Source organism: Oncorhynchus tshawytscha, linkage group LG33, assembly GCF_018296145.1.
Source record: "Oncorhynchus tshawytscha isolate Ot180627B linkage group LG33, Otsh_v2.0, whole genome shotgun sequence".
In the NCBI taxonomy this organism is placed as follows: domain Eukaryota; kingdom Metazoa; phylum Chordata; class Actinopteri; order Salmoniformes; family Salmonidae; genus Oncorhynchus; species Oncorhynchus tshawytscha.
Window position 1 is genome coordinate 25335443 of NC_056461.1, and position 108168 is coordinate 25443610.

The 108168-nt window shown below is 42.5% G+C and overlaps 6 protein-coding genes and 2 long non-coding RNA genes across 9 annotated transcripts; 4 read left to right on the forward strand and 4 right to left on the reverse strand.

Moving 5' to 3' along the window:
* Positions 1 to 496: 496 nt before the first annotated feature.
* On the forward strand, positions 497 to 4276 carry LOC112233481 (endothelial differentiation-related factor 1 homolog). The gene is made up of 5 exons (XM_024401144.2): positions 497 to 792; positions 1239 to 1290; positions 1436 to 1596; positions 3450 to 3543; positions 3700 to 4276. The coding sequence occupies exons 1-5, from the start codon at positions 715 to 717 to the stop codon at positions 3759 to 3761; spliced, it is 447 nt and encodes a 148-aa protein (XP_024256912.1). The 5' UTR covers positions 497 to 714; the 3' UTR covers positions 3762 to 4276.
* A 4168-nt stretch (positions 4277 to 8444) lies between these two features.
* On the reverse strand, positions 8445 to 37602 carry LOC112233456 (ATP-dependent RNA helicase DQX1). The gene is made up of 12 exons (XM_042311384.1): positions 37019 to 37602; positions 21908 to 22294; positions 21385 to 21578; positions 20672 to 21113; positions 17338 to 17646; positions 15451 to 15550; positions 15167 to 15325; positions 14373 to 14564; positions 14093 to 14218; positions 13775 to 13965; positions 13275 to 13465; positions 8445 to 9529 (listed from the first exon to the last, which is right to left on the reverse strand). Exons 2-12 carry the CDS (start codon positions 22235 to 22237, stop codon positions 9313 to 9315), a joined length of 2451 nt encoding a protein of 816 aa, XP_042167318.1. The 5' UTR covers positions 22238 to 22294; positions 37019 to 37602; the 3' UTR covers positions 8445 to 9312.
* A 3886-nt stretch (positions 37603 to 41488) lies between these two features.
* Positions 41489 to 45200, forward strand: LOC112233480 (isotocin-neurophysin IT 1). The gene is made up of 4 exons (XM_024401143.1): positions 41489 to 41564; positions 41767 to 41894; positions 44263 to 44467; positions 44838 to 45200. Coding segments are annotated over exons 1-4 (480 nt in total). The 5' UTR covers positions 41489 to 41563; the 3' UTR covers positions 44984 to 45200.
* Positions 45201 to 69719: 24519 nt separating this feature from the next.
* LOC112233450 lies at positions 69720 to 74563 on the reverse strand. Its single transcript, XR_002950764.2, has 3 exons — positions 73229 to 74563; positions 72969 to 73112; positions 69720 to 72246 (listed from the first exon to the last, which is right to left on the reverse strand). It is a non-coding gene; the product is annotated as an uncharacterized LOC112233450 (long non-coding RNA).
* Positions 74564 to 89421: 14858 nt separating this feature from the next.
* On the forward strand, positions 89422 to 91156 carry LOC112233478 (fatty acid-binding protein, liver-type). The gene is made up of 4 exons (XM_024401142.2): positions 89422 to 89556; positions 90356 to 90528; positions 90895 to 90984; positions 91067 to 91156. Exons 1-4 carry the CDS (start codon positions 89490 to 89492, stop codon positions 91115 to 91117), a joined length of 381 nt encoding a protein of 126 aa, XP_024256910.1. The 5' UTR covers positions 89422 to 89489; the 3' UTR covers positions 91118 to 91156.
* A 129-nt stretch (positions 91157 to 91285) lies between these two features.
* On the reverse strand, positions 91286 to 100255 carry LOC112233477 (histone-lysine N-methyltransferase Smyd1). Of its 2 annotated transcripts, XM_024401140.2 has the most exons (10): positions 99996 to 100255; positions 95433 to 95609; positions 95018 to 95225; positions 94661 to 94791; positions 94543 to 94581; positions 93170 to 93365; positions 92376 to 92468; positions 92124 to 92287; positions 91855 to 92023; positions 91286 to 91707 (listed from the first exon to the last, which is right to left on the reverse strand). In XM_024401140.2, exons 1-10 carry the CDS (start codon positions 100127 to 100129, stop codon positions 91552 to 91554), a joined length of 1467 nt encoding a protein of 488 aa, XP_024256908.1. In that variant the 5' UTR covers positions 100130 to 100255; the 3' UTR covers positions 91286 to 91551. The 2 variants fall into 2 exon arrangements, with proteins under 2 accessions (XP_024256908.1, XP_024256909.1); XM_024401141.2 differs by lacking the exon at positions 94543 to 94581.
* Positions 100256 to 103132: 2877 nt separating this feature from the next.
* LOC112231029 (sepiapterin reductase-like) lies at positions 103133 to 105454 on the reverse strand. Its single transcript, XM_024397529.2, has 3 exons — positions 105109 to 105454; positions 104509 to 104799; positions 103133 to 103718 (listed from the first exon to the last, which is right to left on the reverse strand). The coding sequence occupies exons 1-3, from the start codon at positions 105452 to 105454 to the stop codon at positions 103528 to 103530; spliced, it is 828 nt and encodes a 275-aa protein (XP_024253297.1). The 3' UTR covers positions 103133 to 103527.
* Positions 104717 to 107207, forward strand: LOC121841661. The gene is made up of 2 exons (XR_006080697.1): positions 104717 to 105091; positions 105203 to 107207. It is a non-coding gene; the product is annotated as an uncharacterized LOC121841661 (long non-coding RNA).
* The last annotated feature ends 961 nt before the right edge of the window (positions 107208 to 108168 follow it).

The following is a 108168-nucleotide window of genomic DNA, read 5'->3' on the forward strand; positions in this document are numbered from 1 at the left end:
TATTTTGACATTGTCTCTTTGTAAAGAAATTATGGCAAGATATTCATAGTTTTATAATTGTTAATATTCTTGATGACTTTTGTTTGTTATGTGAGAATGTGCTGCTCGGTTTCCTTAACTATAATAAGTATAAAGAAAAAAAAACATTTTACCTCATAAATCTAATTGTGCTAATGGAAAATATGAATAAATGTAAATTCACTCATAAAAAAAACATCTTCCATATTTTGTATAAGGCATTCGAGCAGTACATTAAGACCACTCTACATTCTTCTAACAAGAAAGCTGTTAAAACAATCAACACGTGCGTATATTTTAAGGTCTTTGTATAATCTGTAATTTGTTGTAACCCCTTGAATATTGTATTATTGTCTTTTTGTATACTTCTTGTATGTATACAGGTGTTTCTGCAATAAAAAATAAAAAAAACATAGATCATTGACATTTCCTTTATTCTCAAGCACTTCCTTTTTAACAGCAGAGGTCACTGTAGATCTAGGTTACCATATCTGAGGTTGTTTTGAATAAAGCTTTGGATTTGAAAGAAGCGTGGGTGTTTGTTATTAGTTCGTCGTTTGTTGTTGTTGTCAAAGCAAGCGTAGGAAAGAAGTAGCCTTACGTCGCCAGATATCGTTTTGATACCCAGACATTTAACGTTAGCTTTATTTTTGTATAATTATTGTCGTTACGGCTATCGAATAATTCCTGGAAACAATGGCAGAAAGCGACTGGGACACCGTGACGGTTTTGAGGAAGAAGGGTCCGACTGCTGCGCAGGCCAAATCTAAGCAGGTAGCTAGCTGCTAGCTAGAGCAGCTAGCATTAGCCACTTAGCATGTGAACCTGAGAAACAACTCGATATATTGTAAATAAATATGCGATTTAATTAATCAAACCACTGAGCCCATGTAGGCTGCACACTGTCACTGGCAGGGAAGCTTGCTAATAAATCCCGGGGATTTGATTGTGACCTCGCCTCTCCCTGGCGTTTCCTGCTCGGTAAAACGGTCGACGTGGACAGAAATAGCAACTATGTGGGTTGGCGTCTAATCATTTGACTGACGTCGATGAATTGGACTTTTATCAAACATTTTCTGCGTTTTTCGTAGCCTGTGTTTTGATTCTGTGTTGGATCAGCCCCCCTGGCCTACTCGTCAGCTGTACAAGCTAACTAAATATATCCCTGTGTTATGGAACGATGTAGAGTACATTTGAATAATATGCCATGTTTTGTCTAGGCTATCACAGCTGCACAGAGACGTGGAGAAGACCTCGAGACTACTAAGAAATGTAAGCCTTGTTCTATACAGCAATCCATGCAAGGTGCAATCCACCAACTCCCCTACTGGAAAGTCTGGGACATGAAGGATTGATTTCTGAATTAAATTATGTTATGGCTTGTTTATGCTTACCATGCCAATGAATGTCTCCACAGGGTCTGCGGGGCAGAACAAGCAGCACCTGATGACCAAGAACACGGCCAAGCTGGACCGTGAGACGGAGGAGCTGCAGCACCAGCGGGTCTCCCTGGAGGTGGGAAAGGTCATCCAGCAGGGCCGCCAGAACAAGGGCCTCACCCAGAAAGACCTAGCCACTGTGAGTAATGCTACCGCAAACCCATATGACTCATTAAGATATTGGTGCATTTCTGTGGCTTCCTTGTCTCTTCTGCACTCATCTAAACACAGTTGAGAATTATGTCCAATACTTTCACATCAGTACATATGAGGATGGGAGGACACTTTGAAGATGCCTCCAATGTATGTGTACCTTAAAAGAGATGGCCTCAGTGATGATTGACATTTCAACAGTTTGACTGTACAGTGCATTTGGAAAGTATTCAGACCCCTTCCCTTTTTCCACATTTTGTTACATTACAGCCTTACTCTAAAATTGATTAAATTATTACCCCCCCCCCCTCAATCTACACACAACACCACATAATGACAAAGTGAAGACAGGTTTCTAGAAATTGTAGCTTATTCATTCAAAGTAAAAAATGGATACCTTATTTACTTAAGCATTCAGACCCTTTGCTATGATACTCAAAATTGAGCTTAGGTGCATCCTGTTTCCATTGATTGTCCTTGAGATGTTTTCTTAAGTCCACCTGTGGTAAATTCATTTAAATGGACATGATTTGGAAAGGCACACACCAGTCTATATAAGATACCACAATTGACAGTGCATGTCAGAGCAAACACCAAGCCTAGAGGTCGAGGGAATTGTCTGTAGAGTTCCGAGACAGGATTGTGTCATGGCACAGATCTGGGGAAGGCTACCAAAACATTTCTGTAGCATTGATGGTCCCCAATAACACAGTAGCCTCCATTTTTCAATTAAAGAAGTTTGGAACCACCAAGACTCTTCCTAGAGCTGGCCGCCCGGCCAAACTGAGCAGTCGGGGGGAGAAGTGCCTTTGTCAGGGAGGTGACCAAGAACCCCAATGGTCACTCTTAGAGTTCCTCTGTGGAGAGGGGAGAATCTTCCAGAAGGACAAGCATCTCTGCAGCACTCCGCTAATCAGGCCTTTATGGTAGAGTGGCCAGACGGAAGCCACTCCTCAGTAAAAGGCACATGACAACCGGCTTGTAGTTTGCAAGAAAATACCTAAAGGACTCTTAGACCATGAGAACAAGATTCTCTGGTCTGATTGAACTCTTTAGCTGGAATGCCAAGCGTCACGTCTGAAGGAAACCTGGCACAATCCCTACAGTGGCACATGGTGGTGGCAGCATCATGCTGTGGGGATGTTTTCAGCGGCATGGACTGAGAGACTAGTCAGGACCAAGGGAAAGATAAAGGGAGCAAAGTACAGAGAGATCCTTGATGAAAACCTGCTCCAGAGCACTCAGGACCTCAGACTGGGGCGAAGATTCACCTTCTAACAGGACAACGACCCTAAGCATACAGCTAAGACAAAGCAGGAGTGGCTTTGGGACAAGTCTCTGAATGTCCTTGAGTGGCCCAGCCAGAGCCCGGACTTGAACCCTATCGAACATCTCTGGAGAGACCTGAAAATAGCTGTGAAGCAACACTTCCCATCCAACCTGATAGAGCTTGAGGATCTGCAGAGAAGAATGTGAAAAACTCCCCAAACACAGGTGTGCCAACTTTGTAGCGTCATACCCAAGACGACTCGAGGCTGTAATCACTGCCAAAGGTGCTTCAACAAAGTACTCAGTGAAGGGTCTGAATACTTATGTAAATGTCATATTTCCGATTTATTTTTAATACATTTGCAAAAATTCTAAACCTGTTTTTGCTTTGTCATTATGGGGTGTTGTGTGTAGATTGAGGGGGGAACAATTTAATTCATTTTAGAATAAGGCTGTAACAAAATGTGGGAAAAGTCAAGGGGTCTGAATACTTTTTGAATGCACTGTAGGTCTAAATAGAATAACGTTTTTAGGTCACAGATTTTTACTGACATCTCTTTTGGCTTTCAGAAAATCAATGAGAAGCCTCAGGTCATTGCTGACTATGAGTGTGGGAAAGCAATTCCCAACAATCAGGTCATGGGAAAGATTGAGAGAGCAATCGGTGAGTGGAATCTGGGAAAGACTCACACTGACATTTTTCCTAATCACCCCCTATGTTTAATCAGGTCTCGGAGTAGTATGCCACCTTATTCATCTGTACTTTGGATTTTACCATTGGTACTTTTTTTTGTCTGACATCGCAACTTTTTGTTCACAGGTTTGAAACTGCGCGGGAAAGATATTGGACTGCCCCTGGAGGCAAAACCCAAAAAGAAATGAGGACAAAGCCTCGAAATCAGCCCCCCTTCCCCATGTACCCCACTTTCATCCCCACGTCCCCTTCCATTATCCCCACCTCCCTACTCCGCTATGACCCTGCCTCCCTCACCCCCCCTCCTCTACCTGGGCTGATCTCCACCTGTCCTGCTACAGGACCTGGTGATCCACCACGTTACAAGCTGCATATACTGACAAGTCATCACAAAATACTTCTTATAAACAATGATTGAATGCATTGTAAAACTTGCAAACCAAAAGTGCTGTGAAATGTAATTTTTTATTTTGTTCGCTACTGCTTTGGCATTAACTTATTTTGGGATGTTTGAAACAGACTAGGTGAATTTTACCATGGCCATGTGCATCGATTTTACTTTTTCTCGGAGCATGTTCTTTATCCATTTCGTAAGTGCTTGTTTGCGGCCTTTTCAGGCACATTGTATATTAGGTCATTACAATATGAACATGTCCTCCTGCTGTAGCTTGGTTTTGAATTTAAAATAAAGTTTGGCAGTCTACTTGTCATCTGATGGTTATTTAGAATGTTTTCTTCAGTTTTACATTAGAGAAGGCCTTGAAATAAGATATTTTGGTGTCCTATGTAAAACCAGTCTGACACTGGCCCTGTACTCACTCAGGTTCTACAATGAATGTACAACCCATTTGATACAACCAATATTTTTTTATGAGTTTGCACAAAAGCACTATGCCAAGTAAAGGGAAGTGAAACTATTTGTATGGATGAGTTGTATGGGTTAGATGTAAAATGTTGCTCGCGTAGAGGTTGAACTGCATTAGAACTGTCGCAAGTGGCTCCCCACTATACCTAAAGTGGACATTGCCATTGGCTGTACGGAGTCGTATTAACAGTAATCGAATGCAGTTTGAACACTGGAACGTGATGTAATCTACAACTTGATTAGGATGATTTTTCTATTTGAGTAATTATTTGTATATAGCCTACACTTTCTCGTTCTCAACATTAACGCGGGTGTGGCTTCATGACAATGATCGCAAGAGCAGCTGCTCACCGATTTGATGGTTTCAACTCAGTTCCACCTAGACACACGCTAAATCTGATTGAGGGCTCTGTTCAATCTGTAAAACTAAAGCATTACAGATTTGGTGTAAGGTCATTTCCAATTAAGCCGATATAAGCAGTTTAACGTGAACGCAGTCTGCTAAAGCGGGAACATTACCTTTAAATGTAAAGCTGAACTTCTGCAATGCGGATTGAATAGAGCCCGTAAAGCGGCAATAAGCAGAAGAAACAATAACAAAGCACAAGTTCAATTAAGCTCATGAGGCATTTATAAGTTATGTTCTTTAAGAATCAATGGGTACATATGAATTTTTAAGTCCAAAAATGGATGTAGCAACTGCTGATTGCCCCTTTAATCTAGACCTTAGTTTAATTTAACATTGTTAGATTTCTTGTTGTGCCAAATGCAAGGACAATATTGATATTGTATCTTGCTCAGTGACCTGGTAACTGAGCCTACCTTAAGGCTAAATAATATTGATCAGGCATCATTTGGCTTAGGTGGCTTATAATGCCAGTCCTTGATTTGTTTTCAGCCAAACGGCAGCCCTGCCAGTGCCACTCTATAATGCCGAGGGATGGGAACCTAGACAGTAGGCCCTTAAAACTCAACTCTGGACCATTTTTTTGTTGTTCACCTGTAATCAGGGACTGATTTAGACCTGGGACACCAGGTGGGTGCAATTAATTATTTGGTAGAACAGAAAACCAGCAGGCTCTGGACCTCGTAGGGTAAGAGTCAGTGGAGGCTGATGGGAGGAGTGCTCAATACTTGTTCAATACTGCCCCTTGAGGGTGCTGTTCCAAGATTTGAGTTTACATTCTTTCTTAAGGTATAGCCTACAATTGGTTTTGGCCTAGGGCTCAATTAAATCAGATCAGGTTAAGCCAACATCTGCATAGCAGTTGTTTTGGAGGTGGAACTGCTTTAGAACTGTTAAATCCACAAGTGGCTCCCCACATTATACCTGATGGGTGCAATTAATTATCAAGTAGAACAGAAAACCAGCAGACTCTGGACCTCGTATGGTAAGAGTCAGTGGAGGCTGGTGGGAGAAGCTATAAGAGGACGGGCTCATTGTAATGTCTGGAATGGAAGGTGGTGGTTTCCACGTTGATAGCATTCCATTTATTCCATTCCAGCCATTACAATGAGCCCATCCTCCTATAACTCCTACCACCATTCTCCACTGGTAAGAGTTGAATACCCCCTCGCCCCAACCTGGGCTTGAACCATTCAACCTCAAAGTATTCGTTGCCTATCGCTCCACAAAAGCTGCTGTCCTTGCAGAGCAAGGGAATCAACTACTTCCAAGGTCTCAGAGAAAGTGATGCCACTGATTGAAATGCTACTAGCCTGCCTAGCTAGCCATTTCACACCGGTTACACCGACAGGCTATAGATAGCAAACAAATGCTGTTTTTTTGTAGGCACTAGATCTTATACATTTTATTCTTTGAGATAATCTTCATCAACTGTCACATTTTGTGAATTTTGGAGCATTTGTGTAATCGAAAAAAAGCACATCAAGGCTACATAATTCATAAAGGTCATCTTAACTAACAATGTATAGGGTGGTGCACAATTGGCCCTGCATAATTAAAACAATATACAGTGCCTTGCGAAAGTATTCGGCCCCCTTGAACTTTGCGACCTTATGCCACATTTCAGGCTTCAAACAAAGATAAGAAAACTGTATTTTTTTGTGAAGAATCAACAACAAGTGGGACACAATCATGAAGTGGAACGACATTTATTGGATATTTCAAACTTTAACAAATCAAAAACTGAAAAATTGGGCGTGCAAAATTATTCAGCCCCTTTACTTTCAGTGCAGCAAACTCTCTCCAGAAGTTCAGTGAGGATCTCTGAATGATCCAATGTTGGCCTAAATGACTAATGATGATAAATACAATCCACCTGTGTGTAATCAAGTCTCCGTATAAAGGCACCTGCACTGTGATAGTCTCAGAGGTCCGTTAAAAGCGCAGAGAGCATCATGAAGAACAAGGAACACACCAGGCAGGTCCGAGATACTGTTGTGAAGAAGTTTAAAGCCGGATTTGGATACAAAAAGATTTCCCAAGCTTTAAACATCCCAAGGAGCACTGTGCAAGCGATAATATTGAAATGGAAGGAGTATCAGACCACTGCAAATCTACCAAGACCTGGCCGTCCCTCTAAACTTTGAGCTCATACAAGGAGAAGACTGATCAGAGATACAGCCAAGAGGCCCATGATCACTCTGGATGAACTGCAGAGATCTACAACTGAGGTGGGAGACTCTGTCCATAGGACAACAATCAGTCGTATATTGCACAAATCTGGCCTTTATGGAAGAGTGGCAAGAAGAAAGCCATTTCTTAAAGATATCCATAAAAAGTGTTGTTTAAAGTTTGCCACAAGCCACCTGGGAGACACACCAAACATGTGGAAGAAGGTGCTCTGGTCAGATGAAACCAAAATTGAACTTTTTGGCAACAATGCAAAACGTTATGTTTGGCGTAAAAGCAACACAGCTCATCACCCTGAACACACCATCCCCACTGTCAAACATGGTGGTGGCAGCATCATGGTTTGGGCCTGCTTTTCTTCAGCAGGAACAGGGAAGATGGTTAAAATTGATGGGAAGATGGATGGAGCCAAATACAGGACCATTCTGGAAGAAAACCTGATGGAGTCTGCAAAAGACCGGAGATTTGTCTTCCAACAAGACAATGATCCAAAACATAAAGCAAAATCTACAATGGAATGGTTCAAAAATAAACATATCCAGGTGTTAGAATGGCCAAGTCAAAGTCCAGACCTGAATCCAATCGAGAATCTGTGGAAAGAACTGAAAACTGCTGTTCACAAATGCTCTCCATCCAACCTCACTGAGCTCGAGCTGTTTTGCAAGGAGGAATGGGAAAAAATGTCAGTCTCTCGATGTGCAAAACTGATAGAGACATACCCCAAGTGACTTACAGCTGTAATCGCAGCAAAAGGTGGCGCTACAAAGTATTAACTTAAGGGGGCTGAATAATTTTGCACGCCCAATTTTTCAGTTTTTGATTTGTTAAAAAAGTTTGAAATATCCAATAAATGTCGTTCCACTTCATGATTGTGTCCCACTTGTTGTTGATTCTTCACAAAAAAATACAGTTTTATATCTTTATGTTTGAAGCCTGAAATGTGGCAAAAGGTCGCAAAGTTCAAGGGGGCCGAATACTTTCGCAAGGCACTGTATATAATTGTAACTCATAAAACAAAACGTATAAGATCTCCTAAGCCTCTTAACCGAGTTTATCCAAACCCCCTATTATTACCCCCTTAGGAATGGCTGAATAAACCAGTGGTAACTAATTTCATTTTTTTAGGACTACAAACTGGCAAGCTCTTTTGCCATGAGGCATTTATAAGCCATTGAAGCCAATATCAACTATGCCATCGTATTGGAGGCCATTGAACAGCAGTAAATATGGCAGATTTTACGAAACAAAATGTCTACTTTTATTATGCTATCCTAATGAACTTATTTCCCAAATTCCCCATGCTACTTGGGTGAGAAACCTGGATGCGATGTTTCACCGACCACAGATTGTCCCTCAATAATTGAAGGGCTGAATGTATAACATGAAGTAGTTAACCATTTCAAGCTTAAATTCAACAGATAAACCTTTCATTTCATGTTCAAAATATATTTAAAATATTTATTAGATAGAGGGAGGCTGACCCGACACCCTTGATTTACACACAAAATATTATATTATTTCAACACATTGGAAACCCACTAGCATACAAAGAACAACAGTAACAAAAACTGGATTCTAAAGCTCCGTACAATGGTAGATCGCCCTGTTTAAACCTAACTGAGCCCTGCGAATCACATGTCCAGTCCACATCAAGTCAGCTTCTATGATTGGGCACATCGACAGAGAGATCCTAGGTCAACCAATAGTTTCTACTGAAGAGATGGGTGCTGGTGCCACAATAGTCAAAAACACAAATTCCCTGGAAGTGACAGCATCAATGCCATACCTCACCAGTCATCATTGAAAGAATGCATGTCCACTTTTTGACAGCTGACTGTCTCTTCAGTGAAGTATCAGGGACTCTTGCAGAATAGTCAACATTCATGGCAATATATAATTCCCAATATATATTACTTTGCATACCAGTATACAGTTTGTTTTATAGGAACTCTGTAGGTTCAGTCTGAAATTGCCCTTAACTCACACATTTTCATGTGCAAAAAAAAAAATGCATTTAATCTCATTTAAGAAAAATGTCACTAACACCTGTAGGTGAGCCCTTATTCACTCAGATTGAAACAACGGCCTCCGTACAATGTTGTATGGCTGGATAGTGTACTGTACGTACTCTCCCTCAATAACTGTCCATGCAATAGTACAGTATAGATCTATGGTGTATTCCTGGTAAAACTTGAGAGTATCCTGCATAGTGCATCCAAGTCCCTTCTCTCAGGTTCTCCTCCCTTGGTTCTGCTTTTGGTTGCCCACACCATTCCCGTCACTGTATGACACACAGCTCAGTACTGTCTTGATTACGTGGATCTCCGGTCCTGTCTAAGTGTTCCTCAATGTGGCGTGTGTCATAGACTCCTTCTGGGCCCCTCTCCTGTACCTCCTCTGGGGGCAGCAGACTCTGTCTCAGCTCCATCAGAAGGTCCCGTCCCTCGCTGGACGGCAAGTTGCCTAGGTAGTACAGAGGGGCCAGCTCCACCAACCTGCACAGGAAACATTAATAGGCCAAGGTTACCAAAGTAGGTTATCAAAGTAATGCACTTAAATGCCTAGTTTACCTCAATGTAATGACATGTGCACATCTCAGAAGATTGCTATATCATATTGACCTGGTTCCAGAGAAGTTTAATGCTTCTCGTTGTGCGAAGACAACCTGGTATGCACCACTATCCTTTGACAGATAGTACAGTTTACTGTTTATCAGAGGACTAGTATTCCAAAAGGAAGTAAAGACACTAGAGGTCGACCGATTATGATTTTTCAAATCCGATACCGATTATTGGAGGACCAAAAAATCTGATACCGATTAATCGGACGATTTTTATTTATTTATTTGTAATAATGACAATTACAACAATACTGAATGAACACTTATTTTAACTTAATATAATACATCAATAAAATCAATTTAGCCTCAAATAAATAATGAAACATGTTCAATTTGGTTTAAATAATGCAAAAACAGGGCCTCCCGGGTGGCGCAGTGGTTAAGGGCGCTGTACTGTAGCGCCAGCTGTGCCACCAGAGACCCTGGGTTCGCGCCCAGGCTCTGTCGTAACCGGACGCGACCGGGACGTCCGTGGGGCGACGCACATTTGGCCTAGCATCGTCCGGGTTAGGGAGGGGTTGGCCGGTAGGGATATCCTTGTCTCATCGCGCACCAGCGACTCCTGTGGTGGGCCGGGCGCAGTGCGCGCTAACCAAGGTTGCCAGGTGCACGGTGTTTCCTCCGACACATTGGTGCGGCTGGCGCACTGTGTTAAGAAGCGGTGCGGCTTGGTTGGGTTGTGCATCGGAGGACGCATGACTTTCAACCTTCGTCTCTCCCGAGCCCGTACGGGAGTTGTAGCGATGAGACAAGGTAGTAGCTACTAAACAATTGGATACCACGAAATTGGGGAGAAAACAGGGTAAAAAAATTTAAAAACAAAGTGTTGGAGAAGAAAGTAAAAGTGCAATGTAAGAAAGCTAACGTTTAAGTTCCTTGCTCAGAACATGAGAACATATGAGAACATATGAAAGCTGCTGGTTCCTTTTAACATGAGTCTTCAATATTCCCAGGTAAGAAGTTTTAGGTTGTAGTTATTATAGGAATGGGACTATTTCCCTCTATACCATTTGTATTTCATTAACCTTTGACTGGATGTTCTTATAGGCACTTTAGTATTGCCAGTGTAACAGTATAGCTTCCGTCCCTCTCCTCGCTCCTCCCTGGGCTCGAACCAGCAACACAACGACAACAGCCACCATCGAAGCAGCGTTACCCATGCAGAACAAGGGGAACAACTACTAGAAGGCTCAGAGCGAGTGACGTTTGAAACGCTATTAGCTCGCGCTAACTAGCTAGCCATTTCACTTCAGTTACACCAGCCTCATCTCGGGAGTTGATAGGCTTGAAGTCATACACAGTGCAATGCTTGATGCACAACGAAGAGCTGCTGGCAAAACGCACGAAAGTGCTGTTTTAATGAATGTTTACGCACCTGCTTCTGCCTACCACCTCTCAGTCAGATACTTAGATACTTGTATGCTTGTATGCTCAGTCAGATTATATGCAACGCAGGACACGCTAGATAATATCTAGTAATATCATCAACCATGTGTAGTTAACTAGTGATTATGATTGATTGTTTTTTATAAGTTTAATGCTAGCTAGCAACTTACCTTCACTTACTGCATTCGCGTAACAGCACTCCTTGTGGAGTGCACGAGAGAGAGGTGGTTCGTTATTGCGTTGGACTAGTTAACTATAAGGTTGCAAGATTGAATCCCCCGAGCTGACAAGGTGAAAATCTGTCGTTCTGCCCCTGAACAAGGCAGTTAACCCACCGTTCCTAGGCCGCCATTGAAAATAAGAATGTGTTCTTAACTGACTTGCCTAGTTAAATATAGGTACACATTTTATTTTATTTAAATCGGCGCCCAAAAATACTGATCTCCGATTGTTATGAAAACTTGAAAATCGGCCCTAATTAAATCGGCCATTCCGATTAATCGGTCGACCTCTAAAAGACACCACTATGAGGATGTCCCAATGAAGTTCAGGGTTAGTGTACATTACACACTATCTACAGTTGAAGTCGGAAGTTTACATAGACCTTAGCCAACTACATTTAAACTCAGTTTTTCACAATTCCTGACATTAAATCTTAGTAAAAATTCCCTGTATTAGGTCAGTTAGGATCACCACTTTATTTTAAGTGTCAGATTAATAGTAGAGAGAATGATTTATTTCAGCTTTTATATATTTCATCACATTCCCAGTGGGTCAGAAGTTTACATTCACTCAATTAGTATTCGGTAGCATTGCCTTTAAATATTTTAACTTGAACGTTTCGGGTAGCCTTCCACAAGCTTCCCACAATAAGTTGGGTGAATTTGAGAACTGAGTCAGGTTTGTAGGCCTCCTTGCTCGCACACGTTTTTCAGTTCTGCCCACAAATGTTCTATAGGATTGAGGTCAGGGCTTTGTGATGGCCATTCCAATACCTTGACTTTGTTGTCCTTAAGCCATTTTGCCACAACTTTGGAAATATGCTTGGGGTCATTGTCCATTTGGAAGACCCATTTGCGACCAAGCTTTGACTTCCTGACTGATGTCTTGAGAGTTTGCTTCAATATATCCACATAATTTTCCTCCCTCATGATACTATCTATTTTGTGAAGTGCACCAGTCCGTCCTACAGCAAAGCACCCCCACAACATGATGCTGCCACCCCTGTGCTTCAAGGTTGGGATGGTGTTCTTCGGCTTGCAAGCCCCCCTTTTTCCTCCAAACATAACTAAGGTTATTATGGCCAAACAGTTCTATTTTTGTTTCATCAGACCAGAGGACATTTCTCCAAAAAGTACGATCTTTGTCCCCACGTGCAGTTGCAAACCGTATTCTGGCTTTTTTATGGCGGTTTTGGAGCAGTGGTGTCTTCCTTGCTGAGTGGCCTTTCAGGTTATGTTGATATAGGACTCGTTCTACTGTGGATATAGATACTTTTGTACCTGTTTCCGACAGAATCTTCACAAGGTCCCTTGCTGTTGTTCTGGGATTGATTTGCACTTTTCACATCAAAGTACGTTCATCTCAAGGAGACAGAACGCGTCTCCTTCCTGAGTGGTATGACGGCTGTGTGGTCCCATGGGTGTTTATACTTGCATACTATTGTTTGTACAGATGAACGTGGTACATTTGGAGATCGAGGTGTTTGGAGATTGCTCTCAAGGATGAACCAGACTTGTGGAGATCTACAATTTTTTTCTGAGGTTTTGGCTGATTTCTTTTGATTTTCCCATGATGTCAAGCAAAGAGGCACTGAGTTTGAAGGTAGGCCTTGAAATACATCCACAGGTACACCTCAAATTGACTCAAATTATGTCTATTAGCCTAACAGAAGCTTCTAAAGCCATGACACCATTTTCTGGAATTTTCCAAGCTGTTTAAAGGCACAGTCAACTTACTGTATGTAAACTTCTGATCCATTGGAATTGTGATACAGTGAATTATAAGTGGAATAATCTGTCTGTAAACAATTGTTGGAAAAAGGACCTGTGTCATGCACAAAGTAGATGTCCTAACCGACTTGCCAAAACTATAGTTTGTTAACAAGAAATTTGTGGAGTGGTTGAAAAACGAGTTTTAATGACTCCAACCAAAGTGTATGTAAACTTCCGACTTCAACTGTACATGGATTTTCTCAACAACAAAAGTGCACAAAACATTTTAGGGTTACTCACATGTGGGGGTGCACCTCGGAGGCGGTGCAGATGCAGTTGTCATGGGAGATGGTGAATTCGTGGTAGAGCACCCAGGAGGGGGGGTTGAGGCGCGGACGGCGACACAGATAGGAGGAGAAGGGGTGGAGGTGAGCCACGTGACGGTGAGTCAACAGGAGGTAGTTACCTGAGCCGTCCACATCATGAGCCACCTGAAAAAGAGAGGAGAGGGGAAGGGAGAAGATGAAATCAAATGAGATCGAGGGAAACAAATACAGAAAGGACTGGAGAGACTTGGGGGTGGGGGCGGGCAAAAGACAGCGAGAGACACAAGAGAATGGAAAGAGAGGAGAATGTGAACATTTTGACAGACAGTAAGATAAGGACAAAGAGAGGAGGAAGAAATAGGGGGAGGATAGAGAGAAAGGTTAAGGTCTATATTTGTAGACAAAAACAAATGTCAGACACGTACAAACTAAATTACATCTTAAATGGAGAAGTGGACTGATGAGTCCTTTTACCTTGAGGAAGAACCCTGAGATGAGTGCACGCTTGATATTGGTGCAGTTGTCTTGGCAACCAAAGGAAGGAGGCGAGACGGGCAACTCTATTCGCTGCATCACCTCCAGCAGCTCTGCCCTGATCACCACAGCCAATCGTAATGCGGCGGGGTTCAGGAAGTTGGTAGTACACCAGGCATCATCCTCATTGTCTAAAATATTAATCAGAGAAACACACATATTAATATTCAAGGAGTAGAGATAGTGTGAAATGCATGTCTGTTCCATGCCTATGTGTGTAGATCCATGAGTGTGTGTGTGTGTGATATATGGTCTCACGCTGTATGTAGGCGTTGTAGATGTTGATGAGGGTGAGGTGGTCTCCCTCGTTGTGCAACAGGGGGCGTCTGTGAGTGGCTGCTGCCTCCTCTCTCTGGGGTGTGGGGGTCACAAAGCAGGGGGAAGCTGGGAACACACACAGGTGGAGAATTTAAATGAAGTTAAGTTATAGAAACAAAACAAAGCAATATTCTGTAATGCATGTAAAAAGGGTTAGTAAAGGCTCATTTTACAGCCAGTACTAAGTACCTTGGACAGTGTATGTGTGTGCAGTGTGTACCTGTGAGCATGGCAGCGATGGTGAGCAGCTCGTTGACACAGTCAAACTCGCAGGCAGCGATGAGGGCCTTAGCCAGAGGGGGCTCCAGGGGCAGCTCTGACATAATGATGCCCACCTCAGATAGGTTCCCATCATCATCCAGTGCTGCCAGGTAGTCCAGGTCCTCTAGAGCCTGCATCAGAGCCTCTGGAGCTGGGGGGGGGAATAAAAGAGAGAGTCAATAAAACAGAGAGGGAGGGTTGAAGAAAGTGACAGATATGGAAAGATCTTATATTTTGCCTGATATCACAAAATAGAAGACACCTAGTAAAAACATGAATGCTACATGAATCCAATGAATGCAAGGCAGACCTGGGTTCAAATGTATTTAAAACAAATCTCAATTACTTTTACATACATTCAAAGTAAGTATTCAGATATATTTTATTTGAAAAGACAAGTAGTTGAATATTTTTATGTATTTGCAAATACACTTGGAAAGTATTTGAAAATACTCAAATACACTGAGTCAAATGCATTTAAGCTAGGTATTAGAAAATAGTATTTGAAATAAGCATTTGAAAATACAATTGTGTAGACTATTTGGCTTTTACAAATAACCATTCAAATACTGAAATAAAAGTACTTGTTTTTGTGCAGTGTAATTGAAAATAGTCAAATACAAAGAAAAAAGTATTTTAAATACCATATACTCAAAAACACACGTATTTGAACCCAGGTCTGGTTCAAGGTGCACTTTATTCATTCAAAGGAAACAGGGCTGAAATAGCTAGATGACGCACGGCCCTCCTTACCAGGCCTGTCTAGGAACTTGCACTGGCCCATGTCGGCGATGTCCAGCCTCTTGAGCAGCAGCACCAGGTGACTGAGGTTCTCCTCCACCACCCCCGGGCTGCGGGTCTCCGCCATGCCCTCCTCATACAGAGCCTGGGGGTACAGACGTAAACACAGACCTGGAGGGACAGGAGAGAGGGTTCAGAAGAATACACAGAGAGAGGAAATTAGTCCCGTAACAGCTTTGTATGTCCCTTCTGTCCATGATGATTTCTTACAACAGATTTGATTGACCTTAACCTACCTGGTAGGTCACCGTTTACCCTCTGCGTCCGCATGTCTGCCTGCTGCCGGCTGATGGGACGAAGGACCTGGGAGTCCGCTCTAATTTGAGGGTTGTAAACCTATGAGACGGAGGCAGGAAGAGTGGGAGGTTATGCATGGCACTGGGACTGGGTGCACCTCAATAGTCTATTGAGGTTATGCAGCATTGTGGTTATTGTGGCCACACACAGAGATTCATACAAAGCTCGCCCTCCACATGGCAAATCTGACCGTAATTCCATCCTCCTGATTCCTGCTTACAAGCAAAAATTAAAGCAGGAAGCACCAGTAACTAGGTCAATAAAAAAGTGGTCAGATGAAGAAGATACTAAGCTACAGGACTGTTTTGCTATGGCATTGGCATTGAGGAGTACACCACATCTGTCATTGGCTTCAACAATAAGTGCATCGATGACGTCGTCCCCACAGTGACCGTACGTACATACCCCAACCAGAAGACATGGATTACAGACAGCAGCCGCACTGAGCTAAAGGCTAGAGCTGCCGCTTTCAAGGAGCGGGACTCTAATCCAGAAGCTTCTAAGAAATCCCGCTATGCCCTCGGACGAACCATCAAACAGGCAAAGCATCAATACAGGACTAAGATCGAGTCGTACTACACCGGCTCTGACACTCGTCGGATGTGGCAGGGCTTGCAAACCATTACAGACTACAAAGGGAAGCACAGCCGAGAGCTGCCCAGTGACACGAGCCTACCGGATGAGCTAAACTACTTCTATGCTCGCTTCAAGGCAAATAACACTGAAACATGCATGAGAGCACCAGCTGTACCGGAAGACTGTGTGATCATGTTCTCCGCAGCCGATGTGAATAAGATCTTTACACAGGTCAACATTCACAAGACCACAGGGCCAGACGGATTAACCTGGACGTGTACTGCGAGCATACGCATACCAACTAGCAAGTGTCTTCACTGACATTTTCAACCTCTCCCTGTCCGAGTCTGTAATACCAACATGTTAACCTGTTGAGTTTAGGGGGCAGTATTTTGATGTTTGGATGAAAAACATATACCCAAATGAAACTGCCTATTTCTCAAGCCCAGAATCTAGAATATGTATATAATTGTCAGATTAGGATAGAAAACACTCTAAAGTTTCCAAAACTGTCAAAATATTGTCTGTGAGTATAACAGAACTGATATTGCAGGCGAAAACCTGAGGGAAATCCAACCCGTTTTTTCCTGAAAGCTCTCTGTTCCATTGCCAGCCTTCACTCCATTTAAAGGGATATCAACCAGATTCCTTTTCCTATGGCTTCCCCATGGTGTGAACAGGCTTTAGACATATTTTTCTAAATAAAAGCCTGAAACTAAGTGAGAAAGATCACATCACGTTATTGTATGTCTGGGTACCAGCATCGTTTTGCATGCGCAACAGCTTGGAGCAGACATTTTCTCTCTCTCTCCTATTGAAGAAGCTACAGTCCCGGTTGAAATATTATCGATTATATATTGTAAAAACAACTAGAGGATTGATTATAAAAAAAGTTTGACATGTTTCTACAAACTTTAAGGATACTATTTGGAATTTACGTCTGCTGGGTCGTGACGGCTTCAACTGTAGTCACTTTAATTTACTCTACCTACATGTACATAACACCTCAACTAACCGGTGCATATTGACTCTGTACCGACTCAGTTTATATTGTTATTTCTTAGTGCTGCTTTTTACTTACTTGTTACTTTTATCTCTTATTCTTATCCGTAATTATTGAAACTGCTAGGTCGGTTAGAGGCTCGTAGTAAGCATTTCATGTGACTAATAAAATTTGATATGTGCCCGCTGTGTAGGATAGTGTCACACATACTCCTCCTCCTTCCTATCTCTAATAAATGAGTACTCACTGTCTTGAGTTGCATGCCTGTGTCTATGACATAGCGGACTCCAGATAGAGAGAAGGAGGCCTCCCCCAGGGTGTCTGTGAGGATGACCCTGCGCCTCGCTCCCGTCCCCGCCCCTATCCCTGGCCCTTCCAGTCCTTCAGACCCATTGGACCCCTCCGTGTCCCCAGAAGGCCCGTCTGGCTCAGCTTCATAGATGCGCTGGGTAGCCCCTCCGAGGCCTGCGTGGAGGTGCAGAACTCTGAGGGTCCCCAGCTGAGGGCTCAGGGCAACAGACTCCTTCTCCAGCAGAGAGCCACACTCGTCAATCTCCTGAGAGAGGAGGAGAGAGAAGAAAGGTTTGAGAATACATACTGTCCTATCCTGGGCACTTAGTCAATCTCTTGAGAAATGTTAAGTCCTGGCATTCTAAAAGTTGTCCAGCCATAAAAAAAGTGAATGAGTGGACAAATAGAGAGAGTAATATAAATGAAAACATGCTATTTATGCTACCTACATGCAGTGAAATGTAGTGTGTAAGGTACACATGGTCCCAAATGCATCCACTCTTTCCTCTCTCCACTCTGCCCATCCAAGGCTATCATTTTTTCACTCCATATGGCAGGAGAGTGGGAGTGGCTACGCTAACCAGTTAAAGGGATTGCACATAGGGCACAGAGGGAATTTAAAGGGGAAGAGTGGAACCAACTTCTCATCTTTGCCCTTACCCCACCCACTGCCTCCTTGCCCTGGTAAAGTCTCCATACTTTGTAATGGCTTCTTCTACTTAAGCTAGCTACACCAATGGGTTAACATTGTTTTAAAAAGTTCAAAATTTTCTATTTGAGCGTATTGGGACCTCTGTCCCTGTGCCCGTTCTACTTTCTCATGTCTCTCCCCCTCTCGCACCCCCACTCTTCGTTTCCCTCTCCCTAAACAGACAGTGCTTATCTGTGTCCTTGTTTACTTTGTTTACAGTGAGTCTTAACCAGATCCGTCCTCCTGGCTAGCTAGCTAGCTCTGTGTTTTGCAGCCTTGGCATCAACTACTCTACTGAAGTCCTGGTCTGCCTCAGGATTTGAAACCATATCCAGGAATTAGGCGAGGAGCTAGGGTGTGGTGATGTTGACATAGTGGCAGTGTGTGTGAGAGAAGTGGATGTGAATATGATGGGGCTCTGTGCTCCCTCTCTCTGCACGGCATGTACAGTTGAAGTCGGAAGTTTACATACACCTTAGCCAAATACATTTAAACTCAGTTTCTCAATTCCTGACATTTAATCCTAGTAAAAATCCCCTGTTATAGGTCAGTTAGGATCACCATTTTATTTTAAGAATTGAAATGTCAGATTAATAGTAGAGAGAATGATTTATTTCAGCTTTTATATCTTTCATCACATTCCCAGTGGGTCAGAAGTTTACATACACTTAATTAGTATTTGGTAGCATTGCCTTTAAATTGTTTAACTTGGGTAAAATGTTTTGGGTAGCATTCCACAAGCTTCCCACAATAAGTTGGGTGAATTTTGGCCCATTCCTCCTGACAGAGCTGGTGTAACTGAGTCAGGTTTGTAGGCCTCCTTGCTCACACACACTTTTCAGTTCTGCCCACACATTTTCTATAGGATTGAGGTCAAGACCACTCCAATTCCTTGACTTTGTTGTCCTTAAGCCATTTTGCCACAAGTTTGGAAGTATGCTTGGGGTCATTGTCCATTTGGAAGACCCATTTGCGACCAAGCTTTGACTGATGTCTTGAGATGTTGCTTCAATACAGCCACATAATTTTCCTTTCTCAAGTAGACATCTATTTTGTGACGTACACCACTCCCTCCTGCAGCAAAGCTCACATATTCACATCCACACTGCCACTATGTTATCACCACACCCTGTTGCTTCAATACCCCCACAACATGATGCTGCCACCCCCGTGCTTCACGGTTGGGATGGTGTTCTTCGGCTTGCAAGCCTCCCCTTTTTCCTTCAAACATAACGATGGTCATTATGGCCAAACAGTTCTATCAGACCAGAGGACATTTCTCCAAAAAGTACGATCTTTGTCCCAATGTGCAGTTGCAAACCGTAGTCTAGCTTTTTTATGGCGGTTTTGGAGCAGTGGCTTCCTTGCTGAGTGGCCTTTCAGGTTATGTCGATATAGGACTCGTTCTACTGTGGATATGCATACTTTTGTACCTGTTTCCGGCAGCATCTTCACAAGGTACTTTGCTGTTGTTCTGGGAATGATTTGCACTTTTCGCACCAAAGTACGTTCAACTCTAAGAGACAGAAAGCGTCTCCCTCCTTAGTGGTATGACGGCTGCATGGTCCCATGGTGTTTATACTTGCGTACTATTGTTTGTACAGATGAACGTGGTAAGGCAGGCGTTTGGAAATTGCTCCCAAGGATGAACCAGACTTGTGGTGGTCTACAATTATTTTCTGAGGTCTTGGCTGATTTCTTTGGATTTTCCCATGATGTCAAGCAAAGAGGCACTGAGTTTGAAGTTAGGCCTTGAAATACATCCACAGGTACACCTCCAATTGACTCAAATTATGTCAATTAGCCTATCAGAAGCTTCTAAAGCCATGACATCATTTTCTGGAATTTTCCAAGCTCTTTAAAGGCACAGTCAACTTAGTGCATGTAAACTTCTGACCCACTGGAATTGTGATACAGTGAATTATAAGTGAAATAATCTGTCTGTAAACAATTGTTGGACAAATGACTTGTGTTATGCACAAAGTAGATGTCCTAACCGACTTGCCAAAACTATAGTTTGTTAACAAGAAATTTGTGGAGTGGTTGAAAAACGAGTTTTAATGACTCCAACCTAAGTGTATGTAAACTTCCAACTTCAACTGTATGTGTATTCTGGATGCGTTAAACAGGACACCTGACCCACCCTGGTGCCATTCAGTAGTCTAAGATTACAGTGTCCCTGTTTCTCTGTCCCCAGGGTGAGAGGCAACAACAGACAAGGAAGATGGCATTAAGAAACAACACAGTTCAATAGGGATTTACATGTAGACGGAAGTCTAGCAGAAACTGACAAGAAGAGGTGGGATAGAAAGGAAGGTAATTTAGCAGACACTTTTATCCAAAACGACTTACATTTAACTCAAAAAATATTCATATACTGTGTGGCCCGTGCAGTAAAATAATACCACAAGTCTGCTGTTGCATGCACCAACTAATCCTAACTAACTCGACCCAAAGTAACCCACTTAGCCTTCTGAACCATTTCTGCGTTACCAGCAGTAGGACTACTGGGCATCTATTGTCTAATGACATGATAAGACTAGCTATATATATTTAGTATAATGTGTGTGTGTGTGTTTGTGTGTGTGTGCTCATCTACCTGGGCACTGGAGAGAAAGACCATGACATCCCCTTCCTCTCCCCTGCGGTGGAGATCCAACACCATGTAACATGCCGCTGCCGCAGACTCCCTCCCTCCAGGATCCCTGTACACCGTTTCCACGACAACCGGTGCCCTCCTCCTTGTCTCTGTGTAGGGTGTATCTCTTGTGGGCCGGTCCTCATCCGCGACAGGCTCATCCAGCGTTAGAATCGGAACTCCCTCACCCAGGAAGGTGGCGAGGCTGGAGGCAAGGGAGGGGTCGGTGAGGAGGACCACACGGAGGTCGTCGGGGCGCTGGCAGCACACGTCCAGCAGCAAGCCCAGAAGGACGTCGGAGGGCACAGTGCGCTCCTGGACCTCATCCACCACCAGCACCCCATACTGACGCAGCAGGGGGTCCGACATCATCTCCCCCAGGAGCAGAGAGTCACTGACGAACCTGAGAGAGGGAGGGGGGAGAGAGAGGGTGCACTGTTGTAAACCTCAGGGGAGAGAAAGAGAGAGGAGGAAACAAGGACTACAATATTCTTTCCCAGGTCGGGGAGAGCTTAAAGAGGGTGGATAAATGAGATCAAAGAAGATGAGTACGAAACGTGCCATCAGATTGGGTGATGTGTGTGTGTACCCAAGCTTGAACCAATGTGGTATGTGTGTGTACATACATATGCGCTAATTTTCATGCACACCTGGGTGTCTACATCTCTCCTCACCTAAGTAGTGTATCAGGGGTACAGCCATCGTCGTGGGGGATCCAGTAGCCCACCTCCAGGCCCAGACTCAGGTCCATCTCATCAGCCACCCTGAGGGCCAGACTCGCTGCAGCCACAGCATAGGGCTGGGAACAGCACACCAAGCCCTGAGAGAAGTCATGGGACAGGGCATACTCCACACACCACTGGGGCACCTGGGAGAGAGAGGATGAGGGAGAGAGAAAGAGGGAGACTAAGTGAGAGACTGATATACACACAAAGTCAGTGTGTATAGCGTGATAGCCTGTGTGCTTAGTTGCTTGAGTTAGTTCAGCGGTCTGTCTATCTTCAGTGTCTGAATATTGTGTACATTTGGAGGGTCCCTAGCCATATGTGTGTACGAGTGTGAATGTGTGCATCCTATGCCTACCTGTATGTTTGGCATGTTTCCCCACCTTTGCTTTCTCTGGGCTCTTCATCACCAGTGCTAATGTGTGTGCCTATACCTGTGTGCGTGTTTGTATGTGTTTCACATGCCTCTTACCTGTGTGCTCTTGCCTGTGCCACTGGGGGCACTGACCACCACCATGCTATGTGTCTCCAGGTGCTCCAGCAGGCGGTACTTGAGGCTCCACAAGGGAAGCGTTTTCCTCTCCTCCAGCAGAGAGTAGTAGCGTGAAGAGAAGGGCAAGCCATCATACGGGTTCACCTCCAGGTCCCCTAGGCCCCCCTCCTCCCCCTCTCCATCCCCCATCTCATCCTTTAGGTCCCCGGACAGTAGAGAGGACATGGAGAGAGAGTCTAGGGCGGAGGAGGGGCGGAGGGTGGGGGGGGATGTTGTCAAGGGGGTGGCCACAGAGGGTGACGACATCATCGCAGGGTGGGTTGGGGAGAGGGGATGAGGGGTGGTAACGGAGTGACTGGAGATTACCTGGGAAGAGGATCAGAGAAGAGATGTTGTTGTGTTGAAAGTTGTATAGCAAGTTTTAGATTTCACCCAACTTAGTTGATTGACCCCTGTCACTGAAGGAAATGTAATATACAGTATCAGTCAAACGTTTGGACACACCACCTCATTCCAGAATTATTATTATTTATTTTTTTACTATTTTCTACAGAAATAACATATATGGGATCATGTAGTAACCAAAAAAAGTGTTAATCAAAATATATTTTATATTTGAGATTCTTCAAAGTAGCCAGCCTTTGCCTTGATGACAGCTTTGCACACTCTTGGCATTCCCTCAACCAGCTTGATGAGGTAGTCACCTGGAATACATTTAAATTAAAAGGTGCCTTGTTAAAAGTTCATTTGTGGAATTTCTTTCCTTCTTAATGCGTTTCAGCCAATCAGTTGTTTTGTGACAAGGTAGGGGGGTATACATAAGATAGCCATATTTGGTAAAAGACCAAGTCCATATTATGGTGAGAACTGCTGAAATAAGCAAAGAGAAACACGAGTCTATCATTACTTTAAGACATGAAGGTCAGTCAATCCGAAAAGTGTCTAAAACTTTGAAAATTTCTTCAAGTGCAGTCGCAAAAACTATCAAGCGCTATGATGAAACTGGCTCTCATGAGGACTGCCACAGGAAAGGAATACCCAGAGTTACCTCTGCTGCAGAGGATACGTTTATTAGAGTTAACTGCACCACAGATTGCAGCCCAAAGAAATGCTTCACCGAGTTCAACAGACACATCTCAACATCAACAGTTCAAAGGAAACTGCGTGAAATCAGGCCTTCATGGTGGAATTGCTGCAAAGAAACCACTACTAAAGGGCACCAATAATAAGAAGAGACTTGCTTGGACCAAGAAACACAAGCAATGGACATTAGACCGGTGGAAATCTGTCCTTTGGTCTGATGAGTCCAAAATTGAGATTTTTGGTTCCAATCGTGTCTTGTGAGACGCAGAGTAGGTGAACGGATTATCTTTTCATGTGTGGTTCCCACCATGAAACATGCAGGGTGATGGTGCTTTGCTGGTGACACCGTCTGTGATTTATTTAGAATTCAAGGCACACTTAACCAGCATGGCTACCACAGCATTCTGCAGCTATACGCCATCCCATCTGGTTTGCGCTTAGTGGGACTATCATTTGTTTTTCAACAGGACAATGACCCAACACACCTCCAGGCTGTGTAAGGGCTATTTGACCAAGAAGGAGAGTGAATAAGATGTATAAACTGAAGGTAGAAGTCTAAGTGTTTTTTATTAGTTTACTGCAATTGGGGGAAGGGTGGTAGGGATTGCGGGGAATAATAAAGGTATATTCTAAAAAAAAGTACAGTGGGGCAAAAAAGTATTTAGTCAGCCACCAATTGTGCAAGTTCTCCCACTTAAAAAGATGAGAGAGGCCTGTAATTTTCATCATAGGTACACTTCAACTATGACAGACAAAATGAGAGAAAAAAAATCCAGAAAATCACATTGTAGGATTTTTAATGAATTTATTTGCAAATTATGGTGGAAAATAAGTATTTGGTCACCTACAAACAAACAAGATTTCTGTCTCTCACAGACCTGTGACTTCTTCTTGAAGAGGCTCCTCTGTCCTCCACTCATTACCTGTATTAAAGGCACCTGTTTGAACTTGTTATCAGTATAAAAGACACCTGTCCACAACCTCAAACAGTCACATTCCAAACTCCACTATGGCCAAGACCAAAGAGCTGTCAAAGGACACCAGAAACAAAATTGTAGACCTGCACCAGGCTGGGAAGACTGAATCTGCAATAGGTAAGCAGCTTGGTTTGAAGAAATCAACTGTGGGAGCAATTATTAGGAAATGGAAGACATACAAGACCACTGATAATCTCCCTCGATCTGGGGCTCCATGCAAGATCTCACCCCGTGGGGTCAAAATGATCACAAGAACGGTGAGCAAAAATCCGAGAACCACACGGAGGGACCTAGTGAATGACCTGCAGAGAGCTGGGACCAAAGTAACAAAGCCTACCATCAGTAAGTAACACACTACGCCGCCAGGGACTCAAATCCTGCAGTGCCAGACGTGTCCCCCTGCTTAAGCCAGTACATGTCCAGGCTCGTTTGAAGTTTGCTAGAGAGCATTTGGATGATCCAGAAGAAGATTGGGAGAATGTCATATGGTCAGATGAAACCAAAATATTACTTTTTGGTAAAAACTCAACTCATCGTGTTTGGAGGACAAAGAATGCTGAGTTGCATCCAAAGAACACCATACCTACTGTGAAGCATGGGGGTGGAAACATCATGCTTTGGGGCTGTTTTTCTGCAAAGGGACCAGGACGACTGATCCGTGTAAAGGAAAGAATGAATGGGGCCATGTATCGTGAGATTTTGAGTGAAAACCTCCTTCCATCAGCAAGGGCATTGAAGATGAAACGTGGATGGGTCTTTCAGCATGACAATGATCCCAAACACACCGCCCGGGCAACGAAGGAGTGGCTTCGTAAGAAGCATTTCAAGATCCTGGAGTGGCCTAGCCAGTCTCCAGATCTCAACTCCATAGAAAATCTTTGGAGGGAGTTGAAAGTCCATGTTGCCCAGCAACAGCCCCAAAACATCACTGCTCTAGAGGAGATCTGCATGGAGGAATGGGCCAAAATACCAGCAACAGTGTGTGAAAACCTTGTGAAGACATACAGAAAACTTTTGACCTCTGTTGTATACCCTTTGTTGGTAATGACAAAGTATTGAGATAAACTTTTGTTATTGACCAAATACCTATTTTCCACCATAATTTGCAAATCAATTCATTAAAAATCCTACAATGTGATTTTCTGGATTTTTTTTTCTAATTTTGTCTGTCATAGTTGAAGTGTACCTATGATAAAAATTACAGGCCTCTCTAATCTTTTTAAGTGGGAGAACTTGCATAATTGGTGGTATGTGTATATATCTAAATCCAGAAAACCATCAGTATATGGGTATATATATATGGGTATGTACGTGTATGTATATGGATATATGTATTTACCAAAAAAAGATGGGGGATTGGAAATTATGCAGACAATTACATTGATGGAAGCAACAATCTTTCCGCAATATTAAGCTGATCCACCCCATAGAAAAAAAAGAGAGAAAAAAGAAGGAGAGTGATGGAGTGCCTCTACAATCACCCGACCTCAACCCAACCACAGAGTGAAGGAAAAGCAGCCAACAAGCGCTTAGCATATGGGGGAATTCGTTCAAAATGGTTGGAAAAGCATTCCAGCTGAAGCTGGTTGGGAGAATGCCAAGATTGTGCAAAGCTGTCATCAAGGCAAAGGGTGGCTACTTTGACAAATATAAAATATAAAATATATTATGATTTGTTTAACACTTTTTTGGTTACTGCATGATTCCATATGTGATTTTTCATAGTTTTGATGTAAAGAAAAACACTTGAATGAGTAGGTTTTTCCAAACTCTTGACTGGTATTGTATATCATATGTTATTTCAAAAATATGATGTATGATTCTGAGAGAGAAAGTTTGATGTAGTGTAAGAAGCCTCATCGCCTGTGTCCGCTACGGAGCCGCAGTCAAACGACCACCCCTCATCACTGTCAAACGCTCCCTAAAACACTTCTGTGAGCAGGCCTTTCTAATCGACCTGGCCCGGGTATCATGGAAGGACATTGACCTCATCCCGTCAGTTGAGGATGCCTGGTCAATCTTTAAAAGTAACTTCCTCACCATTTTAGATAAGCATGCTCCGTTCAAAAAATGCAGAACTAAGAACAGATATAGCCCTTGGTTCACTCCAGACCTGACTGCCCTCGACCAGCACAAAAATATCCTGTGGCGGACTGCAATAGCATCGAATAGTCCCCGCGATATGCAACTGTTCAGGGAAGTCAGGAACCAATACACGCAGTCAGTCAGGAAAGCTAAGGCCAGCTTCTTCAGGCAGAAGTTTGCATCCTGTAGCTCCAACTCCAAAAAGTTCTGGGACACTGTGAAGTCCATGGAGTACAAGAGCACCTCCTCCCAGCTGCCCACTGCACTGAGGCTAGGTAACACGGTCACCACTGATAAATCCATGATTATCGAAAACTTCAACAAGCATTTCTCAACAGCTGGCCATGCCTTCCGCCTGGCTACTCCAACCTCGGCCAACAGCCCCGCCCCCGCAGCTACTCGCCCAAGCCACTCCAGGTTCTCCTTTACCCAAATCCAGATAGCAGATGTTCTGAAAGAGCTGCAAAACCTGGACCCGTACAAATCAGCTGGGCTTGACAATCTGGACCCTCTATTTCTGAAACTATCCGCCGCCATTGTCGCAACCCCTATTACCAGCCTGTTCAACCTCTCTTTCATATCGTATGAGATCCCCAAGGATTGGAAAGCTGCCGCAGTCATCCCCCTCTTCAAAGGGGGAGACACCCTGGACCCAAACTGTTACAGACCTATATCCATCCTGCCCTGCCTATTTAAGGTCTTTGAAAGCCAAGTCAACAAACAGGTCACTGACCATCTCGAATCCCACCGTACCTTCTCCGCTGTGCAATCTGGTTTCCGAGCCGGTCACGGGTGCACCTCAGCCACGCTCAAGGTACTAAACGATATCATAACCGCCATCGATAAAAGACAGTACTGTGCAGCCGTCTTCATCGACCTTGCCAAGGCTTTCGACTCAATCATCATATTCTTATCGGCAGACTCAGTAGCCTCGGTTTTTTGGATGACTGCCTTGCCTGGTTCACCAATTACTTTGCAGACAGAGTTCAGTGTGTCAAATCGGAGGGCATGCTGTCCGGTCCTCTGGCAGTCTCTATGGGGGTGCCACAGGGTTCAAGCCTCGGGCCGACTCTTTTCTCTGTATATATCAATGATGTTGCTCTTGCTGCGGGCGATTCCCTGATCCACCTCTACGCAGACGACACCATTCTATATACTTTCGGCCCGTCCTTGGACACTGTGCTATCTAACCTCCAAACAAGCTTCAATGCCATACAACACTCCTTCCGTGGCCTCCAACTGCTCTTAAACGCTAGTAAAACCAAATGCATGCTTTTCAACCGTTCGCTGCCTGCACCCGCACGCCTGACCAGCATCACCACCCTGGATGGTTCCGACCTTGAATATGTGGACATCTATAAGTACCTAGGTGTCTGGCTAGACTGTAAACTCTCCTTCCAGACTCATATCAAACATCTCCAATCGAAAATCAAATCAAGAGTCGGCTTTCTATTCCGCAACAAAGCCTCCTTCACTCACGCCGCCAAACTTACCCTAGTAAAACTGACTATCCTACCGATCCTCGACTTCGGCGATGTCATCTACAAAATTGATTCCAACACTACTCAACAAACTGGATGCAGTTTATCACAGTGCCATCCGTTTTGTCACTAAAGCACCTTATACCACCCACCACTGCGACTTGTATGCTGTAGTCGGCTGGCCCTCACTACATATTCGTCGCCAGACCCACTGGCTCCAGGTCATCTACAAGTCCATGCTAGGTAAAGCTCCGCCTTATCTCAGTTCTCTGGTCACGATGGCAACACCCATCCGTAGCACGCGCTTCAGCAGGTGTATCTCACTGATCATCCATAAAGCCAACACCTCATTTGGCCGCCTTTCGTTCCAGTTCTCTGCTGCCTGTGACTGGAACGAATTGCAAAAATCGCTGAAGTTGGAGACTTTTATCTCCCTCACCAACTTCAAACATCTGCTATCTGAGCAGCTAACCGATCGCTGCAGCTGTACATAGTCTATCGGTAAATAGCCCACCCATTTTTACCTACCTCATCCCCATACTGTTTTTATTTATTTACTTTTCTGCTCTTTTGCACACCAATATCTCTACCTGTACATGACCATCTGATCATTTATCACTCCAGTGTTAATCTGCAAAATTGTAATCATTCGCCTACCTCCTCATGCCTTTTGCACACAATGTATATAAACTCTCTTTTTTTTCTACTGTGTTATTGACTTGTTAATTGTTTACTCCATGTGTAACTCTGTGTTGTCTGTTCACACTGCTATGCTTTATCTTGGCCAGGTCACAGTTGCAAATGAGAACTTGTTCTCAACTAGCCTACCTGGTTAAATAAAGGTGAAATAAATAAATAACTATAAAAATAAAAATAAACTTTCACAGGGCAATGTCAACCTTGACTAAATACGTATATAGTAACAGTTGTGCTATACAGAGTGCATCATTTCTAGTGTAGTCACTGACGGCCTAGGAAGTCAGACAGCTTCAGTCAGACAGCACAGAGCAGCTGTAGCTCTGTACAGCAGCTGTGGGCCTGTGCTATCCCATTCACTCCTGGAATGTCTGCATTTGCCCAGTAGGCATTTAGCAATACACATACGACCATTATCACACACAACACAGACTTGCACTTACTGACACATGTAATCACTTATGGTTAACACCCACTCTAGACTGAGGCTGTCTTTGTACATTCACAAGAAATCTCTGAAAAAATGGTATAAGAGTAACTTCACTAAAATGATGGATAAAATAATTTTTATGACTTTAAGATGGATGGGATGGGTACAATATGATTATACTGCATGAAATAAGTAGGCTACGGTTTTTACATAAGGTAATAAGAGCTTGGGTATATTTTGTAATGGGTACACATCAATTGTTATGTCAACAAACGGAAGTGGCAAGAGATTTGGCCTAGCTACACTATATACACAAAAATATGTGGACACCCCTTTAAATTAGTGGATTTGGCCATTTCAGCCACAACCATTACTGACACACACACAGCCATGCAATCTCCATAGACAAACATTGGCAGTAGAATGGCCTTACTGAAGAGCTCAGTGACTTTCAATGTGGCACCCTCATAACCTTTCAAACAAGCCAGTTTGTCAAATTTCTGCTCTGCTAGAGCTGCCCCAGTCAACTGTAACAGGCTGACTACACCGCTCGGGTCACGTGTGCGAGCATTGCAAAATAAATGTAGAAATCTATGCTATTCAATTATTGCACCCACACTGCTCGCGTGCACCAACGAGCGTCTGCGTTGCCAAGAGCTAAAATAGAATTCAGTTCTATTTCTGACGCAGATCGCGCTGCAAGTTCTGCCTCTCCCATCTCCTCATTGGTTTATAGAAGCAGGCACCCACGTGCCATCTCCTCATTGGTTATACCCAGTGGGTGACTGAAAGACGAATGAAGCCAGTGGCGGTAATGCACCCAATTTATGAAAGTTTCCAATTGCAATATAAAGTCAAGAGAAGAAAAAGTCTGGAAGGAGGAGAGATGACTAGAAACGATTCAGTTGACCGTTTTATGTGTGGATTAATTGGCAGAGTAGAGGACCTTGTGCATTTCAGGTAAAATCACAACTCAATGTTTATATCCCAGGACAAATTAGCTAGCAACAGCAAGCTAGCTAAAAAGTACAAATTAGCTAGCAAGTGCAAGCTAGCTAGCTATATTGCCATAAATGTTTCATGCTTTTCGACCTGTCCCCAAATTAATTCAATTGGTTCAGTGTTTGTTTTGATATTTTAACCTACGTGTCATGATCGCATTTGGTGTGGAGGGACAAAATACATTTATGCACGATGGCACATACGCGCAGCCGGTTTGGGTTCCGTGTAAGTGCTGTTATTGTGAAGTGGAAATGTCTAGGGGCAGTGTTGTGTTCGAGACCATCTAAAGTGAGACCGATTCAAGACCCAGACCGGAGCGAATCGAGTCCGAGTCAAGACCAAGACCGGAGGGGGGAGCGAGACTGAGTCAAGACCGAGACCGGGAGGGAGACGAGGGGTCCGAGAACAAGTCAAGACCAAGATCAGAAAAATGCGAGTCCAATTCAAGAACATGATGGTAATTTTGTCAAATAGCCACCATAATAAGAGTTTAAAATGTCCAGTATGTCTGTGTTCATATTTCAGAAGAACACATATGGTTTCTTTAGACATTCAGAATGGTGGGACAAATGCATGCTGAAAGGCAAATTGAGCCACTTTACACATTTAAAAAAAAACACACAAAAAACACTTTAAATGTAATAAAAATATGTATATATTTCACTTTTATTTAACCAGGTAAGACAGTTGAGAACAAGTTCTCATTTACAACTGCGACCTGGCCAAGATAAAGCAAAGCAGTGTGACAAAAACAACAACACAGAGTTAGAAATAAACAAACGTACAGTTTAACACAAAAGAAAATAAAAATAGAAAAAAATTCTATGTACAGTGTGTGCAAATGTAGAAGAGTAGGGAGGTAGTCAATAAATAGACCCAGGAGGCAGAAATAATTACAATTTAGCATTAATACTGGAGTGATAGATGTGCAGATGATGCATGTGCAAGTAGAGATACTGGGGTGCAAAAGAGCAAGAGGGTAAGTAATAATATGGTGATGAGGTAGTCGGGTGTACTATTTACAGATTGACTGTGTACAGGTACAGTGATAGCAGTTTACCTAAGACAGCTGATGCTTAAAGTTAAGGAGGGAGATATAAGACTCCAGCTTCAGAGATTTTTGCAATTCGTTCCAGTCATTGGCAGCAGAGAACTGAAAGGAAAGGTGGCCAAAGGAAGTATTGGCTTTGGGGATGACCAGTGCAATATACCTGCTGGAGAGTGTGCTATGGGTGGGTGTTGCTATGGTGACCAGTGAGCTGAGATAAGGCGGGGCTTTACTTAGCAAAGACTTATAGACGACCTGGAGCCAGTGGGTTTGGCGACGAATATGTAGCGAGGGCCAGCAAACGAGAGCATACAGGTCGCAGTGGTGGGTAGTATATGGGGCTTTGGTAATAAAATGGATGGCACTGTGATAGACTACATCCAGTTTGCTGAGTAGAATGTTGGGGGCTTGAGTGAAGCATGAGTAAAGGATGCTTTGTTTGCGAAATAGGAAGCCGAATCTAGATTACATTTTCGATTGGAGATGCTTAATGTGAGTCTGGAAGGAGAGATTACAGTGTAACCAGACACCTAGGTATTTGTAGTTGTCCACATATTCTAAGTCAGAACTGTCCAGAGTAGGGATTACAGTTGGGTGGGATGGTGCGGGCAGCAATCGGTTGAAGAGCATGCATTTCGTTTTACTAGCATTTAAAAGCAGTTGGAGGCCACGGAAGGAGTGTTGTATGGCATTGAAGCTCATTTGGAGGTTTGTTAGCACAGTGTCCAAAGAATGGCCAGATATATACAGAATGGTGTTGTCTGCGTAGAGGTGAATCAGAGAACCACCAGCAGCAAGAGCGACATTATTGACATATATAGAGAAAAGAGTACTGTCTTTTATCGATGGTGGTTATGATATTGTTTAGGACCTTGAGCATGGCTGAGGTGTTGCTGCAGGGGTGCAAATTTCTGTTTGAAAGAGCTAGCCTTTGCTTTCCTAACTGACTGAGTATATTGGTTCCTGACTTCCCTGAAAAGTTGCATATCGCGGCAGCTATTCGATGTTAATGCAGAATGCCACAGGATGTTTTTGAGTTGGTCAAGGGCAGTCAAGTCTGGGGTGAACCAAGGGCTATATCTGTTCTTAGTTATACATTTTTTGAATGGGGCATGCTTATTTAAGATGGAGAGGAAAGCACTTTTGAAGAGCAACCAGGCATCCTCTACTGATGGGATGAGGTCAATATCCTTCTAGGATACCCAGGTCAGGTTGATTAGAAAGGCCTCCTCGTTGAAGTGAGATTTAAAAAATAATACAAGTATATACAAAATATATATGAAGTTAAACAATATATACAAGGGACGGGACAAGACAATCAAAACAGACATCCCCACTGCTACGCCATCTTGGAAAGAAGACAGCAGGATGATTAGTTAGTCATAAATGATGACTCACCCAAACACAGTAGGGAACAATGAGGGCTAAGGATTTATAAAATAACAAATATTAATAATTATTTTCAATGATGTTCTGATTTAATCTCTTCAGTTTTTGTTAGAAAAGGAAAGTGTTAACACCGAAGATTTAAAAAAAAATATCCAATCAGGATTTTTCTTGGGTGGTCTCTGGGGTGATAAATCTACCTAGCTAAGTCAGCCATTGGCTAGGCCATCAGACGCTTGACATAAGGCATCTGCAATTCAACTGTGCTATAGCAAAATTTTGGAGTGATGGTGGAATCAACCAATCACATTGACCTGTAATGAGTGGGACCATTTTTACAAAAATGTATGGAAACATCTGCCTTCTTGAAGGCGAACAGGCCACCGTACAATAGCAAGAAGTTACATTTTTTGCAATGGGAAGTACTAGTTTCAATTGGGTAATGCTTAGCCTAATGATTGTGTTTTTGAATTCTTATGATTGGGACCTACTAGCTTATTTTGTCTGAGTGAATGAACTGCTTATCCTTTATTAAAGTGACCAGTGATTCCATGACTATGTACAGTGCCTTGGGGATGCGAAAATAGATTTTTTAATGTTTGCTAATTTATAACAAATTCAAAACAGAAATACGTTATTTACTTAAGTATTTAAGTATTCAGACCCTTTGCTATGAGACTCGAAATTGAGCATCCTGTTTCCATTGATCATCCTTGAGATGTTTCTACAACCTGATTGGAGTCCACCTGTTGTAAATTCAATTGATTGGACATGATTTAGAAAGGCACACACCTGTCTATATAAGGTCCCTGTCACACCCTGACCTTAGTTATCTTTGTTTTCTTTATTATTTGGTTAGGTCAGGGTGTTTCAAGGGTGGTTTGTGTAGTTTTTGTATTGCCTAGGGTTTTTTGTATGTTTATGGATTTTCCCTGGTCTAGGTATTTATATATGTCTATGGTTGCCTAGATTGGTTCTCAATCAGAAGCAGCTGTTTATCGTTGTCTCTGATTGGGGACCATATTTAGGTAGCCATATTCCTTGGATAGTTTGTGGGTTGTTATTCTATGTTTAGTTGCCTGTTTGCACTAGTCATACAGCGTCACTGTTCGTTTTGTTGTTTTGTATAGTTTTGTTCAGTGTTCGTTCTTTTCATTAAAAGAGTTATGTACGCTTATCACGCTTCGCCTTGGTCTCCTCATTATGACGACCGTGACAGTCCCACAGTTGACACTGCATGTCAGAGCAAAAACCAAATCATGAGGTCAAAGATTTGTCCTTTAAAGCTCCGAGATAGGATATTGCCGAGGTACAGATCTGGTGAAGGGTACCAAAAAAATGTCTGCAGCATTGACGATCCTCAAGAACACAATGGCCTCATTCATTCTTAAATGGAAGAAGTTTGGAATCACAAAGACTCTTCCTAGAGCTGGCCGTCCAGCCAAACTGAGCAATCGGGGGAGAAGGGCCTTGGTCAGGGAGGTGACCAAGAACCCGATGGACACTGTGATAGAGCTCTAGAGTTCCTCTATCGAGATGGGAGAACCTTCCAGAAGGACAACCATCTCTGCAGCACTCCACCAATCAGGCCTTTATGTTAGAGTGGCCAGATGGAAGCCACTCCTCAGTAAAAGGCGCATGACAGCCGGCTTGGAGTTTGCCAAAAGGCACCTAAAGGACTCTTAGACCATGAGAAACAAGATTATCTGATCTGATGAAACCAAGATTCAACTTTTTGGCTGGAGGAAACTTGGCACCAGTCAGGATTGAGGGAAAGATGAATGGAGCAAAGTACAGAGAGATCCTTGATGAAAACCTGATCCAGAGCGCTCAGGACCTCACACTGGGGAGAAGGTTCACCTTCCAACGGGACAACGACCCTAAGCACACAAAGACAATTCAGGAATGGCTTCGGGACAAATCTCTGAATGTCCTTGAGTAGCCCAGCCAGAACTTGAACTTGAACCTGATCGAACATCTCTGGGAAGACCTGAAAATAGCTGTGCAGCAACACTCCCCATCCGACCTGACAGAGCTTGAGAGGATCTGCAGAGAAGATTGAGAGAAACTCTACAAATACAGGTGTACCAAGCGTGTAGTGTCATACCCAAGAAGACTCTAGGCTGTAATTGTTGCCAAAGGTGCTTCAACAAAGTACTGAGTAAAGGGTTTCAGTTTTTTTTATTTGTAATAAACTTGCAAAAAATATATAAAAACCTCTTTTTGATTTGTCATTATGGGGCATTGCTTTGATGCACCTGTACTGACCTCGCCTTCTGGATGATAGTGGGGAGAAAAGGCCGTGACTTGGATGGTTACCTTTGCTTTCTTGGGTATAGGAACAATGGTGGACATCTTGAAGCATGTGGGGACAGCAGACTGGGATAGGGAGAGTTGAATATGTCCGTAAACACTCAAGCCAGCTGGTCTGCGCATGCTCTGAGGACACGGCTAGGGATACCGTCTGGGCCGGCAGCCTTGCGGGTGTTAACATGCTTAAACGTCTTACTCACGTTGGCCAATAAGAACGAGAGCCCACAGTCCTTGGGAATGGGCCACCTTCGGTGGCACTGTGTTGTCCTCAAAGTTGGTGAAGAAGGTGTTTAGCTTGTCGGGGAGCAAGACGTCAGTGTCCGCGATGTGGCTGGTTTTCCCGATGTGGCTGGTAATCTGTGATTGTCTGGAGTCTCGTGTCTAAGCCATTGAATTGCGACTCCAATTTGTCACTGTACTGACGTTTTGCCTTTTTGATTGCCTTACGTAGGGCATAACTACACTGTATGTATTCAGCCATATTCCCATTCATCTTACCATGGTTAAATGCTGTGGTTCGCGCTTTCCGTTTTGTGCGAAGGCTGCCATCTATCCACAGATTTGGTTTGGGTAGGTTTTAATAGTCACAGTGGGAACAACTACCGTATACACTTCCTGATGAACTTTAGTCACCGTGTCAGTGTAAACGGCAATGTTATTCTCAGAAGCAAGCCGGAACATATCCCAGTCCTCGTGATCAATACAATCTTGATGCATGGATTCCGATTGGTCAGACCAGCATTAAATAGACCTTAGCAAGGCTACTTCCTGTTTGAGTTTCTGCCTACAGGAAGGAAGGAGCAGAATGGAGTCGTGGTCTTATTTGCCAAAGGGAGGGTGGGGGAGGGACTTGTAGCCTTCACGGAAGGGAGAGTAACAGGGGTCGAGAGTTTTTGAAGTGTGAGTACTACAGGCAATATGTTGATAGAACTTTGGTAGTATTTCCCTCAAATTTGCTTTCTCACCAGCTATAATAAATGCAGCCTCGGGATATGTGGTTTCCAGATTGCACAAAGTCCAGAGTAGTTCCGTGAGGGCCGTTGTGGTATCGGCTTGAGGGGGAATATACACGGCTGTGACTATAACTGAAGAGAATTCTATTGGGAGGTAATACGGTCTGCATTTGATTATGAAGTATTCTAGGTCGGGTGAACAAAAGGAATTGAGTTCCTGTATGTTATCACAATCACACCATGAGTAGTTAATCATGATCAATCATACACCTCAACCTTTCTTCCTCCCAGAGTTTGATATAATAATAATAATGCTAAGTTTGTTAGATGCTAGAAGCAGAGCTGCCATGTGTGTCGCGCCAGCTTCACCATCTGGCAGTCCGATGGACTAATCTGGGTTTGGTGGATGGAATAATGGTCTGGGGCTGTTATTCATGGGTCCGGCTAGGCCCCTTAGTTCCAGTGAGGAAAAATCTTAACGCTACAGCATACAATGACATTCTAGACGATCTGTGCTTCCAACTTTGTGGCAACAGTTTGGGGAAGTCCCTTTTCTGTTTCAGCATGACAATGCCCCCGTGCACAAAGCAAGGTTCATGAAGAAATGGTTTGTCGAGATCGGCATGGAAGAACTTGACTGGCCTGCACAGAGCCCTGACCTCAACCCCAACAAACACTTTTTGGATGAATTGGAACACCGAATGCAAGCCAGGCCTAATCGCCTAACCACAGTACCCAACCTCACTAATGCTCTGGTGGCTGAATGGAAGCAAGTCCCCACAGCAATGTTCCAACATCTAGTGGAAAGCCTTCCCAGAAGAGTGAAGGCTGTTATAGCAGCGAAGGGGGGGATCAACTCCATATCAATGCCCATGAGTTTGGAATGAGATGTTGGATGAGCAGGTGTCCACATACACTACATGACCAAAGGTATCTTCTGATCCATAGTTACCTGCAACTCGCCTATGTTTAATGAGCACACTGACATAGGCCTGCATACAAAAACAAAGCATACACAGGGGTTATATTGGCTATGGGGAAAACATTGGAGCTCATCTCATAAGGTGAGTCCATCCATGGGGAAAGAGAGGGGGGGTGGGTTGGTGTTGTTCAACATCATGTGGGAATCACGTGGGAGGGGTCTAATGTCAGCTTGGAGTTTACAGTAGACAATAAGAAACAGCACTGGATGCATGACATCACGTGTTGTAACCATGTTATAACGTTAGTAAACAATGACTAGGTTTTTTTACATCTATTATTTACTATCATGCAAACAAAATCATTGTAATATTGGCATGTAGCCGATTTGGGATTATGTTCAAATGCATCACAACTGTATGGCCATGACAATATATAAGACTGATCTTTATACTGTTTTTGGTAATGAGAAACTACGGATGACGACACCTGTATCAGTCAACTCACAATAACTACAATAACTCCCCCTGCCTTCGTTCTCTTCTTTCCTTATAAGGCCCCTTTCCTGCCCACCTTGAGTCCAGTAGGCCTATATCGACCTGCCAGGAACTACGTGTCAGCTGACAGTCACACACGCACGATAGGAGGTAAATATAATGAAGATCACTGGTAGAGTCGAAAACAACCACGTAGACAAATGCCATTGGCATCTTACCTTCGACACATTTCTCTGGAGTCTCCTAAAATCCTCACCAAGGCGCGGGATATCCAGCAAAACAATATAACCCGCTGAGCTGTCAGTGAAACGTTCTACTGCTCACTGTTGTTGCACACACATTTCTTGGAAGAGACAATAAGCGGATACAATGTTTCATTTTTTTGCAACCATTCACAGATTCTCTCTTCGCTTCTTCTCTGCCTCTGGTTTCTCCGTAACCGTTGACATTAATTAATAAAATAGAGCTCGTCGTCCGCTGTTGATCTATCGAATCGCTTGCCTGGCTAAGCAAACTCCTTGCTCCGGTCAAACGCTTCGCCACGCCCACAGACGTTAGTTTCTGAAGTATGTTGTGAACATAGAGCCACAGAGTTTCTAAACCCAGATGCGCAACATCGCAAGACTTCCGGGAACGCTTGAGAAACAGACCAAACAGACCATTTGCGGTTTGATAAGTCAATGAGAGAAGTGATAGGGTATTCCTTAGTTGTGAATTTTCTCGAAATCTAAAGTCACAACCTAAATTCGAGTCAATGTCTTAAGTATTTGAGCTTGTTATTACTTCAACCTCGTGAGAGTGACAAGGAATGCCATTGAGTTGACGGCTTGCACATGCGTAGTTTGGCGCGAGACTACCCGTTAGACCGGATTACGTGTTTCTACGCATGAGTTTAGCTAGCCAACGTCGCCATGACATCGCATACAAGTGTGATCGGGGATTTCTATTGTAGAAGCAGTTTTAGGCTGTCTTCATGCTGTACTGTCTTCGATCGAGCAGTGTAAGAATTCAATGGCAGTTTCTTTTGCGTTGGGGACAACAGCTAAATTTAACCCTAACCTTAGTCTCCTAACCTGACACGCTAATTCACCTAGCCTAGTGGTTAAGAGTGTTGGGCCAGTAACTGAAAGGGCGCTGGTTCGAATCCCCAAACCGAAGGTGGAAAATTCAGCTTTTCTGCCCATGAGCAAGGTAGTTAACCCCCCAAAACAACTGCTCCCTAGACGTCGATTAAGGCTCTGATTCAGAGGCTTTGGGTTAACTGCGGAAGACACATTTCGGTAGAATGCATTCAGTTGTGCAACTGACTATGTATCCCCTTCTCTAATTCATCTAACCTGCAACATCAGTTATCCTAACCTACTATGTAAACAAAGCATCTCTGTTGAGAAACCATCAGTCTCATAACACCAGAAGTGACCAATGCCAGGTATCCTGATATCAGGGATGAATTACATCATACTGGCCATGTTTCGCCAACTCACTGCGCACAGGTGGAGTCAACATTCAAAGGAGGAGGAGCTGGCTCTTTGTCAGTGGTCAGAAATATTTTGCCAAGCCAAATCTCAAATGTACTCTTAAAGATGCAATATGTAACTTTTTGGGCGACCCGACCAAATTCACATGGAAATTAGTGAATTATAGATTTGTCAGTCAATTAAAGCAAGTCTAAGAAGTGGTAGATGTTCTATGTGCTCTATTTCTTTACTTCCTGTTCTTAAATTTCATGTTTGCCTCTTCTACTTGAGGTTTTGTACACGAGCTTTAAACAGCTAAAAATACAATATTTTTGGTTATGGAAAATATATTTTACAGTGGTTTAGGTGGTACAATGTTTTTCTACACTCTACACTTATTTATTTAGTCAATCTCTGTATAGTGCATCTTTAAGATATTGTATACACTATTAGATTGTAACATTTAAAAAATGTATGAATGTGTTCATTTAATAAATACATTATTATTTTTAGTCCATGGCATATTGTGGAGAATTAGGAGGCAACCCCGGCCGTGACTCGAACCCTGGTCCAGCTACTATCAAGCCAACACCTTTATGCCAAGAGGACCAAACCTCTTGAGGATGTCCCTAGTTGATATCGTTATAATATTTTTTGCACAAATTCGAGATATTAGCCATAATTATTAGATGCATTAAATATGGCCACTAAAGGCCTTTCAAAATGTCTGCCTCTCCACACAAATATATTTTTTTCTCATGTCATTTTTTTTGCATTATCATGTAGGGCTTTGACGTCAATTGATGTATTAATTTGATGTAATAATTGGTGTAGGCCTAATTAGAAAAATTAAGTTGGGGTGGAAATAGGCCTAACAATGTCCAGATAATGACTTGAGTTAAATTCACAGGATCTGTCCAGGTTAAAACGTAATGAGAAATACATGATTAACACATGGTGAGGTCAAGGTCAACCGTGCTCTTGTTATTAATAAGGACAATGAGAACCTTTTAATCATCCCTTGAGCCATTTCTCTATTTATCCTAAGTTCTCTTTTCCTCTTATTACAATAGTTGTTACATAGCCAATACAGGCTGAGTAAAGTCATACATACAAACACACACACACACACACACACACACACACACACACACACACACACACACACACACACACACACACATAATAGATTGTAACGTAATTTTTTTTAATTAATGTGTTAATTTAATGAATAAAGGATTCTTCATAGTCCGTGGCATATTGTGGAGAATTAGGGGGCAACTCCGCCACGACTCGAACCCTGGTCCAGCAGAGGGAGCACACTCCTATCCACATCAACAGGACCACAGCGGAGAAGGTGAAAAGCTTCATCTTCCTCTGCGTACACATCACTGACAATCTGAAATGGTCCACCCACACAGAAAGTGTGGTGAAGAAGGCGCAACAGCGCCTCTTCAACCTCAGGAGGCTGAAGAAATTCAGCTTGACCCCTAAGACCCTCACAAACTTTTACAAATGCAAAATTGAGAACTTCCTGTCGGGCTGTATCACCGCCTGGTACGGCAACTGCAATGCCCGCAACCACAGGACTCTCCAGAGGGTGGTGCGGTCTACCAAATGCATCACCGGGGGCACACTGCCTGCCCTCCAGGACACCAACAGCCCCCAAAGTCACAGGAAGGACAAAAATATCATCAAGGACATCAATCACCCGAGCCACAGCCTGTTCACAACGTTACCATCCAGAAGGCTAGGCCAGTGCAGGTGCATCAAAGCTGGGACGAGAGACTGAAAAACAGCTTCTATCTCAAGGCCATCAGACTGTTAAATAGCCATCACTAGCCTGCTACCACCCGGTTACTCAACCCTGCACCTTAGATGCTGCTGCCAAATATTCATACTACATAGATACTATATACATATACATGGAATCACTGGCCACTTTAATAATGGAACACTGGTCACTTTAATAATGTTTACATACTGCTTTACTAATTTCATATGTATATACTGTACTCTATTCTATGTTTTTCCAAAATTGCTCGTCCTAATGTTTATATATTTCTTAATTCCATTCTTTTACTTTTAGATTTGTGTGTATTGTTGTGAATTGTTAAATACTACTGCACTGTTGGAGCTAGGAACACCGGCCTTTCGCTACACCCACAATAACATCTGCTAAATTTGTGTATGCGACCAATATAATTTGATTTGATTTGACAAACAAATCAACTCAGATGTCATAGCTCCCTCCTGTTTTACCCTTTTCATCCCCCCTTCCCTCCTACCCTTGTTGTTCATCCCATAACATTTATAAATATAACGTACTGTAGAACGAGTGTTGTAGCACTCGAGACCGGTCTCAAGACAATATTATGAGTGTCTCGGTCTTGTCTCAGTGTCAGATACATTTGTACTCGGTCTTGACTCGTTCTCGGACTCGTAATTTCTTTCAGAGACCAGCCGAGACCAGGGGAGAAAAAACTCATAATTATCAGCTTCCATTTATTAAGTGCATAAAACTGCTTCACCAGGTCCAATATATACACTCATTTCTTGATACCTTAATTCCTGAACAGTCTTTATATCTATTCTAGAAGTTTGCGCAGTGGCGAACCTATTGGACCTAGTGTGTGACAACTTCGTCAGGACAGCAACAGTAATACTGACAGCAACAGTAATAGGAGAGTGCACTTTTTGTAAAACACAAAAAGTCCACAAACAATTATTATTGTTATTATTTTATTAATCCTTAGAGGCGTAGAGGGCCCTCATTGTTCCCCACTGTGTTTGGGTTAGTAATACTTTGTATAGTGGCTCTGTTTTCCCTCAGCATGCATTTTGTCACCATTCTGAATGTCTAAAGAATTCATATGTTGTTCTGAAATACGAACACAGAAATCCTGGACATTTTGAATTGTTATAACAGGTGGTGATTTGACAAAATTTACAATCATGGTCTTGAATTGGACTCACATTTTTTCTGGTCTCAGTCTTGACTCGGGCTCGGACTCGTCCCCCCCTAACCAGACCCCCATACCTCTTATGCATGGTCACGCCTGATATGCCCTTTTCTTGTCCATCTCAATGTCCATTCCCTTTACTAATCAGGTCACACAATTAGGAATAACGTCTTGATTGGACTTAATTGGTGGTTTTGAGGCCATGTCACAGCCTAAGAGACGGAGCAAGAGGTATAAAAGGGTACATTTTGGAAAGGAACATGAACAAAGACAATCAACCTTTACCAAGATCAACCATCGACAAATTCGCAGGTCATCCTCACCAAAGCCTCAACCTCAACACAGTAAGTGTGTCTTCTGTATCTCATACAGTGTTTGTATTTTCTCTGACAATCTTAAAACGACTTTATCTTAAAAAAACATGTTTCTGTAACAGACTTTGCAAGAATTATTGCAGCAATAAACTGTCTATGATTGATAATACCATCTTATCTCTATCCTGAGACAAGTAGCATCAACTTAAATCAATTTTTCCTTCTTTCTCAGTGGCTATGTTTGGCACCTCAGTGTCCACCCTCTGTCTGCTGTTCCTGCTATCTGTATGCACTGCCTGCTACATCTCCAACTGCCCCATAGGAGGCAAGAGATCAGCCCTAGCTTTCCCATCCAGAAAGGTACCAAGTAATTCTGAGCAGTTCCTCTTTGTTATTGTCTATTGTTACAGTGTGTCTGTTATAGAGTTAGATTCGTGGCTGCATATAGGCTTGCATCTTAGCTTTGAAGGGTTGAGATTGCACGTTCAAATCAAAGGTTATTGCATGTCAATACTGTATATCCCCCTCCTTTCCCCCCTTTTCTTTAGACTACAAAAACACTCTTATATATATGAACAAAAACTTACAGACACACAAATAATGACGCTCATCTGCCCAGATCTGCATGCTCACTAGTGCTTGCATTATTGTTTGCCACTTGGCCTTAAATTGTACCAATTAGTTTTTTCTCAGACGCCTAGGCTATTTCAACATTTAAATAATAAATCATTCAATTTTTTCCATCGTGTGCGGATTGATTGACTTTCAAGTTTTTAGTATACGTCTTTTCAAATTGAGTGATGAGACGAGAATCGTCCAGCCCATTGGGTATCTCACTACACCCCATATACCTGTCTTGAAATATGCAGACAGATTAAAAGTATTTTTACATTGTAATACTTCTGACAGACAACTCCGTCCACAATTTCCAGACTTTATAGGATTCCCAGAAAGAATGGATTATTGAGTCATTATTAGTTTTGCACTTGAGACATGACTCTGCCGTTGTGCTGTAGAATTGATCATTTTGTCTCTTGTATAATACTTTCTATACATACGATTATACTGGATTAAGCATACATTTTTGTCTTGGTTTTCTAAGAGATTGTCAGTTGGATATGCTCTCTGCAAGGTTTTGCATATCTTCCCGATCATATGAACCATTCTTGTTGGACTCAAATACGATTCCCTCAAGGTTGCGCTGATGTCCAAAATATTTCAAATCAACATTTTGTGATTTGTAACTTTTAAGTTGCATGTATTTCAAACTATCTACATTGGTCAGCCAAAATTACTTTTTAATTCACGGTTTCTATGCCTTTAGTTTTCAATGTGGACCAAATTATCGGTGATGTCTCAAAAGCTATCCAAGGATTGTTCCATAAGGTTGTGTTTTTAGGGAGTGATATTGGTTCTTGTAAAATACTTTTAATTTTCTTCCATATTGTTAATGTTCTTCACTATGAAGTTCTTAATGTTCTAAGTTTTATCCTTTGAAAATAGACACGTAAAAATATTCTGCGGATGAGCATGCACATCTTCCATACATATCCATTGTTCCTCTTTAGTGCATTTAACTTAATGTCACAAGTAAAAACCTTGGGTAGTGAGTTTATATAATTTCAAGTCTGAAAGGTTAAAACCACACTCAGACTTAGGAAGATGTAAAACGGTTTATTCTGTGAATTTTATTTGCCCATATGAAGTCTGTTATGACCGAGTATACCTTTATAAAGAATATCTTCAGTGGGGTAATTTGTATTACCATAAATAAACACAAAAACTTTGTCAGCCATTCCATTCTAAGAAGTTTATTCTACCTGTGAGATTTATGGGAAAATTATTAAATTTAATTAGATCTGCTTTCATATTTTTGCTTTCATAATGGAATAAAGTTCCAATTAAATTACATTTCTCACACGCGGCAAAAAAATATCTATATATTTTTTAACAAAGGGGGCATTGACTTTTCAATATTGGTCAGGTATATCAGGAGATCATCTGCAAATAAGTTTAGTTTATATTCATGCTTACCATTACTGATACCTGTTACGTTAACTGGGTCATGTCTAATTCTTTCTGCATGCGGTTCAATTGCCAGTGCAAACATGAGAGAGGAGAGGAGGCATCCCTGTCTTGTCCCTCTTTCTAAAGCAATTTCATCAGATAATGCATTATTTGTGTATATTTTTTATATAAGACATTTATACAATATTTGTATTAAATGTAAAAGTTTTGAATAGAAAAGGCCATTCAAGACGGTCGAAAGCCTTTTTGGCATCAACAGCCATTATTGATAAATCTATATGTCGTTGTTTTTGTTTGCATATGGTATTGTCATTTGTGTAAATAGTGGGGCTACTTTACCCCAAAATGTTTAATAGAATTCTATGGGAAAGCCATCTATACTTGGTTCTTTTTTGTCTGCTGATAGTTGCTTCATAGTTGTTGCGTCTAGGAAAGCTATAAGATCCATCCAACTGTTATTTTATTTTGATTTATTTACATTTTCATAGAAGCTTTTAAAATGGTAATTAATTAAACTGTTTCTAATTAATGCTTTTGTATCTTTATCTTTTACAATTATAACTGGTTTAGAATGTATTTGTTTATCAATACTGTATATTGTATTGTACTGTTATGAAAAAACGAAATGTTCTATAAATATATAACTTGTTTCTATAATAACAATATAACTATAACTTTCTTTTTCCTATTATCTTTCCAGTGCATGTCATGTGGCCCCGGGGACAGGGGTCGCTGCTTTGGCCCCAATATCTGCTGTGGGGAGGGGATGGGCTGCTACGTGGGCTCGCCAGAGGCAGCTGGCTGCGTGGAGGAGAACTACCTGCCCTCCCCCTGTGAGGCCGGAGGAAGAGTGTGTGGCTCTGAGGAGGGACGTTGTGCTGCACCGGGGATCTGCTGTGACGTGGGTAAGACAAAGACTATACTCCTATTTTCATGTATAGCAAATGTTTCCGTTCACACTGAATGATTCTGCAAAGGAGCAAAACGAATTGTATGCAGTAGGGTTTGTTTTTCTATGGATTGCTGGTTGTGGCAATTTAAATAGACAATTGAATTGTTAATATCAATATCTTGTGGTATTGAATACTTTGTCATTGTCAGCAACCAAACTATTTGCTCCACGATTACTTAAAAGTTTAGGAATAAATGTGGTGTTGTGTTAGCCAATGGTAATAATGTACTATTTACATGTATTACTTGTTGTGAGTTCATACAGATTCAGTTTAATATGACAGTTGTGTGACAGATTGTCTATTTTGGTCTTTTCTCTTTTAGAGGGTTGTAGTATTGACCAATCCTGTACTGAGGAGGATGAAGCTGAATACATAAGCCAATCAGTGAGCAGTAGCCATGGCCATGATCTGCTGATGAAGCTTCTGAACATGATTAGCCACACCCCTCCCCACAGAGTCCACAAATAAAACAGCCTCTAATTCAGTGGCAGTCCTGAGTTGAAAGACAGTGTAAAAAATCTGTCACATCTCAATGTCAGAGGCATACCTATGTACATACATTTTGTACAGAAGACAGACATAGATGTAAAGGATTAGTTTTGCTTGTAACTGTTTGTGTAATCGCTTGTGCTTCAAGAGTCAAATAAAGCTTACTGTACAAAAACAACTGTCAGGATAGTCAAGAGCTAGGTTTCCATCCAATTTGTGACCAATTTTTGCGTGATTATTCTCAAATCTGCATAAATCAATATGCATAATTTCCCGCCAGAGATTTTTCCATCAAGCAAACTTTTTCTGGTAAAAGGCTGTGCGTGATGACATAGTGCACACAAAAATAACCTTTGACAATAAATTCCTATGTGCCGAATTAAAAATACAAGTTAAATGGGTTTCCATCGCATTTTCAACTACTGATGGTTTTGTTACAAAAACTGTTGTGTAATATTGCAAATGTGCCCACCCTGGTCTTGGCACATGCACTCTAGCCAATAGCTCACAGATACAGTGTGGGTAGGCTACCTACAATATGAGATTACCATGGATAAGAGCGATATATTTTTAATTTGTCAAACAGCAGCCAAGCATCGATCATCATGTCATCAGAATAAGACCCTCAATATTTATTGTAAAGGTGCATCAAGCTCATCACATTGCACATTCACCACCCTGTGAAGTTCATCATCATTTATTTCATCTGTAGCCTAATAAACTGCATGGTTTCCCTTTTTGTAGTGGGAGGACCACTCAACATAAACTCAGCAAAAAAGAAACGTCCTCTCACTGTCAACTGCGTTTATTTTCAGCAAACTTAACATGTGTAAATATTTGTATGAACATAACAAGATTCAACAACTGAGACAAACTGAACAAGTTTCACAGACATGTGACTAACAGAAATGGAATAATGTGTCCCTGAAAAAAGGGGGTGTCAAAATCAAAAGTAACAGTCAATATCTGGTGTGGCCACCAGCTGCAATAAGTACTGCAGTGCATCTTCTAATGGACTGCACCAGATTTGCCAGTTCTTGCTGTGAGATGTTATCCCACTCTTCCAGCAAGTCACCTGCAAGTTCCTAGACATTTCTGGGGGGAATGGCCCTCACCTCACCTTCCGATCCAATAGGTCCCAGACGTGCTCAATGGGATTGAGATCCAGGCTCTTTGCTGGCCGTGGCAGAACACTGACATTCATGTCTTGCAGGAAATCACGCACAGAACAAGCAGTATGGCTGGTGGCATTGTCATGCTGGAGGGTCATGTCAGGATGAGCCTGCAGGAAGGGTAACAAATGAGGGAGGAGGATGTCTTCCCTGTAACACACAGCGTTGAGATTGCCTGCAATGACAAAAAGCTCAGTCCAATGATGCTGTGACACACCGCCCCAGACCATGACGGACCCTCCACCTCCAAATCGATCCCGCTCCAGAGTACAGGCCTCGGTCTTTGACAATTGCCTCCACACCTTTTATAGTCAACATTAATAGTCAGGCAATAAACTGCAGAGGTTTGATTGCAAAAGGATTTCACATTTAATTGACAATCACACAATTTTATCTAAATTCAGATAAAACATATTGAGTTGGAGTAGTAGAATCTAACAATTAACAACAATACACACAAATCTAAAAGTAAAAGAATGGAATTAAGAAATATACCAATATTTCCAGCCCCTCCTGTGGGCACTATCATCTCCAAGACGAGTATGGGTGCCCTTGTCTCTGCCTGCTTCAGCCCGCCTACATGAAGGTAGGCATAGAGGAAGTGTGCCAGCTGCATCATTACAGGAGACTTGTTGACTGAATGGATTAAATTGAGATTTTGGATCACTGGGCCAACACACAATACCCGATAATGTCAACGTGGAATTATGTTTTTAGACATTTTTACAAATTCATTAAAAATTAAAAGCTGAAATGTCTTGAGTCAATAAGAATTCAACCCCTTTGTTATGGCAAGCCTAAATAAGTTCAGGAGTAAACAAGTCACGTAATAAGTTGCATGGATTCACTGTGTACAATAATAACGTTTAACATGATTTTTTAATGACTACCTCATCTCTGTACCTCACACATACAGATAATTGTAAGGTCCCTCAGTTGAGCAGTGCATTTCAATCACTTTACTCTAGATTCAACCACAAAGACCAGGGAGGTTTTCCAATGCCTTGCAAAGAAAGGCACCAATTGTAAAACCAAAAGCTGACATTGAACATCCTTTTGAGCATGGTGAAGTTATTAATTACACTTTGGATGGTGTATCAATACACTCAGTCACTACAAAGATACAGGCGTCCTTTCTAACTCAGTTGCCGGGGAGTAAGGAAACAGCTCAGAGATTTCACTATTAGGCCAATGGTCCCTTTAAAACAGTTACAGTGTAATGGTCTTTGTCGTCTGAAGAAGAGGAATCATCGGACCAAAGCGCTTCGTGATAAGTGTTCATGCTTGTTTTATTAAAACTGAACACTATAACAAAAATAAATAAGAGCATAACCGAAACAGTCCTGTAAGGTGAAAACACTCAACAGAAATTAACTACCCACAAAAACCTTGTGGGAAAAAGCTACCTAAGTATGGTTCCCAATCAGAGACAACGATAGACAGCTGTCCCTGATTGAGAACCATACCAGGCCAAAACAAAGAAATAAAAAAAACATAGAAAAAGGAACATAGAATGGCCACCCAAATTACACCCTGACCAAACCAAAATAGAGATATAAAAAGCTCTAAGGTCAGGGCGTGACATACAGAGTTTAATGGCTGTGATTCGAGAAAACTGAGGATGGATCTACAACATTGTGATTACTCCACAATACTAACCTACATGACAGAGTGATAAGAAGGAAGCATGTACAGAATACAAATATTCCAAAACATCAAATAAAATCTTATTGGTCACATACACATATTTAGCAGATGTTATTGCGGGTGTCGCGAAATGCTTGTGTTCCTAGCTCCAACAGTGTAGTAGAATCTAACAATTAACAACAATACACACAAATCTAAAAGTAAAAGAATGGAATTAAGAAATATATCAATATCAGGAGGAGCAATGTGGGAGTGACATTGACTAAAATACAGTAGAATAGAATACAGTTTATACATATGAAATTAGTAAAGCAGTATGTAAATATTATTAAAGTGACTAATGTTCCATTAATAAAGTAACCAGTGATTCCATGTCTATGTATATGCGTCAGCAGGCTATTTAACAGTCTGATTGCCTTGAGATAGAAGCTGTTTTTCAGTCTCTCTGTCCCAGCTTTGATGCACCTGTACTGACCTCGCCTTCTGGATGGTAACGGAGTGAACAGGCCGTGGTTCGGGTGGTTGATGTCCTTGATGATCTTTTTGGCCTTCCTGTGACATCAAAGCAAATTGTATTTGTCACATGTGCCGAATACAACAGGTGTAGACCTTACAGTGAAATGCATACTTACAAGCCCTTAACCAACAATGCAGTTGTAAGACAAATAAGTGCTGACATCGGGTGCTGTAGGTGTCCAGGAGGGCAGGCAGTGTGCCCTCTGTGATGCATTGGAAAGACCGCACCACCCTCTGGAGAGCCCTGCGGTTGCAGGCGGTGCTGTTGCCGTACCAGGCGGTGATACAGGCCGGCAGGATACTCTCAATTGTGCATCTGTAAAAGTTTGTGAGGGTCTTATAGGACAATCCGAATTTCCACATTGTCTGTGTTGGTGGACCATTTCAGATTGTAATTGATGTGTACGCCAAGGAACTTGAAGCTTTCCACCTTCTCCACTGCGGTCCTGTCGATGTGGATAGAGGCGGGCTCCCTCTGTTGTTTCCTAAAGTCCACGATCAGCTCCTTCATTTTGTTGAAACTGAGGGAGAGGTTATTTTCCTGGCACCACTCCGCCAGGGCCCTCACCTCCTCCATGTAGGCTGTCTTGTCATTGTTGGTAATCAGCCTACTACTGTTGTGTCGTCTGAAAACTTGATGATTGAGTTGGAGGTGGGCGTTGGCCACGCAGTCATGGGTGAACAGGGAGTTGTGGAGGGGGCTGAGGACGTATCCTTGTGGGGACCCTGTGTTAAGGATCAGCGAAGTGGAAGTGTGGTTTCCTACCTTCACCACCTGGGGGCAGCCCGTCAGGAAGTCCAAGACCAAGTTGCACAGGCTGGGGTTCAGACCCAGGATCCGAGCTTAAGATGAGCTTGGAGGGTACTATGGTGTTGAAGGCTGAGCTATAGTGAATGAACAGCATCCTTACATAAGTTATTCCTCTTGTCCAGATGGGATAGGGCAGTGTGCAGTGTGATGGCAATTGCATCATCTGTGGATCTATTGGGGCGGTATGCAAATTGATGTGGGTCTGAGGTGTCAGGTAAGGTAGATATGATGTGATCCTTAACTAGCCTCTCAAAGCACTTCATTGATGACAGAAGTGAGTGCTACGTGGCGATAGTAATTTAGTTCAGTTACCTTTGCTTCCTTGGGTACAGAAACAATGGTGGACATCTTGAAACAAGTGGGGATAGGGAGATATTGAATATGTCCGTAAACACTCCAGCCAGCTGGTCTACTTATGCTCTCACGTCGGCCACATAGAACGAGAGCCCACAGACCTTGGGAACGGGCGGAGAGGGTGGCACTGTGTTATCCTCAAAGCAGCAAAGATTGTGTTCAGCCTGTCCGGGAGCAATCCGCGACGAGGCTGGTTTTCCCTTTGTAATCCGTGATTGTCTGTAGACCCTGCCACATACGTCTCGTGTCTGAGCCTTTGAATTGCGACTCCACTTTGTCTCTCGACTGACATTTTACCTGTTTGACTGCCTTACGGAGGGAATAACTACACTGTGTGTGTTCAACCATATTCCCAGTCACCTTCCCATGGTTAAATGCGGTGGTTCACGTTTTCAGTTTTGCACATCCTGTTTGCAGTAAGGCACTAAAGTAAAACTGCAAGAAATGTGGCAAATGAATTAACTTTATGTCCTGAATAGTGTTATGTTTGGGGCAAATCCAACACATCACGGAGTACCACTATTCATATTTTCAAGTATGGTGGTGACTGCATCTTGTCATCAGGAAGGACTACTTTCAGCAGGACAATAATCTAAAACACAAGGCCAAATATACACTGGAGTTACTTTAAAAGACGACATTGAATGTCAGTCAGGAAAGCAAAGGCTAGCTTTTTCAAACTATTCAAATTTGCATCCTGTAGCTCTAACTCCCCAAAAAATTGGGACACTGTAAAGTCCATGGAGAATAGGAGCACCTCCTCCCAGCTGCCCACTGCACTAAAGCTAGAAAACACTGTCACCACCAATAAATCCACGATAATCGAGAATTTCAACAATCATTTCTCTACGGCTGGCCATGCTTTCCTCCTGGCTACCCCAAACCCCGGCCAACAGCTCCGCACCCCCTGCAACTACTTACCTAAGCCTCCCCAGCTTCTCCTTCACCCAAATCCAGACAGCAGATGTTCTGAAAGAGCTGCAAAACCTGGACCCATACAAATCAGTTGGGCTAGACAATCTGGACCCTCTCTTTCTAAAATTATCCGCTGCCAATGTTGCAACCCCTATTACCAGTCTATTCAACCTCAACCTCTCTTTTGTATCGTCCGAGATTCCTAAAGATTGGAAAGCTGCTGCGGTCATCCCCCTCTTCAAAGGGGGTGACACTTTAGACCCAAACTGTTAAAGTCCTATATCCACCCTGCCCTGAATTTCTAAAGTCCTCGAAAACCAAGTTAACAAAACAGATCACTGACCATTTAGAATCCCACCGTACCTTCTCAGCTGTGCAATCTGGTTTCCGAGCTGGTCACGGGTGCACCTCAGCCACGCTCAAGGTACTAATCAAATCAAATCAAATTTTATTTGTCACATACACATGGTTAGCAGATGTTAATGCGAGTGTAGCGAAATGCTTGTGCTTCTAGTTCCGACAATGCAGTAATAACGAACAAGTAATCTAACTAACAATTCCAAAAAAACTACTGTCTTATACACAGTGTAAGGGGATAAAGAATATGTACATAAGGATATATGAATGAGTGATGGTACAGAGCAGCATAGGCAAGATACAGTAGATGATATCGGGTACAGTATATACATATGAGATAAGTATGTAAACCAAGTGGCATAGTTAAAGTGGCTAGTGATACATGTATTACATAAGGATGCAGTCGATGATATAGAGTACAGTATCAACGTATGCATATGAGATGAATAATGTAGGGTAAGTAACATTATATAAGGTAGCATTGTTTAAAATGGCTAGTGATATATTTACATCATTTCCCATCAATTCCCATGATTAAAGTGGCTGGAGTAGAGTCAGTGTCATTGACAGTGTGTTGGCAGTAGCCACTCAATGTTAGTGGTGGCTGTTTAACAGTCTGATGGCCTTGAGATAGAAGCTACTAAACGATATCATAACGCTGTCGATAAAATACAGTACTGTGCAGCCGTCTCCATCGACCTGGCCAAGGCTTTCGACTCTGTCAATCACCAAATTCTTAAAGACAGCCCTGGTTTCTCAAATGACTGCCTCGCCTGGTTCACCAACTACTTCTCAGATAGATTTCAGTGAGTCAAATCGGAGGGCCTGTTGTCCGGACCTCTGGCATTCTCTATGGGGTACCACAGGATTCAATTCTCGGGCCGACTCTTTTCTCTGTGTTTATCAACGATGTCGCTCTTGCTGCGGGTGATTCCTCGATCCACTTCTATGCAGACGACACCATTCTATATACATCTGGCCCTTCTTTGGACACTGTGCTAACAAACCTCCAAACGAGCTTGAATGCCATACAACACTCCTCTGTGGCCTCCAACTGCTCTTAAATGCTAGTAAAACGAAATGCATGCTCTTCAACCGATCGCTGCCCGCACCCTCCCAACCGACTAGCATCACTACTCTGGACGGTTCTGACTTAGAATATGTGGACAACTACAAATACCTAGGTGTCTGGCTAGACTGTAAACTCTCCTTCCAGACTCATATTAAGCATCTCCAATCCAAAATTAAATCTAGAATCGGCTTCCTATTTCGCAACAAAGCCTCCTTCACTCATGCTGCCAAACATACCCTCGTAAAACTGACTACCCTCGACTTCGGCGATGTCACTTACAAAATAGCCTCCAACACTCTACTCAGCAAACTGGATGCAGTTTATCACAGTGCCATGCTTTTTGTCACCAAAGCCCCACCACTGCGACCTGTATGCTCTCGTCGGCTGCATATTCGTCACCAGACCCACTGGCTCCAGAGCATCTAAGTCTTTGCTAGGTAAAGCCTTATCTCAGCTCACTGGTTACCATAACAACACGCACTCCAGCAGGTATATCTCACTGGTCATCCCCAAAGCCAACACCCCCTTTGGCCACCTTTCCTTCCAGTTCTCAGCTGCCAATGACTGGAACGAATTGCAAAAAAATTACAAATAAAACTAAATAAATCGCTGAAGTTGGAGACTTATATCTCCCTCACTAACTTTAAGCATCAGCTATTTGAGCAGCTTACCGATCGCTGCAGCTGTACACAGCCCATCTGTAAATAGCCCATCCAACTACCTACCTCATCCCCATATTGTTTTTATTTCGTTTTTTTTTGTTGCTCTTTTGCACACCAGTATCTCTACTTGCATATCATCATCTGCTCATCTATCACTTCATTGTTAATTTGCTAAATTGTATTACTTCGCTACTATGGGCTATTTATTGCCTTACCTCTTTACTCCATTTGCACACACTGTATATAGATATTTCCATTGTGTTATTGACTGTACAGTACTTTTGTTTATCCCACTTGTAACTCTGTGTTGTTGTTTTTTGTCGCAGTGCTTTGCTTTATCTTGGCCAGGTCGCAGTTGTAAATTAGAACTTGTTCTCAACTGGCCTACCTGGTTAGATAAAGGTGTTTTTGTTTTTTGGTGAATTTTTATTTGGAGGTCAATGAGAAAGTGTTGAATTTGCTTAACAAATTTTTTAAATTTCTACATGATGCTTATTTGATCGAATAGAAGTTTGGTACTAGTTAGTTTGTTACGAATGCACTGATATGTGTATGCAAGTGGCATTTCGGCAATTTACGCAAAAATGAGTTGTGCCTGTTGTCATAGAGATATATAGAGAACTCATTATGGATATAACACGATTTAGCATGGCCATTGAGGGCTTCCACTATTTTAAAGTATTCAACTGGGCGGGGATTCCTTTGAGTTGGGCAAAATAAGAAAATTGACTACTTTAAAATGGAGATGCTCTTACAGACACTATAATGGCACAGATACAAAGATGAGTCCTCTATCTCTATGGCCAGTTCTTCTCACACATATCTGCCCTTTTATTGTCTAGAATGGTCCCACCTGATCTTGCCTCCTCCCGACTACCTTCCATCATCTTTAAAGACATGCATTTCCAATGTTAGAGCTGTCACTCGAATATCTTGTCAATATAAAATACTATCTTTGGGGTGCCTAACATTTCCAAATATCTACTTGCAAAAACGTTGAGGGACAAGTTGACACAACGACATTAGGCAAAAGGTAATCTAGGCATATTTAAAAATATAAACTCTATAAATTCATAACATGAAGAAAAGTGGTTTAAAAAATGTATCATGCTTGGCATTGACCTTGATAAAATGTTGCTCCCTGTAGGCTATGTGCCATGAATAAATTGTAGCCTACTAAGCTATTGCATGTGCAATAATGATATTTTTCCTTAGCTACACTTTGAAACGGTGGTGATATGTGAATGCTTCCATACAGCCATTACACAGTAGGTAGTTCAGCATAGCACAGAGAATTTATGACCAACCTTTACTTGGCGATACTTTCTCAATTCCCGACTTGGAAGTCAACACGTCTTCTAAACATCCATGTCTTGTTTCTCTCCATGAATTAATCCAAAAATGTGTACGCCACCATGTTGTTTACTTAAAATCTTCTCATTGACCGAGACAGGTGAGTGTCATGCGGCACTTTGGGGTATACAGCCACCTGTCTCAATCAATGAGAGAAGGTTTGAAATAGACAAGATAGCGGCGTACATATTGTTTGATTACTAAATGGATAAAACATTCATTTAATTTAAAGATGCACTATGCAGAAATAACTCCGGCATTTCCTGGTTGCTAAAATTCTAATAGTTCGCCAAATTTCATTTTGTGACTAAATAAACAAGTCCAGTGTAGAGAATCATTGTACCATCTAAACCGCTGTAAAATATATTTTCCATAACCAAAAATATAGTATTTTCAGCTGATGTACAAAACTTAAAGTAAAAGACGCAAAGTAAGAGAGAACTTAACGGGAAGCATAGAAATAGCGCATATAGAACCGATCTACCGATTCTTAGACTTGCCTTCAAATGACAGATCTATAACTGATATTTCTATGTGAATTTGCTGGGGGTCGCCCAAAAACGTACATATTGAAGCACTAAAGGGTAGGTAGCATAAACGTAACCACATGTAACATATGGATTTGTATTAGTATATGCATCATGGTGGAAAAAGCTGCCATGCTGTCCTGGAGCAAGGCAGTTAACAACCAACAATAACTGCTCCCTGGGTGCCAATGACATGGATAAATGGACACCCACCTGTCTCAATCAATGACAGAAGATTCGAAATACACAAGAAGGCAGCGTACACATTTTATGATTACTGAATGGATAAAAACATTGATTTAATTTAAAGGGTAGGTAGCATAAATGTAACCACATGTAACATATGTATCTGAATTAGTATACGCATCAATGGGAAAAATCTGCCGTTCTGCACTTGAGCGTGGATGTCATGGACGTCGATTAAGGCCGCCCTCCTTTATTTTGGTACTGTCCATATGTAGCCCGTTTTTGGTCACAGGTCCAGGAATGGCTGAAGAATTGCAACATTTACCTAGAACTAACGCTGCAGATAGCAATATTGGGTGATTTGAAAAGTCATAGTCAATCGATCAATAATATAATAATTATTTTAGCAAAAATGTTTATCTTTCAGTTACAATCTGTAGAAGCTATGAGAATGGAAAAGTTCAGTACTTTTGTGAAGCATCACAGCACAGCTGAAAAATATATGGCAAATAGAAATCCAAAATGGATGGTGTTAAGAGATAGATGAGAGGGGTTGAATGGAGCTGAAGGGTGGAACTAATAACAACAAGATAACCAATGTAAAACATACGGGGTCTGTAAAATGTATATAGGTTCAGAAATGTTGTGAAATAGCACAGTTACAAATAGAAATCAAACTGGATGGACAGAAATAGAGGAAGGACTAAAAACAAACAAAATAAAACTATAGTAAAGTAGATTGTGTCTGTAAAATGTGTATAATATGTATAAACTCAAGGTAGAAGCCTAAGTGTTATTGTTTATTAGTTTAATCCAATTGGGGGAGGGGTGGTAGGGTTTGCGGGGAATAATAAAGGTATATTCTAAAAAAAAGTGTATATGTATGTACAGTGCCTTGCGAAAGTATTCGGCCCCCTTGAACTTTGCGAGCTTTTGCCACATTTCAGGCTTCAAACATAAAGATATAAAACTGTATTTTTTTGTGAAGAATCAACAACAAGTGGGACACAATCATGAAGTGGAACGACATTTATTGGATATTTCAAACTTTTTTAACAAATCAAAAACGGAAAAATTGGGCGTGCAAAATTATTCAGCTCCCTTAAGTTAATACTTTGTAGAGCCACCTTTTGCTGCGATTACAGCTGTAAGTCGCTTGGGGTATGTCTCTATCAGTTTTGCACATCGAGAGACTGACATTTTTTCCCATTCCTCCTTGCAAAACAGCTCGAGCTCAGTGAGGTTGGATGGAGAGCATTTGTGAACAGCAGTTTTCAGTTCTTTCCACAGATTCTCGATTGGATTCAGGTCTGGACTTTGACTTGGCCATTCTAACACCTGGATATGTTTATTTTTGAACCATTCCATTGTAGATTTTGCTTTATGTTTTGGATCATTGTCTTGTTGGAAGACAAATCTCCGGTCTTTTGCAGACTCCATCAGGTTTTCTTCCAGAATGGTCCTGTATTTGGCTCCATCCATCTTCCCATCAATTTTAACCATCTTCCCTGTCCCTGCTGAAGAAAAGCAGGCCCAAACCATGATGCTGCCACCACCATGTTTGACAGTGGGGATGGTGTGTTCAGCTGTGTTGCTTTTACGCCAAACATAACGTTTTGCATTGTTGCCAAAAAGTTCAATTTTGGTTTCATCTGACCAGAGCACCTTCTTCCACATGTTTGGTGTGTCTCCAAGGTGGCTTGTGGCAAACTTTAAACGACACTTTTTATGGATATCTTTAAGAAATGGCTTTCTTCTTGCCACTCTTCCATAAAGGCCAGATTTGTGCAATATACGACTGATTGTTGTCCTATGGACAGAATCTCCCACCTCAGCTGTAGATCACTGCAGTTCATCCAGAGTGATCATGGGCCTCTTGGCTGCATCTCTGATCAGTCTTCTCCTTGTATGAGCTGAAGGTTTAGAGGGACGGCCAGGTCTTGGTAGATTTGCAGTGGTCTGATACTCCTTCCATTTCAATATTATCGCTTGCACAGTGCTCCTTGGGATGTTTAAAGCTTGGGAAATCGTTTTGTATCCAAAGCCGGCTTTAAACTTCTTCACAACAGTATCTCGGACCTGCCTGGTGTGTTCCTTGTTCTTCATGATGCTCTCTGCGCTTTTAACGGACCTCTGAGACTATCACAGTGCAGGTGCATTTATACGGAGACTTGATTACACACAGGTGGATTGTATTTATCATCATTAGTCATTTAGGTCAACATTGGATCATTCAGAGATCCTCACTGAACTTCTGGAGAGAGTTTGCTGCACTGAAAGTAAAGGGGCTGAATAATTTTGCATGCCCAATTTTTCAGTTTTTGATTTGTTAAAAAAGTTTGAAATATCCAATAAATGTCGTTCCACTTCATGATTGTGTCCCACTTGTTGTTGATTCTTCACAAAAAAATACAGTTTTATATCTTTATGTTTGAAGCCTGAAATGTGGCAAAAGGTCGCAAAGTTCAAGGGGGCCGAATACTTTCGCAAGGCACTGTATGTCTGTATTTGTATGTATATAGATATATATACACTGCTCAAAAAAATAAAGGGAACACTTAAACAACACAATGTAACTCCAAGTCAATCACACTTCTGTGAAATCAAACTGTCCACTTAGGAAGCAACACTGATTGACCATCAATTTCACATGCTGTTGTGCAAATGGAATAGACAACAGGTGGAAATTATAGGCAATTAGCAAGACACTCCCAATAAAGGAGTGGTTCTGCAGGTGGTGACCACAGACCACTTCTCAGTTCCTATGCTTCCTGGCTGATGTTTTGGTCACTTTTGAATGCTGGCGGTGCTTTCACTCTAGTGGTAGCATGAGACAGAGTCTACAACCCACACAAGTGGCTCAGGTAGTGCAGCTCATCCAGGATGGCACATCAATGCGAGCTGTGGCAAGAAGGTTTGCTGTGTCTGTCAGCATAGTGTCCAGAGCATGGAGACGCTACCAGGAGATAGGCCAGTACATCAGGAGACGGGGAGGAGGCCGTAGGAGGGCAAAATGACCTTCCTGCAAAATGACCTCCAGCAGGCCACAAATGTGCATGTGTCTGCTCAAACGGTCAGAAACAGACTCCATGAGGGTGGTATGAGGGCCCGACGTCCACAGGTGGGGGTTGTGCTTACAGCCCAACACCGTGCAGGACGTTTGGCATTTGCCAGAGAACACCCAATATTGGCAAATTCGCCACTGGCGCCATGTGCTCTTCACAGATGAAAGTAGGTTCACACTGAGCACATGTGACAGACGTGACAGAGTCTGGAGACGCTGTGGAGAACGTTCTGCTGCCTGCAACATCCTCCAGCATGACCGGTTTGGCGGTGGGTCAGTCATTTCTTTGGGGGGCCGCACAGCCCTCCATGTGCTCGCCAGAGGTAGCCTGACTGCCATTAGGTACCGAGATGAGATCCTCAGACCCCTTGTGAGACCATATGCTGGTGCGGTTGGCCCTGGGTTCCTCCTAATGCAAGAGAATGCTAGACCTCATGTGGCTGGAGTGTGTCAGCAGTTCCTGCAAGAGGAAGGCATTGATGCTATGAACTGGCCCGCCCGTTCCCCAGACCTGAATCCAATTGAGCACATCTGGGACATCATGTCTCGCTCCATCCACCAACGCCACGTTGCACCACAGACTGTCCAGGAGTTGGCGGATGCTTTAGTCCAGGTCTGGGAAGAGATCCCTCAGGAGACCATCCGCCACCTCATCAGGAGCATGCCCAGGCGTTGTAGGGAGGTCATACAGGCACGTGGAGGCCACACACACTACTGAGCCTCATTTTGACTTGTTTTAAGGACATTACATCAAAGTTGGATCAGCCTGTAGTGTAGTTTTCCACGTTAATGAGTGTGACTCCAAATCCAGACCTCCATGGGTCAATAAATTTCATTTCCATTGATAATTTTTGTGTGATTTTGTTGTCAGCACATTCAACTATGAAAAAAGTATTTAATAAGAATATTTAATTCATTTAGATCTAGGATGTGTTATCTTAGTGTTCCCTTTATTTTTTTGAGCAGTGTATATTTACCAAAAACATATATGGGGGATTGGAAATGATGCAGACAATTACATTGATGGAAGAAACAATCTATCCATAATATTACAGCTGATCCACCCCCTGGAGGAAAAGGGAAAAAAAGGCCGTCTACATCACACCTCCTCGTAATTGGTGGATTGTAGCTCACGACAGCGAACACTCTGTCTGCATGGCTAGTGGCTAATGTTAGCCAGCTGAAGCTAGCTAATGCCGCATTCAAAACAACTTGGAACTGAGACTTCCTACTTAAGTGCGTTCCAAATAACTGGAAACCCTGGGAAAAAATGAGCTCTGACAGGGAAAAATCGTATTGAAAGGTCATCCAACTCGAAATTCCAAGTCGGGAACTCGGGCATCTTTCTAGAACTCTGACTTTCCGACCTGAAGATCACCGATTTCGTTTCTTGAATGCACAGAAGTCGGAAGGTAGAGATTTCCCAGTTCCGAGTTCCCAGTTGTTTTGAACACGGCACCAGTTGTCTTGAAAGTACCGTAAGGCAGGGTAAATTCTCCAAATGAGGTTGAGAAATAGTGCATTGTGGGTAGTTTAGAAGATATCCGGAAATAAGTGAATAAATATGTAAAAACCCCAAAACCTAACTATGTTTGTATGTAACCAGATCGTTACTAAGTCTTTTACCACACCGTGTTGGTACTTTGAGTAAAAAATCGTGCTTTCTAGCCTTTAACAACAAAGCATTTTCTAATTTCAAATGAATCCCCTGCAACTAGAAATTGAAGTTTAGAAAAGGTGTTGTCTTCCAAGTCAGGAATTGAGGAAATAGCGCCAAGTAAAGGTTGGTACAAAATTCTCAGTGTTATGCTTTACCTATTGTGTAACGGCTTCATTGAGGCATTCACATATCACTGCCATTTCAAAGTGTAGCTACTTTCTCCTTCAAGTAAAATCATTCAAATGTGACATTGATTACAGAGTTTAAAGACACATCAAATATAAGATTATATTAGGCAACTGAGAAGCAATTTATTTTTTGTTGTTGTTGCTGAAAGAGGCAATTTACTCATGGTTACATACACTGATAAGTGGCTGCCACCATTTTGCTAGTTCCGGATTTACTAGGACTACATTGCCTGCGCTGTAGTTCCGGAGCAGGGCAAGCATGAGAGCTGTTCAAATTTCAAGTTTCAATGTCACATGTAACAGGTACAGTGAAATGCATTTCTTGCAAACTCAAAAACCCAACAATGGAATAATCAATAACAATGTGTTACAACCTGGCTCAAGATTGTAACAAACAATGGGAAACCACACACTGAGTAAAGGAATAACAAAATGTATTTATTTCATAAATAAAGTAAACACAACAATAATCAGATGAGGCATGAAGGTCAGTAAGTTAGGTGTCAACTGCCAAAACAAAGAAAGGCATGCATAGAGAGAGGAATCTCTTGCTGAATGGAGAAACAGTGGCTTCATGCCACAGCTGAGCTTTCACAGGTGTGCCCCATCAGCACTGATGACCCTCCCAGCTCCGCCCACCTCTCCTACTCCGCCCACCAATCTCCTGCAGGGGGTAAGCACAGCAAAACCCAGCAGACAGAGCAGGGAGGGGCTGGCACAAATGTATTACCAGAAAAAAGCACAAGAAATAAGAATAGGAAATACACAATAAAGTAAGTAAGTAAGCATACTATATACAGGAAATATTTAAAAAGTCAGATCCAATACCATATTTACTTGTGCAGGGATACTGGAGTGATGGAGGTAGATATATACAGGGGTAAAGGAACTAGGCAACAGGATATAAGATAAACAGAGTAGTAGCAGTTTGCATGTGAGTGGGTGTGTGGGTTTGTAGAGTCAATGTAAATGTATGTGCATATTATGTGTGATTGAGCAAATGATGGAGTGAGTGTTTGTGTGTGTAGGGCCCTGTGATTGTGCATAGAGACGGTTCAATATTGAAATAAAAGGTCAATATAGATGCAAGGTCAACTCAGCCGTGGAGCTATTTTGTTAGCTATTTATCAGTCGTAGTGCTTGGGGATAGAAGCTGTTCAAGAGCTTGTTAGTGTCAGACTTGATGCGCCAGAGACTCTTGCCATGCGGCAGCAGAGAAAACAGTCTATGGCTTGTGTGGTTGGAGTCTTTAACGATTTTCCGGGCCTTCTTTTTACACCGCCTGCCTGGATGGCAGGGAGTTCGGCCTCAGTGATGTACTGGGCCCTCCGCACAACCCTCTGTAGCACCATGAGATCGAGGACGGTGCTATTGCCATACCAAGAAGTGGTGCAGCCACTCAATATGCTCTCAATGGTATAGGTGTAGAACCTTTTCAGGATGTGAGGGCCCATTACAAACTTTTCAACCTCCTGAGGGAGAGTGCTTGCCCCCAGTTTCCAGTAGTCCAAGATCAGCTCCTTGGTCTTGCTGACGTTGAGGGAGATTGTTGCACCACTACCAGGTCACTGACCTCCTCCCTGTAGGCTGACTCATCGTCGCTGGTGATTAGGCCTACCACCGTCGTGTCGTCAGCAAACTTGATAATGGTGTTGGAGTAGCCAGTTGTAGGTGAACAGGGAGTACAGGAGGGGACTAAGCACACACCCCTGTGTTAAGAGTCAGCGTGGTGGTGGTGATGTTGCCTACCCTCACCATTTAGGGTCGGCCCGTCAGGAAGCCCAGGATCCAGTTGCAGAGGGAGGTGTTCAGACCCAGAGTCCTAAGCTTGGTGACGAGCTTGGAGGGGACAATGGTGTTAAACACTGAGCTGTAGTCAATGAACAGTATTCCTCTTATCTAGGTGGGTGAGGGCAGTGTGGACAGCAATTCAGATTGCGTTGTCTATGGATCTGTTGGGGCGGTATGCAAATTTAACTGGGTCTAGAGTTGCTGGGATGGTGGAGCGAATGTGTGGCACACAACTTCCTCTATCCTACATCCCACCTCTTCTTTAACTGACCGGTGCAGAGGATAAAATTGCCTCCCCCTTTCTACTTGCGCCAGCCACACCCTTTGCCAAAGATCGAGCCCTTTTGCACAGATCAAGGACTTGACTTCCCTGTGGCCCAGCGGGACCTGAATATCTACCCCTCTCTCCTCACAGCACTCTAAGCCACCACATCGGCCTTCTCATTACCCTCCACACCCACATGGGCAGGAATCCGGCAAAAGCTTATCACCACTCCCATCTTTTCCCATCCCATTAACAGCACCATCAAGTCCACAAACAAGTCTCCCCTATCCGACCTGCCCTTCTTCACACTACTCAACACTGCAGCCGAATCAAAGCAGATCACCACTCAGGGGTTTCACCTCCTTCGCCCATCTCAAACCTATGATCAAGGCAATTAACTCGGCCGAATACACGGACACAGTCAGTTAACCTCTTAAGTACTCTAACATTGACATCTAGAATATACACCCCAGCCCCCACCCTACCACTGAGTGGATCCTTTGAACCACCAAAACAAATAAAATGGATTATCTATATACAGTTGAAGTCAGAAGTTTACATACACATTAGCCAAATACATTTAAACTCAGTTGTTCACAATTTCTTTCTTTCTTTATTTTTATTTCACCTTTATTTAACCAGGTAGGCTAGTTGAGAACAAGTTCTCATTCACAACTGCGACCTGGCCAAGATAAAGCATAGCAGTGTGAACAGACAGCAACACAGAGTTACACATGGAGTAAACAATAAACAAGTCAATAACACAGTAAAAAAAAGAAAAAAAGGAGTCTACATACATTGTGTGCAAAAGGCATGAGGAGGTAGGCGAATAATTACAATTTTAGCAGATTAACACTGGAGTGATAAATTATCAGATGGTCATGTGCAGGTAGAGATACTGGTGTGCAAAAGAGCAGAAAAGTAAATAAATAAAAACAATATGGGGATGAGGTAGGTAAATTGGGTGAGCTATTTACCGATGGACTATGTACAGCTGCAGCGATCGGTTAGCTGCTCAGACTTCAGTTAGTGCTAAATACGGCTGCTAGAATCCTGACTAGAACCAAAAAATTTGATCATATTACTCCAGTGCTAGCCTCTCTACACTGGCTTCCTGTCAAAGCAAGGGCTGATTTCAAGGTTTTACTGCTAACCTACAAAGCATTACATGGGCTTGCTCCTACCTATCTCTCTGATTTGGTCCTGCCGTACATACCTACACGTACGCTACGGTCACAAGACGCAGGCCTCCTAATTGTCCCTAGAATTTCTAAGCAAACAGCTGGAGGCAGGGCTTTCTCCTATAGAGCTCCATTTTTATGGAACGGTCTGCCTACCCATGTCAGAGACGCAAACTCGGTCTCAACCTTTAAGTCTTTACTGAAGACTCATCTCTTCAGTGGGTCATATGATTGAGTGTAGTCTGGCCCAGGAGTGGGAAGGTGAACGGAAAGGCTCTGGAGCAACGAACCGCCCTTGCTGTCTCTGCCTGGCCGGTTCCCCTCTTTCCACTGGGATTCTCTGCCTCTAACCCTATTACAGGGGCTGGGTCACTGGCTTACTGGGGCTCTCTCATGCCGTCCCTGGAGGGGGTGCGTCACCTGAGTGGGTTGATTCACTGTTGTGGTCATCCTGTCTGGGTTGGCGCCCCCTTGGGTTGTGCCGTGGCGGAGATCTTTGTGGGCTATACTCAGCCTTGTCTCAGGATGGTAAGTTGGTGGTTGAAGATATCCCTCTAGTGGTGTGGGGGCTGTGCTTTGGCAAAGTGGGTGGGGTTATATCCTTCCTGTTTGGCCCTGTCCGGGGTGACCTCGGATGGGGCCACAGTGTCTCCTGACCCCTCCTGTCTCAGCCTCCAGTATTTATGCTGCAGTGGTTTATGTGTCGGGGGCTGGGGTCAGTTTGTTATATCTGGAGTACTTCTCCTGTCCTATTCGGTGTCCTGTGTGAATCTAAGTGTGCGTTCTCTAATTCTCTCCTTCTCTCTTTCTTTCTCTCTCTCGGAGGACCTGAGCCCTAGGACCTGAGCTCCAGGACTACCTGACATGATGACTCCTTGCTGTCCCCAGTCCACCTGGCCATGCTGCTGTTCCAGTTTCAACTGACCTGAGCCCTAGGACCATGCCCCAGGACTACCTGACATGATGACTCCTTGCTGTCCCCAGTCCACCTGGCCATGCTGCTGCTCCAGTTTCAACTTCCACCTGACTGTGCTGCTGCTCCAGTTTCAACTGTTCTGCCTTATTATTATTCGACCATGCTGGTCATTTATGAACATTTGAACATCTTGGCCATGTTCTGTTATAATCTCCACCCGGCACAGCCAGAAGAGGACTGGCCACCCCACATAGCCTGGTTCCTCTCTAGGTTTCTTCCTAGGTTTTGGCCTTTCTAGGGAGTTTTTCCTAGCCACCGTGCTTCTACACCTGCATTGCTTGCTGTTTGGGGTTTTAGGCTGGGTTTCTGTACAGCACTTTGAGATATCAGCTGATGTACGAAGGGCTATATAAATAAATTTGATTTGAATTTGATTTGAGATAGCAGATGTTTAAAGTAGGTGAGGAAGATAAAAGTCTCCAACTTCAATGATTTTTGCAATTTGTTCCAGTCACAGGCAGCAGAGAACTGGAAGGAAAGGTCGCCAAATGGGGTGTTGGCTTTAGGGAGGATCAGTGAGATACACCTGCTGGAGCGCTTGCTACGGTGGGTGTTGCCATCGTGACAAGTGAACTGAGATAAGGCGGAGCTTTACCTAGCATGGACTTGTAGATGACCTGGATGGCCAGTGGGTCTGGCGACGAATATGTAGCGAGGGCCAGCCGACTAGAACATACAGGTCGCAGTGGTGGGTGGTATAAGGTGCTTTAGTAACAAAGTGGATGGCACTGTGATAAACTGCATCCAGTTTGCTGAGTAGAGTATTGGAAGCCATTTTGTAGATGACATCGCCGAAGTCGAGGATCGGTAGGATAGTCAGTTTTACTAGGGTAAGTTTGGCGGCGTGAGTGAAGGAGGCTTTGTTGCGAAATAGAAAGCCGATTCTAGATTTGATTTTGGATTGGAGATGTTTGATATTAGTCTGGAAGGAGAGTTTACAGTCTAGCCAGACACCTAGGTACTTATAGATGTCCACATATTCTAGGTCGGAAACATCAGGGTGGTGATGCTAGTCGGGCGTGAGAGTGCAGGCAGCGAACGGTTGAAAAGCATGCATTTGGTTTTACTAGCGTTTAAGAGCAGTTGGAGGCCACGGAAAGAGTGTTGTATGGCGTTGAAGCTCGTTTGGAGGTTAGATAGCACAGTGTCCAAGGAGGGGCCAGAAGTATACAGAATGGTGTCGTCTGCGTAGAGCTGGATCAGGGAATCGCCCGCAGCAAGAGCAACATCATTGATATATACAGACAAAAGAGTCGGCCCGAGAATTGAACCCTGTGGCACCCCCATAGAGACTGCCAGAGGACCGGACAGCATGCCCTCCGATTTGACACAGTGAACTCTGTCTGCAAAGTAGTTGGTGAACCAGGCAAGGCAGTCATCAGAAAAACCGAGGCCACTGAGTCTGCCGATAAGAATATGGTGATTGACAGAGTCGAAAGCCTTGGCAAGGTCGATGAAGACGGCTGCACAGTACTGTCTTTTATCGATGGAGGTTATGATATCGTTTAGTACCTTGAGCGTGGCTGAGGTGCACCCGTGACCGGCTCGGAAACCAGATTGCACAGCGGAGAAGGTACGGTGGGATTCGAGATGGTCAGTGACCTGTTTGTTGACTGGCTTTCGAAGACCTTAGATAGGCAGGGCAGGATGGATATAGGTCTGTAACAGTTTGGGTCCAGCGTGTCTCCCCCTTTGAAGAGGGGGATGACTGCGGCAGCTTTCCAATCCTTGGGGATCTCAGACGATATGAAAGAAAGGTTGAACAGGCTGGTAATAGGGGTTGCGACAATGGTGGCGGATAGTTTCAGAAATAGAGGGTCCAGATTGTCAAGCCCAGCTGATTTTTACGGGGGGTGGAGCTGTTGGCCGAGGTTGGAGTAGCCAGGAGGAAGGCATGGCCAGCCATTGAGAAATGCTTGTTGAAGTTTTCGATTATCATGGATTTATCGGTGGTGACTGTGTTACCTAGCCTCAGTGCAGTGGGCAGCTGGGAGGAGGTGCTCTTGTTTTCCATGGACTTTACAGTGTCCTGACATTTAATCCAAGTAAAAATTCACTGTCTTAGGTCAGTTAGGATCACCACATAATTTTAAAAATGTGAAATGTCAGAATAATAGTAGAGAGAATGATTTATTTCAGCTTTTATTTCTTTCATCACATTCCCAGTGGGTCAGAAGTTTACATACACTCAATTAGTATTTTGTAGCATTGCCTTTAAATTGTTTATCTTGGGTCAAACGTTTCACGTAGCCTTCCACAAGCTTCCCACAATAAGTTTGGTGAATTTTGACCCATTCCTCCTGACAGAGCTGGTGTAACTGAGTCAGGTTTGTAGGCCTCCTTGTTCGGACACGCTTTTCAGTTCTGCCCACAAATTTTCTATAGGATTGAGGTCAGGGCTTTGTGATGGCCAATCCAATACTTTGACTTTGTTGTCCTTAAGACATTTTGCCTCAACTTTGGAAGTATGCCTGGGGTCATTGTTAATTTGGAAGATCCATTTGCGACCAAGCTTTAACTTCCTGACTGATGTCTTGAGATGTTGCTTCAATATATCCACATAATTTTCCGTCCTCATGATGCCATCTATTTTGTGGAGGGGACATTTGCAGGCACCAGTGACCACAACCACTCTCAGCGTGAAAGGTAATTTTGTGAATGCAGATATATGCAAGTAACTTTTTAAGAACTATATCATATGTGCTCTAGCTATCTCTACATGTGCAACTCAGGAGATCTAGCAGTTAGTTGTATGATATTTTTTATTTAACACAACGCAACAACAATACATACCACTTGTTACAAAATGAAGAGTTGGTGAAAATAGTTATGCAGTGTGATGATTTGCCTGTTAATAATTTGCGCTGTGTCCCAATTAATCAGTAAAGTTGACATGTATAACAAAATGTACACAAATTGTAAATGATACAGTATTTAATAAAAGCTTCATGTACAAGTAGTATAATATACCAACTCCAGGATTCTATAAAACGCTCACAACATTGTATTTACATTGACATGAGTTATGTCAAACAAATATTAGAAGTGATGTCAGATATACTGTACTGTTTGCTGTGACATTATAGGGGTCCACCTGTCTTTTCAACATGAGTACCCCATGAGGTACTTTCTTTCTGTCCTCCTACACAAAAACAATCAACAAGTGCTGCATCAGAGTAAAAATGACAAGATAAAGAACCCCTTAGAGAAGTGGAAGGTTATTCAGTGTACAAAACATTAAGAACACCTTCCTAATATTGAGTTGCACCTCTTTTTGCCCTCAGAACAGCATAAATTCTTCGGGGCATGGACCCTACATTGTGTTAAAATCGTTCCACAGGGATGCTGGCCCATGTTGACTCCAATACTTCCCACAGTTGTGTTTGGTGGCTGGATGTCCTTTGGGTGGTGGTCCATTCTTGATACACATGGGAAACTGTTGAGCGTGAAAAACCCAGCAGTTCTTGACTCACTCAAGCTGGTGCGCCTGGAACCTACGACCATACCCCTTTCAAAAGGCAGTTCAATCTTTTGACTTCCTCATTTACTCTCTGAATGGCACACATACACAATCCATGTGTCTCAACTGTCTCAAGACTACTCCCCTTCTTCTACAATGCCTTCTGCAAGTATTCACACTCCTCGACTTTTTCCACATTTTGTTGTGATACAGCCTGAATCTAAAATGGGTTCAATTGAAATTTCGTGTCACTGGCCTCCACACAATACCCTATAATGTCAAAGTGGAATTATGTTTTTATACATTTTTACAAATGTATTCAAAATTAAATTCTGAAATGTCTTGAGTCAATATGTGTTCAACCCCGTATGTTATGGCAAGCCTAAACAAGTTCAGTAGTATAAATGTGCTTAACGAGTCACATAATAAGTTGCTAATCTAATGCCTCGCAAAGAGCACCTGTAGATGGGTAAAAAAAAAGAAGCAGACATTGAATATCCCTTTAAACACGGTGAGGTTATTGATAACACTTTGGATATGGTGTATCAAGGATGGATCAACAACATTGTCGTTACTGCACAAAACTAACATAAATGAGAGTGAAAAGAAGGAAGCCTGTACATAATAAAAATATCAAAGTGCATCCTGTTTGGAAAGAGGCACTGAAGTAAAACTGGAAAAAAAATGTGTCAAAGAAATTAACTTTATGTACTGAACACATCACTGAGTACCACTCAATATTTTCAAGCATGAGGTGGCTGCATCATGTTACGGGTATGGGTGTTTTTTTTTAGAATACAAATAAACGGAATAGAGTGTAGGTGTGTAAAAATGTTGAATAATAAACTACATTTATCAATCTGTCTCCATTATTATGTGAATAAATGCAACATACCCCCTGTGCATCTCTGTAGGATCTAGCAAGATAGCGATTATTGTATCACCGATTTAGGACTACAATGAACATGTGTCTATCTTGCACTGTTAAGCAGCTAATCCTGGCGACCAATGTTCTAGCATTCATTTGAGGCAAACAGATCACAGATGTCAAGGTGGTACCCAAGCATGTGTTATTTGTAGTGTAATTAATAACTATCAATAGACCTACTAAATTATAAGCGTATAGTCAAAGAATTACTCTGTAAAATGAGGAATGCATTTACTCAATTCAACTAATAATTTATTAGTCAGGAAATAATTGACACAATTAGTGTACATGAAATACTTGATATTTTAAACTACTCAGAGTAAATTACTATTATCACCAATAGGCTAAGACGTAACGTGGTTACACATGTCTTCAGTTCAGAATAATCTCAAAGAGAAAAAACTGTGTGTCTGTTACACACAGGAGCTTGGTAGCAGCTTCTCAAAGTATGAGCGTATTCACTGGCCTTTGAACCAAATTAAAGTGGGAAAGCACCCCCAACCTAAATGAACATTTCTTAGCACTTTGTTAGTAAAGACAAAAATACAGGAACACACCCATATTCTAATCAACTCAATTTTAATGTTATGACCAGACAACAGGAATGGGCCTGATAACCAGTCAACTCAAAATACAATTTCAATCCAGTCACTTTAAAAATACACCATCCAGAAAAAATACAACGCAATAAGACATAGCAAAACGCATAGCTCTTTGTGAAATCTTGAAACAATCCAAACATCACAATTTAATTCACACACAGCAACATCAATTTCGTAATTCAAGTTTATCAGTCTGGGTTGGCGCCCCCCGTTGGGTTGTGCCGTGGAGGAGATCTTTATGGGCTTTACTCCGCCTTGTCTCAGGATGGTAAGTTGGTGGTTGAAGATATCCCTCTAGTGGTGTGGGGGCTGTGCTTTGGCAAAGTGGGTGGGGTTATATCCTGCCCGTTTGGCCCTGTCCGGGGGTATCATCGGATGAGGCCAGTGTCTCCTGACCCCTCCTGTCTCAGCCTCCAGTATTTATGCTGCAGTAGTTTATGTGTCGGGGGGCTAGGGTCAGTCTGTTTTATCTGGAGTATTTCTCCTGTCTTATCCGGTGTCCTGTGTGAATTTAAGTATGCTCTTTCTAATTCTCTCTTTCTTTCTCTCGGAGGACCTAAGCCCTAGGACCATGCCTAAGGACTACCTGGCATGATGACTCCTTGCAGTCCCCAGTCCACCTGGCCGTGCTGCTGCACTTCAACTGTTCTGCCTGCGGGTATGGAACCCTGACCTGTTCACCGGACGTGCTACCTGCCCCAGACCTGTTGTTTTCAACACTCTAGAGAGAGCAGAAGCGGTAGAGATACTCTCAATGATTGACTATGAAAAGCCAACTGACATTTACTCCTGAGGTGCTGACTTGTTGCACCCTTGACAACTACTGTGATTATTATTATTTGACCATGCTGGTCATTTATGAACATTTGAACATCTTGGCCATGCTCTGTTATAATCTCCACCCGGCACAGCCAGAAGAGGACTGGCCACCCCTCATGGCCTGGTTCCTCTCTAGGTTTCTTTCTAGGTTTTGGCCTCTCTAGGGAGTTTTTCCTAGCCACTGTGCTTCTACACCTAGATTGCTTGCTGTTTGGAGTTTTAGGCTGGGTTTCTGTACAGCACTTTGATATATCAGCTGATGTAAGAAGGGCTATATAAATAGAATTGATCAGTCGTCATACCTCTCCTGGCGTCAGACCTCAGGACTTCCTTGGGAACGTCTCTTCCCCGAGATTTCCACAGTGAAGGTGTGACTCACTCCTGTGAGATTCAAACATAAAGCCATCCATCCGGACAATGTCAAATTGAATCAACATGCCAGGCTGGCGTCAGCAAGTGTCATCTTCATCACATCATCGTTCACATTTGTTCACTCTCTATTTTTCATCTACAAGAGCTAAGCACAGGCAAAGTCCTAGAGGAAAACCTGGTTCAGTCTGCTTTCCAACAGACACTGGGATACAAATTCACTTTCAGCAGGACAATAACCTAAAACACAAGGCCAAATATACACGGGAGTTGCTTACAAAGACACTCTCTTTGGGAGTTATTTTATTTTGGAATTGAACAAGTCAGCAAAACAAACGCGGTGGCGATGTTGACAAACACTGAAGGTCCAGAGAGATGTCCTGGATCCATTCCTTAGATACTTTAGTCCCCTGAGGTCTTAACCTAGAGAAGGACCATAGCATGCTTTTGAGAAGGACCCCATCAGTTTGTTGGTCGAGTGACAACCCCCCCCATTTGTACTTCTTGTTTACACATGGAGGGAGCTTACTAGCTCACTAACTGTTGTCCAAACCACTTGTTAGATCTCTTTGCCTAAGCTTATGTTTTTTTTTGTTATCCCTAGTGTTGCTTAGCCCTGTTGTTAATTTTCCAATACTCAACATATTCAACATGCATTATATGGTAATATTTGTATGTCAATTACACCTACTGTAGTTGAAAAAATGCTTTCCCAGTTTTCCAATAGTTTTTTTTACTGGTTCCACTTCTGTATTTCATTACTAGGTGGAGACATTGACCATAGCACCCCACACCCTGCGTACCAGCCTGTAGGAAGACTGGGCTGTGAGCTGGACGTCCTTGGGCAGGCTGTGCTGACTTCAGACAATGGGCACGGCAGAATGGGCTCCAGCACATAATGGCACCAGCAGTCCAGTCTGAGGGGATTGTGTTGCTGGAGCCAAGAGATACACAATACCACGGGAACCCGAGGAGACTTAATCAGCATAAATTGGATTGCCTCGCTGTGGTTCCCTAACACTTGTAGGTTGATGGGAGTGGTATTGTGAGTGACCTGGCCTATAGAGCGCCCGACCACCGCTCTAACGTCCACGGGAATGGAGAGGGGCTGAGTGGGGTTGCCCAGCTCAAACACCAGGGTAGCATCCCCCCAAAAAACTCTCATTGGCCCCAGAGTCAATGAGTACCCAGAGGGATTTCGTCTGGTTCCCCCACAGCAGGATGGCATGGAAAGGGGTGCGAGTAAGGGAAGAGGAAAAGTTCACCGTATGGCCCACCAGGGTACTCGCCCCTTCTTGATTCTGGAACCTGACGGGCTTTTCTCTCCCAGTGCTCCCTCATTTTTGAGCTGCAGCCTTCTTCATTCCCCTCGGACCGCTCGAGGATGGCGTACATCATAACGAGGATGTCCGAGAGGGAGGGAGCCTGGGCTACGGCGGTGTGGGAGTAGTCTGCTGTCTGGCTCAGTCTAGAGAGGTTCGTGGCAGAAGTTCAGGAGGTGTTTGATTCTTTGTTGTCCAGGAGAGAGGCTGCTCCAGCTACGTCAAGACTCCCGTAGTGTGGCAGACTACGCGGTGGATTTTACCATGTTGGCGGCTGAGAGTGCCTGGAACGTGGAAGCATTGTTCAACATGTTCCTTCATGGATTATCAGAGGTGATCAAAGATGAGCCTGGGAGCTGCCCATGGACTTTGACTGTCTGGATCGATGGGTGGCTTCGAGAACGTAGGATGGAGAAGGAATCTGTGCCCTGTCATTTTCATTCACCCTCGATTCCCACCTCGCCTCTGAAGAATCCTGGAAACCCCCAAAGTCTACATGTCCGCATGAACCCGACGTCACCGAGTGCTGCCGACTTGCCTCCTTTCGGGTTCTCGGGACACTGGGGTAGGCTGGGAAATTACTGGTGTGACCCACTGCCCAGTAGAAAATCCGCAGAATTGTATCGAATGCCTGATCATGGCGTTCTGCCAGGGTATGGAGTCCTTCCATAAAGGCATTGCAGTAACTCCTCGTGTCTTCCAATGGTGGCTCCTTGAAGGGAGACAGCATTGTGGAGCTGGTCCAAGTCTGCCATTACCTCAGGATAAGACCCAGATGCAGACAGCTAGAGATGTTTATTGACCCAAACAGGGGGAATGCAAAAGACAGGTCAAAGGCAGGCAGAGGTCCGTAATCCAGGGCAGGGTGTATAAGGTACTGAACAGTAGGGAGGGTCAGGGTAGGCAGAGGTTCGTAAATGGGTCACAGTCAGGCAGGTACAGAACAGCAGGCAGGCTCGGGGTCAGGGCAGGCAGAACAGTCAGAACCAGAACTTGATAAAGCAGGGAGATGGGAAAACTCGCTGGTAAAACCTGACAAGATGAACTGGCAACAGACCAACAGAGAACACAGGGTGGAAACAAGCACAAAGACAGGTGAAACAGATCAGGGTGTGACAATATCTAGGAATTCCATAAGGTCACTTTCATCAGTGTGGGTGCTTTGAAATAAACAGGTAGTCCAAATCAGTGTTAAGAGTTGGATTATTTTCTGTAGGAAAAGGACCAACAAAAGTTTCCTGCAGGCAAATTACCAAATCGCCCTCTAGTGGCCTCATGGGTGGAATGTTATTAATATTTTTCACAATATCATAATGAATAAAATAAAAGGTAATGCCAAAAATCAGTTGTTTCTATGTCAAGCGATTGTTATATTTCAGTCTTCTCTGATGTATAAAGTGTAATATTGGGATGCACTCAAAATGTAATGCATTTCAACTCTATAACTGACACGTTAGAGGTGTCTTGTTTTAAGCCCATAACCATGTGTGTGAGGTGTGTACTTTTGTTTCAAAGTATATTTGTTTAAGACTATCAAGAAACACTGTGTGACCCTGACTTAGGCCACTGCAGTAAAATGTTTTGAAATAACTTTCAGAAAACAGTATGCAAGATTGATAGATAGCATTAACAATAGTTTCTCCTATACTTCCAAAGCCATATGGTTATGCCTCTAATCATGCCGCTTATAAAACATCTTAGATGCACACAAGCACCATTGTCAATTCAAATGTAAAGGAGTCTTTGTATTTAACCAAGACACTATACCATTGAGGATCTGCTGCATGGTTTGTCGTATTGGATCCTCTGCTCATCTGAAGTGTGGGAACGTCGCCTAGTGATGCAGCCTGCAGCTCCACTATAGTTAGGCAGGTAGCTCTCTGGTAGAGGCAAGGAATCAGCAGCGGCCAGCTTGGAACACAATTGAAATTGGATAAATAGCATGCGATCAACGTTAGCTGGAGGTGGAACACACAAGAGGACCTCGGGTATGTGCCATGTGAAAACAAACAGTAAATAACACTCACGCCAATGAAGACAAAAAAATGCAGGCAAACTGGGATAGAGCGTGGGTTTGTCGGTATTGGATTTTGATCCTCATTGCTCAGCTGAGGTGTGGGAACGTTGCCTGGTGACGTCAGTAGCCTACAGTAGTTGTTTTCAGGAACAAGGGGTGTCCAAGCATAAACATGATCACTAACCACAGTATCATGGACATCTGACGCCACACTTTCCTCACTTACATCGACTATCACAGTTATATCATTGTAACGTAGGCCTACATCTGACACACAACTTGTGTCATCATGCAGATCCAGCATCACAGTGATATTGCTCTGAGCAGCATCTGCATCCTCAACGACGTTACTTACACAGTACAGCAGATGCTTTCACATGATCAACGTTCACACTTACCTCTGTACCAACCATATTCCTTTGTCTTTCAATTGAGCATTGTGACCCCTTTTGAAGACGATCAGGGAAGGAGAAAATGGTTGGCACAGCAGTCGGGATGAGGCGGACCTTTCCATTGTCATCATGCTGAAAACACTTATGTTCAAAGTGATGGGCACAGAGACAAGAGTGTTGGCTTTGTTTGCAATTCATCCACCTGAAATCTGCTACCCACTGCTGCAGCCTGAGCATGTCATGAAATGGGAGCCTGTGGAAAAATAATGTATTTAATAGTAGGCTAGGTTTTAGCCAACTGTAAACAGCAAACGACAGTGTAAACAGTCCTTACTTGACACAAAAAGGTTTAATTCTACACCCATTTGAATAGAAGAAAATATAATAATTTGCTTGTATAGATCTTCTCAGGGGACCCTGACCCCAAGTTTGGGAAGCACGTACCGAGACCACCTTTTCATCCTAATCTTCTAAAAATAAGTTTGCTCAAGAAATGTAGACACAATGATTAATGTAAATTACACTCTGCCTTATTTTTTACCTGCTATCTTGCTCAATTGTGAGCTAGATTGCAGGATAGTAATGGTGTTTACCTAGCCATCTATAATTGTGTTTGAAAGCTATTTAATGTGAATTTGACACACTAGCTTGCTAGCCTCAATCAACAACATTCAATGTGGGTAGGCTAACCAAGATACTAGCTATAGAAAATCACTAGCTAGACAAACTGCACAGATCGTTTCTAAATCGTTTTATTTTTTTTAGGATAAAGTATCTCGCTAAAGTTAGTTATAGCCAGGCTGACTTGAGTCACATTAGATCTGTCACATTTAGCTTATTAGTGAGCTGGCGATCTCACGAATAGCAAGATATCTAGCTAAAATGGATCCATGGATTCTAGCTAGCTAGATAGCATATATATATACAGTGCCTTGCGAAAGTATTCGGCCCCCTTGAACTTTGCGACCTTTTGCCACATTTCAGGCTTCAAACATAAAGATATAAAACTGTATTTTTTGGTGAAGAATCAACAACAAGTGGGACACAATCATGAAGTGGAATGACATTTATTGGATATTTCAAACTTTTTTAACAAATCAAAAACTGAAAAATTGGGCGTGCAAAATTATTCAGCCCCCTTAAGTTAATACTTTGTAGCGCCACCTTTTGCTGCGATTACAGCTGTAAGTCACTTGGGGTATGTCTCTATCAGTTTTGCACATCGAGAGACTGAAATTTTTTCCCATTCCTCCTTGCAAAACAGCTCGAGCTCAGTGAGGTTGGATGGAGAGCATTTGTGAACAGCAGTTTTCAGTTCTTTCCACAGATTCTCGATTGGATTCAGGTCTGGACTTTGACTTGGCCATTCTAACACCTGGATATGTTTATTTTTGAACCATTCCATTGTAGATTTTGCTTTATGTTTTGGATCATTGTCTTGTTGGAAGACAAATCTCCGTCCCAGTCTCAGGTCTTTTGCAGACTCCATCAGGTTTTCTTCCAGAATGGTCCTGTATTTGGTTCCATCCATCTTCCCATCAATTTTAACCATCTTCCCTGTCCCTGCTGAAGAAAAGCAGGCCCAAACCATGATGCTGCCACCAACGTGTTTGACAGTGGGGATGGTGTATTCAGGGTGATGAGCTGTGTTGCTTTTACGCCAAACATAACGTTTTGCATTGTTGCCAAAAAGTTCAATTTTGGTTTCATCCGACCAGAGCACCTTCTTCCACATGTTTGGTGTGTCTCCCAGGTGGCTTGTGGCAAACTTTAAACAACACTTTTTATGGATATCTTTAAGAAATGGCTTTCTTCTTGCCACTCTTCCATAAAGGCCAGATTTGTGCAATTTACGACTGATTGTTGTCCTATGGACAGAGTCTCCCACCTCAGCTGTAGATCTCTGCAGTTCATCCAGAGTGATCATGGGCCTCTTGGCTGCATCTCTGATCAGTCTTCTCCTTGTATGAGCTGAAAGTTTAGAGGGACGGCCAGGTCTTGGTAGATTTGCAGTGGTCTGATACTCCTTCCATTTCAATATTATCGCTTGCACAGTGCTCCTTGGGATGTTTAAAGCTTGGGAAATCTTTTTGTATCCAAATCCGGCTTTAAACTTCTTCACAACAGTATCTCGGACCTGCCTGGTGTGTTCCTTGTTCTTCATGATGCTCTCTGCGCTTTTAACGGACCTCTGAGACTATCACAGTGCAGGTGCATTTATGCGGAGACTTGATTACACACAGGTGGATTGTATTTATCATCATTAGTCATTTAGGTCAACATTGGATCATTCAGAGATCCTCACTGAACTTCTGGAGAGAGTTTGCTGCACTGAAAGTAAAGGGGCTGAATAATTTTGCATGCCCAATTTTTCAGTTTTTGATTTGTTAAAAAAGTTTGAAATATCCAATAAATGTCGTTCCACTTCATGATTGTGTCCCACTTGTTGTTGATTCTTCACAAAAAAATACAGTTTTATATCTTTATGTTTGAAGCCTGAAATGTGGCAAAAGGTCGCAAAGTTCAAGGGGGCCGAATACTTTCGCAAGGCACTGTACACAGTACTATTCAAAAGTTTGGACACACCTACTCATTGAAGGGTTTTTCTTTATTTTTACTAATTTTCTACATTTTAGAATAATAGTGAAGACATCAAAACTAACCTAAACAAGTGTTAAAATATAAATATATTTTATATTCTTCAAAGTAGCCACACTTTGTCTTGATGACTACTTTGCACACTCTTGGCATTATCGCAACCAGTTTCATGATGAATGCTTTAAAAATAGTCTTGGAGGAGTTCCCACATATGCTGAGCACCCGTTGGCTGCTTTTCCGTCACTCTCCAGTCCAAACCAAACCACCGCACTTGGGTTGAGGTCGGGTGACTGAGGAGGCCAAATCATCTGATGCACTACCATCACTCTCCTTCTTTATGAAATAGCCTGGAGGTGTGTGTTGGGTCATCATCCTGTTGAAAAACAAATGATAGTCCCACTAAGCCCAAATGAGATGGGATGGCATATCGCTGCAGAATGCTGTTGTAGCCATGCTGGTTAAGTGTATCCTGAATTCAAAATAAATCACAGACAGTGTCACATGCAAAGCACCACCACACCACCTCCTCCATGCTTCACGGTGGGAACCACACATGCAGAGATCATCTGGTTAGAAGAGGATAGCATACAGACAAACAAAGAACATGAGGGAAAAAAGGGAGAAAGGAATGTAATCTACAAAGTCAGATTTTCTGTGTCTCACAAAGAGAGTTGGAACCAAAAATCTCACATTTAGACTCATCAGACCAAAGGAAATATTTACACTGCTTGTGTTTCTTGGCCCAAGCAAGTTTCTTATTCTTATTGGTGTCCTTTAGTAGTGGTTTCTATGCAGTAATTCAACCATGAAGGCCTGATTCACACAGTCTCCTCTGAACAGTTGATGTTGAGATGTGTCTATTACTTGAACTAAAGCATTTATTTGGTCTGCAATCTGACATGCAGTTAACTCTAAGGAACTTATCCTCTGCAGCAATGACCGGCCACTGGCATTAAACAAAGCATGTGTCCATGTATGCTGATGATTCAAGCATAAATGCATCAGCAACCGCAGCTAATGAAGTCACTGAAACCCTTAAAGAGTTGCAGTCTGTTTTGGATTAGGTTTCCAGTAATAAACTGGTCATGAACATCTCTACAACTAAAAGCATTTTATTTGGTACCAAATTATTCCTTAAGTTCTAGACCTCAGCTGAATCTGACAATGAATGGTGTGGCTGTTAAAAAAGTTGAGGAGACTAAATTACTTGGTGTTACCTTAGATTTTTAAACTGTCATGGTCAAAACATATAGATTCAATGGTTGTAAAGATGGGGAGAGGTCTTGTCGTAATAAAGAGATGCTCTGCTTTTTTGACACCACACTCCAAAAAGCAAGTCCCGCAGGCTCTAGTTTTGTATTATCTTAATTATTGTCCAGTCCTGTGGTCGAGTGCTGCAAGGAAAGACCTAGTTAAGCTGCAGCTGGCCCAGAACAGAGTGGCACGTCATTGTAATCAGAGGGCTAATATAAATACTATGCATGCCAGTCTCTCTTGGCTAAGAGTTAAGGAAAGACTGTCTGCATCACTTCTTTTTTATAAGAAACATTGTTTTTTTCCGACCATTTCAACAGAACTTCAACAATCAATTGGCAAAACTGAATATATACAGTACTTTCAGAAAGTATTCAGACCATGACTTAATATTTTGTTACGTTACAGCCTTACTCTAAAATGGATGGGGGGAAAAAGTGTATATATGTATATATGAGCAAAAACGGTGAGCAAAAATATATATATACACACATACATACACAAGAACAAGAATTGTGCAAGTTCTCCCACTTAAAAATATGAAAGAGGCCTGTAATTTTCATCATAGGTACACTTCAACTATGACAGACAAAATGAGAAGGAAAAAAATCCAGAAAATCACATTGTATGATTTTTAATGAATTTATTTGCAAATTATGGTGGAAAATAAGTATTTGGTCAATAACAAAAGTTTATCTCAATACTTTGTTAGATACCCTTTGTTGGCAATGACAGAGGTCAAACGTTTTCTGTGCCTCTCTCATCTTTTTAAGTGGTAGAACTTGCAGAATTGGTGGCTGACTAAATACTTTTTTGCCCCACTGTACCTACATAAGTATTAAGACCCTTTGCTATGAGACTTGAAATTGAGCTCAGGTGCATCCTGTTTCCATTGATCATCCATTGATCATCCATGAGATGTTTCTTCAACTTGATTGGAGTCCAACTGTGGTAAATTCAGTTCATTGGACATGATTTGGAAAGGCACACACGTCTCTATAAAGGTCCCACAGTTGACAGTGCATGTCAGAGCAAAAAGCAGGCCATGAGGTAGAAGGAATTGTCCGTAGAGCTACGAGACAGGATTGTGTCGAGGCACAGATATGGGTACCAAAACATTTCTGTAGTATTGAAGGTCCCCAAGAACACAGTGGCCTCCATTCTTAAATGGAAGAAGTTTGGAACCACCAAGACTCTTCCTAGAGCTTGCTGCCCGGTCAAACTGAGCAATCGGGGAAGAAGGGCCTTGGTTAGGGAGGTAAACAAGAACCAGATGGTCACTCTGACAGAGCTCCAGAGCTCCTCTGTAGAGATGGTTGTCCTTCTGGAAGATTCTCCCATCTCTGCAGCACTCCACCAATCAGGCCTTCATGGTAGAGTGGCCAGACTGAAAGCCACGCCTCAGTAAAAGGCACATAACCGCTCGCTTAGAGTTTTTCCAAAAGTGTCACGTCTGGAGGAATCCTAGCACCATCCCTACGGTGAAGCATGGGTGTGTCAACATTATGCTGTGGGAATGGGACAGGGACTGGGAGACTAGTCAGGATCGAGGGAAATATGAATGGAGCAAAGTACAGAGATATCCTTAATGAAAACCTGCTCCAGAGCGCTCAGGACCTCAGACTGGGGCAAAGGTTCACCTTCTAACAGGAAAATTACCCTAAGCACATAGCCAAGACAATACAGGAGTGGCTTCGGGACAAATCTCTGATTGTCCTTGAGTGGCCCAGCCAGAGCCCGAACTTGAACCCGATCCAACATCTCTGGAGAGACCTGAAAATAGCTGTGCAGCGAAGCTCCCCATCCAACCTGACAGAGCCTGAGAGGATCTGCAGAGAAGAATGGGAGAAACTCCCTAAATACAGGTGTGCCAAGCTTGTAGCATCATACCCAAGAAGACGCAAGGCTGTAATCGCTGCCAAAGGTGCTTTAACAAAAGTACTGTGTAAAGGGTCTGAATACTTATGTAAATGTCACATTTCCATAACAAAAAGTGTACATACATACACACATACATTTCTAAAAAAACATGTTTTTGGTTTGTCATTATGGGGTATTGTGTGTAGATTGAAAAATTGTTCATCCATTTTAGAATAAGGCTAATGTACCAAATGTGGAAAAGGTCAAGGGGTCTGAATACTTTTCAAATGCACTGTATATAGTGTGGGTATTTGTATTAGGGTGGTCATAGTTGGTCAGCTAACTTATTGTAATATTAGTAAACAATTGTTTTAGTATTACATTGTCTAAAGCTGTTCATACTGAACACATCCCAAATATCATCTATACAGCTAATGACAAAAATGGCATGTCAACAAAAGTTGCCATTAAAAGTGCGCTTTTGCTAAGTTACTTTGGACAAAATCAAGATGCAATGTATCTTTTTTAAATTAATCTTACTACAGCTCAATTTGAGCTCATTCTGAATGTGATTTATTTATAGAAAATTCTGTTATAACTTAAACCTCTACAATAGTTTGATGGCCCTAGGCTATTGCACTTAAAGTGCCACACTTTATGGTACTGGATGTCCATGACCCACACATGATAAGATTACCTTATCTGACTGATAGCTAATCTTTGCACTTTAGTTCAATGGTTATTTGTAACCAATAGCATAACCCCTGTACCCAGAAATACTGCGAGGTCAGTTGGGTTTCTCATCTTGACTATGGTGCTCCTCAGTTACGATTATTCTTAAATCTAAAGATGTTGTCTTGACTACAAATTCTCAAATTGAAAAGCATGGATGTGTAATCCAAAGGGAACCTGCACACCATTGCGAAAGGCTATAGGCTGAAAAGTAAAATGTACTAAGTTTTAAATAAGTAGTCAGTTTGTATACGTAGTTCAATGTGTACTGCCAACCCCTTTTAACATGTTCCTCCTCAACACTTAGGTTTGCCAGATGATCTCATCCAGAAGGGCAAGGACATCAAGAGCGTGTCGGAGATTGAGCAGAATGGAGACCACTTCAAAGTGACCGTGACCACAGGCACCAAGGTCATGGTCAACTCGTTCACGGTCGGCCAGGAGGCTGAGCTGGAGACGTTGACTGGAGAGAAGATAAAGGTGAGTTTGTCAACCAGACAAGCCCTGTAATTACTTGGCCTCCTGGGTACACCTAAACATTGGTTAACTTGTACTTGAGTTGTAAATACACTACATGACCAGAGGTCAAACATCACATTCCAAAATCATGGGCATTAATATGGAATTGGTCCCCCCCTTTGCTGTAATAACAGCCTCCACTCTTCTGGGAAGGCTTTCTACTAGATGTTGGAACATTGCTAATGGGACTTGCTTCCATTCAGCCACAAGCATTAAGTGAGGTCAGGCAATTAGCCCTGGCTCGCAGTCGGTGTTCCAATTCACCCCAAAAGGTGTTCGATTTGGTTGAGGTCAGGGCTCTGTGCAGGTCAGTCAAGTTCTTCCACACCGATCGACAAACTATTTCTGTATAGACCACGCTTTGTGCACATGGGAATTGTCATGCTGAAACAGGAAAGGGCCTTCCCCAAACTGTTGCAACAAAGTTGGGAGCACAGAATTGTCTAGAATGTCAATGTATGCTGTAGCATTACAATTTCCCTACATTGGAATTAAGAGGCCTAGCCCAAACCAGGAAAAACAGCCCCAGACCATTATTCCTCCACCAAACCTTACAGTTGGTACTATGCATTGGGGCAGGTAGCGTTCTCTTTGCATCCGCCAAACCCAGATTTGTACACTGGACTGCCAGATGGTGAAGAGTGAGTCATCACTCCAGAGAACGCATTTCCACTGCTCCAGAGTCCAATGGTGTAAAACTTTACACCACTCCAGCCGACGCTTGGCATTGGGCATGGTGATCTTAAGCTTGTGTGCAGCTCCTCGGCCATGGAAACCCATTTCATGACGCTCCAGATGAACAGTTCTTGTGCTGACGTTGCTTCCAGAGGCAGTTTGGAACTCGGTAGTGAGTGTTACTGAGAACAGATGATTTTTCAGCACTCTGTGGTCCCGTTTTCTGAGCTTGTGGCCCAAAACTTTGAGGCTGAGCTGTTGTTGCTCCTAGTCATTTCCACTTGACAATAACATCCCGTAGCTGATCGGGGCAGCTCTAGCAAGGAAGAAATTTGACAAACCGACTTGTTGGAAATGTGGCACCCTATGACTGTGCCACTTTGAAAGCCACTTATCTCTTCCGTAAAGTCTTTCTACTGTCAATGTTAGTAAATGGAGATTTCATGGCTGTGTGCTCGATGTTATACACCTGTACAAACAATAGTACGCAAGTATAAACACCATGGGACCATGCAGCCGTCATACCGCTCAGGAAGGAGACACGTTCTGTCTCCTAGAGTTGAACATACTTTGGTACGAAAAGTACAAATCAAGCCCAGAACAACAGAAAAGGACCTTGTGAAGATGCTGGAGGAAACAGGTACAAAAGTATCTATATCCACAGTAAAACAAGTCCTATATCGACACAACCTGAAAGGCCGCTCAGAAAGAAAGAAACCACTGCTCCAAAACCGCCATAGAAAATCCAGACTACAGTTTGCAACTGCACATGGGGACAAAGATCGTACTTTTTGGAGAAATGTCCTCTGGTCTGATAAAACAAAAATAGAACTGTTTGGCCATAATGACCATTTGTTATGTTTGGAGGAAAAAGGGGGAGGCTTGCAAGCCGAAGAACACCGTCCCAACTGTGAAGCACGGGGGTGGCAGCATCATGTTGTGGGGGTGCTTTGCTGCAGGAGGTACTGGTGCACCCATGTCGTAACACAACTGATTGGCTCAAAGGCATTAAGAAAGAAAACATTTCCACATATTAACTTTTAAGAAGGCATACCTGTTAATTGAAACACATTCCAGGTGGCAACCTCATGAAGCTGGTTGAGAGAATGCCAAGAGTGTGCAAAGCTGTCATCAAGAGAAAGGGTGGCTACTTTGAAGATTTGTTTAACAAGCAAGCCAAAAAGCAAAGGCAAAATCAGTGGGTGCAGTTCCCTTTTAAAGTAAACCAAAGTTTTAAAAAATACGTAAAACGCCATCTAAGCAGTTATCAAAAAATGTTACTGGTATATGCAGTTAACTTAACCAGCAGAGTCTGCTAATCCAATAGTGATATAGTGAGGTAAAGGTGGCATTGGGCAGAGGAGAAGAGTGAACAATAAGACGGCAATCAGAGGACAGCTCCAGGCAGATGGAAATGATCACAACAGCACAGTCAGTCAGCTACTGTAGCTCGCTAGTACTAAGCAAAGGTTGAAAAACTATGGAAGCCTACTTCACAGAGAACAGAGTAAGTACTGGGTTTGAGGAGCTAGAGAAGTAACTTTGTTCAACTCTGAGTAACCGGTCATATGCAAATTAAGAAGGTACATTTCTATGGCAAACTAACCTGCTCCGGGGCAGGCTAACTCCATTTATCCTAAATAAAGTGTCTGAGCCACAAGTTGAGGACCAATGAAATCAGATACCCCCCATCTTGCAAAGATTGTTACCATCCCCTTCATTTGAGGAAGACAGTTGAATAAATACTGTATTAAAATGTTTGTGTGTAAAAAAAAAAAAAAAGTACTGTTAAATAGCTATGACAGCATTTGCTTTCCAAACCGTATGTTTTCCACGCGATTGTATTTAGAATTTTGCATAAGGCAAATTACAGCTGCAACCAACCATATAGTTCCCATTCAAGTCAAGACTGGCAGCTATTGCTCGTGTAACCATGAGTTTAACAGTCAAATTGCCAGGTTTAGTGGTTCCAAACCCCTTCTGTGGATGATATGTCTGTGGCCACAACACAACAAGATGTTCCACAGATAGAAGGAGCGATAGGAGTGGGGAAAAGGTGCGTGCATTGATAAGCACACCTATTTCACACCATAGCCTGCTGAATTTGCAAGATAACATTTCTTTCATTTTGATTTAGGCTCAAATGAAAATGTGGCACTGACTCGCCCATAGCTTGACGTTTCAACATCGTCTCATTGAAGGGTTCAGTGTTCGACTTACCATGTGCTATACGTGCACTAGTAGTTAAAAACATGCTGGAGTTTATCTTGTTCCTCTGTGGATTTTTAATGGCGGTTGGCAACCAACTTTAAGATGCATTACCGCCACCAACTGGATTGGATTATGGACCAGAGACGGAAGGACTAAAATACCCTATAGAAAATAAATACATCATTAAATAGTATATCCCCTGAAGATATACCCAGCAGTTCACTTGCTCTTGGCTTTTCAAATCAGTTACTCTACAGATCTAATAATAAATCACTCCCTTTCCCTCCCATATTTCTGGCACTGAAATAGAATGTGTTCCACGGTCACCAGCGCCTCCTGACAATGATCACATCTCCCAGATGGATGTTTCCCCACCATTTTGTACTATTGAGCCTTGTGTCCCATTCTCAGCATTGTGATTACACTTTCCTCCCTTCTCTCTCGGCCTGATGACCTCTCTGCCCCCACCTTTTCCTGAATCTTATACAGGTTTCTTCCCGTTCCCTCTCCTTTCCACAGCTCTTGCCATTTGTTTTTAACCACTGTTTTTATGGTTAAAAACTGCTTTACTGATTGACAATTTCATCTCAACATTAGGATGTTTAAGAACCTGCTTGTCGATAACATCCACATCCTCATTTCCCTCTACTGCAACATTCTCCATAAAGTTAGTTAGCCTGCCTTTCATCCTTTCCATAACTTTCCATACATGAGATGTCTACGTTATCGGCCAATCGCTTGAAGGAGTAGTAGGGCCTTCCCCTGGTTTCCGCATCGGCAACCACTACAGTCTACTTCCAGGCAGTTTCCCTTCCTGCCACACCTTATTGTAAATGCCCAATACTTTCTCCATTGCAGTGTCTCTGAAATGGGACTTCATGATGTAACACATCTAATTCTTCCCAGGAGATGCTACTCCAGCTTTAGCTAAGGCTCTCTTATCTCAGGCAATGTAAAAGGGGCATTCAATGCATCCCCCACCATCTCCCTCTGATCCAGGATCCCCGGATGCTCTCTTCTGTCCGATTATTAGAGCTGTGCATCTTCACAAATGCCTGGGCTAACATCTCTGCCCTCTCCATATCTCTCACTGCAACAATCTCCCCACTTTCAGCACAGGGAGATCCCAATCTCGTCTGACCCCACTCATCCTCTTAATCATCCCCCATACCACTACCAAAGTAAAAGTTCACTATAACCATGTTCCCACCTCCCAACACCACCTCTACATACTCCTGTCCTCCCTTCACCCACTACCGTTCAGTTTAATCAGGAACGCTACTAATTTATCAACTACACATTTACATACCTGCTTGAGTTTGACCTCCTTCTCATACTGTTTACATTGAAACACACCAAACATCCATCACGAAGACCTTCAGCAGACACAACCTCTCCTACTTTACTCTCCAAATCCCTAGTCAGTGATCGGACTCACCGCCGTGACTCCACCCTTGTCCACTACTCTACCTCCACCTTTTTCCTCTCCATCATTACACTCCAACCAGTCCTCCTCAACTCTTAACCCCCCTTACCTATCCAGCCATCTCTGCTCCAGTCACAGCCCAGTGTTGCTCAACCACCTCCACAGGAGGTAGCGGCAGGCAGACGTGCAATATCCCTGTCGTAGTACGAATGAAGACTGAGTAGATCTCGCTTGCTTCGTAGGATACCCCTCAGGTTGAAAGGTTGACCAAACAAATTGGAGGACGTAAAGAACAGACAAGGTTCTAAACAATTAGAGCAGGCAGGAATGATTTTCCACTTTCCTTTTGAGCCAGAGGTTAGCCTGCCAGTGCAGGAGAAATCAGAGTTGCCTGAAATTTAGGCTTACTAGTGTTTTAATCCCCAAAGATGTAACATGCGTTTCTCGAAACACCAAGTGCGATTAGGATTGAAAGAAAGGCAGCGCTGCTCTCGGATCAACCTTCGCCATTCAAGTCTAACCTTAACATTAGAATTATTTCACAATACTGATGACGGATAAGCTCTCAGTGTTACCTACCACCTACTACGTCTTCAAATGTTGAAGCAGCTTATTCCAATGCTTACCAAATGAAAATGAACTTAAATCACTTATCATTGAGCACATGTTAGGCTACACATCATGAAATTAGTTAGGACAAATTACAGACAGTAGCCTACTAGTGGCAAAATATAACTCAATTGATGGAACATGACATTTATTTACAGTGCCTTGCGAAAGTATTCGGCCCCCTTGAACTTTGCGACCTTTTGCCACATTTCAGGCTTCAAACATAAAGATATAAAACTGTATTTTTTTGTGAAGAATCAACAACAAGTGGGACACAATCATGAAGTGGAACGACATTTATTGGATATTTCAAACTTTTTTAACACATCAAAAACTGAAAAATTGGGCGTGCAAAATTATTCATCCCCTTTACTTTCAGTGCAGCAAACTCTCTCCAGAAGTTCAGTGAGGATCTCTGAATGATCCAATGTTGACCTAAATGAGTAATGATGATAAATACAATCCACCTGTGTGTAATCAAGTCTCCGTATAAATGCACCTGCACTGTGATAGTCTCACAGGTCCGTTAAAAGCGCAGAGAGCATCATGAAGAACAAGGAACACACCAGGCAGGTCCGAGATACTGTTGTGAAGAAGTTTAAAGCCGGATTTGGATACAAAAAGATTTCCCAAGCTTTAAACATCCCAAGGAGCACTGTGCAAGCGATAATATTGAAATGGAAGGAGTATCAGACCACTGCAAATCTACCAAGACCTGGCCGTCCCTCTAAACTTTCAGCTAATACAAGGAGAAGACTGATCAGAGATGCAGCCAAGAGGCCCATGATCACTCTGGATGAACTGCAGAGATCTACAGCTGAGGTGGGAGACTCTGTCCATAGGACAACAATCAGTCGTATATTGCACAAATCTGGCCTTTATGGAAGAGTGGCAAGAAGAAAGCCATTTCTTAAAGATATCCATAAAAAGTGTCATTTAAAGTTTGCCACAAGCCACCTGGGAGGCACACCAAACATGTGGAAGAAGGTGCTCTGGTCAGATGAAACCAAAATTGAACTTTTTGGCAACAATGCAAAACATTATGTTTGGCGTAAAAGCAACACAGCTCATCACCCTGAACACACCATCCCCACTGGTGGTGGCAGCATCATGGTTTGGGCCTGCTTTTCTTCAGCAGGGACAGGGAAGATGGTTAAAATTGATGGGAAGATGGATGGAACCAAATACAGGACCATTCTGGAAGAAAACCTGATGGAGTCTGCAAAAGACCTGAGACTGGGACGGAGATTTGTCTTCCAACAAGACAATGATCCAAAACATAAAGCAAAATCTACAATGGAATGGTTCAAAAATAAACATATCCAGGTGTTAGAATGGCCAAGTCAAAGTCCATACCTGAATCCAATCGAGAATATGTGGAAAGAACTGAAAACTGCTGTTCACAAATGCTCTCCATCCAACCTCACTGAGCTCGAGCTGTTTTGCAAGGAGGAATGGGAAAAAATGTCAGTCTCTCGATGTGCAAAACTGATAGAGACATACCCCAAGCGACTTACAGCTGTAATCGCAGCAAAAGGTGGCGCTACAAAGTATTAACTTAAGGGGGCTGAATAATTTTGCACGCCCAATTTTTCAGTTTTTGATTTGTTAAAAAAGTTTGAAATATCCAATAAATGTCGTTCCACTTCATGATTGTGTCCCACTTGTTGTTGATTCTTCACAAAAAAATACAGTTTTATATCTTTATGTTTGAAGCCTGAAATGTTGCAAAAGGTCGCAAAGTTCAAGGGGGCCGAATACTTTCGCAAGGCACTGTAAATATGATTAAAATAGGCCTATAGTTAACTCTTTATTTTAATGCAGTCATGTCGGTTTTCATTTGCATCATCTTTTCACCCATCGCTTTGTATCAATTCCAAAGACATTGGCAACTTTGTGTTTGTAGTCAACTTTGTTTTGATGTTCTATGCTCAGCGGAGATCTTCTGTGTATAAAGTGACGTGGGAGGGCAAAAAAGCACTGAAGGACTGACTTAGCTGTACGAGTGGTCTGCAGCAGGCGTTAGATTAATAGTGATGGTTTTGGGAAACAGCTTGGTGATTTAACAACGCTCCTACGAAGGTTCTAACAATGAACTTAGCCTTAAAATGCTTTTGGGAAACCGGGTTTGTAGCAGCTGAGCAGGATCATGCCGTCCTGATGTGTGGGGGGAATCTGAAGGGTTGTTTACATCACACCGCCTCGTGATTGGTCGATTGTACCTCAACACTTGGTTTCCATTGTTGAGAAATAAATTCATATTTACAATGACTGCCAACCCCAGGCCAAACCCGGAAGACGCTGGGCCAATTGTGTGCCACCCTATTGGACTCCCAATCAAGGCCAGGTGTGATACAGCCAGTATTCGAACCAGGGTCTGTAGTGACACCTCTTGTACTGAGATGCAGTGCCTTAGACCGCAGTGCCTGTGTGTGTGTTAAGCGTTCTAGTACAGTTAAATAGTTAAGGTCGCTAAAAAATGTAATATCGGTATCGTTTTTTGGGGGGGGGGCAAGGAAAATATCAGATATCAGTATCAGCCAAAAATGTAATAACAGTGCATCACTAATTTCTACCATATAAACCTCACTCAAACATTGTGGTGGTGTTATGGAGTATTCAGGGTACATTCAAGTGTCCTTTCAACCTCTCCAGTGTTCGAATGTGGCAGTGTTTTTGCACACTGGATGTGCCAAAATGTTCTACAACACCAACCTCTCTCAAACATTGTGGTGGTGTCTGGGGACATACAGGGGATATGGATGCAGACTGCGCGTAAGTAGGCAACAACATATTTTTGATGCGCAAAGATAGTCACTTGGTGGACATTCGATGATGCAATTAGGTCATACATCAGATAATTGGCAATAGGCTAGATTTGTTCCTACCAACCTAACGATTAATTTGACAACCCCCATGTAACTATAGTTCAAACACAGACAAAATCGAAGTGTACCTTGTGTAAGATGTTTGCTGAAAAGTTGTGTAAAATAAACATTTTGACTCTCGGGTCTGGTGATCAATAACGGTAAGTCACAGGCAGACAAAAAAAATATCCGCATTATCAGTGGAGTCCCGGCTTTCGATGTGTACCAACGTACTCAGTGTTTATTTCGTTTACGCTTCACAACGCTAACCGGAATGTAGGTAGCAGCCATCTTGAAATGAGGTCATTGGCTCGGCCTGCCCTTATAAAAGTGTATGCCCAAATATGTTAGTAAAATGTGACGGCACTGATCAATAGCCAATATACTCAGCTTTCCGCAAACACCCTGCTTTTGCAGAAAGGGGCTACCGTTCTCATACCAGACTGAATTGAATTAAAACAAATATGGATGAAATAGACGCCAGTACTCATTTTAGGTGCCGGTAATGTTTACATTTAGGTACACGAGCTCCACAATCCTTTTGAGCTAATATTTCATAAGGGTAACAGGAGCAAAACATTTGAGGTGCCAGTACTTAAGTCCAGTGAGCTCCTGCCAAAGTTAAAGCACTGGGTTTACCCAGTAAATTACTGGGAGCGTGTGTCTTTTTTTTATAACCTACTACAGTTTACTCGCCAGCACCTCTACTGTTGTGGGTGTGCCCCAGCTGATATTTTTCACTAGATGTTTTTTTTGCCTTTACTGAAATTATATGCAGTGAACGTTTCGAAGGTAGATCTGATACGCACACAAACAGTCAAGGATGACTCTCGGTGAATCGGTCATAGCCAAGTGATAGTTCTAATTCGCCTTTACCAATAACGTTTTCCAGATTAGCTTGAAACTATCGTCGGCACAGTTGAAGTTGCTTGATTGAAGTTCCCCGATTGCAGCTGTGGGAGAACCAGCCAATTGTCGCTCACGCGTTTCACAATGGGTGAGCTCACCTGAAGCCACGTGGTAATTAAGTCACCTGATGTATCTATCTGTTGGTTAATAATTACCCCAGTCTTTGGTATATAAAGGTAGAAGGGTCTCTCCTACATTCCACCCGCTCTTTAGTTCACGATGGCATTCACTGGAAAATATCAGCTTGAATCGCAGGAGAATTTTGAGCCTTTCATGAAGGCAATTGGCAAGTAACGAACTATTAATAGGGTTATGCTCTTATCATAGACAGTATAAAACAGCCTCTTTATGAATGTGCAAACAGTTAGTATTTTGTTCAGTGGTGCTATTTTCTCAATTTTCACTTTTATAAGGGTAGCTAAGCCAACTTCTTGATGTTTCAACAGAACATCAACAATCTAAATTGGCAAAACAATATTTAGTGGGCTGTCATAGTTGGTCAGTTAACTTTTTGTTACTCTGCTCTCTGAGCATCCCAATACAATCTATACAGTTGCCATTAAGTCTTTAACTAATTTTGACAAAATCAAGATGTAATGTTTTTCTGGACTTAGTCTTATTACAGTTCAATTTGTGTTTAAGTTACAGCAAATTATGCTTTAACTTAAACCTCTACAATAGTTTGATGGCCCTAGGCTATTGCACTTAAAATGCCATACTTTATGGTACTGGATGTCCATGACCCACATGCAGCTGTAAGCTTGGTTATGTCAGATAAGGTATTCTTTGCACTTTAGCTCAATGGTTATTTGTAACCAATAGCATAACCCCTGCACCCAAAAATACTGCTAGGTCGGTTGGGGTTCTTATCGTAACTATGGTGCTACGGTTATTCTTAAATCTAAAGATATCATGATACAAATTTAAAAGCATGGGTTTGTAATCCAAATGGAACCTGCACACCATTGCAAAAGGCTATAGGCTGAAAAGTAAAATGTACTAAGTTTTAAATAAGTAGTCAGTTTGTATACGTAGTTCAATGTGTACTGCCAACCCCTTTTAACATGTTCCTCCTCAACACTTAGGTTTGCCAGACGATCTCATCCAGAAGGGCAAGGACATCAAGAGCTTGTCGGAGATTGAGCAGAATGGAGACCACTTCAAAGTGACCGTGACCACAGGCACCAAGGTCATGGTCAACTCGTTCACGGTCGGCCAGGAGGCTGAGCTGGAGACGTTGACTGGAGAGAAGATCAAGGTGAGTTGGTCAACTAGACACTCCTGCAACTACTTGGCCTTGTGGGCACACCTGAACATTGGCTAACTTGTATTTGCGTTATAAATAACATGAGTGGGCATTATGGTATTTGAGGGCCAAAGTATGCAGCCACTTTTTCCAGTTCCAACTTTTGCACATGAGAAACTGTTTCCTTAGTGCTCGTGCAAAGTTCTTGTTGCCCTCAATGAAGTTTCTCTCCCAACATCAGCTGTTTAATTTTATGATTGATGTTAAACCTGCTTAGGACAAGCTGTAGTGCAGTAACTTGGTATGTTTTAGTTTACTTGGTATAGTTTACTACTCCTACATGTTATGTCATGCACTGACTCCTTTACCCTTCCCCAGTCTACGGTGAATCTGGTTGGGAACAAGCTAATGGTCTCATTGAAGGGCGTTGAGTCTGTCACTGAATTCAATGGGGACACCATTATTGCTGTAAGTATATGGTTGTTGGCCCAGCATGGGTTTGAACTGTCAAATGTAACTGCTGTAGACCCTAATTTGTGCACCTTTCTAGACAATGACGCTGGGCCCCATCGTCTACAAGAGGATAAGCAAGCGCATCTAGGGATCTCTCAACCCTCTTTGAATAAATGAAGGAAATGTATTTTGACTGTGGTTTGTCTATAAAATTTCTCTGTAGCTTTGCTTGAGCTGCAGTATATAGCACTAGATGACAATATCAATTTTCACTTACCTCATACATTCAATATTTCACATGGTACTTAGGCACATGGTTGGTACACTGATTCACTCTTTACTAGCATAAAGGTGGGAGCAATCATGATTTCACAGGTACTTTGAGCCTTACAGATATAGTTGAGGCCTCCTTGTATATTGCAGTTCATACAGATGGAAATCTCAATGTTAAAAGCAGGAACTTACTACTTACATTTCAACAGAATATCTAGCTATTGCAAAACTTGTATAACCCACTTTCAATGTGAGAAGTGATGCTTCTGGGTAAATTTGGTGACCACTCATACCCTTGAAATGCAGTGTCTACAGAAGCTTGTGGCTGAGTGCCTTTATGTTGTCCTCAACACTGCTTGCTTCAGCCATGGGCTTGTTCTGCAGGGCAGCCTCTCTCATGCTGTGGTAGACATGCTCGTTCTGCTTGAACATCCTCAGCTCCATCTCAGTCTGCATACGCATTGACTAGGAAACAAAGTCAGGGGTCAAAAGTCTGGTAATTGAGTTAACACTACCTGACATTCTACACTTCTATTTAATTTAACATTTGTTCTCTACTGAACGGGGCTGTCTTAAATTCCAAAAGCTAAATGACCTTAAGGTATTCGGTACCTCAAGGTCCTTGGTAATAGGGTGGTTGGGTCCATGGGTGACCATGAGGATGGCGTAGGCTTTGCAGATCATTTCATGGCCAACCTTGATGAGCCCTGCGTGCCAGTGGGTCACACCAGCACGCATGGTGGCCATGCCCAAATGGGCATTATTGGGATGGTACAACTTCCTGCTCGGGGGGGATAAAGATTAGTTAAGTGAAAGGAATGTGATGTCAATGCAAGACATGCTAATCTTATGGGCACATTGGTCTTCTCCCCATCACTCACATGTAGCCCTCCACCAGTCTGCCTGCGTATTCTGCAGCCTCTGAGAAGAACTGCAGGTAGGACAGCACCTCACTAGCTGTACTCAGCATACGCAGATGGTACAGGTGTGTCTTACCAAACACGGGCTCCTGTTTGTCAAGACACTCACGACACAGCTTCACCACCTATAGAGGGTGAGTTATATGGGCAAGAGAAAGGTGGTTCTTTATCAAGCTCAATGCCATTCCTAATGGTAAAGGATGGGATTGTTACCTCATGGAAGTCGCCAGCAATGCGAGCTGCCTCAACCTTGGCCAAGCACTCCAAACTGAACTCCTGTACCTCCTTTACCAGCTGATCAGAGGGCTGAGAATAGTTTAAACAAGTGTTAGTGTAGGACTATTTAGGAAACATGCACACCACATCATTCACTCCTGATCATTGACAGTAAAATAAAGCTCATGACAAATGCAGTACTGCAGACAACCACAAGTGACATCCACAACTGTTTCATTGAAGGACATGTTGGTCCAGTAAGTAGTCAAACACCTGGTGACCTAATGGTCAATTTGCTATAAGTCAATGCCTATACATGGATATATAACTTATGTCCATGTCATTGACCTGTGTCTAAAGACATGGTCATGTGCTGACCGAGTTGGTCATAGGATTTAGCAATGTCTCAATTGGAATTCAGCATCAGGTGATCAAATCACAGATAATCAGAATGACTTAACTGCTACATGTGTTTTGTTTTATGGTCTCGGCTAATGCTTAGGGTGGGGATCATGTGAGGCACGATTGAGTTAAGGGTGAGGGGAAGCATGGAACTTGACTTAACTGAATAGTAACTAGGCTGAACTGTTTAAGGCCCCTGGGCCCTCAGAGGTATGATCATTTTAAAACGTTCTTCTGACGCATCAGCTGAGAGGTGCCCATCTGCGTGCAAGAGTTATGTGCCCAACGTAAGTCTGGGTATGGCAGGGTCCAGGGACCCAGAACCCCATTGTTTGGAATGGAAGGAATTGACACCAACCCTGTCCTTAACCCGCCACTACTTTCCCCACCTTGTTTCCATCGGTCTCCTTGGCAGCCATCTTTAGGTCATCCTTGAGGTGCTCGCTGCAGCTTTTACAGGTACAGTCAAAGTGGTACTGATGCTTCAGGGCACGCTGGCGGTCCGTTGACACATTCAGGAAGTCCACGTAGCCCACCGTCAGTTCCTCGTTCTCAGCAATCTTACTCAGCGCACGCAGCTCGATCCTGGGGGAGCAGGGCGGCATGGTTAGCCCTGGGCCTTAGTGTACCGGCTGCTCTAGGATCAGCTCTAAATGTCACATGCTGGGCCATAGAACAGGCCCTAGAGAAGTTGATAAGCGAGATGCTGTATTGTGATGTCATGGGAGTAACCATAGGGGAGGGTAAAAGGGTAGTGTAGCCCCTAGGAGGTCTTTGGATCATTTATGGCACAGGTGGTAGTGTGCATTCCCTGTTAGGGTAGGGCTGTGACTGAGTTCAAGCCATCCTACAAATGTTCCCTCTCAATTGCTACGATAGCAAAAGTGCAGGAAAGCAATTACATTGACATAGTTTGCCAGGTACCTGGCAGCATTTAGGGTCTTTTGGAGATAGGAAACTGTGAAACCTTAATTTGCCTGTCAGCAAACATAAACATCACTGATTGGATAATCCTGGCTGCTCAAAGTTCAGAAGGTTATATTGATCGTTCAGAGTTCAATAACTTCTTGGACTGTTGGCTCCTGATGAGCAATAAATGACGCTTTAGAGAAACATCGACAGCCAGTTTGCAGAGACAGTGGGGGTTTCCATTTCCCTCAACTTGAAGAAACAGTCTAACAAAGCAGTTGGGGATTTTGCACTGACAGATGACCAAAAACACATCTCAGGTCATCACCAACACAATGCAAGCAGTTAAAAAAAAAGAAGAAAAAAAGCATTATTGTTATGATGGGATGTTTTGAAGTAAAATTAAGGTAGATGACTGAAATTGAACAGTCTCTCACAATAGACACACCACTCAACAAAGCCCCAAGCAGGACAGCAACTCAGTCCTACTGGGAGCTAAAGAAACCATGCTATACATTTTAGTTAGACCCAATTTGTTGAGTTTCATAATATTTCGTTTTCACCCTCCTAGGGGTTAAATTTGAGACTTATGAGAATTACTCTTTCGATCTTGTTCACTGAGCAAAATAGTGCTGTAGGGTACTGCTAAAGAAAAAAATGAGAAATATAGGGAAAATCACATCAATGTAATAGTCAAGGTTAGAATGCCTGAGTGTAATTTGGTACAGTTCTGTTTTTACTTCCTCACTATCATCCAGTGATAGAGGTTTATAACAGGTGTTGAGATCTTTGAGAATTGGCTGTTCAAGGTTCAAAGGTTAGACGTTAGCTCAAAGCAGACAGGCAGACCCACCTCCTTTTAGAGTGGTAGGCTGCGTTCAGAGTTGACTGACTGGAAGAGAAGATGGCAGTCAAAGTTTACAAATCACATATAAATCTCACTCTTTATCTTTCTCTCTTGGGATACATACTTGCCATGGTTCAGGATGACAGTACAGTTGGGCCAGCAGTCGTGGTTGACCAGACACAGGTTAGGGAACAGACCCACTCCCACCGCTTGCAGACCCCTCTGGTCACTCAGAGTAAAGCCATTACACTTGATCTACAGATGGATGGAGGGAGAGGGACAGAGAATGAGAATGCCAGAAACAAAGTGGAGAGAGAGCGAATGATAGAGGGAGAGACCAAGGTTAATGATGACAATACCTCACAGTACATAGTAAAATAACACATACTATAGTCATAATAGATTAACCAGTGATCTTGTATGTACTGTGCCAAAGTTTGAAATAACTGGATGGTAAGATGACTAATTCAGTGATACGTACTATGCCAAAGATGTGTGAGATGTACTCCTTGCCATGCCTGGTTTTGGGACAGTAGTCCAGGAAGTTTTGCATGTCGATCTTGAGCTCTTTGAAGTCCTCAGCGAGCATGTCGGCCACGTGGTCCTCCAGCTGGTCCACAGAAGTCAGCTGGCCGTCCGACACAATGCCTGTGTCCTTCTGTATGCGCCACAGCACACGGGCAGTAAGACTGGAGAGGAACAGGGAGAGTTACCATTTAATTAGCATTATAGGGTTATATTAACTTGCCAAGGCATTGACAACAACCCACCCCAGTATTTCTTCCCCTTTCCCTCCATTCTCCTCCTCCTCACATTTTCCTCCTCCACCTCCTCTCTTCTTTAACTCTCCCATTCTCCTCTCCCTCCCTTCACGCTCTCCCTCCTTGCCTCCTTACCGTACATTCTCATTAGGGGCCTTTTCGTACTTCTTGATGGCAGCACACTCCTGCTTGTGCTCATCCCAGCATGCAGTCTGGCAGGTTCGGTCACAGTAGTTGGCGAATTTACACTGGGCGCAGCGGTGCAGGTTGGCCTGGCGACGGAAGCAGCTATGGCACACCCGCTGAGACAGACTGGAGGGAGGGTAAGGGAGGTCATGGGTTAGAGGTCATGATTTCTTATGGGGTTGCCCAGCCCCCTGGCACTCTTGTAGTCCAACTCTGTTGCAGTCTCATGCTCCCTCCTATCCTTGGTACTTTAACTATCATATTCATATGGATGTAGATATGAACAAAGCAAGGCAATAACCAGTGGATCATATCAGGGACTGATAATGGAGTGGATTTATTTAGCTAGCTATTTTCACTGTGGTGGGTCTCAAAGACAGTGATTGTTCCCATTTGAAACGGGGGTTGATTAGATGGCTGTGGTTGTGTGAGAAGCCAGCAGGTTCGAGAGACAAATACCAGGGATATGTTGGTGTGCTGAAGAGTAGGCTTTTAGGGATGAATGATGAGCTCTCATCAAACTGAGTAGGGAGCCATATCTGTACCTTATCAGTAAAGAGTATGACCTTTTCTGTGTCGGCATTTAATTCTCTAAGTCCGTTACTCCTTACCTCATATTTCCTCTTTCCTTTTTTTCAATAGGTCTTTCCTGGCTATCCTCTTGATTCCCCTCACCCTTTTTCAGTGTCATCATACATATCCCAAAAATATTGGCTCGTATTACTTGTCTGATATATTTACATAATGGGCTATTCTGAGATGACATTACGGAAACATGATGACATTCTCCACACACCTTCCACACGTCTCTCTCTACTTCATCTCTCTCTCTAAAACTCTGTTTGTACTTCATTGGAGAATGTTTCCACTGTCATTCCATGTACTTGTCGAGCTCCACCATTATATCACTGCTGGTGTATATATATTTATTTATGTGGGGTTCAGTGGCTAAGCTATTAGCCTCATCCATAGCTGGGAGGACTTTAGCTATTTATGGTGAAAGGTCTTGGTCTACTAGTCATATGAGAACTAGCCTATATTTCTGTCGTCTTATTATACAGTAAGGCCCTTAGTTGTTCAATAAACTAACTGAGTACATGATTTACTCTACCTATGACAGTTGAACATCAAGCACACATCAAAATATTTAAATAATGTGGCCAACAACAAAGTTACCTTAAAACAATGCATAACTGTAATTATCTTTATGATTGTGCCTGTAGTTTCATATTTTTTATTGAAACAGGCCCCAGCTGCCTAGGGTCCCCCACTTTATACAGCCTATATATTGAATAAATTCCTAAAATTAAAAACGTACATGAAATACATATTTCCATTATTGGATAAACATAATCATAGCAACTAATGTCTGTGGAAAAATGTGCCCTTTGGGGGTAGGGGGTGCTCAAAATGTCCCCTCAACAACAACATTCTTAAAACGCCCATGTAGACAGGCACCTGACTGGTCCCAGCTTTCACTCCCTCTGATGTGCCAACAAAAAAGGTACACAAGACCCCATTTCTAAGGTAAAGAAATCACACAATACATGAGGCCAGACTTCCTAAAAAAAAAAATAATAATAATAATAATCTAGCAGCATTCAAACCTTTCTGAACATGCATGTTGTACACAACTTCCTAGATCTCTGAACTTTGCCTTGAGGTGAAGGCCGGGGAGTACAGTATGTTTTTGTATATAAAAATAGAACATTTGTGGCACACATTCAATATTCCTGGATAAACATGTCCTATTGGACATTACTGTGTATAGGCTAGAGCCTCTAGAACAATTTTAACCCAAGGTCTGCAAAAAGTTTTAGCATAGGTCTAGAAAGATGTGTAAGGGACACAGCAATGCCAAAAACATAATACTAAACAGCGGTTGCTTAAAATAAACTGCCACACCTTGAAGACAAGCTATGGGCTTGTGTGTGTAAACAGTTTATCCCATGGGTCTCTTTGAGTGTGTCTAAAAAGATATAACTAGTTTGTTAATGCCTGCACTGATTTTTGGCATGCTGAAAAGCTTCAGGAACACATGTGATCTTCTTTTCTAAGAAATATGAAATGACTGCCTGATGATCTTCCTTCTGCTTTCCTGCATTTTTCAATACCTGTCTGATACATTTAAATCACTGGAAAGCATATTTAATTCAGATTTAAATTTGGCATTACCTGATTTGACATCTTTGTGTTATCTTTGTGTTATAAGGCCAGATTCAAAAGCATCATGAAATAATTTTGACAGATTTGTTTCTGATTTGCCTAGGGTCCTAAAATAGAAAACAAAATAGTGTGATGGTCAATGATATCCCTATTTTAAAACAAATATGTTAATATTGGAGTAAATATAGTACTGAAATGCATGTATTCAGTGGAATGCACTGTACTTCGACATTATGAAGGTCTGCCACATCTCTCCTTTGAAAGTGAACTGAGTCATTGGATTATTATGATGTTTTCTTTATGCAGTTTGGCTCATTGAACAGGTCAGAATCTATGTTTAAAGGTGTTGAGTGGTATGGAGGTTTTTTGCAATACGCTGTAGATGTATGTGTTCCAGAGTAGAGACCCACAATAGCTACTGAGTTACCTGAATGTCTTGTATTTATATGGTATTGGCTTTTCATTCTTAGTAGATCTAGTTTCTCAATGTTCATCTCAAAGTGCACCGGGTTGATAGCTGTTAATTTTTTAAAATTTTTTAAAAATCCTAGCAAAGCCCCTGTACGGCTGCTGTTTAGTAAGACGTGGTTGGGCAGGGGGGAAATTGTCACTTTGGTGGTGACATGTTGTAGATAAGCAACAAACACACAAACAGGTATTACAATATACAGTGTATATTATACAATTATATACAATTATATTATATAATATACAATATACAATCTTGTTAAACCTCCATCTACTACTGTACAGTTGGATGGTCCGTGAATAAGACCAGACTTTTAGTTCAGTGCACTCTGTTTGTGTGTGTGTGTAGTGAGAGGTCACGGTCTCTATATCTGCTGGAATGCTGGTCACCGATATGCCTGCTTATGCTGCAGGACCAGTGTGGGGCCATATAAGAACTAGCGTTGGTAGGACAGCAAGAATGCAGCTCTTAGCGTTCAGGAATTGTGTCATAATTGCTAATATTTGCCAGGTTGCAGTTGTAAATGAGAACTTGTTCTCAACTGGCCTACCTGGTCAAATAAAAATTCCCACGCCTTTGCAAGGCTGGAGCCAAATTAATAGGAAGAATATCACAAATGCATTCATTTCATTTCCGCCAGTCATTTTGTGCGGTTTTGTCAAAGCCCCTTCTAACGAGTCATGCGCGAAAACAAATTCAACGTGCCCATTGGCTATATAAACCGGTGGGTGCAAAGTCAAACAGCCCGCCCGCTGGTTTCGCGGTGACCACATGGTCCTAAGGAACACAGGTGCTTTTTTGTTGTTGTTTTTTAACAGCCTGCTATTTTCTTTCAGAGACGGTTTTCTTTTTTACAGCCTGCTATTCGACCATCAAAAGGTTCAGGGCTGGACCAAAAACATTGACAGTGAGTGAATCCTGCCTGGTAAAAACATTGGATTCTTTTTATGATCTAGTGTAACATATGTGGATGTGTGAAACTTACTCCTCGGCCTACACCTGCGAATATCTAGCGTTTCGCGTGGCGCTGACTGGTAAGACACTTCAGGAGGGCGGTCACGTGTGCTAGCAAGGCAGAGGTCCCGAGTTTGCGTGTGGGCTGAAACAGGATGAAGTGGTACTCGCTAAGCAAGCAGCGTGACGTCCTTTACACTAGCTCCATGTTGATTTACAAAGCTTGGGCACCTACTACACTATACCCAACATTGAACCCAATGCCGAAGACCTCTCAAATCATTATAAGTCAACATGATGAGCTGAACAATCCGCTCTAATGCTGACGTTTTTCTGTGTGAAAATTTTGGGAAGTACACTTTGGAAAGAATAATGCTGAATCATTCATTTTTATTCTCTTGGAGGCAAAGGACACACAGTGTGACATCACTTTACTGTATATGAGTAGCACATTACTGAAAGTGTGTCAACATGACTGTATCTGCAAGACAAACGCATTTGCAAGCATTTAAACAACCGGATGTGAAGTTTTGGACAAACTGGACTGCAATGTATTTCAAGAATCTTTTGTTTGGTTGTAATATTAAACAGATATTAAAATGAATTACATTAATACTTGAACAGCAGGTAACCTTTTTAACCCAGCACCTGAGGAGTAACTATATGCTCATTCCACTATGAGATACCAATACTATACATGGCCACCATGAATCAGGCCCTACCTGTCTAAGACATAGCAGAATGGATGTATTTTTTTAAATAAACAGAACCACAATCTCAAATTGTTAAAGATATGCATTGATACAGGAACCATATAGGTATCATTTGTGCATTAAATTTGGCTTTATTACTGAGAAATAATGGATGTGTGCATGCCAGAGATTTTGCCATTATGACCCAAATCTCCATGCATTGGGCCCTACCTGTCGAAGACCACTGCAGCGAAGCTGGGCTCAGCGAACACTACCTCCCCAGCACAAAGTTCTTTGGTGGTCCTAAGACCCCTGCCCTTCTCCCCAGCATCAAACACCTCTACGTTGTCCATATCCAGGGTCATTACCAAGTGGACAAGACTGGAACACCTCACAGATAGAGGTTAAAAAGAGAGGGAGAAGGAGTAGTGCTGTCTGGAGTGCGCTTCTAAAATGTTCAGCACCTGCCCTTCTCCTCAGCCCGACCCCACCCTCCAAATATAGACTGGCCTTCCTGGGACTGTACCATCTGTGTGTGTGTGGGGGGGGGCTTGAGAGTGGGGTCTAAGGCCTTGAGAGTGGAAGTCCTGGGAAGGCTTACTCCATAGGGGGAAGAGTTGTACTGGTCTGCCTGGATGTCCTCCCCTTCTTTGGGGTTGGTTGAGGCCAGGCCCAGGGGTATTTTTGTCTGGCAGCTGTGTCTGTATGTCTCTTTCTGGGGAGGTAGGAGGCAACTGACTTGGAAGAGGCCTGATCAAACACTTCTCTCTTTTGCTTTTGTTTGCACTCTAGCTACTGTATCTGTCAGTACCACAGTCTGCAGTTTGCTCTTCTCTGCTTTCTGTGTCTGGCTCATTCACATTGGCTGTTCACACTTTCCTCTCATCCAGTGTCCCTTTCTCCCTTTTGTCAAAATATATACATCTCAAGGACAGCAAGACTGTCATATATGAAGAATGGTCAAGTGCAATTAAATACATTATTCTGTAATTTGTAGTTATATAGGATAGCCCTATTTAATACCAAACAATAAAACCTCATTGAAAGTCATGATTTATTGAATGCTGTAATATTCTGTCTCAACAAACCAGGACTTGACAATGACATACATTTTGAATATATGCTGCATGGGTCATATTTTCCCTTTCACTTCACAGGGTGATTAATACTCTGAAAGAACACCACCCAAAAGAAGCAAGGATGCTTCTGGGATTACACAGCCTTGTGAAAACAGACTGTTTACAGTGGGAGAGTGGTGAGGGGGAAGAGAAGTTAGAAAAGCAGAAGGGGGAGGAGAGGAGGAGAGGAGGAGAGGATTTGTGTGCCTGTCACATGTAGCTCCTGGCAAATGTTCTTTGGAAGGTGAAGATGGGAGAGACTTAAGACAGCGGCTCTGAGCATTTACCCTATTTGTCCTGTTGTACTCAAAGGTCTGACTGGTCTGTTGCTGCAGAAACGAAACACTGATCAGCTGAGTAGGAAACTATGCAACACCATCAGTGAATCTAAGATCATACCACAAAGCATTTGACTTCATAACAGCAGAATAACTATGAATACTGTAATGTAAGCAGTCAAACAAGTATAATATTAGTTTCCAAATAAAAATAAACTGCAGGAATTTTGTTATTTTATATGATTTTCACTTTGCGGCTGAGCCATTGTTGCTCTTGGATGTTTGCACTTCACAATAACAGTATTTACAGTTGACCGGGGAAGCTCTGGCAGGGCCAAAATTTTATGAACTGACTTGTTGGTTCCACATTGAAAGTCACAGAGTTCTTCAGTACGGGGCATTCTACTGTCATTGTATGTAAATGGAGATTGCATGGCGGTGTGCTCAATTTTATACACCTGTCAGCAACAGATATGGCTGAAATAGCCAAATCCACTAATTTGAAGGGGTGTCCACGTACACTACATGTCCAACAGTATCTGTATTCCTGACAGAGGGAGTGGGTTACATTAATGGGTGTGTGTGATTCAATACATAAAAGGCCTTTTAAAATGTCCCCAAAGTGGGCCTCCCGGTGGCGCAGCGGTCTAAGGCACTGCATTGCAGTGCTAATTGTGCCACCAGAGGCTCTATCGCAGCCAGCCGTGACTGGGAGGTCCATGGGGCAACGTACAATTGGCCTAGCGTTGCCTGGGTTAGGCCGGTAGGGATATCCTTGTCTTTCAGCGCACTACCGACTCCTGTGGCTGACCAGGTCGCTAGGTGTACGGTGTTTCCTCAGACACATTGGTGCGGCTAGCTTCCGGGTTGAATATAACAATTATAAGCAATATACAGTACTCAAATGCACACTCTATTTAACGAAAATGTCAACAGCGCATTTACAGTTCCCAACCACACTGAACACTTAAAAAGTCCACTCCAGTGTAAAGCACTGAGAGAGAGAGCGACAGACAGACAGAATGGTCTTGGCTGTTAACTTCCATCTCAGTTGCACTCATCTGCCTGTCTGTCCAATACACCGTTGGTTTGTCTGTCGCGCCAACCGAGAGCTCTCACACACACAGAAGAAACATTTACATCCTCCTTCTTGATAGCTGGTGCGCTCTTAAGACCTCTTAAGGATCGGCTCCCTTTTTCCAATTTACGCCTAAAATGACATACCCAAATCGAACTGCCTCTAGCAAAGATATGCATTTTCTTGGTACCATTTGAAAGGAAACATGAAGTTTGTGGAAATATGAAAGGAATGTAGGAGAATAACACATTAGATCTGGTAAAAGATAATACAAAAATGCAAATGCAAGATGAAAGGCCACTAATGGCAGCTGTATTATTTTAGACCCAGAACCATTGCAGATGACTGCCCAAATTTAATTTGTTAATTTTCATGTTCAAAACTGCCACTAGATGGCATTTCACTGCTGTAAACTGGATGCAACGTTTTAGATACTGTTACATACAACCTCAATGAACCATAGCACATGTTCACTACAACACTGAAACATATGGAATACCTCCATGAAATGCCACAAAAGTAGAGCACAACAACTCTTAAAAAGCAAAGGTATTAATAAAAGTGCAGACAGGAAGATAGGAGAAAATAATTGCTCTATACTGTTTAACAGCAGTAAATTTGGTCTCAATAAATAGGAATGATTTTGAATGGTACATCTATACTACAAAAACAGATCTACATATAAGCAGAGGTAATGCAAAAAGGCACCATTCAAGTATACACGTATGATCATAAGGAACAAGAAATAATCAACGTTAAATCACCAATAAGTTGCGGCCTTCACTTGATTTCATTGGTTTTGTTAGGCTGTGACCATTTGTACAAACACGAGCATATCAGCACCACTAACAACTAGGAAATGGCAGATCAAAAGATGCAGTTTAGAGTTCAGTAAACTTTGTTTGAGATAAAGAACTTTAATATATGCTATTTTGGTACCAAAAGTTCCAAGGCAAATTAGAACAGTACTGTCATGGGATGGAATGTTAGGCCCTAACATTGACTCAGGATAGCTTGCCAAACTCAGTAACTACAGTAGGCCTATGGCATTGGATGACAGAAACATCTTCAACCTTCCTTCTCTCCATGTCTCCTGATTCAGTAAAAGGTTCACTCAATCCTTACCACCTTCGAAAACTGGTTTAGAATCAGATCTTATTAACCCAAAACCATCTTTGGCGAACTAACTAATCTGTACCAGTTGTTCTGGCTATAAAATTGTACCTACACCAGAAATATTCAGTATCTCCAGTCTGAGCCACACTGTGTCTTCTAGTTCCCCCCTCTCCCTACAGATCATAGAAATCAAGGTGTGCTCCGGAGGTGTATTCATCCTCCAGCAGCACCTTCATCAGTTTAGCACAGGAGTCTTCACAGGTGAGCAGCTGACCCTGGGAGAGCATGACTGAGAAGGACTTCCTCACACCAGGGTCTGCCGTGCAGTCCCTGGCCTCCACCTGCATGTCTGTGTCCAGGGGACCTAGAGAAACACAGAAAGACAGGATCTAGGTTGGTCACAAGTCACTGGTTGGTCATGTTAGAAAGGAAACAAATTGCAATATTGTGATAATGTGCAGTCATGATGATCCATTTCAAGGGTAAATTTCAGCTGAACTGGAATTGACCCCAGGCCTGACTGTAACATAGCTAAGTTCATAGGTCAAAGACATCCATAATAAATCCATTCAGTGCTCTATTTCAAAATCAGTAGTCTTACTACCTGGAGATTAATTTAATCTCCAATGCCAGGTTGAATTAGTTTGGCTAACGCCAAACTCTCGAAGTCCTCCTGACTTCAGAGTCTGAAATGGGTCTGTTCTCGGCACAATGCATCAAATGAAGGGTGCTGTGCTTTTACTGGTTGACTATCCTGTCTTTCTCAGTCAAACACCTACAAGCAGCCACACACAGCCCCAGGGCACCGCCCCCTTCCATTACAATGGTTGGATTTTCAAATTTAAAAAACTAGGAGGGGAAAAAAACATTTCAGGGAACCAATCAAATATGTCTCACAATTTCTGAGCGCATATTGCATTAACAAACAGCCTCCTTTCCAGACCAGTGTGGTCACAGCTCACCCTGCGCTGTAAGTCACGTGGGTCGTGTCAGCCAGGCTAAGGTTGAATGGCTCTTGACAGACACATGAACGATGACCAAGTCAATTTCATATGCTTTAAAAAATATATATATAAATGGAATAAAGGTCAGTTCACGAGTGTGTACCTGAGGTGTAGTGTTTTATTTATCAGAGGTTAAAAGCCTAAAGCTACCTGGGGAATAGTTGAGTACACGAAGGTCCGGCTCCTCCTCTGCCAGCACACGGAACATCATGTCTCGGGCTGCCTTGCCTGTGCAGTACAGCACCCAGGAGGGGAGGGGCTGCAGGGCACACAACGAGCTCACGTTGACTACACAGCGCCGCAGCCCCTGTCGTCGTGGGAACACCTGCAGCAGGCCGGCTGTCAGGCTGAGGGCGGAGCTTACGTTGAGTGACAGGTAGGAGTCCACCTCCGCCATGTTGGTGAAACTCTGGGCATAGCGCGACACGTCTCCCAGAGAGGCTGGAGGGGGAGGGGAAAATGTCAGATTATACAACGGTTGAATTATATCACTTAATTGCAGTGTGTGGACTAGGCCTACTAGGTTGCATAGTCCGACTTTATTGTAACTTTGGGAGATTTGATGAGCACAATCAAATACTAATTTATTTATTAATCCAATCTAATTGTAACTAAAGATGAGAAAAATCATGAGACCTAATTTGAAAATCTGTAAACTGAACACTTTTGTTGGATAATTGTCATAGTAGACGTATGGAAGTCAAGCAAGCAGGAAGGCAGTAAACTGTTACAGGTGGATTAATAATTTACCAGCATTGTTTATCAGTATGAGATGTTCAATATCCTCGGAGGAAATCTCTTTCGCCGCCCTGATGACACTTTCCACCCCTTCTTTCATTCCCAGGTCTACGACAACACAACGAGTTACCAACCCTGCCTTGCCCGCATCCGACGAAGCCAAATTTTCCTGGAGTTCCCGCAATTTGTCATCGGAGCGAGCGGCCAAAACAAGCACCGACCTCGGTTTAAGTAACAGAGAAATCTCTTTCGCTATGGTTCGGCCAAATCCTTTGGACGCCCCGGTGATGATGCACAGCGCTCTCCCTAGGTCCTTCGCGTCTGGTATAATTACGTTGCAGATACCATTGGCCTGCATTTTGGTGAAATGGGAGCGGAGATGTACAGCTTCTACTTATAAAGGCTGGCAGAGTTTTGTAAAGAACCGTTTTAAAATAATTGTTCAAATCGATTAGATTGAGGAACGGATATGGATGCCAAAAATAAACATGACGAATGAGCACTCCTTTTATCCCGCCCACTTTATGATGTTCAAGCAAATTCGCGATTTAGTTTGTAAAATGAATAAGCAAATGTTTTATTATATGCCTAGATGTGGGCTGTGCTGGCCAAAATGTGTTCTTATCAATGATGTATCTTATTGTAGCGATATCCGCGTTTATAAACTGGGGTCGCTACATAATTTAAGCAAATTAAAAATGAAAATATAAGATAAGACAACCGAGGTAAAGCCAGTTTCAAGCTGGATATTCGCGCTTTCAAACCTCAGTAGCCACTTGAGCCATAGACTCCAAATAAGTGTCATAATGTTGGAAAAATTGCCCATAACATTGCACAGGTCTTATTTTCACGATTTGGACATTAATTCGCTTTTCAAAGCTAATAAACATGTGGAAATGTGATCAGCATTTTGTAGTCCTAGTTGAATTCGTTAGGGAGCGTAAACAAAGTACAAACTTTTTTTACATTCAAATTTCAATAGTTCCTTGGTCATGTGACCTAGTGACTTCAAACAAGGTTCAGAATGTCCACTGACTACCCTTCTATATTGCACACCCTTTCGTTTGTTCATTTTTATCTCACATGGTTTCACACACATTTTTCAAAATGTAGAATTTCAATAGCTCCTTGGTCATGTGACCTAATGTCCGCTGACTACCCTTCTATATTGCACACTCTTGTTTGTGTACTGTAAAATCACACGGTGTACATTTTTCATAGTTTCACATTTGCAATAGCTCCTTGGTCATGTCAATTACGCTCCTAAGAAGCATGCAGTGGAAATACACCCATATTGCATAACCTCTAGTCATGTATCTTCTATATTGTTGTACATTAATATTAGAGTGACAATTACAGGGTTCAGTCCAGTGTTGTGTTTACCCTTTTCTTTAATATTTATCTATAATAATTGGTAGTTCTAAGTACTTATTTTCCCTGTTTTTTATTTTTCCACAGTATTTAACAGTGGTACACAATAGGAGAGAGACAAATAATATCTCCTTTCGTTGTTAATATCAACCATAAAGGAAAAAGTATGAGAGTCATGCTATTAATTGTCCAAAGCAGGGATGGAGAGTGAACTGGTGAGGTAGGCTGCAGTGGGTTTGCTGGTCAATACATATACTGAACATGTAACCACAGTAATGGTGGCCAGTAAATCAATGAATAAAAATGTAATATTGACAAATTAAACTGAAATTGTAGACCTTTAATCTTTTAAAACATGTCAGACACTTAACTTCAAATAAGTGTATAACATTTCCGTGTTAACTTTCTCTTTATCCCTGGTTGATGTACATGTCAGAGCCTCTTCAGTGTGGATGGGGTATAGCATACAATTTCAACAACAAAGACTGCACTTCTAGTTTGTGTTCTTTACTCTTTTGAACTCTTTTGTCTTCATTCCTAGGCACAGCACATGGAACCACCGTTGGCATGCAAAACATTCAATCTAAAACAAACCAAACATAACACGTTATAAATAATATCAAGTATCAATGCTGTATGACGAATTAGCCATCTATTATGTTATGTCATAAATTGTCTTACATGCCGTCACTGTTGTCAAAAGATTATAAACATGTTAAATAAAGTTACTAACCCAGTCAGTCTTAGGGCCACATCCAGGTTCTTTATCAGTGGAACACATGAAGCAGTTGTTGGCTTTGTTGAACTCTGAAATCATAGGCATGAAATGAACATATGGCTGTCCCACACAACTACATAAAAATAAAGAATTTACTTTGAATTAAATGTCATTACATACCAGAAATGTTTAGTATATTCTTAGCCATTTCTTTTCGCAGTTGCTCCATGTGTTTTTTTGAAGGCTCCATGTCAATTTGGGAGGGGATTTTGGGGAAGTTCTGTGCAACTTCCTTGGCCATCTACACCAAAAAATAAAATAGAGTTTTTGACCTAATTGTCACAACAGCTAACCATTCATTATTGAAAATATAACTACCAAACCTGCATTACAAAGACCCCACCACTGAAGGTGTCCTGCTGCATGGTGTGAGTTATTTCCCCTCCTTTCCACTTCATGTCCACCCAGTCGTCTTTTCCATGACAGGATCTTCTCATTTTGAAGTATTCTCTTGTTTTATGTAAACATAATGTCATTCTGATTAGTTATAGGCAAATGAATACACAAGCCAAATGTGTATGCTGTTTTCCTTATCACTATAATCTAGTAGGTAATTTCCTTCATGCCCCTTTCTACACACAGCCTAAATTATAGGCACTGAACCATTTACAGGACAATAATAAAAGTAGCATATAGGATCCAACCCTATCACATAGTGAATAAATGTAGAGCGTTTGTAGACTTTAAGAAAAAAATATTAAGTGACAGTTTAATCAGTATGTGCTTACCTCTAGCGACTCCAAAACCCGCATGCGGGAGCGTAATCATCGGCTGAAACTAATTAGCATAACGCAGCGGATATAAATATCCCTAGAAAATGTTTCTATTCATGAAAATCACAAATTAAATATATTGAGACACAGCTTAGTCTTTTGTTAATCACCCTGTCATCTCAGATTTTCAAAATATGCTTTACAGCCAAC

Coding starts and splice junctions, on each gene's coding strand:
- LOC112233481 (XM_024401144.2), top strand. CDS start 715: ATGGCAGAAAGCGACTGGGACACCGTGACGGTTTTGAGGAAGAAGGGT. Junction 1,597..3,449: donor CCCAGAAAGACCTAGCCACT/GTGAGTAATGCT, acceptor TTTGGCTTTCAG/AAAATCAATGAGAAGCCTCA. Junction 3,544..3,699: donor AAAGATTGAGAGAGCAATCG/GTGAGTGGAATC, acceptor TTTTGTTCACAG/GTTTGAAACTGCGCGGGAAA.
- LOC112233456 (XM_042311384.1), bottom strand. CDS start 22,237: ATGATGTCGTCACCCTCTGTGGCCACCCCCTTGACAACATCCCCCCCC. Junction 21,114..21,384: donor ACCCCTGATACACTACTTAG/GTGAGGAGAGAT, acceptor TCCCTCTCTCAG/GTTCGTCAGTGACTCTCTGC. Junction 17,647..20,671: donor TCTTTCTCTCCAGTGCCCAG/GTAGATGAGCAC, acceptor CTCCTCTCTCAG/GAGATTGACGAGTGTGGCTC.
- LOC112233480 (XM_024401143.1), top strand. Junction 41,895..44,262: donor TAGCTTTCCCATCCAGAAAG/GTACCAAGTAAT, acceptor TTATCTTTCCAG/TGCATGTCATGTGGCCCCGG. Junction 44,468..44,837: donor GGGGATCTGCTGTGACGTGG/GTAAGACAAAGA, acceptor TTTCTCTTTTAG/AGGGTTGTAGTATTGACCAA.
- LOC112233478 (XM_024401142.2), top strand. CDS start 89,490: ATGGCATTCACTGGAAAATATCAGCTTGAATCGCAGGAGAATTTTGAG. Junction 89,557..90,355: donor GCCTTTCATGAAGGCAATTG/GCAAGTAACGAA, acceptor CTCAACACTTAG/GTTTGCCAGACGATCTCATC. Junction 90,529..90,894: donor TGACTGGAGAGAAGATCAAG/GTGAGTTGGTCA, acceptor ACCCTTCCCCAG/TCTACGGTGAATCTGGTTGG.
- LOC112233477 (XM_024401140.2), bottom strand. CDS start 100,129: ATGACCCTGGATATGGACAACGTAGAGGTGTTTGATGCTGGGGAGAAG. Junction 92,469..93,169: donor AGGAGACCGATGGAAACAAG/GTGGGGAAAGTA, acceptor AACTATTCTCAG/CCCTCTGATCAGCTGGTAAA. Junction 91,708..91,854: donor CTATTACCAAGGACCTTGAG/GTACCGAATACC, acceptor TTTGTTTCCTAG/TCAATGCGTATGCAGACTGA.
- LOC112231029 (XM_024397529.2), bottom strand. CDS start 105,454: ATGCAGGCCAATGGTATCTGCAACGTAATTATACCAGACGCGAAGGAC. Junction 104,800..105,108: donor CATACTGATAAACAATGCTG/GTAAATTATTAA, acceptor CTCCCCCTCCAG/CCTCTCTGGGAGACGTGTCG. Junction 103,719..104,508: donor TGTACTCAACTATTCCCCAG/GTAGCTTTAGGC, acceptor GTGTTTCTCTAG/GTCCCCTGGACACAGACATG.